General features: G+C 36.3%; 2 protein-coding genes and 1 long non-coding RNA gene across 10 annotated transcripts in view; 2 read left to right on the forward strand and 1 right to left on the reverse strand.

The window, feature by feature from the left end:
- The window catches only part of LOC136829313 (sialate:O-sulfotransferase 2-like), a 55,462-nt gene extending 35,478 nt beyond the window's left edge, over positions 1-19,984 (forward strand). For all 7 annotated transcript variants that reach the window (XM_067087678.1, XM_067087681.1, XM_067087680.1 and 4 more), the window contains exons 4-10: positions 5,467-5,623; positions 12,233-12,303; positions 13,940-14,030; positions 15,043-15,188; positions 16,523-16,595; positions 16,747-16,920; positions 17,379-19,984. In XM_067087678.1, coding sequence (XP_066943779.1) covers positions 5,467-5,623; positions 12,233-12,303; positions 13,940-14,030; positions 15,043-15,188; positions 16,523-16,595; positions 16,747-16,920; positions 17,379-17,784 — 1,118 coding nt within the window. In that variant the 3' untranslated portion in view covers positions 17,785-19,984. The remainder of the gene's footprint in view (positions 1-5,466; positions 5,624-12,232; positions 12,304-13,939; positions 14,031-15,042; positions 15,189-16,522; positions 16,596-16,746; positions 16,921-17,378) is intronic.
- A 257-nt stretch (positions 19,985-20,241) lies between these two features.
- LOC136829315 (uncharacterized) lies at positions 20,242-28,496 on the forward strand. Its single transcript, XR_010850353.1, has 2 exons — positions 20,242-20,327; positions 28,380-28,496. It is a non-coding gene; the product is annotated as an uncharacterized lncRNA (long non-coding RNA).
- A 13,788-nt stretch (positions 28,497-42,284) lies between these two features.
- On the reverse strand, positions 42,285-90,231 carry Hsl (hormone-sensitive lipase). 2 transcript variants are annotated; one of them, XM_067087676.1, is made up of 12 exons: positions 89,747-90,231; positions 85,484-85,673; positions 84,666-84,786; positions 81,914-82,021; positions 77,990-78,183; positions 65,256-65,363; positions 64,614-64,788; positions 57,977-58,165; positions 55,048-55,496; positions 53,937-54,175; positions 49,838-50,003; positions 42,285-44,876 (listed from the first exon to the last, which is right to left on the reverse strand). In XM_067087676.1, the coding sequence occupies exons 1-12, from the start codon at positions 90,124-90,126 to the stop codon at positions 44,646-44,648; spliced, it is 2,550 nt and encodes an 849-aa protein (XP_066943777.1). In that variant the 5' UTR covers positions 90,127-90,231; the 3' UTR covers positions 42,285-44,645. The 2 variants fall into 2 exon arrangements, with proteins under 2 accessions (XP_066943777.1, XP_066943776.1); XM_067087675.1 differs by having other exon boundaries at positions 77,978-78,183; positions 89,747-90,162.
- Positions 90,232-107,500: the final 17,269 nt, after the last annotated feature.

Here is a 107,500-nt window from a genome sequence, read left to right on the forward strand (position 1 = left end):
CGTCAGTTCTAATTTAAACTCATTTATTAATATTGTATGGGAATAGACGTCTTTTTTTAAATAAGAAATATTTAGTCTACACTCTGTAAAGCCTTTTTACTTCTTTCCTATTAATAAGTGAATTGCTGCAACAGTTTCATATTAAGAAAAAAAAGTGGCGGCTAACTTCAAGTTGTGATACGTGTTCTTTATATTGGTTTTAGGGTCATTTTTAATATTTCATAATAAATTACAACTCATTATCTTTACAATGACATCAAATTCCTTAACGCAGAATGAAATATAAAGTTACACGGATCATTAGAAAAAAATTACCACTATATATGCATGTCCGTGCGGCATCTGTAAACTTGGTCAATTCGTACCTTTGGTAATAACGTAATCATGAATCAAACAAAATCTTTCCCTTCTTGGAGAAATGTTAAGCTACCAGTTATTTATTGTTTTGAATAAATACGCTTTGATAAAAGACAGAAATAATTATATATCACTCTAATATATAACCATAAACAATATTATTTTTCTAAACGATGGTAACACTATTCCTTACCGTGTATGATTACACCAGCAAAAGGTGCGAATTGTCGTGGTGTGTAAGCTGTGAACATTTCGACGTTCGTCAAACTGCAGTAGTTGCCATTTCTTAATTTAATCCCTATTTGCATCGTATACATTTACCCTCCATACGCGTAAATTCTGCAAGTGTCTTTTGGAAAAGATTTCCAAACGTAATGATCTACATTCCTGTAAACTTTTAAGCTAGAATTTTCAGTCATTATCTTCCAGGCAATCAGTACCAAACAATGTGAAAAGAAACTCATCTTCTGTATGCACTGAAGACCTTTGCCAATTCGCATGATAATTAATTCCAACTGCCAACCACTGGAGTGTCCAAGCGTGTTTTTTCGATTATTCCAGACCTCATTTCGACTGGCTTTATAACGAAATACGTTACCGTAACGTCACGAAGCAGTCGCTGTAGCGAGTTCCGAAGGTAAAAACGAAGAAGAAACTAACGAATTACTGAGGAAATTCGCATTTGTCGGGCTACCAGAAAACTTTGAGCTTTCCATCCCAGCTACTCGTGACTCCCTGAACGTTACTGAAGAAAAGGTGGACTAAAAACGAAAATTTTATTTGTTTTGTCTGTTTGTATGCCTGTCACAGGGTAGGGGTTTGATTTTGAGTTTTAACCTCCCTCGGGTGACATAGAGGCTGTGTGCAAAATTTTTCTGGGTCTGTCAAGCAGTTTGGATTTCTATAGTGGGCAAACAAATATACAAACATTCACTTTTATATACATATATATAGATATACATATAATATATATATATATATATATATATATATATATACATATATATATATATATACACACACATATATAGATATATATATATATATATATATATATATATATATATACATATATATATATATATATATATATATATATATATATATATATATATACACACACATATATATATATATATATATATATATATATATATATATTTATATTTATATATATATATATATATATATATATATATATATATATATTTATATATATATATATATTTATTATATATATATATATATATATATATATATATATATATATATATATATATATATATATATGAACGAGTTTGTCCGAACAAGCACGGCCACATGTCTGCTTTGAGCCCCCGTGATGAAAAAAGTTACAAGGGTTTAGTGCGTAATCTCTTCCTTTGAACTCTTAAGGCTATTGCCTTGAGAGAAAAGATTACAGGTATACGTCAGTGATTAAGCAGTTTCGCTTACCTCAACTTTTTTTTTTTTTTTTTACATAGCACAAAAGAAGACAAAAATATTTTTGTCCTAAGACTTCGAACATTGATAACAGGAAACATTTCACATACACATGATCAAAAGTTATGCCTGAATTTAATTAAGAAAATCATATTTGCAAGATATAAACAGTCTGCTTGTGGCGTAATTAGTGGTTTTCTTTGTAAACGCTGGTAAAAATTTCTTTTAGGCGAGTAAATTGGTCATGTGGCTGCAATAATTTGTTCTCTCACTGAATCATCTAATGAAAAAACTGATGTGTGAAAAACGCATATCACACAAACGCCTTCAAACCATTAACGTGTTTACAGTTGCAACTCTCAGAGGGGTTTCGTTAAACAATGCATTTACAACACGTACACACGAATTTCACATAACATAACCGACGCTGGCAAGGTTCTCTTATGAAAAGGTTACGAAAATAGGGACTGATTATTATAGCTACCCTCGTCCCAGTGGGATTCCAGGGGAACCCTGTGGTGTCTAACCTTTGTTTTCAAGACCAGCTCAAAGACCTACAGTACGTACCAGCATTATCGACAAGAGCGTCAGGATGATGGACTAAACTGTATACATCACCTCATTACTTACTTCTTTTCATGGCTTTTCTTATCTGCATACATACGCACACACACACAAATGGAGGACCTTGAGTATATGTATGTACTATTGACAATAGACACATTATTCGTGATAGAATGGCTTAGGTTAACCTAAGACGGGGAGGCCGATTTGCTAATCACATAAGTTTTCTTAATTTAATTTCTATCTTCAATGACTTAGCGTTTTTACGTCATTATCTGCTGAAGGATGTGTTAATAACGCAGTAATGAGACATTCAAACCCTAAAAACATCAGTAGCAAATTACAGGAAAGCAAGGATCATGATAGTAATACTTATATTAATCGTTTTAAGCAGCAGCTCTGTGGAAGCGAAAATTTGCTGCGCAGAGGATTCATCCTTAATTCGGCAATTAAGAAGACGAATATAAAAGCGAGTGCCATCTTTTCACTTCCGGATTCGCGACTTTTTATGTAAAAGCTGCATCGTGGTGAAAATGATAATGATAGTAGTAGTAGTAGCGGCAGTAGTGTTAACAATAGTAGTAGTAGTAGCAGTGGTAATAGCAGTAGTAGTAAAAAAGAATAAAAAGCTCATCTTATGAGAATGAGGCCACCACGCTCCAATACATGGCTGAATTACGTGACCCGAGAACATTGTGAGCTGTCTCGTGTGATTTAGTTTTCCTCGTCCATTCCCAAGTGATGGCACAATATCAGTGAGGCCCATGGCATAACAAATCACACTACAAAGCCACGAATAACACATCACACGATGCAGGGGGTGGGGGAGTGGGCGGGGGCGGCATTAAACAAGAAAGCTACGACGCCAAATCAATAAGCTGTTCCAGGCGAATGAAAGACGGCGGTGAGTTAAACACATTCCTGATAGAAGACGCCGGTAGCCGGAAAAACGATCGTCTTTTAGTATTCATTCAAGACTGAAGATAAGCGAGCACTTTATCTTGTCTGCGTTTGGACCTTATAAATCACAATAGATGTACGGGCTCTTAAAGTATTCCTTTTAGAAGATAGAACATAACTCACATCAAAGTAAATTACAGATGAATAAATGAATTGATTAATATTCATTGTTCATCAGCCTACTTCAAAACGTACTAGGATACTGAGTAATAAACACGATTGAAATTAGATAATGTCGAAATTTTTGACACGCTGATAGCCGTGGAGGGGGTCGAGTTCAAAAATGGTGCAGTCTATGCCTGCAATAATGAACAGTGCATTGCACTGGAATAAAGCCAAGTCACAAGCGAATCCAGATGCAGAACGGCACTCGGGATCTGGTGAGTATGCGTTTCATCCTTGTCATTATAAGATTAAAGTAAATAACGAACAAGCACTTTACAAAAAAAAAAAAAAAAATTCTCGTGTCTCTCGGCGGATACATCATAAAAACTGCATGGACGTACTGACTTCAACTGAGAGAGAGAGAGAGAGAGAGAGAGAGAGAGAGAGAGAGAGAGAGAGAGAGAGGACCCCGCCCTCTCGTAATCGAGTTTTGTTTCTACAAGAGGAACCTGGGACACGACATGTAAAGAGGAAAAGGAAGGAAAGGAAGACGTGAAGAAGGAAGAGGAAGGCATAAGAGTATATAAGCGTTTGAAAGTTCGCGAGGAGAATGAGACACCGCAATAAAGAGAGGAATAAACGAACGTCCAAAAACATTTCATAAGAAATGGAGGGAAGCAAGGTACAACTGCAACAAAGCGAAACCATTTTTGGATAAAGTAAGAGGCCCGACAGTAAAAGAGACTAAAGGAAGACGTTAAGAGCAGGAAGGGGGAAATACCCAAACAGGGGATGGAGGAGGTGGTCCATTTATTCCTTTTATGCGAAGACTGGAGGACTGGCATCGTGAAGGAAACGAGAAAAAAATTTGCTCTTAAAAACTGAAGATGATGTTAAATTTACCTGTTTCAGTAATGTTAAATGGAATATAAGAAACTGCAGTTGAAACAAAAACGACGCTAGATTTATTGTAAAATTGTTTGAACAAAAGATTATTCGAACTAAAGGTGGCAGAGGAATTGTTTAAAAGAGGCTCTGGAAAAGCGTTGCAAGGCTTTGCTTTCAACTGCAGCAACATGAATTTACTTCGTCATCCATCAAAATATTTTAAACACTGTGTATTTTGACGGGTTGATGTTCTGTTAAAAAGACATAAATTTTGCTATGCAACTGGAAAGCTTTTAAGTTTCAAAGTTGGTATGTGCACGGTAATGGTTCTCTCAGAACTGGAACCCTGCAGTTTTATAACAGATGAATGAAAGCATTGAAATGCAGGGGCTAATCGAACGGACATCCTAAAGTCTTTGTCTGTCTCTGAATCAAAGATAACAAGAGAATGGGGAAGGGACAAGAATAGGATTTAACCCCCGAATGACAAAAAAGATGCTTCTTCAAGTACGAAACAAGAGTTGGGGAAATAATAGTGCCATCACGAAACCATCATATCGCCATTTCTATTATTCAAGTAAACAAACAGATCATATACACCCGAGGCTCAACATTATTATAAAAGTAAAATAAATTTGTCCCGTTAACTGGTAAAATGAAATAACATTCCCAAGATGTTTGAGGTAAAAAGTAAACTTTCAGTAAATAGACGACAATCCTCCTCTGAAATGGCTCAAGTATCAGTTTCATCTATCAGTTTCAGCTTTTTATGTTTTTTATTTACTTTTAATTTCAAAAGGAACATAAATTCAGGTCTTCAGTAATCTAGTAGGCATTTTCAAGTTTACTTGTATTTTATATTATTTTTCTATAATATTCTTGAGTGTTAATTAGCCTGTAATTATTTTTCGAAGATTTTCAGTGTTGTAATAATTCCTAAAATTTGGTTTTCTTTCCTAATATTGGCTACTTTTCTAATATTCCTGAAAGGTTGTGAATGTTCTCCATACCAAGTTTTATTCTTCCCCAACATTTTGAACACAATTTCTAAAGTTCCTAATATCTAAATTTATTTTTTACTAACTAGCATTTTGTTTAGATTTCTGACATTCCTGAGATTTAATGCTTTCCTTTTCCGGTAATTTTCAGGTTATTTAAAAATCCTGATAGACTACTCAAGGCCGCAGCATGACCCGTGGCCCAGCTCGGTGGAATGCATGGGCCTGCGCGTGTCCTTCGCCAGGAGAAGGACCTTGCCAAGGACGGCCCTGGCCTCCTTCCCCGGATCTGGCAACACTTGGTTCAGGTAGTGGATCTCTCTTTCTTCGGGACGGAACGCTCTCTCTCTCTCTCTCTCTCTCTCTCTCTCTCTCTCTCTCTCTCTCTATTCTCCGTTATGTTATTATTGTCCGTCTGTCTCTTTGTAAACTGATAGAAACTCGCATACTCTACCTCTCTTGCCCACACGCAAACACAGACAGTCACACGCACATGCTCGCTGATGTTTTGCATGCGTCTCGGAATAGAGATCCGACTCGCATATAACACTCGCGAGCGCCCGTCCCTATCAGTAGGTATTCGTCTGTTATATATTTAAGAAGAGGTTTCTGTTAGGAAAGTGTGATTCTCTCTCTCTCTCTCTCTCTCTCTCTCTCTCTCTCTCTCTCTCTCTCTCTCTCTCTCTCTCTCTCTCTCTCATAGACTTTCTTTGTGAGTTTAAAATTAGACAATGACTAGTTAACTGCAAAATAATAAGCTATTGACAAGTTATATGGCAAATTAATTCTAGGTTTTAGTTGTTAACGAACAGGAGTGTTATTCTTTTGATATATTCTTTGTGACAATTTTTAAGGCAAAAAATGCCGATCAGTATTGTAAGTTTTATGCAAACATTTTTACCAGTAATTATTCCAAATTTTGTAAGATATTCAGCTTCTACCAATCGACTATTTGCTCTAGATATGAACTTCATTACTCAGGCTACTGACGGTATAAAAACGTAAACTTTGCAACCAATGGTTTCTGCTTCAAGCCGCATGGCCAGGAACAAATAACAGCTTGAACCAACATCCAGCAATTAACGAACGGTCAGTGCCTACGTACGTAAGGGCGAAAAGAGCGTTGAGGTTAATTAATATCTGCTCTGACAGGAGAGCTTGCGTCATACATCATTTTGATAGTAGATGTTCATCAAGCCAAAAACATCCCTCCCCAGCTTACAAAAAAAAAAATTATGAATAACATCAGAACGGAAGCTAATAAGATGCTGTAACTCATTACGACCTTTATGAATTCAAGTTAAAAAAATTTCAGTTACAAGTATTTTTAAAAGTTACAAATTATTATTTAAAGTTCAAAATCTTTTTCCAGTTTATTATTTACTTTAGGTTGAAAAAAAAAAACAGCTTCCACGCTACCCGCAAATCCAGAAATGTGGCTAAGCAAATTACATGAGAATCTGCTATAGTTTCTTTTTTGGCAATTTGGCGATGCGAACCAGTCGAGTGGAACGTCGCATGTCTGCGGCAGAGGCCCGCCAATCTTCAGCTTTCATGGACCTGTATAAAGACCTCGCACCAGTGCCTTTACATAAAAGTCTGAACGTACTGCAGTATATATATATAAAATCGCTTTACGTGACAATGAATTAATACACTAAACTTATTCCATTAGCACTGCTACATAATTATGAATTAGTATACCAACAGATCAGCAACAAAGTAGATGAACCCTTAAAATATGAGATTACTCTTCATCAAATATTCAGCGCAAAAAAATACTGTCATACATTTCTCATCCAAGAAAGTGGTCGATGTAAATTCATTCTGGTACTGCAGCTTCCCTCTGTACTCTGCACTTTGAAAAAAAAAAAACTATATATTACACACACGTGTATGCCTGGGTGCTATGTATATATTTATATTCGTAAGGATATATAAAATACTCGCACAACTTACCAAAGCGAAAAAATGGAGTAATATATACGCACAGTTTTTCCTTAGAGTCATGTCAGTACCCTGTTATTACCAGTGGGCGTATTAATACCTGGGGGAAAGACTTAGTGAGACGTGCAGCAGGTTATAACAATGATTTAATCATCGGATATGCTCAAGAGTTTTTGTGCAATTTAAGGCCACCATTCTGCAGCATTCTAAAACAATCGAAGGAATCATTTTGATGAAATGCTCAAGATTAATAACGTTCAGCGTGGGGATTTCGCCTGTATTGTTTTCTTGATTACGAATGATGGCTATCGCTCAGTATACAAAAGGCTACGTTCTCGAGCGAGGAGAGTTAATGAAAATTCGTTAATTGGTGTCATAATCTGACGTCACAACTGTGGTCATCGACTGCGAAGTAAGAAATAGTTTCGCTCTTTGGTTATTTTTTTTTATATTCAGCGCTTAGAATTCTTTCCTTAATAGTTGTGATCTCTCTCTCTCTCTCTCTCTCTCTCTCTCTCTCTCTCTCTCTCTCTCTCTCTCTCTCTCTCTCTCTCAGGCGGGGAAATACCTCTTTCCTTCGATTCCTAAGCCCACCTTCTTTAAGTATAATAGCATAGGAAGCTCTAAGAACACATTTCTCCACCATTGTTAAGAATAAAAAAAAAAAAAAAAAAAAAAAGTACACCCAATCAGCATCCAGGTTCGAATTAATCCCAGAATGTAACCTCTTCCTTGGCGCGCTCTCCTCCACAAAATCTCATTAGAATCCGTCCGTAATTATTTTGAGATCTCTTGTGAATAGACTGAGAAACCAGAAAAAAAAAAAAACCCGACTGCCTCTTGTGAATGCACAATCTCCCTCCTCCCTCCAGTTGTCAATAACGAGAACACCGTAGATCATGAACATCGGAGATCGGTGTGACAAACTCGCGCCAAAGCTACAACACTGCATGGGGTTGTCGGTGACATAGATATTTTGCATTTAATAACCGGGTAAAATGTATGTGTGGCAAAACAGAGATGGAAATGGAGTGAGTGCTTATGTGTGTGCGTGTGTATGCGTGTATGTGTGTGTGTACGTCTTTACTTACTACACAACCGCAAAACACGCTTCCATCTATATTCATTGAGGTATTCATCTTCGGTAATGTAAACTTTGCTTGGAAATGAACGGCGATCTGAATATGGTATTAATGTTTGTTCGAATAATTTCAGATTTTAAATTCCTTCCCTTTTCCATGATGAAAAACACAGAAGAAGAAACTACTACAGCCATACGAATTGCTTGTGATCATATAGGAGATTTCATTTCGTTAATAGCGTTTTCTACGGAAGGGGTGATCAAATAATTCAGTAGTTAAATACGATTATTATTATTATTATTATTATTATTATTATTATTATTATTATTATTATTATTATTATTATTATTATTATTAACCTGCTCACATTCTTATGGTGCAAACAATATGCTTAATCGATGAAAGGTTATTATTATTATTATTATTATTATTATTATTATTATTATTATTATTATTATTATTGTTGTTGTTGTTGTTTTTTGTTGTTGATGTTGTTGTTCATAATGTGCAACAATAACAACTTGAGAAAAGAGAAGAATAACGCAAAGAGGAAAACACTGTAGTTAAATATTGAGGACAATAATTAATGAATACTTCTAAACAATTAAAAAAAACAGCCAACAATCCTTTATAAAACGACAATTCAAAAGATATATTACTAAAAAAAGAGCTAAAAGCCACATCACTAGGCGTCATACTTCATGATGATGCAACGTGTAATTATCTAAGAGTAATACATGGCCCCGCCAAGAACAGAAATACCAGGTAGTAATACCATTTGTTGAAAATCGTATTTAGTCATTTTCTCCAACGAAGCCCTCTCTGTTACGGCGGCTTTCATTAATCAGCGCCCTAATCGAGTTAATCATTAGCGGGTTCCTGGCTCACCTACCTTTTCCATAAAATGTGCATCAGAGGGTGAATCATAAGACCTAGCAATTATCTCTTGTTTTTATGTTGCCAGTCGTTGGATTTTCACAACAACAACAACAACAACAATAATAATAATAATAATAATAATAATAATAATAATAATAATAATAATAATAATAATAATAATAACGACGATAACAAAATAACATCGATACAAAATCCTAACACCAAAATAACTCGCTATTCGGGTTGTCTTTTTTTCCTCTTTCTGTCTATTACTATTTCCCTTCTGTTATGCATGACCGTTAAGCTTTGTGACCCTGTCCGCCTCAAATTAAACCAGACCAAGCACAATACTGCACATGCAAACCATTTGAACTGACTCCTTCTCTATTCCGCTATAATCGATGAGCAACTTGTATAGAGTCACGCAACTTCACGTGGAAGAACATCGTCGAAGCGTCTAGACTTCAAAGTTTGCGCATGAAATCGTTAAGAGCTTGGTGAAATCGCCGGTATCTGGGTTAATTTCCAAGGTGCTGAGTGAAACTCTTAAGGAAGAGAGTGAATTCACTTTGTTGAGTTTGTTTTGCTGGTAGGTGAATTTACAAGGAGTTGGTTGGAATCACTGTGGGTTGGATTAATTTCGCAGGATTAGACTGAAATTGTCAGGAGTTGAGTGAATTTGTTAGGCTTTGGGTGAAATCGATTAGAGCCTTGAGTGAATCTGTGGGCTCAAATCGTTTAGAGCCTAGTGGAGCTGAGTGAATTTGTTAGGCTTTGGGTGAAATCGATTAGAGCTTAGTGGAATCACCAGGAGTTGAGTGAATCTGTTAGGCTTTGGGTGAAATCGTTTAGAGCCTAGTGGAATCACCAGGAGTTGAGTGAATTTGTTAGGCTTTGGGTGAAATCGTTTAGAGCTTAGTGGAATCACCAGGAGTTGAGTGAATTTCTTAGGAGTTCAATTACATTACCAAGAGGTCGGTGAATTAGGCTGGAGATGAGAGAATTTTCGTGGATCTTGTTGCAAGTTGCGAGACGAGTGAATTTGCTTAAATTTTGTGAGTCTGCATGAAGCTGACGAAATCTGGTAGGGGGTTGAATAAGTTAACCAGGAGTTGAGTAAAATTCCCCAGATTGTATTGTGTTTTCTGTTGCATGAGGTAGCTTTATTAGCACTGGAGTAAAACTGTAGTAAGTCTAAATGAAACAGAGCGAGTCGCTGAGTACAACCACATAGATTGTAGGCGATTGAATTTGCCAGGCGACGAGTGAACTTACTTAGAGTAGAATCATATGATGAGTAACGATTTAGCGAACATTTTTGGTGACATAGTTCAACGTTGAATGTTGATTTTAAAAAAAATCGAATGCATTATCGTAGACGTATGAAGGAAGGTCGTTACGGATGACGTGAAAGATTTTTTTTTTTTTTTCATGCTTAAACGAGGTGCAAACGTGTACAAAGAAAGTGTGGTAGAAAATGTAAAGATATTCCTCAAATATTAATTTACGTCCAGACAGGAAAACATACCTTTCTTAATTAACTTTCTGATTTGAAAAATGCCATGACTCAAACCTGTCATGAAATATTCAAAACTAGAAAGTACACCAATGAAAAACAAAACAAGAATCAACATCAGTTTGCGCAAAAGTCATTTTTATTGTAACTACTGCGACCATTTGATCAATACATAGTACCTGGATGTACAGTTCAACATGAGACACGCGTGGGTCATATGAAGCATTGAAATGCACGACACAAAACTGAGCGTAACGCATGTGACTGAGTAGCATGTTAGAATTAGTTTCACCTAATATTAGTTTCAGAACTTTGCTATAATCCAGCATCAACAAGAACAATAAGATCAGAATTAATGCTTAATAATCATGGTTCAAAGTGATTGTTTTTTTGTCGTGACCAACAAGTCTCAAGCTACGATAGTATTCACATGTCGTAACGATGTTGACTAAACTTCGAATGACAAACTTTTGACTCACTGCAATCATTGATATTTTTTCAAAAGGTAACATTCATTCTTATAAATCAGCTGAGAAATCCCATAATTTACGAATCATTGCTTTACTCATTCCTAGACTGTTATTTATTGACGTTAATATGTATAGAGGTCTTCACTCTGTAATTTTTTGTTGATTCATAGAGGGCCATCCATCCTTCAAAAGTAACCAAGGATTAGTGGATTATAACATCACATCAACTACTACTTTAAGTTTATTTATAAACAATAACCATGGTAACTGCACTGTATGAAATCAAATCGTGATAAAGTCGAAGTATTTTATGAACTGTAACGAAATGTTTGATGCATAGTGGAAGAGGACAACATAGACTCCCACTATACATGAACTAGAAGCTCACGTAAATGCAAATTACTGAATACTTATTCTGTCAACACTGTTCACCGACGGTGTAGTTGACCTCTGGAAAAAAAATAAACAAATAACAAAGAAAAATAGAGAAGGATGTGTTCATGATATCAAATGTGTACGGTTATCCTAAAAGTGAACATTTTCCATCATCAAAAAATCCCCGTAAGGGGTTAGTTCTGTCAGTGCGCCTCAAGCGGTACGCTGTAGGCATTACTTAAGGTTCTTTGCAGTCTCCCTTCGGCCCCTAGCTGCAACCCTTTTCATTCCTTTTACTGTACCTCCATTCATATTCGCTTTCTTCCGTCTTACTTTCCACCTTTTCCTAACAATTGTTTCATAGTGCAACTGCGAGGTTTTCCTCTGGTTACGCCTTTCAAACCTTTCTACTCTTAATTTTCCATTCAGCGCTGAATGACTTCATAGGCCCTAGAACTTGGCCTTTAGCCAAAAAATATCATATTCCAATCATCAAATTATAAAACTAAAATGAAATATTGTAGTAAGGAGAGCAAAGGCGTGTCAGTGTTTTAACATGAGTGTTTCCATATCAAATAAAGTATATGGAAAAACGGTTCAAGAGTTTTCATGGTATTAACATACATTTTTTTATTTTTCTCTCCTCAGATATCTGATCCAGAGCACATCCGGTCTCTTCACTGGGTCCATTTATAACGATCGTCAGCTGGCTAAGAAAGGTAACGTTAAGTGGACGCTAACTCTGCTTCTGTAATGGAATGTTACGTGATGGTCGAACGTCACGCCATCATTAAACGCTTAATTACATCTTAATAGGACGCGGGGTCGAAAGGTGATGATGGCTTCCGAAGGCTAACAGGCAGCCAACTTCTTACATCTGTGTAGGATGACCGATACTGTAGGATGACCGATACTATTAATTTCGAAATATTCTCGTTGTGGAAGGCTCTTTCCAAACAGAATGTACGTCAGTATTTTAGACTGTTTTGATAGAATTACCAATTCAGTCTTGGACCCTACTGGTATGCACAATATCCATTTCTTCTCTTCTCTAGAGTAAGAACTACGCTTCGTTTATTCGTGACCAAAAAAGGGTGGGACAGGTCATTTACTCGCACACATGTTTGCTGTTCTCATAAATCAATGTGTAATATGCACGCGCACAACTTATGTCCGTCCGTTTCTTGATTACTTTGTTACCTAGACGGATGCCACTGCCATGCTTGCAACCAATCGTACACTTCGATGGGAATCCAAGATAAAAGTGCTCTAAGCTCCTCCCAAAGCTTCAGCTCGACTTGAAACTCTATAGCAGGGCAATACGTTAAAGATTAAGAAAGAAAATTTGAGCCTTGGGTAGTTATTTCTTGTAATGCAATGGATAAATAACCCTATGCCTGAGCTTCAATTCACAAAGTATATTCTGTGCCAGACAATTGTACTAAAAATGGTTAAAGAACGCCAAAAAGCTCGTGAAATTATTATTATGTATTAAATATCGAGATGAAATGAAGCCATTCACTTTATTCCTAAACAATATACGATTAACAGGACGGATATAAGTGGTTAACAAGAAAGGCTTGAAGGTGATTGGCCGAGTTATCGTGCAGATTCGGAATGCCTTGGGAGACATGTTCATTAAAATGTAATTTGGAAGGCATCAGAACTTTATTCGTGGACAATTTTTTCAATCCAATCTGTGTTTCCGAAGGAGAAACGGGAACTTAGGCATTTCATAAAAGTACAGTTGTCATTGCGATTTCATTAAATGTAGGCGAGTTTCTTATAAATTAAAAATACACTAGTGTCCATTCTGTTTTTCGTTTTGCCGTACAGTTGTCTTGTTTTAACGGATCACTTTAAATTCGGTTCGGTTACCCTGCTAAGATTTTTGTTTACGTAAGACTTGTTAGATTCCGTAATTTAAAAAGTCAAATAGATGTGAAATGGCAAAAGAAAAAAAAGCAATGTTGAGCAAACTGGAATGAAGCTTATGAATGAATAATGGTTTCTTACCTAACATCATGAAATGGGCTATGTTTATTCTGTTGGAAAAATATGGAGTAATTATTGTCATGCATACAAACAGTCATTCTTTCCGGATAGATATTCATCTTGCAAAGCAGTTTTAGAACGTCTCTAGATCTTCTAAACCCCATTTACACTTCTGTCTTTCAAAGTACCCATTTGTTCAAAAGTGTCGCTAATTTCCTCGCAACAAAAAATAGCAGTTTATCGAAACTCGCAATAGGACTAGATCTAACTGTATTAATTTAAAGTTATTTACATTTTATGGAAGAGTGGCGCCTTACGTCATATATGTGTTTACGAGAAGAGTTTCTATTCTTATTTTAGGATTTTACGGCGAGAGCGATCCACTGGAATGTGGCTGTACGATAGTCGTCAAAACTCATGGATACACCCTGGGTGTTGTACCAAAGTCAAGGTAAGCTGAAGACGTATTTTTTTTTATTTATATACATTTTCCATACAGTCCTAATTAGAACATGTTTTCAAACCATGATCTTTCCCTTCTCAGTTGCTTGTTATGCTTTACTATTTTCTTGGTACTAACTTTGATCTTTCATATTTCCATTTCTGCCTTGTCCAGGAATAAAATGAACTTTTTGGCCTTTCATCATGTGTTTGGGATCTTTTGGTTGTAGGCCCCAACCTTGCCATAGTGAGGTTCAAAAAACTCCAGACTGCCTTGAACCCCCTTCATATGTAAGACCGAGCTATTCAATCAATACTGGTTTTCAAAATTAACTATAAGACCTTTCCTCAGATTTCTCATCTTTTCGAAATCCTCCAACTTTCTGAAACCTTGTGTTTGCATCTGTTTCTAGAGTTTTCATTAATTTGCCCCTTTTGGTAAATCTACTTCGTGCATTTATTTCTTGAAGTCTATTCATCTGCAGACATCATATTGGAAATAATGTCTTTCTAAATACTGAGTTTCTTTCTTAACTTTTGGTCTCCAAGTTAGATAACTTCCTCTGAGGATTCGTCGTTGTAATACAGTAAATGAAGAGTCGTACACGTAGACTTGTAACGCTTCTCTCTCTCTCTCTCTCTCTCTCTCTCTCTCTCTCTCTCTCTCTCTCTCTCTCTCTCTCTCTCTCTCTCTCTCTCTCTCACACACACACACACACACACACATTGTATTATGATCAAACTATAATTGGGTAGCATCACCCCTTTAGGTCGTGTGACGCATTAAAAATATCAAGGAAAGTCAGTATAAATATTCGACTACCTAAAGTAATATATCTAAAGAAAAGAGGGTGGACGCTCAGGCTAGCTTTCCACCAAATTTCATATATTCCTGTAGTATCTATATATTGTTATGCAACTTTGCTAAAAGGACATGAAGTCTGTGTGTGAAATAATGATCCATCCCAAGATCCTGCAGTGTGCCACGAGGAGGTTTCTATTCTTGCCGTTTTCCTTTGCAGAGACAAAAGGTCGAAGATCGTTGAAAAATTCTATGGTCGTGGGATTCTTTTGCTTCGGAATCCTTACGACACCCTGATAGCTTTCAGGAATTACCAGTACGGAGGGCACTTGGGAATCGCAAGCCCTCTAGCTTTCCATGGCCAAGGTAAGACATGGCGTTTTGGGTAAGCCAGTTTCTCAGGAAACTGTCCCATCTTGAGCGGAATTTGACCAACAATATAAAGTTTAGGCTGACGTAGGTTTTATTATTATATCATCAATTCTTTACACGTCTGGTGAATGTCCCTACAAGTGTCGTTTCTTTCAGTTAATTTTCAAATGAGTGGGCAGATGTAGAGTATTATATGATGAGGGGTGGAGGGGGTCTTTGTTTGAGTGGAAAAGGAAACCTGCTAAAGCAAAATGCGGCAGCACTCGAGTTATTTTGCATCAGAATGAGCCCAGCATGAGTGAAGATTAAGAACTATGAACACGTGTAAAGATTATCGAACAGTTTTTTCCTTCCCTACTGTTGTGATTCCATCAAATGCTGCCACCTTTTGTTTTAGTAATAACTTAAATAGTTTCAAAGAGCAGATAAATATCCTTAAACAAAATAATTATATACAACGGGAAAGGAGACAGGGATTAGGAATATGACACATGTTGTTGTGACTTAGAACATTCTAATCTAAGCCTTTAGATCGTAAGAAATAGGTTATACGTAATCAAAAATATTGATGGAAAAAAAGTATATTGAATCGAAAGGTTATAATGTGGCTAAAATCACAGTTTAGAAAATCCACTAGATTTGTAAACCATACAGAAGTGTTCATCACCATGGTAGAATGCCTAACCTAATCGTAGCGAATACAGCGTCGTTTTTGAGAAGACACGTACACCGGTCTGAGGGTGGCTTAGCTGGCAAAATTTGAGTACAGCTGCTGTTAATTATCTGTTGCCATTTCCATGTTGAAATCTTTCTGATCTATTCCCCGTCGATATCAGACCATTTTTCCTCGAACTCAGAAGATGAAATTAAATTCGATCTTCGTGGTCCGGTAAGCTGTATCTTTGTTTGAAAGATAAACGCCTTGCGTAGGCAAATGCCTTCCTTGCTGCATTTCATTGCAGCATCATCTTTCATCTTCTATAATTTTCTTTTGTATGCTTGTGTTATACTACAAAAGTGCAACAGACCGCATTCTTAATTACTCTAGTTGTAGACTAAATTATCTCATACCCCATAAAGCTCTGAATACTATTACTTTATTGGCATAAAAATAAGCGGAAATGGCAAAAGATATTGCAAGACCAATGTAACTTTTTACTTGGTAAACTGTATAGCAATTCGGCATCATGTAAAACGAAAAAATGCTAATGTTTTAAATAACTCTGTACTAGTAAACACACATATAAGAAACACATTGTGTATGTATGATAACTGATAAAATTGTGGATATTCGTTCTCGTGATTAATGAATTTAATTTTTTCCCCAGACTGGGCACGGTTCGTTCAAAGCAAGGTGGAAAAGTGGGGAGCATTTGCGAACGACTGGATCACTGGGGCCAGGTAGGAAACCTCGTCAATAAAGGCAATATCTTATATCATAAACAAGTTTTTTTCGGATTTACTGGTCAGATTACAGCGTGCGATAAAAAGTCACTAATGTAAACATAATAAACACTAACAAAGACATAAAGAGCGCAAATTTCCTCTGCAGAAATCTCCATGTTGTTCACTTCGAGAATATGCAGGTAAATCCAAAACACGAATTACTGAAGATCATGCAGTTCCTCCACTTGAGAGTCGATCCTCTTCGTCTCAAATGCGTCTTGGCTAATTTAAACGGCGCCTTCAGGAGAGTCACCCCGGAAAACACCTTCTACAGAAAAAAGTATTAGTTTTTGGGTTTTTAATTAGTTGTCAATGTCTGTCATAACTGTCGAAGTTAAGCACCAACAAGTTAACGACCATCTTCAACAAAGGAAAATTATTCTGATCTTTTGTTATTAATATCTAATTAGTCCACTCAGTAGTTTTCATTCAGTAGTTTTCAGTCTTAACCTTCAAGTCACTCACTGCATCTAATTTCAACTCTGTCCCCAAAGAATGTAGTTTTGAAATTTAAAAAATTGTAAGTAGACACTCATAATTAGTTTTTGTGTACGCTTCGAATAGTTTACCTTTAGATTTAGCATATATTTATGTGGTTACTGTAACGAAATAAATTAGTTAGTAAAAGTGGTGTAGTCATCATTTATGATGTAGAACGTATTCTAAGAACCCAATGACGAAGTGTTTTATTAGTATGTGTGATTCTTTGAATTTCCCTCGTTCATCCCCCAAACACAGGGACCCATTCACGCCGGAACTCCACGCGGCTGTCGAAAAGCACATAAGGGAAGTGAACGACGCCCTCATACAGCGTGGATGGCCTCCTCTGCCGACGCATCTCTACAACTATCACGTCGAAGTGGAAGAACCCTTGAACTCCGCCCAAAACTACCAAGAGGAAGAAGGCAGCCACGCCACGCTCAAGTCTCCCCTACCGCATTCGCCAAAGGTCTCCAACATCTCCAGAAATCCCAAAATTTCAAAAGACATTAAAGACGGGTCCGGGAAGCGAAAAGTTTTCTCGGCGATCACGAATAGCATCAGAGCTGAAAATTCGATAAGATCGGCAACTGACAAGCGCGAGAGTAACTCCAAAACGACCGGTGAAAAGGTGTTCAAATTGTATCCGTGGATGAAGAGCTGATGAAACTGGTATGACGCTTTCACTGTGGAAACAAAAAGAATCGCTATCGTTAGAGTTGTTGCTAACGCGTCTGCCAGGTCTGATACATCATCATCATCTGGTCTGATTTTCAACTGTTCTTAAAAGGACGCTTATTCATGCTATGCTCTTTCTGATAAAGCTTGATCAATATCATTTGCGGCACGAGACCATGAAAAATGATGGCTTTTTACACTGAAGGACGCACTTGAAGAGAAATGCAACTTACATTGAATACTTTCCTTAATATGAGTTCATTTTTCTCTTACTCCTCAAATTATTATCTTTAGCAGTACTGGTAGTGTTGGTAATAATAGCAGAATAGAGAAGGCAGTGATAGAAGCAGCACCTTAAAGTAATATTGCAGTTTCGTCTTCTTTGCTGTTTAGCTGCAGCCAGTAAATGAGAAGAAACATCGTGCAAGAACTGAGAGTTTTCCGTACAGTTTTTTAGTTAAGTGCCACAAGATGGGCATGCATCTTACAAATTGTCCCCAGATCGTTGGCGAAGAGCCAAGGATATCTATGCAGGGATCATGAGTTACAAATTTATAATTAAAGTCTCTATGAAACCTAGCTTCCATAGACAGTATTGCAAAAAGTTACCCATAAGCTAAGTGCAACTGAATGGGTAAGTTTTTGGCCTTAGCTCTGACGAGTCCTATAATAGATGAAGTTTCAGTCGCAGTAGTTTCATCTGGTTGCTTAGACGTGAGCGAGCGAAATTCAAAGGCTTTTAAACACTCCATGCAAATGTCTTCCTGAGCCGAGCCAAAAAGCTCTCAATTCAGAGCTGAAGTTCCAGATATGAAACAGTAGTACTGACGTGACAACGAAAAAACATGAAACATGTGAGTTGTTTACATAGTCCTTAGCATTAGCTCTTCACAAGGGAAACGTTTTAAAGCCCTTACATTTCAACTCTGGTTGTAAGTTACGATCGCTTAGAACGAAAATTGAAAAATAAATCAAGAAATATGCACATGTACAAAATTATCTAACAGACTCTGGACTATCTGGATAATCAAAAACCAAATGTGACTAATCCAACTTTGTTAGCAAACCTTCAGACCTAACTAGCACAGAAACTATTTATTCATGAAGTAAATAATAAACCGATGAATTATATAGTATAAATAGCACAAACAAACACAGATTAGATAAGAAAAATGCATGAGGTTACAGTAGTCCATTTTCCATTAGCTTCTTGATAAAGACAAGACTTGTAAGTTGGTGATAGAGGCAGATGGCGCTACCTTGCTCTCTTTGCTTCCTTTATTTCATCTTCTCCAAGTGAATTTTTCCAACTTTCCGACCTCAACCTTCCTTTCTATTTTTTCTGTTGGGTTTGGTTGGGTTGCATACTTCTGTCCGTTAGTAAGCAACGCAACATATAGTGATGTAATTGGTAACCAAAGCAATAACAAAGGACATGACAGCACATGGAATTAGCTAAACAATGGACCTTGAATTCGAAACTTCCATAAAGCTCCCTGTGTACCTCATGTCTACCTGTCTGTTTCGTCATATGATAACCTCGTGCTTATAAGGTGGGCTTGCCATTAACTAATGAGTAAAATCCATTGACTATAATGGTTATGTTTCATTTAATCAACGTCAAATCCTATTCATCACTAGTGTCATGAGAGCTACTGCATATCTCTAATGCTAATATACAAATAAACTTGAAACCCTGTCAAAACAATATGCTTTAAAATTATCACCAGTGGTGGTTATCAGTGCTTTATGAATAAGTCCAGATATTATGCTACAGTGAACGCACCTGTCAGGCTTGCCAACGTCACCGCCAAAATCATTTCTCTTTCGTCCTTGGCAGTTGCCAAGGCTTAGGCCCTTGAATCTTTATGAGCCTCCTTCCCGTTGTTAGAAGCTGAGAAGTTGTAAGAACATTAAGAAGTGTAAGTAAATCAAGTACAAGAGATTACGTTTGAGCATTTTTGATATATTAATTTGTACAGATATTATAAATACACTGGCTTCGAATTTCTCTGTAGAAAATATAGTTTTGTATATCATTCATCCACTCGCACAGTTGATTTATTTGTAAATTTGCCGTATGTTACAAATACATGTTAATTAAAATACTATATTATCTAGCATCAAATAAAATTATTTTCATTATGGCAAAATTGTTGTTTCGATAAATAAATTGCCAAAAGTAACAGTTTTATGATTACCCTGGGAAACAGAACACAGTGGATGTGGCACTGACAACGTCAGCAATTATAACACTTATCCAGCAGCGTTGGGCTAGAAGTTAAGTAAGATTCCTTCAGGGACAATGAGTTTAAGTGTAACTAGGGAAGTTAGTGAAGTTGCAGATGTCACCAGCATTGTAATAAGAAAAAGGATCAAGGATATGATAGTCAGAGTTACAGTGAGACTTCGCTTCTGCTCACTGCGCTATCCTTGACGTGAAGGTAAGAGAAATTTCTAAAACAATGTTTGTTATTGTCTCACTGTTCTGTGTTTGGACTACCGTTTTTGCTTGGTTTGATTTGTTTGGTAAGTTGAAACATTTAAATTGTGCAATTTATTATGCAGACGTTGCGGCAATGTTAAGAATTGAAATCAACTAGAAAATTTACTCACCCCTTAGATGGGATTCGGGAGAAACTGCCAAGACTAGGTTAGCCTAAGCTTATCCTCTAGAAGATGTATCGTATTTAAATAACCACATTGGTCCCAGCACCCGGCCTTTGGTATAAATTCTGTATTCCAGTATGTTTCAGTCTGTCTGTTGTTCAGTTTTGAGGTATGTGTAATATTGATAAAAGAGTATCTGATTAATGGCTTGAACATGACTTTAATTTATACTTGAAAGTTTTACATGACTGCGATGTTGCAAAAAGGCGAACCAACTTTGTATCCCATGATAATATTCGAGGTTGAGTAAGCACACTTGATAGATTGGCTTCCTGTGTTTGTGAGTATACACAGATTGTAAATATATAAGATTTTTATATGCCAGGCCTATGGCCCATTTGTCATGGAATATCGTAACCTTAAATGTTTACCATTTTCCCAATCTCATATGTAAAGGGTATTATTTTACTTTGGAATTGAAAATATAAATTTCTCACGTTTGAATGTGTGTTTTGATTATTTGACACTCGTTTCGTTAACAAAGGAGTACTTTTAATGGATCCCACCCGTATATCCTACAATCAGGGGGACCACAGTGTCGTCGGCCTCTTAGATTAAGCCACCCTTCTGGTGGCACAGCCTCTTGCTCTAGGGTAGCTCATAAAATCCCTTGAGGAAAGTGGGGTTTTTGGATAGGGGAAAACACACCAAGTAAAATGAAAGGACCTTTGCCCCATTGATAATTCTCTTTCAGATTAGGATAACTTTATGGATTGCTTTCGAACTAATATTGGTCACAAGTGTAACGACCTGGTAACCTAGGCTAGGTTAGGGTATGTGTGGTCGGTTTGTCATTTGAATGTTGGAAATGTTCATAGCACACACTGAAGCACATGGAAAAGATATTTTCCAGTCCAAATTGCATCCATGGTTTAAAGTAAAATTTTACAGTGTGGAGTAAAATCTCCCATGGTTTTGTTCACCTAGCCTAGGCTAGCTGACCAAGGTATGGGTGCCAGTAAAATTTACATCAGCAGATATGTAGTTACAGTAGGCTACGTGGTTTTGTTAGGCATTGGTTGCCTAAAAAAAGCCTAGGCTGAGGTATGCCCATCATAGTGTTTTATGGAAGTAGCACCTTAGTATATCATTATTCATACATCTTTAACTAGGGTTAAATCATGAAGTACTTAGGTATTAGGTTGTGCTATTAATTTATCATTTAGCCAGAGTATTTTGTCCTGTGGGCTATCCTGTAAAATACCATTTGAAGGAAAATATATGGAAAACTCTCAAGGCCAAAGGTGACTTATAAGCCATAAGGTTATTGAATTTGAAACCATCTGATGATTTTACATCTCTGAAGCCACACAGTTCTTTCAATCTAAGCAGAAGAGTTAATTTGAGAGAAGTTAAATAATTTCTCTAAGAATATTTTAATTTGTCTCAAATATATATGACCAAAAGCAGTTAAACAGACAAAATACCGTGATGCTATTCTTCTAATGTAAATACTTGTCATAATTTCGCAAAATTAGATATTTGAATTTTAAAGTAAGAAAGTCTAAGTAAGACCAAATCAATGCTTCAGTTGCTTTGAGGATGGCCATTTTAAAGAAAAATTTGAGAACAAGAAATGCCTCAAATGCTTATTGGAAGTGGATGACAGTCACATTTGTTCAAATAGTTGTTTCCACTGTGTAGGGGACCATTTGCCTCACTCTTGGCTCTGTCCTTGATTCAGATTTCATAGAGAGAGAGAGAGAGAGAGAGATAGAGCTGAAATGGTACACAATGAAAAAATTAGCCATGGAGAGCAAGGGGTTAGCCTATGGGTGCTAACAAGTTGCCAGAATCCTCCTATAATGATAATTTAAAACATTCATATCATGGTCATCATAATTCTAGTAATTTAAATACCACTGCACAACCTTCTGCATTGAAAACAACTGAAGCTTCAGTATCCTTGCTGCTTCTCTTAGAAACCCAGCCATGTCTGCTCTTGTTGCCACATTGGAACCTTCAGCACCTGACTTGCATGTAAATTCATTTACTCTGGCTCCCTCTACAAAATACACACATGCCTCTGTAGACACAAGCAGCAAAATCAGTACCAGTGTTACATAAAAGATGTGTATCTTTCAGAGAAATTAACCTAAAGCTCTGAAACCACATTACGTAATATTCATCAGTTCACAAAGATGGTTTATGCTTACCAGAGGTGATGTAAGAAACCACGGTCAGTATCTCCCAAAGGCAATAATAGTATAGTAGCAAGAATGCTTGACCTATCGTCAGTGAGGACTGAGGAATCCTTCCCAGCAAAAAAGAAAGTTATAAATGAGTTAACCTCTATAAAGAGCATCTAGAAATCAAAATGGCCCAAGCCAGGAACATTCACACAATTCAGCCAAACAGATGGATGCAGATAGAAATAGTATTCCAGTGTCTGCAGAGATACACCATATCCTCACAATGGACCAAATGGGCTGATGAAAATATTCTCAAATTTTCCTCATCTAAAGCTGAGCTGTTCGATTCACAGAGTACTTGTAAGAAAACCATCCCAAACCTTATATTGAAAGGTACTCATTCTTTATGAGGTGGTGGTCAAGTTTTTGGGTATGATTTTTTATAGCAAGCTAACCTGCCAAATTGACAGTTTGAAATTAAAGCTGTAGGAGTCACTCAGCATTTTAAAAGTAGTTTCTGGTTTTAATTGGGGTGCTGATAAAAGATAATTTTCAGTCATACAATTCATTATTTTTAATGAATCTTACTCACTGTTAAGGATAACTTATATCGTTGTGTTGTTAGGTGCGATCAGCATTCAGAATAAACAAAATAATAACGCTTGGCTGACGTGCAACAACTGTCCCTGTAATCACCTGTATCCCATCAGGTGGCATTGGAATGTTCATATTCTTGTCAGGATTCTTCATGCCATGTCCTTGAGCATACGTGTGAATCAGCAGTAATGATTTTTACTATTTCTGGCAGATTTTCTTCTGTACAGCAGTGGTGTACCTGGCATTCCATCAGTTGGGGGTGTAGGTGGGGCCAAGATATTTTTGGGGGCAAAGAAAATTACACAAAACTAATGTACCAATTCTGTAATTAGTAAAATATACCATTCTCGAATAGCCATGTGAGTGAAGGAAAATGATAGTAATTAGTAAACCTTTATTTAAAATTATAGAGCTCAGTTTGCAAATAATTTCAACTCTTACTGTATGCAAACATATCAAATACTGAAATGTAGATTTCCTCACAACCTTATATTCAACACTAGCCTAATCTCTGTTATCAAGTTTTAATTTTCAACTATAGTATAATTTCCTTGTCATGTAAATATATCAAAGTAGTACATATCTATAACACAAAAGACTTATGACCCTCCAAAATCTCTTCAAAATGTCAACCTATCCCATTCCCTCTTTATCTCCTCTCCCTGGAAATTAACTCAAGCAGCAGTAGCAGACTGCATTGCACTTATTCAAAACTATAACTATAGTTTCAGTCACTTCGTACACCTACCTAAGTTGATATTAAGTTGGATCATAATATTGTGAACAAACGTCATTTGTTAAAGACCTATAAATATATCCATTCATTTCTCAGCTCTACGCAAGTTGTAAAAGGTAACAAGAACCAAAATAATGTCATTAGACATATGTAGCACAATTGTAAATAAACTAAAAATATTTTTTCATTAAGATAATAGTAGACATCGTCATGATCAGCGTCTGGTAATGGTGGTAATTATTCTACGACACCAGTGTAGTGTGGCGTTTTTCAAACGTTTTGGTTAAAAGTCGCTTTCGACCATCGTAGGGCATGATAGCTAGGGCAAGAATATCTGCTTTTGACCACCAAAGGGTTGAAGTCCAGCTACAAAGGGAATTTAAACTGGGGGGCCTAGTATCTTCCTGCAACACCACTGCTGTACAGTATTGTGCTTGTTTTCTGTCTTTGCATTACATCATCTACAGCTAGTAGAGGTAGAAACATCAGGCTGTATGTAAACAAGTTTAGTGCAAACCAAACTTGTATATAAAGCAGACCCCTCCCAAGCCTCCCCAAAATTTACTGGGCTGTCAAGGAGAATTCTGAAGATGTAAAGCCTTCAAAGCACACCTGGTGGAGAACTGGTGAACTAGACAGTCATTTGGGTCAGCCAAGCTTTCATTTTGAATGCTGATGTACCTAACGGCACTGAGTTATAGCTGTCTTTAGCAGTATCCCAATGGGAAATTTTATTATGAAAATTTATATTTAAAGCTGAATTGACAGCCAAATTAAAATCTTTCGAACTTGTGAACTAAATAGATGGCAGAGTTTTCACTATTTATTGTTTCCTTTAGAGTGCTCTCAGCCAATAGACCATTTAACCCATCTCAGCCAGCTATTCAGAAAATCCAGGTGTGGTACAGTGGGCTTGCATCCCTTTACAAATCAGTCCAGTTGTTGGGTGCTAGACTAGGTGTATCAGAGGTCATGAACAAGCAGGTGAAGAAGCCAAATATGCAACAAAACTGAATGGTATTGATTATTCTTCAGTTCCTTATACTGACACGAGATTAACAATCTTGTCTTGAACAATAATGGCATAACAAATGGAATTCTTTCTGTGAGAAGACCCCTGTGATGTTTCCCTTACTATGGAGCACAGAATGGTGGACTGTCCCAGATATTTAGATGAGAGACAGTAATGTCAAAATCAGGCTCCATATGATGTTAATAATAATAGTAATAAATACATTTTAGAAAGTTAATTTTTGATGTTCAACCATTTTCATCATTCCCAAGTTTATTTTTTTTATGTTATGACCATTTTTTATCATGCTACTGAACAACCAGATGGTTCTAGTGCCAGGTCATCTGACCAAATTTTCATAAATCAGTTGAAAATATGTATTAAGCACCTTGGCCAATTCTCATTTTAGAACATAAAAGCAAAATGAGTTAATATTGGATCCTTCCTAAAATTTGCTTTTCTTTTTTGTCTCAAAAAGTTTTAATCCTACTGTTGTTCAGTGTATCTATTTTTTACATGATCAGAAGAATCCAAAGGGAAAATTAAGGGCATGTAATTGGACGAATGTTGAGCATTTGTACTCAGTAGATGGAAAACACAGAATTTGTTGAAGATGTGTTCAGTCCATCCAAGAGGCCCCTTACAAGGGGAGGAGTCATGAAGCTACCTGGGAGATTGACCTGAATATACCCCTTACCCCCAGTGCCGTAAGGGTCATTAGTCTGTTAATATTGGTTCCTGCACAGAAGACAAGGTTTGGAACAGTTTTCCCATGTTTGGCCATATTAGGTACTCAAGTTTTACAGTTGAGAGGCATGGTATACAACTCACCCTTCAAGGTTTCAAGAGAAGAATATCCCATAATCTAAATGATTTATAGTCTGTTTTAATATTAGAAATTAAGAAAATTTGAGATTAAGAATGTCTAATACATCAAGACACTAGGACATTGCCTCTCATCTGCCTTTCCTCTAAGCCTACTGTGATGGCAATGGATCAGGGATCAGGAGAGTTTCTTGTATGGCTCTTGCAGTTGATTTTCCAGTTCAGTGAATATGTAAATTATATGTAATTTTTCATACACAATCATATTTTTTTCCAAACCATTTTCATATAAGTAACTTGCCAAGTAATTACATGGCTAATGTGTATACCTCACGTGGCAACTTTTTGAATTTAGCGGTGGCAGTTCTTTTGTTTTTACCTAGGTGACAGCCCTGCCCACTATTGGGGAACACAGGAACAACCTGGCAGCTGTTGCTCAATTTGTTTCTGCTTGTTGTGTTGTTAACATTGTGCCATTTGCAGCAACTTTGTTGGATTTTTCCAGTTGTTATTTCATATTTCGTGAAGTACAATTTTTTTGTTATGTTTGTGCTCAGGCTATAGGCAATTTGTTGTGATAATCTGGATTAGTTTTCAACAAATTATTTAGAATTATGTCGGATTCTAATAGTCCTAGTATTCGCTTATTGCAGCTAGGTAGGCTGCAAGGCTAGGTTAAGTAAAGCTTTCTATGACTCTCATACAATCAGTGCGTCCTCATCTTAGGGCAGAGGATCCATTCCATTGCTGCGCCATAAGTTGATTTCCGTTGTAAGTCAATTTTTCTCTGTTTAACGGTGCTTACTGCGCCATAACTTGAGTTAAGGCGCCATAACTTGAGTTAAGGCACCACAACTTGATGCAACATCAAGTTACGGCTGGATCTTAAAAAGATAAAGGATATAAATACATTTTAATTGTTACATTTTTTATTGAATATAATTTAAACATATTTTACAATATTGCAGAAAGACACACATAAATGCACAAAGAAACTTAAAAAAAAAAAAAGGCAAGAAAATCAAGTTAAGCAACTTTTAAAAATTAAAACTGTTATTGATTCTCAAAATGCACCACTGAAAATTTTGGGGGAAAATTTAGTACAGTACTGAATAACCTTTCAAATGTAAAAATTTCATGGTACAGTATACAAAACTATAGTTTTACATGTACTATCCTTATCCCCACAGCTCATTGGAATGAAGTTGGCCACTGGATATACAGTATAACAAAAGTTGTAAGCTGCCCAGAATATGCAATAACAAAAAATGGTATGATTGAATATATTTGTTAATGTCTCAGCTGAAGTTTGTAAGAGTGATCTTGGGGCTAGGAGCCAGTGTTTAACTGTTAGTGTATGTAGTATAAAATATAACCAAAAATACTTTACAGCCTCTGTATATTTTTATCACTGCTTTATTACACAGAAGTGAGGCAACATAAATTGAAAAAGCTCCGTATATTTTTATCACTGCTTTATTACACAGAAGTGCTCAGGCAACATAAATTGAAACAAAGTTGAAGACTTTTTGGACCAAGGCATTCAGACACTCCTAATACAGTTTGCCCATACATTACTGGTAGCTTACTCCATTTGGTAACACTGTAACCTTATTCCAATCAGATGTAAACATAAATGCACATGTAAAATTATTGCTTGTACAATACTGTACTGTCCTTACATAAAATAATCTAACCCTATTCTTTTGCATATACTGTGTTCAATCAATCTTAAATGTGTTTATTATTAGTAATATTTAATTTTCTAAATTTAGTATTGGAATACACCATAAACTAAAATATTCTTTTGTATTATCAGAACACTTAACAAATTTTAATGATAAATCTAGATACAGATGCTTCTCTACCTATGATGGGGATTAATTCTAAGAAACCCACTGTAAGTGGGAAAACCTTTTTGTTGATAAAGCAACTGCATATACCAAACAACATAGGCAAGCCAGAACACCTGCTGTAGCCTGCAGATGGACAAAATAATCCACTACTGTACAAACATAGTAACTTAGTATCATGTGCAGTAGTTTGGCTACTGCAATAATTTTTGTTGTTCTTTGGATAGCCTACCTAAAATGTGCTCAGACCACTTGTCATCAACTAAAGCTGGATAAATTTACCTAAAACAAAGCACATTTTATAATTAGATGGTAAGCGCATTTTAATTGGAAAATATTTTACCCGCCCAAGTGGTTTTTTTTTTTTGTTACATACTAAGTAGCACCAGTTCCAAAATATAGCCAACTGTGAAACTATAATACCACGTCACTAAAGTAAAATTAATACCATCTGAACAAGATTTTCTTTTAATCTTGTTTTTAATGAAAAGAAAAAAATGCTAAGTTTGAGACAAGGATGTTAATTAGACATGACGGGATGCGAAAATACAGAAAATATGCTTTCAATATATAAAAGTTTAACATATGTGGTTGTGAAAATTAAAATATGCATTCAATGAAATATTGTTGGTTTCCATTCAGAAAGTACAGTATCAGGCACATGAGTGTGTAGTAGGCATAATATGCACAAACATACAATAAAAAATTCAACACATACCGTTGTTTGCACATGGTTAACATTTATGATTTTTACAGTGCCTGAGAGCATGGCTGAGTGGATGCTGCAGTTGGCTTGGGGAGAAATTGGTACTGCACTGCATACTGGAGTGTGGGTACAAGATGGAATTCAAAATCCTTTCAAATGTATCATGCTACCCATTCTCACTTCAGGCAATTGCAAGTCAAACTATGGTAAGTAGAGGAGCATCTGTATAATTCAGAGAGCATAAAGCAGCTTTGTAAGCCTTAAAGCTTAGCATACTAACTAGATTCATTTCGACATTATAGACTAAATTTCTTTGGTTTTGAACAATAAGCAACCATACTGTCAATTTAATAAGATGTTAATTTAGAATATGCTGTAATTTATACATAATCATAATGCTATTTCCATATCAGGAAGAGAAAAATACAACAAACTAAATCCTGAGTACAACAAATATGTGCAACAAGCCTTTAAAAATTATTGTACTAATGTAACAAACCGAAGGAATGTGAGTAAAGTATCAGTTAAATATTTGGTATCCGTATCAAAGAAATGTGAATCCTGTCATAAGTAAGCAAAATTTGCATCTCTGTTTAAGTTGAATTGTCATTTTATAGGCAGGAATCACTATTCAATCCCTTATGCCTCCCAACTTAAAACATTTAGTTTCTATGACAGTACTTTGGCAAGTTTAAATATCATGGAACTTCACTGTATATTTAGGTGACAACAAAAAGGGCATAAGTAAAAGACTTCAAATTCCTGTTTAAAAAAAATATGGACATTACTGTTACAAAAAGATTTTGGAAAAATGAAGGCTCAGACTACTGTTAACTTATAATACAGTACTAAAATTTCTCTGAATAGGAACCACTGATATATATGTGGCTATTTCAAAGTCTTATTGCACAAAGAAATCATGGTCAGTCATGGGGACAACAGTAAAAGTTATGAATATATATTTCCAATAAGCGTATTTTGTATAGCGTATGAAAAAAAAATAATTGCATACTGATATGAGAGATTTGTTACACTGCAAAGTCATTAAATGTCCAATATGGTATTTACAGAAATGCATACATTAAAATTATTTTTACCTCTATTTTTTGGGTATCACATACATATATGATGTAGTATATAGTATATTCAGCTAACATCAAGACTCACTATCCTCAATACAGGTATATATTATAGGAATTTTCAAATACAGAGTAATGATATGTGATATTGAATATATGGTACACACTGCAATTCTTACAACAGCAAATATAAAAACTTAAATTTATATATGTACTTGAATATCCTGCTGGGAGTCGTATTGCAGGGAGTCTTATTGCAGAGACTTGAGAAATTAATATAATGAATGTATACAGTAAAGTACTGTACATAAAAACAGAAGGTTGAGTCTTGTTAGTGAGAAGAGTCATATCTCACCAATGAAAGTGTAATACAGTATATCTATAAGATAGATGAGCGATAATCTACAACTGCACATAAGTAATAATTATCGCCATAAATTTTGAAGCATGCATATGGCAAATAATCTTCAATAATATAGGAATTAAAGTATCTGTACAACAGTTTAATTTCACACTAATGTACTTAGATAATTGATGTAACAAAAGAATGAAGATCAGATCATACGAAAAAAATGAAGATCAGATCAGATCATACGAAAAACTGGAACATAAAAAGTATTAGTATTTCTAGTTCATGATACCAGCGTTTCCTGTATTTTAAAATATATGGTACATATAAAGTAGATATAAAATAAAATTGAACTTGAAAAACATCTGTGTTACTCAATACGGAAACTCAGCTTTGTTACTTAATACAGAAACCCTAACTTTACATACACCTTCAATTGTCCTTTTGACTCCTATCCAAAATGTAAGTAATTACTTAGGGTAACTGCACAGTAGCTGTCAGTGGTTGAGGTGGCTAACCCTTTATGGGTATTCCAGATCTTAAATTTAGTTTCAAATGAGAACAAGGGATGTCAGTTTTGCTTTATTACAGAGGGTTGAAACCTCTAATTACAACAAATGTGGATTAATTTTTTTAAACCTAAGCTATCCAGTGAATAAATTTGTTGATTACATGAGGGAGGCAGAGAAGCCTAGTGGTCCATCAGCCTGCCTGAACATGGATTGAGCATTTGCTTAAGCCTTGAAACCCAACAAAAGCAATAGACATGACCGATTGAGGCAAAACATTGGGTCCTACACCAGTGCCCACAATTCTGAGAAAGTGCAGTATGATGGTCATCATGACAGTCACCAAGCAAGGGTACACTTATGAAGGTAATTCCTCTCTGTCAAGGATGAAGTAAGGCTGGGCTGAGTATGAAAAAATTAAGGATACAAGATGGTGCCAGTGCAATGTATGTGGACCAGACTCGAGTCGGGTAGAAGTCCTTAGCAGGTCTAGTCAGTAACTTAACTAATGCTAAAGTATTGTATGAAATGCCATGCTATGCCTTGTTTGTTTTGTGGTTTACTTACAGTGCTTGTGAAATTTAAATTGGAAATCAGCTCCAGTGACCCTATGACTAGAAATAAGAATTGCTTTCATTCCCCGCTAGTACAGTAGTATAAATCCTTGGGTTATCAGTACAGTAATAATGGTACTCCAGTATGAAGTTTATAAGTTTGGTTTCTATCCATATCTAGCATATGTTCTTTGAATGATTTTTCAATTGCTGATACAAGCTGTAACTGAAAATCTGTGAAAAAAAAAACTTGTGTGTGCTGGGAAGCCCTAAGCAGATACTGTAGTGTGAAAGACCCAAAACCGTTAACATAGAACATGAAAGATATTCACACCGAATTCAAACCTAAAAATAAAAGTTACTGAAAATCACATAAATTTAAATGAATAATGATGAAATGATAAAAAAAAATCCATACATGATTAAAAGCCTGTTCAATATGAAATGCTGATGAAAATTACTACAAGAATGGAAACAGTAAAAAATAATACACTCCACTGGTAGCTTCTAAACAAAGCTTCCCTAGTGTTAACATAAAAATAAAAGGTTCTTTCACAGCCAAACACGCAGCTTAAGCCATGTGTAAAGTAAAAACAGCAATCATTTAGAGCTCATTAAACATTTATCGGACAGTACCCATTAATTCCATGGAATGAATTGATGCATATAAGAAATATAAAGTAGTTGGGTGGAATTTGGATATTAAAGTTTAACTGAAGAAGAGCAAAAATTAATGATAAACCTTGAAAGGTGAAAATTATTGAAAAAAAGATTGCATATGACATGTAAAGTGCACATTGTGAGTCCAATGCACAGCAATGCCAAGATCATAGAACTGCACTATATTAATGTTAGTCTTATCGGAAGGCTTTATTTAAACTTAGCAGTTACAGTTGGGGAAGAAATTTCCTTAGTTTATTACAGCTTTGCAAATAAGAGTGGATTAATGGAGTTCAGTACATGGCAAGATAGTGGGTCTTGAAATGAGTACTTTTGAAAACCCTAGAATTACAGAGGAAAATTATACGGTTTCACTAGACAAAAATTTATCCCTGCAGACAATGCCAAATTGTTTATAAAATATGAAAAGTACAATTTCTCCATAAACAAATAATCCCTGCAGACAGTATCAAAAGTTTATATTGTACAATATGAAAACATGAACACAAAATACAGTATTGTAAATGAAAAAGGGTGTCAAAGTTCTCTTAAAATTCCATTATACTATGGCTTCACTTCATTAAATTTTTCAACAGCTTATGTTGAAATGATACCTGAGGATAGCTTACATTTGTTTATTAACATATTGAAAACAAAAAAATTTGGAATCACAATAATAGAAAATTAATGACGTTCCAGACAAAAGTGATGTTCTTTAGTTCAGATAATAAAATGTGAAAAATTGTGATGCACTGAAATCCATAGTAAAATTACTTCAAGAAACTTTTTGCCATTTGATACAACACACCTCACTTCTCTTCTGAATCATTTCAAAAGAGAAGCAGTCATGAAATTTCTTGTACTGAAAAGGAATGCCTCAGTATTTTAAAGAATGATAATTAAGACAGAATTAAAAAATTGCTGTTAAAAATTCTGTATTCAGAGGGTTAGGCCAAGATTATAGTCCTTATAAAAATGCCAATAGAACACAAGATGCTACGCTATGCTGGAATGTTACTTAAACCAAAGTAAAATGTGACACATTTTTTCTGCAACTTAAAGCAAGTTCTGTAATAGAGAAGCTATCCCAGCTTCCCCCAATTAATGTACCAAATATATCTAGCTCATTAATTGATCAGCAATATAATTATTAATAACATACAAAATTAAATCACTGGCCAAATAGAATACACTGCAAATGCATAACTTTCAAATAGTTTTCCTTCTGAATATTTTGATTCCAAATAGACTTAACATTTATTTATAAATACTGGGTAATTTATCACATGGGAAGAAGTGACAACCAGTACACACCAGTTGCATCAAAGAAAGCAATGGAAAAAAAAAGTATATTGAATACACAGTAGATAATGCAAGCTAAAACTGACTACTTTACTCCTTGACTGTCCTTGGGTATTTTGTTGCTATATACAGATATTACCTTAACCTCCAAGTTTTACAACAAAAGAATCTGGATAATTACAGTCAGTTTCTTAAAAAAAAAAAAGATCTCTTCCAGGATCATTTTGCATTTGTTGCCTTCCTGGTCAGAGATATTTTTTTGCAATGTCATTTCTGCTTTATAATCTTGGCTAGGCTGCTCTGAAGATTCAAATTAAGAGTATTTTCAACAGCATCGGTTTGGATCATATGTTGTTATTAAAGTTAGCCGTTCATATACTCAAGGAATTAGCTGTATTACTGTGAAGCATTGAAAGTTCTTTTATTAAAATAACATTCCATTGGAATGAATTACTTAATTACCTTCTGATGTTCTGGTGAGTACCCTGACTATTGACACATTCCAAAGATTGACAAAATTTATAATAAAATTGTATAATAAATAAGATATATACTACCCATGGTATAGTTTCAATAGAAACTCAAGGCTATTAAAAGGAAAAACCACATTAAATCAAGGCTATTAAAAGGAAAAATCATGTATGACAGCACTTTGAATAAAAGGTTTTTCTTTTCCACAGGTAGGAGCTTAGTAATTGTAATGTAAATTATGCCTTAGATAATTTGTTTAAATTGTAGATTCTTGTGAAAATAAAGCTGTCAGAAATGCAAATTTTTCAGTTCTTTCAATAACTGTTGAAAAAGGAATAATATTAATGCACTGGCTTAAGAACAGAGGCCCAGCCCAAAGATTTAGCAACCTCAGTACGTATTTATGATGAACTCAATGCTGTAATGAGTATTTAACATTAATAGTGGGCTTCACCACTGTTTCAACATCAACAGACTTTACACATTATTATTACACAAATATATCTCTCCTGTTCTGGGCTATAACTACCAGAAATGACTTTTGCACTTGAATTGTTGTATTAAAAGCCTAAAATTTACCAGCAACCACTAAAATTGTTTGGAGATTGTTTTGCCTCAAGAATTGAAAGGTTTAGCATACACAGAAATAAAATTTTTCTTGATTATTAAATCAAATAATTCATGCATATGTTTAATTCACTTGTTACACTTCATTTTCAGTGTACACTTTTAATACAGTACATATCCTTACTGGACAAAACTTGTACAGTACTGAGACAGGCCACAAGAGCACTAACTGTTCAAGACTAAATTTTCAAACTTCTACTTTTTGTTGGATACAGTACTTTTAATACTTTAGCATTACAGCTTCAGCTTTTATAGATTTCTGGGAATTGCACAAAGGGATAAGTGAGTGGGACATTGCATTTCAGGTAGATGGGAGTGGGTACAGTTTTTGTTTTTATTAGAAAAAGCTACTCTCTAGCTTTGAAATTACAGACCTAAAGGTAACTTTTGCATATTTTTAAAGGGGTATTTTTTAACACGTGGAAGATTAACGTTTCATCCCAGGTTTTCCAAGTTACCATTTTTTTGAGAGCTGGCTCAGCTTTCATTTGAAAACCAAGTTTACATTGCTTGACCTTTTGAAAACAAAACTACATTTAAAAATGAATATTTAAATCATTCATTTTTATTTGTTAAGAGGGAGGTTATTTTTGGGCCAGGTGCCACCCCATGAAGTTGATAGTTAACATCTTAAATAAAATTGGCATGGCTTGCGCGTAAACTTAATGCTGAGCTTTATGTAATTTTAAAAATTGAGTTAAAGTCAAATTTTTGCATGTTTTTTTTTATCAAAGGAGTTTTAGGTTGAGAGGTTGGGCTTAAATACAAGGCCCTCATGTTGCTAGTTCCCATTTTCAAGGAAATTGATTCAGCTTTCAGTTAAACATAGTCCAGTACATAATTGCTGTTAAAATAATTCTACAGCTTTTAAAAATGCCATTGCTTTGACACCTCAAATCTCGAGACTTCTTACAATAAATGGGAATGTATTTTTCAAGATGACAAAACAAGACCATGGCAAGGATAACAAAAACTCACTTGGGTGATACAACAGTGTTTTTAGTATCAACACTGGTTTCAAAAATCCATTCTCTCTGTGTTTCTAGGGATTTTGTTTACTGTGTACTTTAATTGGATAGATAAAAATTTTTAGACAAACAGAAGTTAGCAAATGCCATGTATCTGGAGACAGTAAGAAATTTTATGGTCAGGGTGGCACAGTTAGCAGTCATGGAACCTTTTTAGTGAGCTGTGATTTGAATTTCCCACTTACCTAGCTTCATATGATTGATTCCTGTTGTGATCAAAGGAGTCCATAGGACATATCAATGATCAACATGCTTATAGTAATGATAGTTTGGTGTATTTGATTTGCATGGTTATTACATATGAAATCGGGGACTGTAACAAGTTGTCAAGTGGACAGGATTAAGAATCACCTTAATGAATGAGTAAGCTTGCTGCATGGTGGTAGATTGTATCTCTCACCTATCACTACACTATCTATCAAAACCTTTGTAGAATATAAATTTCATACAAATCGATGCACTCGAGACAATGGCTTTTTCCAAGAAATGGCATGAAAATAACAGGAATTATTATAATTTTTAAGGAGTTAAACGAGACTCGTAAGCCACACTTATAAAGGAAGCATGTATAAAACCTAGCGACATAAATACAAGACATGGAGTTTTAATAAATTTACATTAGAGTGAGTTTAATAGAGTCCCTTTGCTAAGAACAAGGTCATGTTAAAGAAATTGGTAAGTTAAGTGGGAAAAGATGAATTGGAACATGACATGAAAAGTGTAAGTCGGAAAGCAATACAGCTGGGGTCAAAGAACACGACAGAGAGCCTTTAGTACCATCTACAGTGTTCCGTGCAAGGCACACTGTAAGTAGTATACATTACAGGATAATTAACAGGGAATAGTATTGTTATATACAAAATGAGTTAAGACCAGGAAGGGCCAAATGGCTCAGGGCAGTTGATTACCACATGTATTTCACTTACCATCTCACCATCTTGAAAAGCCTGGAGGTCATGGGTAGTTCCAGACACCCAGCTAATGGTCTGCATTTCACCACATCTATATCTGTGGTACTAGCTATTAGGGAAAACTGGCTCCATTCATAATTCTAGATTTAATAAATACTTAGTAGCAGGTAACTATTATTTGGTGCCAAAAGCTATTATTTGATGGGTTGTAAGGTTCTCTGGGAGAAAAAATACTAGAATACAATAGATTTTTCAAAGTTTTGTGTTCAAACCAGAATCTATTTCTTTTTATATAATTAGGACTTTTGTTAATCATACCCGTATACAATTACTGTAATGTACTTCGTTACAATTGTCACAAATATAAAGATAGTAAACATGATATAAAAATTCATGGAATTAAATGTTGACCATTTTATGGTATTCTCCTACTAATGACCATGGCATGATGTCAACCATTACAACTGTATGGAAATGCAATATTGTACTGGGAAGTTGCTATCTGAGAGTGTCCTACTGTCTTGTTCTCTTAAAAGAATACCAGAAGAAACTGATTTTGTCCAAGCTAGTAAGACACAAAAATCTAAACACAAGGTTATAACTGTAGTATGGTAGCATCTTAGGTTTGTCACAGACCACAACCATGTCAACAGTGTTTTGTAAAATTAATGGACTATTGTTTCCAGATTCCAGTATATACAAACAATAAAATGAATTATTGTGGGTAAATGCAATACTGTATTACACAAATGTTAGTAGCATTACATGTAATATTACTGAATATGTGAATCAAAGATTGAAAGTAAAAGGGAACTTGAATATATTTTTCTTCCATAATAGAATGTCTTAATGTAACTATTCTGGACCAAAGGGTATGTATACAAGGTGAAATAAGAAGAGAACTGCTGAAGACCTGTACTCTTATGAGGATAAAAAAAAATGTTATATTTTCATTTCATCACAAAAATCATGAGATCTTGTTTAACATGAGATTTTCATTTATTCAACAACTCATTCCTGTCTTCAAAATTATCTTTCAAAATCATAAACTAAAAATCCCTCCAAAGTACAAAACACTTCAGTTACAACTACTAAAGTTACCAGAGATAAAAAATAGACACCTTTTATAATCCATGTTTTTCATTTAAGAATGGCTCCCAACAATAAACGTACTAACATTCATAATCTGTGCAACAGCACATCATATACAGCTTTACACAGAAATGTTGGATATATCCAACCATTATAAGTTAAATGACAGAAGCTACTGTATATATTTTTTGTTAACCTGTATATTACAACAGCTCATAGAATACTGTATTCTATACTGGACAAAGCCTTTCACCAATCACTTTGGATAATTATTGTCTGTAGAAAACAAGGATGTCTTAAGTCATATATAAATACTCACTCTCACAAGTTACAAATTAAACATCAGGCATTGCTGTCTTAATAAGGCAAAGTTTTTGTAACTAAATCTTCATCTAAGAGAGAGTATATTTTTGGCAGATATACTGAGGAAGCTAATTTTATAAAATGTTCGACAAACCATTGATCATGACATTCTGCATATAGTAAAACCTTAGCAACTTGTAAATTTTTTTGATTTAAATAAGAGAATAAGAATTAATATTTGAAAATTTGTAGAATCTATATATTAAATCAATATGATTACTTCCTTTATTTTGGATATACAAGAACTGCTCACAGCCAAATTTAAAGATAACCTGTATTGTACTAGCATAAGTACAAAGTACGGTTTGCAAAATATACTGACAAAAGCACAATATCACAGAAGTAGCAATTTAAATTTTCATACAAAATCCCCAAGATATTTAAAACTTTTAGAAATACTTAATACAACTCCGTACAAATTAGTTTAACATTAGCCTAAGCAATATCGAAGTTGGAATGAGACCATAATTAATCTAGAATTTAATATTCAGTGATATGTCCATATTACACTGGCACAATTCTTGAATGCTTTGATTTTGAGATGTAAATACACAACATGAATGTTATGAAGTGGGGTCTTTGAGGTGGTAAACCACACTTACCAATGTCCAAGAATGATGGTCTTTAATCTCACTAAAAAAGCCACTATCCCTTGGCAGAAAAGAATTATTGGGTAGACATAAAAGATGGCCAACTTTGTCAGATAAAAGTCAGTGGCTGTTCCTCTTCTAAGAGAGAAGTATCATTGATGGTACTAAAATATTCTTGATGTATATGGCTTCTCTGAATAACTACAATCAGCAGTGCATAAAAGTTCCTGAATGCTTGCAGAACCAACTGCATTGTTTGATGTAATACAGGTGATCTAGCCTATTTTCTGCTGAAGTAATAAATATCATTTGAGAGCTGTAACCAAGCAGACTTTGTATATCAAAACAAAATAAGTGTTATGCCTTCATGGAAGAAGGAAATAAGCCCAGAAAATAGGCAGCACCAATATGACAGGAAATAAGCCCAGAAGATAGGTAGCACCAATGAATTACTTATAGGTCATACTCACCAACTCCTTAACACTTAATGGAAGGTGATCACCAAACATTTTATGTAAACTTCTTGCTCCCCTTGAATGTGACATTTGTTGGTTGAATGCCCCAGTATTGTGATCCTAGAAATCTATACCTCATTGGTGCTTGTGATGTGGATGATGGGAGCATCCATGACTGGGTTGAGGGCATAGTATATGATGCCAGAAGCATTTTTTTATTTATTAAATAAGTGATCTTATAAAAATGACACATTTCTCTTTTTTTTTAGTTAAAATTTTTTAGATTTTAAAGTTATTAAAATTCATATATAACAAATTATATCTGTCAATGACCTCTGATATCTTAAATCAATCAATCTGTTCAAAAATGACATTTTTCATAGTAAAATTAAGTTTCATATATACTTACCAAGTAATTACATAGCTAACATTTCTACCTTGCGTGGCAACTTTTTAAAAATTTGCGGTAGCACTTCTGTTTTTGTATAGGTGACAGACCCCGCCACTATCGGGGAACATGGGAAACAACCTGGCAGGTAAGTTCAATTTGTTTGTGCCCTTATGCCCATAAGAGGGGAGGAGAATGGGCTCTGATTCCGTAATTACTAGGTAAGCATATATGAAACAATTTTATTATGAAAATGTCATTTTCATAAAAGTAACTAACCAAGTAATTCCATAGCTGAATCCCACACTGAATAGAGGTGGGATATATGGACATATTCTACTCCAAAACATTAAGGCATGGTAATGACTTTGAAATAGAAAAATCTGCCAGCACTGAATGCACTGCTTGGTGTTTCCTTACCTGGTAAGAGATACTGCAGGTGAATACTGCCTCTGGTTGTTAATAATCTTAATCCGTGGTGTCATGGCTATTGAGCCGTGGGTTACCTCTACTAAGTGGGAGCTTTGCACCAGAAAAGCGAAGGACGCTTTGCCCTGCTCCCTTTTGGTCGAAAGTCAGTCTCCCATCTCCTTGAAGGACTTCTTAGAAGAGGAAGGAAGTAACAACTTGGGGAAGTCTTGTCCTGTCATCTGGTTGATTCCTCATTAAAAAGGTTGAAGCAGCCAAGGACAGGGCAGCTGGGGTGAAAAATGTGGGAAAATTCACCAAAAAATACAGCAGTAAAGCAGCATAAGCCGAAGGAGAGACAGGTTCTTGGTTGACCTCTTCTTTGGAAGAGGAGACCGGGGACAGGATATCATCCTGAGAAGGCTTGGGAGTGGAGGGAGCTTTCTTTAACAACTCCATAATTTGGAATATCTGCTGCTCAAAAGGAGCCAGAGTAGGCTCGTCATAGTCCAAAGCCGAAGGCGACAACGCTGTAGGTCTAACTGGAGGAGGCAAAGTAGACTGCGGTCTCTGAGCAGACAAAAGAGGGGATGGGTGCCTGGGAGCAGGCATTGGGCGCTTGGAAGCGGGCGCTGGGTTCTCAGGAGGTGGTGCCAGGTGCTCGGGAAGCGGTGTCAAATTTTTGGAAGCAGATGTCGAGCACTTATGAGCTGTTGCTGAGTGCTTGGGAGCCAGGTGAGGGCGCTTAGCTGTGAAGCGCTCAGATGAGAAGGCCTCCAGACTGTCCCATGTAGACAGAAGTGGATTCTGATGGACAGGGACAGGCAGAAGGGTCTTCAGCATAACTACAAGAAGGCTGGGAACTGCTAATAGACTTCTTATACCACTTGATAAGAAGCAAAACTGGATGACAACCAAAATTCTTGGAAGGGCGCATAAGCGGTCGGGAAGAGTCTGTGTACTGCTTGTGGCATTTGTTGTCCACGCTGTAGTCGTCGGAAGAGCTTGAGGATAAGTGACGAACATCCAAAGACATGCCTTTCCAATAACTGTCTGCCAACACCTGGGACTGTGCAACAGGAGTGGCTGCGGGGGTTCTCACTTTATCCATTATCACTTTCAGGGAAGCTCCTAACTGTGCCACTGTACTTAAGACTAGGTTAATTTTCTTATCAAATCTGGATTTGAGACTGGCAATGGCATTAGGATAGGAAGCAAGGGAGCCAGGCACAAGAGTAGGAGGTTGAACAGTAAAAGAATAGAAGAAACAGTAGGAATAGGAGTAGTAGGGGGAGCAGTAGGACTAACCTCTAAACTAGGTTTAGGCGTAGGTTCTACACTATGAGATCATCTCTCAACTCTAGAAGCCGCTTTCCTCTTCCTATCCCTCCAATTTGTCTATGTGCGACTTAATCTTCCATTGTTTACTATCCCATGATGAACATTCATTACAGGTCTTCTCAGTGCTACACTCTTGCCCCCTACATTTACTACTGATCGAATAAGGATCATAGCAAGCTTTAGTGAGCCTAGTTTTACAGCCTTCACTGCAACAGCTAATACTCAAACTTCTAGCATCTGACAAATTTTAGAAAATGCTAGAAAACTTTGAAAGTGATATGAATGTACAGTAATTGGTGAATATTTCTCAGTGAAAAATACCGCGAATGGGCGATTTTCTGCGAATAATGGCTAGATACGTCCCACAGAGAAATCCACGAATACAGGGGTGTACTGTACTGTATACCAGACCCAGCAGAAACAAATTGAGCTAACCTGCCAGGTTGTTTCCCGTGTTCCCTGATAGTGGACAGGGTCTGTCACCTACACAAAAACAGCACCACTACCGCAAATTTTTAAAAAGTTGCTGTGCGAGTTAGAAATGTTAGCTGTGTAATTACTTAAGTTACTTATGAAACACAGCATTTAAAGACATCGCCATTAATTTTCAGAAATTCCTAAAAGTAAGATGGGACCCCATCAAAATTGGCTGACCTTAAAGACTTCTTGGACATGCTTTGTAAACAAAAGAACCAAGACGTTACTTTCTTTTAAAACTAAACTCGTCCAAATTATGGCTTCATACCTCATCTGTGGATTCACTGTCATATACAGGCAGTCCCTGGTTAACGGCAGGGTTTCCGTTCCCGGCGGAGTGCCACTAACTGAAAATCGCCAATAATTGTGGTAATAAATGGGCGTTTACAACGTCGTAAGTGCTAATAAACTGCTTACTGGCACCGTTAACCGCTTATCAGCGCCGATAAAGTGCTTACCGACACCAAAAAATCTCTTACTGACGCCAGTAAACTGCTTACCGCCACCGAAAATTGGGTTAACAAAGTTGTTGGCTAAGTGTCAAAAACCGGATCGCAGATAACTGAGGACTGCCTGTACCTCAAACTACTCTCAAAGCTACCTCTGGCCTATAATCACATGATAAAGGATAAAAACATAACTGTCAAGGTCATTTATAATTAGATCTCCCATAGGGGGGTAGTATCATCAGTGCACCACAGATGGCACACTGTAGGCATTATTTAAGATTCTTTGCAGCGTCCCCTCAGCCCCTAGCTGCAACCCCTTTCATTCCTTTTACTGTACCTCCAATCATATTATCTTTCTTCCATCTTGCCACGTACCCTTTCTTAACAATTATTTCACTGCAACTGTAAGGTTTTCCTGTTGTGCCTCTCAAACCTACCTACCTCTCAACTTCCTTTCCAGCGCTGAATGACCTCATAGGTCCCAGTGCTTGGCCTTTGGCCTAAATTCTATACAGTAGACCCCCTGTACTTGCGGGGTATGCATACCATACCCCCCGCAAATAGCTAAAATCCCTGAATACCTAAAACCCCTCTAAAAACACTTAGAACTGCCTATTTTGATAGTTCAAACACAAAAAAAAAAAAAAAAAAACTAAAAATGCTTATACCTGAATATTTTAATAGTTTTATCACAAAAAGTGCATTTAGTCACGAAAATTATATGAAAATACATTAATCAGTGAATCTTTCTTGGTGAAAAATACCACAAATGGTTATATATGTTCCACAGTGAAATCCACGAATAGGTGAGTCCGCGAATCGTGAAAACACGAATACAGGGGATTTACTGTATTCCATTCCATTCCATATTCTCTTTCTTCCATCTTACTTTCCACCCTCTTCCAACAATTGTTTCATAGTGCAACTGCTAGGTTTTCCTCCTGTTACATCTTTAAAACCTCCTTTACTCTGTTTTCCTTTCAGCATTGAATCACCTCACAGGTCCCAGCGCTTGGCCTTTGGCCTAAATCTTTTATTCCAATTCCAACTCCAAAGGAGCAAGAGGCAATACTATTTCAGTATGACCTGAACATTCACTGACCAATCTGATTCTAATTAGAGCCTCATTACAACGTATGATCAGTGGCTTAGGCTGATGGCAAACAAATGTATGCTCACTTTTATGAACATCCAATGATATAAAACCAAATGAACAACCTACCTTGCTGCTATTATTGCTAATGTAAGTTTTAGGAAAAAATGACTACTACTAGAACTAATACCAATTTACAGAAAAGCTTTTACTAGACTAATGTTGTTGTTGCACTAATAAGGTATCATAATGTAAATACAGTATATAAATATAGTGCTGCTTCTAAAGACACATTCCAACTTCACTGCTATGGAGAACAACAGAATTCTGGATTACACTGCACAATTAGAATGAAATGAAAAGGAATTGCATTTTCCAACTGACATTTCCTTACAAGTACATCTATGTTACTCACAGGATAGCAATTAACAATCTTTGTTACTCACATGATAGCAACTAACACTGTTTTCCTCTACAAGCTCTTGATTTATGACCATGGACCAATTATCAGTATCAGTTTTATCATTTGCACAATTTGTAGGCAGATTATTGATGCAAATGACTGATTAAATGGCCAATCCAAGGCCCTTATCTTACCCAGCTTGAGACTATAAAAAAAGTGGGGGCCAGTGGAGGAAGTGATTAACCCATCTCTTGAAGTTGTTAAATGAAACAAGAATGTAAGCAGGGAAATAATTCCAATTTGACAACAGTGGGAGAGAAACACTTGGTGAATCAATTTAAAATTCCACATATGGAAGAAACTGCAATAAAAAATGCTGTCTGCAAAAACAAGAATGCAGGAACAAGAGAGAAGTAGGATCCAGAGTAAGTTCAAAATGAGTGCATGTTGTAGGGATCACTAAGAATTTAAACAATACCTCCTAATATGACAATGGATTTCATTATCACAGAACCCCAGTGCTTAGCTGAAAGTTTGCCCCTTAAACCCTGTCACTCATTACAGTATGAGGGTACTCGACCTGTAATTTCAGGGTCTTTGCTTAAATGAACTGCCTAGGAATGAATCCTGTAAAGATAAGATCCAAAAGTGCAATTATAAACAGGGATAGATAACGGCACTGTGAAGCTTTAGTTAATGAAATACAAAAAGACATTATCAAAACAAAAGGCCACTTTTTACAAAAATATTTCGCAATATAACAGACTGAACTATGTGCTCTCTCCAAGGTAGTCTGGAGTATCCTGTACAGTCTAAGGAGACAAATGATAGGCACACCCTATGACTGTAAAACGATGGAATATTTAAGGTTGAGCTTTAGTTCTAATGTAACAAAATCCAATCCAGTGTCCACAATAGAAAGTACATTGGTACTGATATCAAATACAGTACCTCACAGAATTAAAAACTGTGACTTGACCATGAAATATTACTTGCATAAAACACAACTTAGAAAGTGAGTATTAAGCTAAAAGGTGTAAACATGGCACAAAAGACATAAGAATACATTATAGTAAAGGTAGCTAAGAGTAATAATAAAACCCATACAAAACAAAAGTAATGAAGAGCAAAACAGTTGATAGCAAACTTGATTAAATTATTTTGATACTAAGAATGGGCAAGGAGACCATAAATTGAGAGTGAAGTGAACAAGAATGCCTGTAAGTAAAGACAACTTAACCCATTTTTAGCTACTCTGCACCTATTTTAACAAACCTGTCTGCATCCATGAAGTTTTTTCATATCTAAAAGTTGTTGTTTGGATATCCTGTGATTTCAGTAAATTCAGGCAATCTCCAGCACCATAAATCTAGATAAACTTGAGATCTCTCTGCACTGCATGAAAAACTAACATTATCTGTAACATGAAGTTTATACTATATTATGCTAATAAATGTCAACCAATATACAACTAATCCATCAATTTATGTCAAATTGTACTTTCAGATGAACATTTTTATACAATCCACTGTATACAACCTAATTGTGATAAACATCTTTAAAAATCAGTTCATATGAAACTAGTTTAGGCATACACTGTTACCTGCTTATAATGATTTTTCCAGCACTTGCTTTGTGATAAATATTAAAAAAAAAAAATGTAACATCCCTAATTATGCTGTATATTGCAAACCACTGAAAAACTTACAAACCTGAGGTTAAATAGATTACAACAATGAAAAATTGAAAAACAAATGAAGAAAGCAATTATTCCGAAGCAATTTCTGTTTCATTTTGTTCTTCCTCTATGCCTAATAATTGCTTGATTCGATAGATTGCTTTCTTACAACCAACGTGTGCCTCTTGAGACACCATCGACAAACTCAAGAAACCATGAGGAAGACGGTTCAGTATGTCAACTGTGACGGGAACATTCAAATCTCTTAAAATCTTTGCCATTGTTATATCATCATCAAGACAAAAGTCATACTCAACAGTCTGAAAAAATAAGTGTTTGATAAAAAATAAATAAATTATGCATCTTTCATATATTAATAATACACAAAATAAATGACAGCAAAGAATTTAGTCAATACAAATTTTACATCAACATTACCTGAAACATTCACTTAGAAATGAGTACAGTTTAATGTAAAGTTTTAAAAAACAAACTAATTTTTCAGCACAAACCCACTGCTTCTACGTAGCCTACTTGTACATCGTGTGATTTTCAGACACATCCTCAACTCATAAAAGCACCAGCTTAAGTAGGTAAGAACAAACATGCAATTCCCAAGCAATCTGTGGTAGTTAACTGATTAACTCTGTATGTAGTCTATGTAGTCTTTGTACAGTTGTGAAGAGCAGTAGGATCAGGAGGCAGCTACAAATTATAAGTCATGGATTTGTATTGAAAAAACTTAATTTCTTAAATTATATTTGTTTCACCACAAAACTATTACTTTTACATAACCTGAATAGCAACTTAAACAAGAGGTATATTAAGCTGCTGACGACACGTTAAACTACACATCCCCCTACAATAAGTGGTGTTCAAACACTTCGATGTTGATGTTAGGGAATCATTTCTGTCCTATCATGGATGATTTCAAACTGACTTCGATGTTGATGTTAGGGAATCATTTCTGTCCTATCATGGATGATTTCAAAGAGGTTTTAGTATACTCAGCATTAAATTACCTCAGCTTTTTGGTGCACCAAAGGTACACAAAAAAGGGGTCCCTTTATTTGGCTCTCCATAGTCAGAATTGACAAAAGGCTAACAGGTGTATTAAGTCCTCTCTTAGGGAAAATTTCTAGTGCACATACTTGTTGAAAGACTACAGGATTTTGTGAAATTCCTGTGTAAAATTTTGAGTCTTGATCTCACGGCACTATTCACCAATATCCCACTTGTAATGTAATACGTGACTTGATTAAGCATTGTGCCATTGCAAATATTTTTACTTTTAAAAAGGAATATTTTTTAGCAAAAGTTCAGTGTCACTACAAGATCATCCTTCTCACCTACTGCAAATTTATTTATGTAGTTAACTGGAAAATTTTATTAATTACCAAAGAAGATAAAAACATTATGGGTATACTATATTTATGATATTTTTTATCTAGAAGTGCATGGAAGATTCAACAGATTTTTCACATGTATAAATAGTTTTACCTACCATTAAATTCACAGTTAAATGTGTAATAGAGGACAAATTACCTTTCTTCAATGCATTAAATCCATGATATGGATACAAATCAATTTTCAATTTACAATGTAGGAAACCTGCACACAAAATTACATTCACTTTTACTCAGATCATTCAAAAACAGCCAAGTGTAACACACCAATAAATCTTTATTTGTGCCACAAAGATTTGTGACCCCACTTTCTTGACAAGTACATAACCATATGTCTATGAAAGATATGGATTCTGATGCTCAAATTCAATCCCAAGGAGAGTTCAGGAGGGTCCTATAATCTCATTTAGCATATTTGGGATGTTTAGAAGCCTAATCTTTTTGCTCAAGTCCTTCTGAGCAGTCTGTGGTGTTGCCTCTGTCATGCTTCCCAGAGCCCAAGCTGTGTTCAATGGCCTTCAGGTCTAGAGAGGTCCAAACTTTGCTTCTGTGCCTTGACAGTTACACTGACCCTAACGGGATCTTTGTCATCTTTAAGACTGCTCAGTTCATTGCTCCTAAGACTGCCAGTATACTCAAATTAGTTGGCCTTGCTAGTTGCTCTTGTTTGGAGGAAGAAAAATGCTGCTGCATTACCTATAGAACCAAGTCCATCTTCATGTCCCTCTGAAAATAAGGTAATTTCAATTACCTGTTTTATCTAAGGAATTTGAGGAGCTGCTCTCTAAACATCTTTGTAGGTTTGTTGAGACACTAACCTACTTCCAGCATTACAGTTTGGGTTTCATAAAGGCCTTGGTATTTGTGATGCACCCTTGTCAATATCTACTGTCTTGCAGAGTGCTCTTGATGAGGGTGCAGGTGTAAGCAAGGTCAGTCTTTATTTTAATGCAGCCTTTGACCATATGAATCATGAAGCACTTACCTACAGGCTAAGATTACAGTATGTATTGAGAATTGGTGGATCTTTTACACAGCGCCGTAACTTGATGTTGCATCAAGTTAAGGCGCTGTAAGTGCCGTTAACACCGCTAACGGCAAGAATAGGTATTATGTTAACAGTGCTGACGATGCTGTAACTTGATGCAACATCAAGTTACGGTGCCAAACATCAAGTTACAGTGCTGTAAGCGCCATTAAAGCACCGATAACGGCGAAACACCGACTTTAGACGGAAATCAGCTTACAGCACAGCACTGGAATGGATCCCCGCCGTAAGTCGAGGACCTACTCTATTAATATTTTTTTTAAATTTTCAATAGGAAGAACTTGAGGGTCTGTGTTGATAGCCAGTATATAGTAGCTTCAGTTATGTCATTTCAGATGTTCCTCTAGGTAGTGTTCTTGGAACTTTCCTGTTTATTGTTTACACTAATGGCATGTGGCAAGTCTGGAGAACCAACTAATTGTATACGCCAATGATGCTACTCTTCCAACTGTTGTTCCTTCTCCGTACCTTAGGTCTGTGGTTGCAGAATCCTTGAACAGAGAGCTGGCATGTATTCATGAGTGGAGTAGGGTTTTGGGCATGAAGCTTAACTCTTCTAAAACTTAAAGTATAATAGTTAGTCAATCCAAAACATTTTTGTCTTTGCATCCTGATTTACATTCAAATGGTAAGGTTTTAAATATCAGTAACTATTTCAAGATTTTAGGTGTAACTATTGATCAGAAACTGACTCTTGACAGGTATATATGTAATATTGTTTCCTAATGTTTCTGAAAAAGTTGGAATCTTGCAGAAATGTTTTAGGATGTTTCAGGATGAAGCTGTTATATCTAAGTGTTTTAACTCCTCTTCTTCCTTGTTTGAAATACTGTTCTCCAGTGTGGTCTTCCAGTGCTGAGTCTCACTTCACACTCTTGGATAGAGTTGAGTCATCAGTCAAGTTTATTTTGCCAACTCTTAATGTTGACTTGTGGCAAAGATATAAAGTGAGTTCATTGTTTCTTACACAAAGTGCACTACAACTACAAACATTCCCTGCAGTCTTCTGTACCTGACCTAGTTGTTTTTGCCCAGAACACTAAGCAGACTGCTGCTGCAAACAGTGTACCGTTTTCTAGTATCAGGTTTAATACTACTATTCAGCTTGCTAGAAGTTTTATCTTTGCTACAACTAAAATGTGGAATAGGATTTCAGATGTGCCAGTTTTATTTTCTATTCCCCTCATATTTATTTATTTATTTATAACTTTTTCCTATGACTTGTGTCTCTCTCTGCAGGTTGATTTCCCTTTGGAATTCTCCCGAGTTTATGTCCATTGGTTCTGTCCAATAGGGTTTTCAATTGCAGATTTAAGGAAAGAAAGAAAGAATCCTTCTCAGCCAAACTGCAAACTGTAAAGAAATTTTTCATACAAATCCCATATTTAATGCAATTTTCTGCCTGTAATGTCCACTGCTTCTTACAATTCATGTATGATTTGCAGCTCCCTGAAGCCTGTGGATCCACACATGCATGCAGAGTACCTTCAACTGACTGCCATTTTCTTTCTTCACTTGGAGGGACTAAAGTGTCATCATCATGACAATAATAATGGCAAACTGTTAGTAAGGGGTTTGTATTAAAAATGTCCAAAAATTATATTTTTTTGCACTATGCATCACCCAGTCTCTGAAGAACAGCAAGTACTTATCCTCACTTAAAAATATTTTTACTCAAGTCACTACACATTTAATAACTTAAATATAAGGAAACAAGATTAGGTCTTTACCAATTAGGGTCTTTGATTGGTACATGGTAGTCCCCTGGTACTAATGGTATCAACCAGGAGGTAGTCTCCTGCTCTACAAGGGACTAGGTTGGGTTAGGTTTGGTTGGGTACTTAGCCTATCCTGACTAGTTGTTGCCTAACCTTACCAAACCTGTGCTTCAATATCCTGGGTCTTCTTGTTTCATGGCATCATCCAGAGGTTAGTTACCTGTTCTTCAAGGGTTTAAGTTGGATTAGGTTAGGTTGGGTACTTAACCCAACTTAGCCTAGCCTAAATTAAACCTAGCCTAACTTGACCTAATCTGCACCTCAATAATCTGGAACTTCTTAACTCTCCAAGCCTCAGGATCTGAGAATAGGCTTTCCATACTGTTGTTAAGGAACAGTAGCATGATAGTTCCTTAGTCAACAAGGGGAGGGGTTAGTGGCCTATCATCTTTACTGACAGTGCGCATTCCACTGATGTTGTGGGTGCACAGGTTTGCAGTGATACACTCATCACAACAGTCAACCAGACACAATCCAAAATGATGGATGTGTGACAGACAAGTTCGGTCACTAGGGTCAGTGTTAGCGACAACTGGTCTTGACATTTTAGCATTTTGAAGAATTGGTAGACCATGGAGGGTAACTCCTTGAGGACGAAACAAGCGACTACGCTATAAAAAAAATTATTTTGAGCCTCAAAACCTGAAACTATTTTGCAAATTATCATTTATAAAAATTGCATGCATATGTTTGATTATGAGTCTTACTATAGTCAAATTTAGATTATGATGGTCTTACTATAGTAAAGTTTACTATTATAGGAATGAATCTTTGACTAGATATATTTTTTATGATATTTTTTGTTTTTTCATTAAGGTAACTCTGTACAATTGATACTTTTCATTCAGAGGTCATATATAGGAATTCTGATTACTGTACTGTCCTGCAAAGATAACCTTCCCCTAGGGTTAGGAGAGACCTATGAAAAACATAACTTTCTGAAATTTAATTCCGAAAAAAAAAAAAAAACTGCGTCTTTGATATTTAGAAGCATGATATAATTTAATTTATTACCCAAGTTTCTACTGCATAAAGTGAAATGTACCAACCAAAAGAGCACATGGAGGGAACTTTGCAAGGACTTCCTTGGGAGCATTAAGCGGGCTAAGATAATGATCATTAATCAGCTTCACACCAGTAAATTCTTCACTGAGGCTGCAACGACTTCCTCTTCGCATATTTGATGGGGACAAGAAAATCTCAGCCATAGATGGCCTGTAAAAAAAAAAGTAAATAAAATTTTATGTTACTTACATGAATGATGAATAAAGGTGAAGAAAATATTAATACAGTAGTTTTACCTCATTAGCTTTACAATATTCCAATAAAACTTACTGGCAAATATATTTAAGAAACAAGCCATCTCGGTATTGTTAGTTAGTTATAAATGATTTGTTTAACCAGACCTCTGAACTCTTTTAAGGTTCTTCTCAGGCTGGGAAAAGAAAGGGGGGAAAGAGTACATTTTCATGGTTTTGCTCAAATTAACAAATGTCAAAAATAATTATGAATGCTGGTATGATGGATTTTTTGTAGGTCAGTTTATGCTATTGATTATCGCATAATATCACATATGCAATGTGTCCATTATTCAAGAATATATATGAAGAATGTGGAGACCTATACACAATGAAATTATAACGTATACAATTCTTAAAAGTTTTTTCAAACAAACCCAATTACTTTGTAAAAAGCCTATTTCTTGCAGCTTGATGAAATCCTAGGAAAGCTTTTGACTCGGTAAAGTCTTTTCCTTCTCATCAGCCAAGGCGGTAGTGGGCAAGGAGCGATAGAATAGACCAGTTTTGTAAGCATTGTAGCTCTGACTCAAAACAAGGCTTTCATTTTACATCAAGTCTTTCAACGTCTGCCAAAATGCCTCTACTTCCTTCTGGAAAATATCAAAGGCTTTGCCATGAGTCTTCTTGTTGGAGAGCCCATGTCAAACTCTGAACCAAAATAACAAACCCCTGGATGCCTCAAAGTCTGTAACCCCAAGAAGACCTATCAACTTTACAGCGGCAGCGTTAAACTCATCCCCATACACATTCACCCTGGCTGACCTCTGCTGATGAAACCAGATCCAGGTCTACTGGTCAGTTTCCTCATGGTAGGACTTGTCCATGACCTTGTAGGCCCCACTCCTGGGAGTTTTCTTCCCAAAGTCAAGTGCATATTTCTTCAGCTCATCCTCTGCATTCTTGATGTCCTGCAGGAGTGACATCAAGAAAGTCAACAAATGTGGAACAGCGATGCAGACCTCTGCAATGTTTCAATAAAGATCAAAATGTCTGGTGACTGCTAGCATCTTTGCTATAGTTGAAGTGAGTCATATCTAGGATGTCTCTACAAATACTACCAGCAAGAAACCAGTTTTATTGGGAACTTGGCAGGTAAACAGGGACAAACAGCAGAAATAAACTTGCTCCAACTACAGAGCAACTGAGATGGAAATCTCTGAAAACATGAAACACAAATTACATGGCCTACAAGCCATCACATACTATTGCAACTTCTCTATGAAAAATATAGCAAAGAGTACAATACCAATTTTTGGAAAATCTTCAAGTGCCCAAAACATGGAATTAATCTAACAGGGATCAAACTTGCAAAAATCTGTCAAAATACAACTTGTATAGGTAACCGCACACTAACCTTCCCAAAATAAAAACTGGTATAAATATAATTATTAATAAGGATAGCCTAATTTACAAATAGGACTGCCAAATCATTATTTGAAATGGTAAAATGCACAAGTAACTCAAAGTACTGTATATACAACACACAAGAAAAGTAATTTATGATATGGCTACCAATTCATAAATCAAGTTAAAAAATGCCCCCTTCAGTATGAGGACAGGATATTAAATTTGTGAACACAGGAGGAGGGGAAAGAATAAACTTGCTCTTTCAAAACACAAAAGAGAAAAAATGAGATGAAAAGATGAGGCAAGAAAAAAATTACAGGCAGTCCCTGGTTTACGATGGGGGTTCCGTTCTTACACCAATGGAGAAATCTTCAGATTGGATGAAGGCCTGTGGAAGCGTAATAGCTCACCCCTGGTATATATCGACATCTGTATGAGATGATCGAACTGGAGGTAGTAACTCCAGCATTCTACATAGCTTTTTTCTCTGGTATATATAGCAGTCTTAAACCTAGAAATGTGCTAATTGGAACCAATTTCACTGGCTGACACAGGTCTTCCCCCAGAAATATTTTTTTCCTTTGTCAAAATCCCTTTTTTAAGGACTTGACCAGAGCTGAGATACTAGATGATAATAAGAGAGACCTAGTCTCCACCGAACCTTTGTCCTCTACCAAATAAGGATAAAGAGCTGCACAATGCTCCATCAAACACCAAAAGACCGGGAGATTCTTCCAAATCCAGATCATTTTCTGCTAACTGAGGAGACGTGGTGACAGGAGCAGACTCCTCGCCATGCAAATCTGACCTAAAGGAAAAGGAAACTGTGGGAACATTAGCCTGCTACTGTTCCCCAGAGGCGACACAAGGAGGCAAAGCTGAAGATGAGGCACAAGCAGCCCTACCAGTCGTCAAAGGAAATGGGGAAGGTAGGGGAGGGGAGGGAGAAAGGGCTACACCTACCCCACCCACCTCCTCCAAATGCGACTCAATGGGTTGCAGAACATTCCCAACTGACGAGTCATTAACACACAAGGCAGCTAGAATAGTATCTAGCTTGGAAACCACCAAAGAATCTGAAACCATAGTCTGATGAGAAGAAACATTAACACATTCCGATGATTCACCAAAAGCTGAAGAAACAGAGATGAAATATGATTAACAACAGATTGAGTCAACATAACCAAGTTTTGACAACTCACTACATACAGGCATATTATCACTAACAAAGTCTAGATCTACCGTCTTACTCTTATCTGTGTAAATCAATTCAATACTATCCACTGATGACGGCAAGGTCCAAATATCATGTGATGATTTACATTTACTGAAGCGGTCCCTAGGCGAACGTGTAAAACGAAATTCAGACCGAAAAAAGGGAGAAATATGCATTGGAGAGCACAGAATCACATCGCCCTGAGAACCAACCAAGTTCCCTGGTAGCTGACTCTTTTGCCAAATCCCACTATCGCAAGGCAGTCCAAAGCTCGAGCTACGTACAAGCGAGAGCACCAACCCTTACTTCTAACAGGGGAATGTGAAAAAGAACGCACACTATGGGGGGATTCAGAACAATTCCCTGTCACAAACTCAGGTAAACTTGTAATACAACTTAAAATAAGGTTAACATCTTGTTCTAACTTCTAGATACGCTTTTCCTGAACCAAAAGGGGAGCAGAAGGCGGAGCCACAAAGGAAGTCTCAATACTAGCACTATCAAAATGCCTGGCGTAAGTAGGGATAACTTCAGATGAAGGGACACTAGGTAGGGAAAACTGACAGGTTGAAGTCCTGACCTAACTAACTGCTTTCGCAATCTATCAGCTCCCCTTCTTTTCCTATATCTCACATATTTAACCATAAAATCCTCAAACCAATTCCTACATTACTCACACCTAGTTTTGAGATCATGCTCTGTACCACTGCAGCTGGTACAAACCGAATATAACAATCGCCTATGCACAATGGCAGCAAGAAGAATTCTGACTAGACCTTAAAATGTTTGAACACACCTGGTGGAGAAACAGGTGAACTACACAGTCTTCTCGGTCAGCCAAGCAATCATCTTCTTTTGTTTGAATGCCGACTTGCCTATCGGCGCAGGAGATTAAGCTAATTTAACAGTAAGTAAGGTTCATTCCAAATAAATTAAATTCATATGATTTAACAACAGTCTAAAGTTACCAATACAAAACATTGAAATGAAAAAATATTTTCAAAAAATTGTATAGAGGCAAGAAGACAATGTAGATGACTGAACTAAGTTATAGGTTTACCAGAGCTTCTAGAAAGAAGCACTCCTTACTTCCGCTAACAAGCTACAAAGTAAGACTACCTGCAGATAGTTACTACTGTACTGTTGTACCTAATTCATATTTGTTTACAGCTTGTCTCTATATACTCTACAAACAGTTATAAAACTGTCATATTTCAAGGAGGCTGACTGACCACAAGCCAAAATAAACCCTTGTAAAACACATCACATAAATACAGTACATACCTTTTTCTAACCAGCTGTTCAGGTTCTGGTTGAGTTGGGGATGTTGGTGATGCATCCATTTCCTTTCTTTTAAATCCAATTGATGTGAGACCAGCAGATATGCCGCTAACAACTGCATCTTTGGCTTTTCCTAACTTTGCTGTTATTCCTGCACTCACACTTGGAGCTTCAAACAGCACTGTTTCATCCTCCTGCTCACTCTCCTCACTTCCAGTACGAAGAATGGGTACTTTGCGGCCCTGACATAATAAAATAGCTATACTATGATAACTGGTGTGTCAGCATTTTGGGATTAATGAAACGTCAAAAGCTTGTTCTGTAAAACTATGTTGTGAGAATTAGCCCATATAAAAGAAGTTTACTAAGATGTTAATCAGCTTACCATAACATGACTGTTGCTGTCCTCCACTATTTCTTTTTTCAGTAATAAAGCCCATGTCAAATATTTTTAGCTTTTTAGCTTGCAATTTTACTGGTTAAACTGTATTGTTATATAATTCCAAATACTAATTTATAAATCTATCATCTCTTGATTAGTGTTTGCCATGTTAAACAAGCAATTACAGATGTCAAGGTGGGATGACTTTCTTTTTGAGTAAATGTCAATGAGATAAACAACCTAATGGTCTTTTCTAAGTACAGCCCAAAGAAACAATAAAAAGGAAAAGGAAGGACGAAATAGGAGGCTGAACCATGAAGTAATCAACCTGCCTCATAAAGAAAGAGTGTTATAAACCCAGAAAAACAAAGAGGAAAAGAATTCCAAAGCATAATCATTGAAACAGGCTATGTTTGGAAAATGGTGTAGGAATGTTTTGTTCATCAGCCTTTGGTATAAAGTATTTCTGTTCTAAATGATAACTGTAACTGCATGGTTTGAACAATCATTCCCCTTTACTCCAAGTCTAGAAATTTCTCCTTTCTAGTCTGATGACCTTTAATTAAAGTAATATCAGTTACTGTATTACTATTTTGGTCTGATTCTATCCTTTCTCAATTCCATTTATACATGGAAAATGAAGATACTTTATTACTGAAAGACAGTGATTGATGAACAGCACAAGTTAAGATATTATTAAGGGTAATATTCACTGAATTCATAACAGCTTACCTGTTTATCTGTTCGGGAATCTAAAACATATTTTTCAAGAAATTCAGTTACGTATCTACGAGAACGCTCTTCTTTTTCCTCTGACTTTTGACTGTTACTTCCACTTCCCTTCTTAGCGGACGAATCTTCTAATTTGGATGCTTCTGAAGTAAGTGAAACTGTAGTTAAGGTATCTGACCCAGGCTCAGAAATGAAGGAAGGACTCTTAACTAATGCCTCTGCTTCTTTGACATCACTCTCCGAGACCTCAACAAATGATTCAGTGTCACTCTGGCTATCATGGACATTCTTTCTGTTGATATCTAATGTTGCTGGAACATCACTTGTTGACACATCCATGGGTTCTGACACTGCAGGGGCCTTGGAAGTTTCCCCACTTGATACAGGAAAAGTAGCATCCCCTGGTGTAGTTGCAAGAGAGCTTTCTTCACTTGGGAGACCAGCATAAGCTGGAAAGAAGTACAAATGAGCAAAACTACAAACACTAAAATGATTTTCTTTTTACAATTAGTTTTATTAAAGCTACAATAAGCTGAAATTTAATCCCTGATAAATGAGCCAACAATAAAGTAAACTAAAAATTATGAGAAAAATTAAACACTCAATCTGGTTCAAACCACAAGTAAAAACTGTTTTTCCCCAGAGCAATCAATTAATACCCAGAATTGGAATTGGAATACAAAATTTAGGCCAAAGGCAAAGCACTGGGACCTATGAGGTCATTCAGTGCTGAAAGGAAACAGAGTAAAGAAGGTTTTAATGGTGTAACAGGAGGAAAACCTCACAGTTGCACTATGGAACAATTGTTAACATAGGGTGGAAAGTAAGATGGAAGAGAATATGAACAGATGTATAGCAAATGGAATGAAAGGGATTGCAGCTAGGGGATGAAGATATGCTGCAAAGAATCTTAAGTGATGCCTACAGTGCACGAGGTGCACTGACGTCACTACCCCACTACGGAAACCATTACCCAAAATTCATTTGAATTACATTAGCATTTTTTTATGTCAATTTTATTTTCCTGATTGATATTAAATGAGCCCATTCTTAAGATGACAGTTATTATCACTTTATGTGAGAATAAATTTTATTTCTCAGCATTGGATGCTTGTTTATTTCTCTTTCCCTACATCTAGGGGTGGTGTAATCTTGTTTGTTTTTTAAACAACTGTAGTTACACTGATAGGTCTGGCTTTTCAATATTAGTTTTTTTGTGGTGAGACTATGAAGTCTCATGAAGATTTGGACCCGCAGTGTACATTACATGTTCTATTGCAGGTTGTTTACAACGTTCTGGAGTACAGGCAGTCCCCACTTACTGTCGGCATTGGTTGATGGTGTTCTGGTGTTATGGCACTTGGCTAACGACATCGTTAACCAGATTTTTGGCACCAGTCTCCATTTAAAGTCGCCATTAAGTGGGGAATTCGGCACCAATCTCCGGTTAACAGCACCGTTAAGTGGGGGTTTTGGCACTGATCTCCAGTTAACGGCAGCGATCTCCGGTTAACGGTGCCATTAAGTGGGGTTTTCGGAGCTATTACTGCCGATTTTCAGTCAGTGGCACTCAGCCGCAGATGGGACCCTCACCGGGGACTGCCTGGTATAGTTTTAGATAAATATTTCAAGCATGTACAAGTTTTTATTTCATTCATAATCCTAGTCAGCAAATATAAATTACAAAGATCTTCCAATAACAGAACTACCTCCTATTCTTGAAAGAAATTTTAATTGATATTTGTTGACTCAAATAGTCTATTGGCTCTAATTGGGAAAGGTGGCGAGTAATTATCTCTAAACATGTCTCTCTGATATAGAAGTTTCTTGTTAGTGAATCACTTTCTTGTATATTTAATGCACTATGCATTATTAATGAGTCACAATGAAGTTAAGATGTGGTCACAATGAGCTAAGATGTGCTTCACCACCATCAACTTGGAGAGGAGAGTTGAGGAAGATCTAAGAGCTCCAGTGCTTACTATGAGTCCATCATTATGAACTGGATCAAGACTTTTCAAAGTTGTATCTACGGCTAAATTATATAACTCATGTCCATAATGTAATAATGACATTACAGTTGCTTCTAAAGTAATGTGAAGGTTGGTCTGTCAGTCAGTCCCCCAGTTTGTGTGGGATCATTTCATGCATTATTGCATTTGGCTTTTATATAGGCTCTCCAGTTTAGATGTGTGTCAATGATTCAATGATTAAGCCTAAGTTTTTGCTGTTTGACTTATGGGTATGTCATGATCTCTAATGTTTGTGTCACTCTCTTCATTATTTTCCTCTTGACACTTTTGTAAAACACAACTGCTGTGGTCTGTTCTATGAAGAATTGGAAACCTACTGATGAGGTCCATGTGTCTGTTTTTATTATGGCATTACTGGTGATAAATTCAGTATGTCTTGTGTTTGATGCTGTGTAGTACAGCAAAATCATCCATGTAAATATTATCTTTCATTCCAAATGGTAACTGACTGCCATTTACCATTTTCTCCAACAATATGCATAAGTAGCCTCTATGGGCAACTGGTCTATAACTGTTGACATTACTGTACTTAGGTCTTCTCTTTGTTTGGAGATGGGAATAATTATGTCTTTACACTATTCTTCAAGGAACAAATTTCTGAGCTGTAAATAATTAGAAAAATTAAAAATATATGATTTAGCTAATGGTGGTACATGTTTGATAATTTTAAAACAAATGCTATCTCTATCAGGAGCAGATTTGTTACATTATGAAATGGGATAATCTAATTTTTCCATACAAAACTTCCTGTTGTAATATGAAATTGGTGGTAGGTCTTAAACGCCATTAATACAGTGATGGGTTTCCACTGTAACAAAAAAATAAACTTTTCACATCCACTAAACAACCAGTTACCTGATGGTACTGTATAGAAATATAATATGCATACTACATACCTTTTAAACATCTGAGGGCAAAACCCAAAGGAAGCATTGGATCCATAACAGCTAAAAGCCTTGCTGGAGATGGAATGAGATCAAACAAAAATGGTGTATATGCAAGGAAAAGCCCATCTGCAGGACGAATTCCAAGCTCAATGCACTTTACAGTGAGCCCAGTTATAAGATTTCCTCCAGCACTGTCACCTGAGAAAAAAAAAAACAAAAATGAGAGAAAATATTGAATATGATTAGACTCATTCATGATACATCTCAGGTCCACAAGCTTTTTACTCACAGTAGAGAACCACTTATGAACCTTACCTTTGCTTTGAACTTGAGTATAATCAATTATGGTCTTCAGCCAATTTGAATTCTTTAATTTCAACATGTTCAACCTACTGTACTCAGTATTAGCCTACACCTTCATATTTCTAGGCTTACCTATTATACATAACTGTCAAAGTGACCCACTTTCAAAAAATATGCAAATCTGTTTCAACCCAAAAATGTACCAATTAAATTATTACCATTAGTATTCTATATACAGTATTTGACACTTCTACGATTTATCCTGAGCCTTCTTATTTCCTCTGGTCCTGTCCCTTACTGCATCAAGTTTCCATACATTCTGGTAATCTTACTAAGAACCACCTCTCCAGCTACCTTTGGCAAATTACCTAGCATTTTTGATCATCCTGGAACTGGAATGGTACTATTTGGCTCTGCCATTTTGGCGCTGACTTTCTAGCGACATCGTTTTGGCGCTCATGCTTTTGGCATTCAATGATCTGGCACTGGCAATAGTACCTAGTTAATGCTGATCATCGAAACTATTCTTCTTAAACCTTTAAAGCACCTTTAAAACCAGTAGTACCAAAACTTTTCTTACATCTGTTTCTCTTTATCTTGAAAAGAGTTATGTAGTGTAGCTTACTAGTTGAATTTTACTTTACTGATTCTCTTAAAAAATTTAAAAGTAGCTGAGTCGAACCCATCTGCAGAAATGGCTGAAAGTATTTTAAGTAAGAAAGTCAAACCAAAATTTTCTCATGATGGATATCTTTATGTGTTCGACAAGCACAGCAAGAAGGACCCTTTGATGAAGTTTTGGAGATGTGAAAGCAAGAGTAAGTGCAAACCCCATATACACACTAAAAACAATGAAGTGATAAAGGAAATAAACGAGCATTCTCATGGTGCTTCAGCAGCAAAGGTTGAAGTAGCTGTAATTAAAACCAGTGTAAAGCGTCCAGCTGGAAAGAGTCAAGATCAACCATCGGCAATTACAAGTTTTTGTACAGAAAATATTTCTGAAGCCACTCCAGCAGCACTTCCAAATTCAGACACTATGAAGCAAACTGTAAGGAGAAGAAGAAATCAAATGAACCTCGTTCTTCAAATCCTGTTAATGTTCGTCATTTAGTGATTCTCGATGACTACAGACATTATATGAAGAACAATGGTAAACATGAAAACTTTTTAATAGCTGACAGTGGTCATGAAGATGATAGAACTTTAATTTTGGGAGAAAGAGCTGGACTGTGTTTTTACAAAATTATGAAGTGTGGTATGCTGATGCGACCTTTAAATTATCTCATCCGAAACTTGCACAGGTGTATGTAATTATGGCAAGGAGGCTTGGTGGAGTTCACTCAATTTTATATGTCTTATTACCAAATAAAAGGCGTGTGACATATGTAAGCATGTTTCAAAATGGTTCATGACACAATCCCAGGATTAAATCAAGAAAAATTCTTGTGACTTTGAACAAACAGTTATTTCTGCAATGGAAGAATGTTTTTCAGGAGTAATAATACAAGGGTGCTTCTTTCATTTAGCACATAATATACATAAGCATCTTAAACAGATTGGGGTCCAGGTTTTATATTACAATGATTCCGAATTTGCCGTATGCTTCGTGCCTGTTCCTTACTTGGATAACTACATCAATGCCCTTTCAGAAGACCTGCCTCTAGAACTTCAACCACCGCTTAACTGGTTTGAAGATAATTACACAGGACGACCAAAGAGAAAAGGCAATGGTAGGCGGACTGCTCTTTTTCCTTCAGAGATGTGGAACCACACAATCAAACAATCACTAAAGAGGACCGAACTATCAATCACACAGAAGCAGCACATACAGTAGAAAAATATATGCAGAATTAGGAGTTCACCACCCCTTTATATGGAAATTTATTCATGGACTGAGAAAAATTCAAAAGAGCCGAGATACATATGAACAATTGGTTGCTGGCCATGTCCTTAAACAAAAACTTCTTAAGTACGGGAGAGATGATGAACATATTTTGAATATTGTGCGGCATTTTGATGAAAGGGAACTGTTAGAATATTTGTGTGGTTTAGCCCACAATTATGAAATACATTAAATTACTGATTTTAATTATAATTTTCTTTTTCTGTTACACAAATATTTTAGTCCAGAATAAAGATTTCGCATTTGTATCCTAGTTTAATTTAATCCATTTCTTCCATCCTTTAATTTTAATTTTGGAGCCAAACCATGGTGGGCCAAAAGCATGAGTGCCGTAATAACTGAGCGACAAAAATATGGCGGCAAAAGATTGGGGCCATAAAGCACCCGAACCCTTGGGACTTTTCTACTCTCTAGGTAACCAAGAAAAACCATAACTTACATTAAACAATGATATCGGGTCCTGAAAAGGAATGTTTAAAACTACATAACTTACATTAAACAATGATATCTGGTCCTGAAAAGGAATATTTCAAACTAATATTTATTGCCTCTATTAACATGAGAAACTCATTCTTATAGAATGAAAGGCAATGCTGAGTGCCATGGGTTTTAGTTGTTCAACCAAAACAGCCATCAAAACTAAAAATATCTCTGAGAAGTTGCACATAAATACACTCAGTACCTTCAGACTAACCATAACTCAAAAATAAACCAGAATTTTAGGAAAGGAGGAAGGGAGTCAGCCAATGACCTAAAGTACAAGAATTTTCATAAACTGATTTTACATCTTTCAGATAAAGTGATGCAAATCCTAAATTGCATCTCCACTGAGTAGCATTCAGTACATAAATTAAGGACAAATTTGTAATAAAATTAAAAGATGTAGCTACAGTTCTTAAATCATGAGCATTTACCCTACATAAAGGCAGATGTTCATCCCCTAAATAAGCATGAAACTTCTCTAATTAATTCTCTATTTACATAAAACACTGCAGGCTTAGACTTAAGAAATCTTGGTCTCTCTAACAACTGTACTTTCATCTCTGAGATTTAAGACTGAAACAGGTATAGGTAATGCTTTACAATTAAAATTATTCTTAGCTCCAAACAAGGGTAAAAAAAAACAGTTAGGATAGTTTTAACAGTATTATATTCCACCTTAGCTAGTTTTCCCTCACTGATTTGGCAGTAGCAAGAGTAAGAAGGAACAATGTTTTAACTTTAGGATGTTTAACCCTTACTGGACAGGCATGATCATAACAGGTTTTGAGCAAATGCCAGGCAAACTCTTATGAGTGCTGATGCTGCGCGCCATACGGTTTGGATGGATTTAGAGGGAAAAATGTTCATATCACTTCAATGGGCCATAAATGACTTATGGCAACTGCAGTAGCTCAGTACAGGGAGAGAGGGAGACCAGTGTGCCTTAAGATTTCATGGGGGAATGTACTGCCTCTTTGTAGCTCCAGGACGTCTTTTTATTTATTTGCTCAAAATATACCCAAGGACTGCTGTTGATTTAAGTTCTTATCTTTGTAATTTTGGAAAGTAGAGTGCAAAGAAATATTACAAAAAACATGTATACCTCACAAAAAGGTACTCCATCTCCCCATTTCAGTAAATCTCGTATATATTTTACAATAAATATACTCAGAATTTATTACTGAATTTAGTTCTTATTTGTTATGATACTGTGTGAGCTATAATTGAAATTTTACAAAATAAAATAAAATAAATTATTACAAAAAACTTGTACAATTTTGTAAAATTAGCAAATTTTTATGAGTGTCTTGGAGGAGGACCCACACAGGGTTGTAAATATTCACTTTCAACTTCCCATGGAAGGTACAAAAAATTTTTTAGGATTTTTTTTCTTACACCATGGGCATTTGCATATCTTCCTCTTTTCACTGATTTCTTTTTTTCTTAAATTGGCCAACCTTAAAGCCTGCCCGGTCTGGGGGTGTGCTTAACATATATTTAGCCCGTCCTGTATGGGTTAAGGGATATTTCTTCCAAAGGTTCAAAAGGTAGGAGCATCAAATATTTTAATGCTATATCTAGGTTACAAGCTAGGGGTTTGTTACTACTCTTAGGAACCTCAATTTCAAAGGATATGATCACCTCACTAATATTTATCAAAAGACAAGTCCATATTTACATGTCTGAGAACAAAGATAACAATGATTTGTAACCTTTACAGACAGGAATGGATAACTTCTTACTATATCTGGGATACCAAAGAACATCAAAAAGCTTTCTGCCTGACAAGATAGTTGAGAGTTCCCATGCAGTCAGCTGAAGCATTTGGAGGTTTTCAAGAAAATTTTCAAACAAGAGGTTGCTTGAGCAGATCTTTCCAGTTTGGCAGGAACTTGGGGAAAATCCAACAGAAGCATTAGTAAATCTGGAAACCATTCCCTTTGTGGCCAACAGGAAGCTACTACAATCATCTTGCAATTCTGAGTTGATCTTTCTTTGTTTTTTACTTGCCTCAACATGGCAAATGGGGGATAGGCATATGCTTCCATGTCCTTCCAATAGATCTGTATCGAGTCTATTGATGTCCATGCCCAAAGGTCCAAGTTTTGAGGAACAACAGACTGGAAAATAATGGTTCTTGGAGGTGGCAAAGAAATCCACCACTGATCTTCCCCGATCTTCCTAATTAAACAGGTGAATCAACCTGTTCAAACTTCAAAGTGAGTGCAAATGCTTTTTTTATTGGCTAGGTTCACAAATTTCATAGTTTGTTTTATCATAATGTTTTTATTTGTTATTACTCTTATACAGCTTATTCTTTACTTCTCTATTTTGTTTTCCTTACTGGGATGCATTTCCTGTTGGATCCCTTGGACCTACAGCATTGTGTTTCTCAAACTAAGGTTGCAGCTTAGGTAATTAATAATAATAATAATAATAATAATAATAATAATAAAAATTAGGGGGGGAAGACCTTCTGTGAGGCCAGTGGTATTAAATATATTAGCTGTTTCTATAGAATTTAATTTGTATAGTCTTATAATTTTCTTTCCATCAGCATGTAGCAGCCATCTAATAACAGTTTAAAAGTGAATAAACCAAGACACATATTACTCAGGTACATAGAGCAGACAGGTGGTTTACAGATGGTGGGTTGACTGGGGTGCTAATTTTCATTGGTCACAGGTGTTGTGATGTCTTGGCCTACTTGTAAGTATTGGCTAAGGCACCCCCTACTGGTGTGACTGGTATGGTAGTCCACTCAGGTAAGATGATTTTCTTATATTTTTCATTACAATAGTGGAAGAAATGCAGCTTCTTTTACCCTGTTGATACTTGCTTTTTTCCAAGTATATGTAGTGCCTCAGGAAGCTACAGGCATCAGCAGTCTGGTGCCTGATCTGTAATTTCTGTGCTTTGTATCAGGTCTTTTATTATGATTTTATTGGCAATAATTAAAATGGCCCCTCCTTGAAGGTGGCAAGAGGGATGCTTTGAGAGTTTGGTAGCAGTGGTGGCATCCTTCTAATGATCATGTAAACTCATAAATGAAACTACTTCTCTTCAAAGGCCCCCTTGAAATATGCAAGAAGGCACCCTTTATCACCCACAGAGGGCAACTTTGCTGCCATATTGATTGTGTGGCAATGGGTTCCCCTTTTTGGGTTCTGCTCACCAATATCTGGGTGTTGTACTACGATCCCCTACCATCCCCAACTCGTGAAAAGTTTACTTTCAAAAAGTCACTCCTAATGAGCCCACAACACTGGTGACTCTGAAGTACCAGCTAATTGCAGAAATGCCTTTTTATCACTTACTAAATACACTAAAGAGAGACAAGCTAAAGGAATAATTATTAGTATGAGAAATGGATCATTTACAAGCTCTGAAGCAGTCATCTCCTGGGAATGAAAGTAAAAGCCATTTAAACCACTGCAGGCTCATGAAAGTCCCTATTTTGTAGGGTGATTTGATGTATTGTGTGCTTCTGTTAATATTTGGTGTTGTTGTTATTGGAGTGAGGTTAATGGCTAAGGTACATGAGGATCTGTAGAGTATATGCTTAGTGAGACTTTCTTCTGTCTGTCAAACAAGAGACTGCAAATACAAGATTAATACAAGATTAATGGGATTGTATTGAAACAAATGTTTTATAATTTGACAGGCTTCTTTAGTAAAGATAAATAAGAAGTAACAGTATCTTTGTTAATATATCATGTACATTGCTCATATCACAACCAGATCCCCATATCTGTTGTTTCTAATCTGAACTATGTTACAATGTATTTCCTGAGTTCTTAGTACTGTTAGCATAAAAATATCATGCCATAAGAATGAGACTGTTCCAGTTATTCAGTATGCTTTGATCCACATCAACCTACACCAAATAAGAAATGGCTTCCATTCCTTTGTACAGTATGATAAACTTGGAATACATAGTATCTTAATTCTTACCTGTCAGGACTATCTTTTTTCCAGTAGTTCCCAAAACTTTAAAATTATTCAGAACCCAACAGTATGCAGTTAAGACTTCTTCTAAAGGTCTAGGATATCTGGCCTCTGGTGCAAGAGAATAATCTATGGATAGCATTGGCACACCTGTGCTTACTGCCCATTCCCTCAAGAAAACCTGGAAAAAAGGTTTTATTTACTATATAAGAAAATATTTTTTTTAAGTAGATACACTATCAAAATGAATTCAAACAATTTAAAAAATATAAACTCAAAATCTTCTGGCAAATTACAATCCATCACAGCAGGAAAACATCCAACTTACTAGTCTAAGTCATGTCTTCAAAAAACTGAGGTAACATCTCATTAATTGCCTTATCCAGGTGTTAACACATAAGGCATAAGAAAGATGAATACTGGTAAGATGAACTCATAAGATTGCAATTAGCAAAAAGGGTCTGAGGATTTCACAGTAATAGTTAACACTTATAACAGAGCTGCTGGACCCTGGAATCTGCCTAAGCATGTGTGATAACTCATATGGCACATGAAGGGACTAATTATGAGTAAACAGTTTGTGATGAAAAAACTTAAATACACTATGCATATAAACATAGTCTACTGGAAAACACAAAGGAAATTTACCTCTTGGGATTTCGTTGACTGTGTAACAAAGCCTCCTCCATGACAATGAATGAGAAGATAATCAGAAGGGGGATGTATAGTCACACCTTTACTCTCTTTCTCGCCAGGCTGCAGGATGAAAAATAAAAATTGAAGGGAGGAAAGTTCTCTGTATTAAAATATCAAAGCTGAAACATAAATTTTTAAAGATATGATTATACAATATTCACCTAACTGATAACACAATATAAAAGGGATACAGTAACGGCAATTTCTTCAGCTGGGTAAACAAATTAAAAGGTATACAGAAGCAAAGAAAAACTAAACTAAAAAGTATATACAATAGAAGCAACGAAAAACTCTGACTATCAATGTGATTTAGTAAACAAATGTACTAACACAGAACTGAATCCTTCAAGACAGCAGATCTATCAAATAAAATATCAGTTAACTTCCATAAGAAAATATATCTAGGTTCTACATCTGCAAGCTAATAACCTTGACAGATGGTGTCAAAGAACTTTAACTAATCACCTATAGATGAATACTTTAGGCTCTGAGCTCTCCAAGTATCTGAGAATAGTAACTGAAATACAGGCATAAATGTCTTGTACACTGAAACTTTAACAACAAAACCTTATGTGACTGTCAGCCCTTGATTCCCTAAAACACAGGAAAATTACAAAGCTAACTAAAACAAGGGACCAAAGCTTATACAAGAAATTATATGAATAAAATAATGATCTAAGCACAGATGATGAGGATGGGAAGGGTTTCAACAAGGAAACAGATGAACATTTTGAAAAAATAGGTAATCAGATTCCAAAACTCAAAATACCATGTATAGCACAAAATACTCAGATTTTGAAAATGTAAGGTGGCAACTGAAAGGTTTCAGTATAAATGATGGTTCTACAAATAGTAGTACTATAGGTAAAATAGCTGAGCCAAGATATAGGAATAGAAAAGTTGATACATTACAGTACTCACAGCCTTTTTACAAGAGATATTTTTATTTTTATCATTAATAAAATAAATTTGTAATTCACATCAGGATCGAACCCAGAATTCTCAAATGAAAGACACAGGGTACTACCAACTGATCCACACACTTAAATAAAAAGTCAAAACCAGAGTACTTCTATACTTAGGTTCTAAGGTGCTTCTGATTGACTGGCAAGATTTCCTAGTACAGTAAGCCACATTTTAGCTTCGATGGCTAAGCTGCTGCAACCTTACCCACCAATCAGAGTGTAAGACTTTTTTCTTAGCCAAGTAGCAGCCAGCAAGCACCCTACTTCCCCAACCAACCACCTGGTATGAAAGAAGCAATTCTCACCATTAATATCAGTCTATTTTCATTTTTTGGTGTAATCATGTTCAGTAAAGCCTGAGCAGAACATGCCTAGAAATGCAAGCAGCAAACCAAGAAGTAACAACCTATGGATAACCCACTCCTTATTTCAACATAAGCTCAAGACTTCTCAGTACAGTACAAAATGTACACATCAATGTTGCTTTGTAACTTAACATGTAATACTGTATATTCTTTTTCTATCATAAGACTTTCGACCAACAAATGTTTCCCTCTCCATTCATTAAAAAATGATGAATATAGGACAGTTACTGGAAGAATGCAGTAAAAGAGTACAGTAAAAGCAATCATAAATATTGAAGAAACTTTATACATATTGAATGTAACTGATGCAGCAATTGCATTTCATTATTATAATAATTATACTCCAGCAGGTGTCGATGGGCAGTGTCGACTTCTGGGCATGGTGTATCCTGAGAAGCATGCAGTGCACAGAGAGTACACAAAGTCTTCCAGCAAAGTGGACTTTATCACAACGAAATCAAGACTCGAATGTCTAGCCTGTCAAAATGGAAAATTCACACTTCCCACGACACACCCATGAGTGCAAACCCGCAAACGAACACTCTACCAGAAAATGACAACTTCCAGTGAAATGGCCAGAACATCACCCAAGAGATGATGCCCTTTGTCTCCATGGGAAGCGAGACTAATGATGGGCCTTCATCAGCACTGACCCGTGAATACGTAGGCACTGTTTCGCATTTACCTTTTCCCCGAATATCTCAAAGAATGCTTAGCTAAAAAAATGAAATATATAACATTATTATTCCTAATGTTTTTCATACACACACACATATATATATATATAGAGGCAGTCCCCAGTTATTGGAGGGGGTTCCATTCTGACAGGGTGATGATAACCTTAAATCACCGATGACCGAAAATTGGCGATTTTTGGTGCTTTTTTGGCAAGTTATGGTGGCAAAAATTGCCAATTTTCGGTTATTGGCACCTCTGTTAGCTATGAATTGGCGCCAATAAGCAGAAATTGCAGATTTTCAGCATTGAAAATTGCCTTTTTTTGTTGCTAGACAAGTGCCGTAAAACAAATCACCGATCACTGAGCCTGCTGATAACCAGGGACTGCCTGTATGTATATACTGGCAGTCCCCAGTTATCGGCGGGGGTTCTGTTCTCAACGGCATGATGATAACCGGAAATCGAAGAATATCGGCACTTATCGGCGCCTCTGTTAGGTGGGTGTCAGCATAGTTATCATAAATTTCTTCCACAATACATCAGTAATCAAGAAGATGTCTTTGGAATACTAAAGGCAAAACTGGTCAGCATTCATATTTAGTAGTCAGAATATAAGTTACTCAATTTTTCCAGTTTTATTTCTCTTTAGGATAACTTTGTATGGTTTCCCTAGTACTGTTTTCCATGCTGCTAAGTTAACAGAAGAGATATATGATGTTCAAGAGGAGTTTCAAAATTATTTGCTGTAATATTTTACAATAAAAATTGATACAAGCTAATTTGTAGTTGTGTATTAGTGAGAACATGATTGTTTAATTGGATGTTAATTTAACTCTGATATACTTACATGTAGCTGTGTATAAAAATATGTCAGTAATGAGTTACGAAATATGTTTCATTAAAGGACTACCCGAGATTTCTTGGCTGTGCTGTGTGTATGAGATTACATAAAGTTTTAGTTCTTTGCAGCATGCCAGAATGTAAGAGAGCTGCTGACACTGATAAGTATACCAGCCTCCCGTGATGTGATAATACATCTCAAGCCACCAGTCATCTCATTTAGGCATATATCTCAATCTCTTCTATGTACTTTGGAAAGATGATATAGTGCTGTTAATCTGATGTAAATACTGTAGTTTAATATTTTTGCTTTCTGGATGATTATGATCAGTGAGAAAAAAAGCAAAGATGACCTATAAAGGTTTCCCTTGCTAAGCTCCTCTTGTATGGTGATGAAAATACTTTGTCAGCTACAATGACACAAGCCTCAGCTGAGGATTTAGCTGTTATTTTACTGTACAAGCAAAGTATAGAATAATACAGTAAAAATGAAGACTGAAGCTGAATGATTATGTGAAAATGAAGAATTCAAAATGATGGCAATCCTTTAATAGTCAAAAAGTCTGGGGATCTCTGTGAGCAGTGAACCAGTCAGCAAGCACAATAAGGGAGGCAGCTAGGCACCGAGGACCTAGGGATCCATATGTGCATGTGCTATGCTACCAGTTGCCGCAGATCATCTCCTTTCTTTTGCCGATGGCTGATGCATCTGGAATTTCACCTGACACAAAATGAGCTATATTTTAAGTAATGGGTTTGTTGTGAAACAAACAAACATTATATGAATGAGGTAGATACTTTTACTCAAATGCAGTTGCAGAAGAAAATGTCTATTACCAACAATCATGACTGACCTTCCCAGTGAAAGAAGGTCCGAAAGAAGGTCCACTTACCACTGTGTCAACAAAGATTTCTTTTTGTTGGAGAATTTTTATCAAGTATGAACATGGCAATACCAGCATGTAAAATATTTACCACAAATACACACAGATCAGAGCTTTGGGGTCAGGCTGTGGATCAAGTACCATTAAAAGCAAACAGCTTTGAAAATTAAATGCAATTAAGCTCACTCACACTGAAAAATACTGGAAAAGAAAATAAGCAAAATACAGGAACAATGAACATAAGTTGATGCAATATGCAAAACAAAGCCATAAGCTCATCATCACTGCTTTAAAAAATCCAAAAACAAACTAAAAATGAAATGTAGCAATAAGGAAAATTTCTTTATAGCCTCCTTTGACTCCAGGATGTATTAATCATATCTTCCATATTCCATCCAATTCCTTTGTCTCATGAAACACTGATACACAAAATAAGCAATGAAGTAACCTAAGAACATCACCTATAGTTATGACATCTATAAACCCGGAATGCTGTACAGTATCATATGAGTAGCCAACAAATGAAAAGATTACGGCAGAATAATAATGCACTATAAACTGCCACACTTTTAAAGTTGTTATTATCATTAACTGTAAGGTTTCCCCTTGACAGGTTTAGACATGTAATGAGGTTTCTCTATTTCTCCCTGTCTCACGCCTGGTCTAGGTTTCCACCTATGCCCTTTCTCCTGAACTTTCTATATCTTAGCACTGGCTTTCAAGTCTATTTTTCAGCCTCTGGACACCACTTATTTTAGCAACTTATCTTTCATTTGTTTTTTGCAAAACTTACATCAAACAAAAACATACAACAGCATGTAAGTATTTAGAAGTAAAATGAATCTTCTTCACAAAAATTCACTATTTATAATGTGGCACATTTTATGGTCATGAAATTGTCCCAGGCACTTTATTCCATGTTTAAAAGGAATCGCCAGTCAGCTGGGAGTACTTGCCCATGAATGGCTAGGATTGGAATAAAAGATTTACGCAAAAGGCCAAGTGCTAGGACCTACGAGTCATTCAGCAGTAAAACGGACTCTGAAAGTAAAGGAGGTGTAACAGGAGGGAACCTCACAGCTGCACTTTGAAACAGTTGTCAGTAGAGGGTAGAAAGTAAAATGAAAGAAAGAGAATATGAATGGAGGTACAGTAAAAGGAATGAAAGGGGGTTGCAGTCATGAGCTGAAGGGATGCTGCAAAAAACCTTAAGTAATGCCTACAGTGCACCATGTGAGATGCACTGATGGCACTAACCCCCTGTGGGGATGAATGATTAGATCCAGCAGTCACCAGCAATTAAACAGTTTATTCATCTTGACATCTGCTCCAAGAGATATAAGAAACTAGTGGGGTAGTCAAATTATAAGTACTTGGCTTATATGAAAAATGTGACTTTTAAAATTACTTCTCCTACAAAATTAATGCATTACTTATAATTTAGACCAAACCTACATTTAGCTGGGAAGTCACAAGCTTCTAAACATCCAAGAACTGGCTAGCTGGCAAAAATAAGGTCCACCTTAAAGTCTTTGGGACTGATCTCAGCATCAGAACCTATGACTCTTGAGGTAAACAAGGTTTGTACAGTATTTTGTATGCTCTGAGTGCTATGTCAACCTTACCCTTTAGACCTATCAAGGAATGCAGCATGCTGGGAGTTCCTTACTGCCCTGGTGTATATGTCTTGGAGTGCTTAACATAGCAAAGGAAAGCACTTTGCCCATTATGTACAATTTAGAAAGATGAATGATTTAAGTCTACACAGTTTTAAGATGCCATACTGTAATGGGAAAATAAAATGTTATGGAAATGAAGATGACAAAGCTGGAGAACTGGGAATTTTTCTCACAAAGCAGTGACAACCTCTCCTGCTGCTACCATCGGACCTAAAATATCTATGTCTAACCACCTGTGCCACATCCCTCAGATTAAAATTTCATGAATGTTGTTTGGTACCCATGTGAATGCCATGAAAACTGCACTGCTATTAAGATTATGCTTAAAGAGAGTAGCTGAAAGACCCCTGGTCTCAAAGACAATGACCTTAACTTGACATTAATATATATCCTAGAATTAACCTGTCTAAGTCTGAGCAGTACAACTGTGTTATTTGTTGGCTATGTAGTCAAGATAGGTTTGGATGTACCTCTTTTGGAGTCCCTGGTTATGCAGAAGTGATAACTTGGCTCTGGCTTCCTTGGACTTACATCTCTGCGACAAAGTCAGCCATAAAGGACGTTCATTCTTTGGCAGCCTATATGTAACCTTCCTATAAAGGATGTATAACACACTGACTCATACTGCAAATGCAAAGGCCAGAAGAAAGACTGTCTCCCATATTTGGTAACCCAGAGGCCTGATTCAAATGCTTATTTAGGGGTTTTGAAAGACCGGTGGATTCCATCTTTCAGGTTTTATGATATTCCAAAGAGGCTCCTAAAGGGCTGACATAACTCGCAAATTTTCACAGAACCTGAATCTAGTCCACATAGGTGAAAGATTTAAGAAGAGTATGTAAAATCTTTATAGGATGAGACTATCAGTCTTCCCTGTCACCACAAGAACAAAAGAAAATTAGCTATTTGTGGAATACTGTAGTATCACTGAATGGATCAATACATCTCCCACTGCCCAAATCACAAAAACTTCCTCCTTCCCTGGCAGAGGTTGAAGATAAAATTCCTTTATGATTTGGAGATGGCCTCAGCTGAATCTGTTAAAAAGGTTCTACCTCTACAGCATTGCTGAGTAACCTACAGATGTGAAGGTTTACTATCTTAATTCCTGCAGAATTAATGGAAGTGAGGCTGGCATAAGAGCTTCTCCCATTATGGGAGTCTGGCTGGGATTTCCTGCTCTAGCTCCCTTTAAGGTAAAACTGAAGTGGCCTCATGTGAAGCCTGCCATACTTCAAAAATGGTTCCAAGGAGGCCAAAGCGCCCAGCAGACTCATCGACTGAACCGCTGAGAAAATTCTGAGAGATAGGAACTCCCTGACAGTCTGGAGACAGGAGTCGATCCTTTTGGGGGAGATAAAAACCCGAAAAGTCAGTGAATCCAGAATCATCTTTAAATAGGGAGTCTGTCGACTCGGAATTATTTGAGATTTCTGGAAGTTGATTAAAATGCCCAACTCCTGTGTCACACATAGTCTTCTTTAAGTCCTCTGCGCACTTCTCCTCCAAAGGGGAGTGGAGAAGCCAGTTGTCAAGATATAGGCATAAGTTTATGTCGAAAAGATGAAGCCATTTCCCAAGAGGTGCAACAATCCGAGTGAACATTTGCAGGGCTGTGGACAGGACGAAGCACAAGGCTCGAAACTGGAGAACCTTGCCCTGAAAGACAAATTGCAGGAACTTTCTGGAGTCTGGATGTATAGGGACATGGAAATAAGCATCCTGCATATCCAGAGTGCCCTTATGGAGACGACATGACTTAGTGGTTGGTCTCCATGTGAAAGTTTGTTTTCAGAATGAACAAATTCAGGGCGCTAACATCCAGAATCGGTCTCCAGTCCCCCAATGACTTTGGGTCCACGAAGAGATGGTTGTAGAACCCTTCTGAGTTGTGATTCAATACCTCCTCTACTGCCCCTTTGTGAATAAGGGACTCGACCTCCTGAGAAAAGGCAGAAAACTTCCCGGAGTCTGTTGAGTTCGCTGTCAAGATGATTGATAGCTTGGATAAGGAAGGCTTCTCTTTGAAAGGGATGGAATAGCCTTCCCTCAACACTTCTTACTCATTTCAAAAGAATCCGAGGCAAATAACAAAGGGTATAGCAGAACAACATGAACTGTGAATCGCTTAAAAAACTGAAGGAGAATACAATACATAATCCATATCTGGCAGAAAACAGTAAATCCATGGACTGCAAAGGTGAGGCAATATATGTCTGAGATGGTAATGTACATCGGAGTGCCAGCATGGATGCCAAGGGATGTGAAGTGCCACCCAACTGGGAGTGAGTAGTAGACTCACATGGTTGGGAGGGAGACAATTGGGTGGGAGAAGGTAGAAGGTTCTCACATGATGTCAATGAGGTAAAAAATCCACTGCATAATGCTTCCACAACAAATCAAAAAAAGACGAAAACTTTGAATTGAAAAGGCTGATCACTAAGTGCCTAACTGACAAAAGAAGTATACCCATAACCTCAAGTTTACCTATCCATTCCCCTGAACCACATGGGAGCATTAGAACACAGAGCAGGAGTGAGAGAGGTATAACACAAAGAATACATAGAGTACACTTATGACCATATCTAACTGATTGTTTATGGAAACTAATGGCCTCTCACATCTTCTGATACCTCAAAAAATTATTCATTCTTATCAGACCACTCTTTACATTCTCATACCAAGAAAAAAATAAATAAAATCACATTCATTACCCTTATCAGTAATACCCATATGACCATCATATCCAACCAAAGTCATTCATATAGTACCTAACACTTCTATCTCTGCTTGGATGCCCATTGTCCAACTGAAGATGAGGAATCTCTTGTGCCAGGAGAACACAGGTCAGCAGAAGAGCGGAGATACCCACAAGGGTTAGGCGTCCTCCTAAATGGATGGATGATTATGAGTGATTAAATTGGTTGATGGAGTTTGTGTCTGTTTTTTTTTTTTTTTTTTTTTTGTAGTAATTGGTTCATTCTGTTTAATTTCTTATTTGGTTTCCTTGACTTGTTTCTATTTGTTTTGAGCTGAAGATCATGGGGGCGTGTGGTAGATTTTAGAATTATTGGCAGCTATTTCTTTCTGACAACCCTAGATGGGGAGGTTAGCAGGTGAGTGCGTCTGTCAGAATTTGGGATTAGTCCAGTTAGGTGGATTGTAAGCGCGCTCTCAGGGTAGTGTTAAGTTAGTTGTGTGGCCCTGTCGGAATTTGGGATTCGTGCAGTTAGGTAGGTTGTGAGTGCGCTCTCAGGGTGTTGTGTCTGCTTCCCTAATTAGGCTAGTTGTTAAGTTAGCTGTGTGGCCGTTCTTCCAAGTTGTGAAGTTAGCTGTGTGGCAGTTCTTTTATCGTAAAAAGGTAAGAGATCACAGTTAGGGCTGTAGTACATGCCAGTTCTATGCTTAATTCAACCCCTCTCTCTTCCAGAGGGATGCTTTATCGTGTGTGACATAGGACCATCTCAGCTTGTATCTCGTTACTCATCTGTGCTCCGCATGTGATGAGACAAGGGATTTTTTCTCTCTACGGCACCACCAAATATTTATAATTTCTATTCATTTTTTCTCTCTCTGGCACCACCGAATATTTACCATTTCCATTCATTTATTGCATCAATATGTGCCAATTTATAACTGCTTTGTGAGCTTCAGTTATTGTTTGTTAGTAAATTGTTAACTGTTCACTGAGTGTAATTATGCCTTGAAGAAGAGTATATTCACCTTAGATTTTATGTTGCTATTTCATTCTTTATGTTCATGATGTTTTCTTTTTTGTTTTACTGGCAGCCATTTTATAGCACCCACTGAGCTCAGGCAGGCTGCAACACAACAATAAATATTTACAGTATTTTCACCCTTCTCAAAAAAAGTTCACAAATTATTAGCTGACAAAAGTAAAATTTTTTGTACGTTAAAAGGCTTTATATACTAGTAAACCTTATTACAGCAAGATAACCATAATTATTTCTTCAAAAATTCACACATGATTTTTTATACTTGGTAACAGTGTGCAAATTTCTTCAAGTTTTAAAGATTAAAATGTTTTATTGTGATATCTGTATTATGTGGATTTTAATTGCTACTATATTCTATATTCAATTTGTTCTGTTTGGGACATTATTTCATATATTTTTAATGTTTCCTACTGTAGTTTTGAGATTTTCCTTTGTCTGACATTAATAAAAAATTACTGCATAAGCCTACACTGGATATTATTAAAATCTTAAAATACTGCACCAGCTCTAGCCCCATCCACTTACATGCACTGAGACATCATTGGCCAGGCAAATTTCTGATGCACCACTGCTGGGCAGTTTATGAAATATTTGTTACTGTGCTTCATGATGCTTAAATTTTTCCCTTTGCTGGTAACTCAACTTCAGAAAAGTTTACTTATAATACTAAAATCAACAAAATCGAAAAAATACAGATAACACATTAAAATAAATTAACTGAAAAGCTACAATAATTAATATGCTGTAGCAGCCGAAGCCACAGTACTTAACCCTTAAACGCCTACTGGACGTATCATACATCGACTAAAATTGTCTGTTGGGTGCCAAGTGGACGTACATCGTGCACGTCGACTACAAAAATTTCAACCTTAGGTCAACTTTGACTCGACCGAAATGGTTGAAAAAACGCAATTGTAAGCTAAAACTCTTACATTCTAGTAATATTCAATCATGTACCTTCATTTTGCAACAAATTGGAAGTCTCTAGCACAATATTTCGATTTATGGTGAATTTTTTAAAAAAACTTTTTTCTTACAGTAACTCGGCCGAAAATTTCAGAAATTCTTTCGTCATTTTGTCTTAATTTTTCCACTGTTCTATATTAGCCGTTACATAAAGTTTTATATTTGAAAATGTGCGCAATTTCATGTAAAATACAGCAAAAATACAACCCATGGTTGTAGCTTTTATCAGTTTAGAAATATTTTCATATAAACCACGATAACTGCCAAAATTTCAACCTTCGGTCAACTTTGACTCGACTGAAATGGTAAAAAACGTAATTGTAATCTAAAACTCTTACATCTAGTAATATTCAATCATTTACCTTCATTTTGCAAGCAATTGGAAGTCTCTAGCACAATATTTCGATTTATGGTGAATTTTTGAAAAAAACTTTTTCCTTGTGTCCACGCCAGAAATTCTTTAAATCACGTTATCGTAATGTTTGCACCGTTTTATATTAGTCGTTACATAAAGTTTTATATATGAAAATGTGCACAATTTCATGTAGAATACAACAGAAAATAACTCATGGTTGTAGCTTTATCAGTTTTGAAATATTTTCATATAAATCATGATAACTGCCAAAATTTCAACCTTCGGTCAACTTTAACTCGACCGAAATGGTAAAAAAAACGCAATTATAAGCTAAAACTCTTACATTCTAGTAATATTCAATCATGTACCTTCATTTTGCAACAAACTGGAAGTCTCTAGCACAATATTTCGATTTATGGTGAATTTCTGAAAAAAAAATTTTCCTTACGCTGCGTAAACTCGGCCGAACATCTCAAATTCTTTCGTCACGTTGTCATAATGTTTGCATCGTTTTACATTAGTCGTTACATAAACTTTTATATATGAAAATGTGCGCAATTTCATGTAGAATACAACAGAAAATAGCTCATGGTTGTAGCTTTATCAGTTTTGAAATATTTTCACATAAATCACGATAACTGCCAAAATTCCAACCTTTGGTCAACTTTAACTCGACCGAAATGGTAAAAACGCAATTGTAAGCTAAAACTCTTACATTCTAGTAATATTCAATCGTTTACCTTCATTTTGCAATAAATTGGAAGTCTCAGCACAATATTTCGATTTATGGTGAATTTTTGAAAAAACATTTTCCTTACGTCTCTTGCGCTGTAACTCGGCCGAACATCTCAGAAATTCTTTCGTCCGTTTTCGTAATATTTGCTCCATTTTATATTAGTCGTTACAAAAAGTTTTATATATGAAAATGTGTGCAATTTCATGTACAATACAACAGAAAATAACTCATGATTTTAGCTTTTATCAGTTTCGAAATATTTTCATATAAATCACAATAAATAGAAAAAATTCGACTTTCGGTCAACTTTAACTCAACCGAAATGGTCGAAAACTGCAATTGTAAGCTAAAACACTTACAGTCTAGTAATACTCAATCAATTAGCTTTATTTTTCAACAAACGGGAAGTCTCTAGCACAATATTTCGATTTATGGTGAATTTAAAAAAAAATTTTTTACATCCGCTACGTTAAAATTCATGCATCATTTTGTGATAATATTTTCTCTGTGTTGCTTTGATCGTTTTACAATTTGTTATATACCAAAATCATCGCAATTTAGTGTACAATACAAAGAAAAACAAAATAACCCGTTAGCTTTAACCATTTTGCTCACAGCGCGATTTGTATAAAATTATATATGAAATATTTTTTTGCGCTGTCATATATTTCAATATTTATATATGATAATGATATTTTTTTTCATTTCTGATGGTTGCATACTAAACTTCAGGCAATGACAAAAAAAAGGAGCCAAAAATTAACTCTTAATCTTAAAAACTAAGCGTGCTGTGATTTTTTGAAAAAACTTTTTCCGCTTTCGCACTAACTCACCGAACGCCGGCATATGGGAGACGTTTTTGTAAATAGAGGCTCGGCGTTTAAGGGTTAATGCACTGTGACATATACTTACTAAAAGAAAACCATAAACTCTTGAGTTATCATTATTTTTATTTTCAAAATTTTGCTACTCATATCTGGGGTGAATCTTCAAGGTCTTAGTGTCTTTGTTTCTGGGAAATATGGTATTTATTTTCTCATTTTCCCAGTAGATCATATGTGATGAGTCAACCTATTTGTGAAACTGAAGATTATAATTATGTATACTGTACTTCTGAGAACTGACTGGCTCTACCTTTAGGATACCCTCCCCTCTACTGTACATAAGTGTATGATCACAAAAGCTTAATTTCTAGATGAACTGATGAATGATTTGATATGAATATTGCAAGCAGTAAACTGATCTGGATTCACGTAACTGGAGTTATATATTTGCCTTTGAAAGTTACCCTAAACAGAATGAAATACAATACTAATCCTGATTTTTACGGTGAAGAGACATTCCACTCTGGATAAGAATAAAATTCATTACCATTCTGCAGCAGATGCAAACATCAAACAGGATACGATCTCCACAATGCCATGCATCAGAACTGACCTTCTAGTCTACCTGAAATATTCTTGCCCTACCTTCAAGCCTACCATTCCTTCCCGTAACTGAGCTGACAGCAGATGGCAAGTTATGGGACGAGCTTCAAAATGTGAATGGGGTGCTGGTATAACAACAGTTGCAGTACCATCCATCTTGACAACCTGTTGTTCTTCACAGGGTACAATCACTACTTGAGTTACAGCTAAAGCAGGACCAACAATGCCTGGAAGCTGTGTCATGATATCTGTGGAAATTATCTAAAGTTAGTATTCTTCAGCATATGATCTATATTCTAATATACATTATAGGCAGTCCCCGGGTTAAGGCGGTTTCAGGTTATGGCATTTCGATTTTAAGGTGCTTGGCTCATGGTGCCATTAACCTGATTTTACGGTGCTGTAAGCGGTTTTACGGTGCTGTACCTGGTTTTAAGGCACTTACAGCGCCATTTCTTTCCATTATTATTATGATGTTCCAATTTATGGCGTGCCACTGGGAATGGAATTCCCGCCATAAACTGGGGACTCCCTTAGTGCTGTACAAAAATATAATACATTATACAATAGTGTGTACAAAAAGAGGCATCTGGTTGAATTTCAAAAGGAATTCTACATCCCAAAACAGTGTATTACCATTATCATTATTAATCAATTTAACCAGACAAATATATTTTATACTGTCATATCAGTATTAATTGCTTACCCCATTGCAAAATCGAATTATTGTAAGGCGAATTATCATAACTCAAGCACTACCAGAGTATTTTAATAATTGTATCACAAAAAGTGCATTTAATCATGAAAATGAGTTAAAATACAGTAATTAGTGAATATTTCTCAGTGAAAAATACCATGAATGGGCAAATTTTCAGCAAATAATTTGTATATCTGTTCTATAGAGAAATCCTCAAATGGGTGTGTCCGTGAATCGTGAGACCGCGAATACAGGGGGTTTACTATAATTACAAGAAGAGTGAGTTATGGGAGTCACCTCTTGTGGCAGCTAACAATTCTAGCATTGCTCAGACTAGATACTGCAAAGGAAACTTAATAGGGGCTTGACCCAGCAAGCCACATTTTTAAGTTGGGAGAAGTGAACATTGGGAGAGTGTTTAAGAATCTGGGCTCAATAGTAGAGCAGAGGATGATATGGATAGAGGGTAACCATCAAATTCATGCCAGATGGAATAAGTATGGTTTATGCTGCAACAGAGGTGGGTGTCAGGTGTATTCTGCAACAACAGATACAGAAAAAGGTGGCGAGACATATTGTATGGGCTAGAAGCAGCACAAGTCAAGAAAATTGAACAAAATAAGTTAGACATGGTAGAGATGAGGATACTCAAATGAATGTGTGGACTGACACAAGATTCAAGAAAAAAAAATGAATACAGTACATAGGAAGATCAGCAAAAGTCACTGAAATGTCAAAGAAAGCCCAAGAGTCAAAACTGTGATGGTTTGGACACCAGATGAGGGAGGAGGGGGATGATAAAGTAACATGTTGCATGAGAGATCATAAAATGGACATGCTAGTGATACAAAGGAGAGGAAGGTCTACTAGATGGAAAGAATGCATTGGAGAAGAAATGAGAGACAATTGAATAGGTGAAGGGAGGGAACACCAGAGAATCACCTGAAAAAGGCTTATTAAAAACAGAGACCATGAATAGGAATGAAGCTGAAAGAGGAAGACTTTTTAATATTTTCAACAGAATTTTAATCTGTTTTCCTCTACTTGCTAAGGGCCATTATTGTCACCTATTTTAAATTTACATTTCTTCATCACACAACCTTTAATGATCATAACCAAAATTGGAGATATGAGAATGAAGCACCCATCAACTGTCATCATCATTATCATCATCATCACAGGTGATTTTACAAAGAGTTTCCCCATCATGGGGTAAACTTTGTTATTCACCATGTAGTCTTCTGCATTTGCTACCTGACTTTCCATCTGGTCAAGGTTCTCATCTATATCAACTATTATTATCAATCAACAAGATGACTCCTTTTCAAGAAGGTGGAAATGAATGAAAAATGTGCATCCAAACCATCCACAGTTATCTCCACTTGTTTTTGCAAGTCTTAAAAAGTGTTAATAATTTCATGTTTATTCTATTTTTCACTTAATCTGTTCCAATTTGGATAAAAATGAATATATTGGAAATATATAACTTACACATGATGAGTATGTATCCCAAATTCATCTCAGGTTATTGGCTCTGGCAACCATTGTTATTTATTTCAGACTCAAAAACACATTACAGTAAAGTTTTAACAGGTACCTGAAGTGCATTTCTGCCTAAAGAAAAAACTTAATATAGTTCTACCTTTTAAATATAAACCAGTAATAGAACTGGTTTTTTTCATGCTTATTCTATGCTATAAATTTACTGGAATTAGCTGCTTTTTTATGATGATTTCCAAATGCAACTAGGCATGTTTGTTACAGGCTACCATAGCATTTTAAATGTCAAATGCTGATATTAACAATTACTTTGATGTAGGGTCACAGATTTATCTTTTGATGCAAAATATACTGTAACCATTTACACTGCACTGAAGAGCACAATAATTTTATACATACTTTATAATACAATCCCTCAAAATCATGATGAAAAGGTTGCATGATACATGAGTATGTACCACATTTAAGCTATATTGTAATACTTTAAAAAAGATGACATTATGCAGAACTATATAATATTTAGGCTTATGTACCAAAAGATGTGTTGAAACTTGTAACAGCAGACAAACATAAACAGAGACCAAGCTGTGCCAGTATAAGCTACAATAAGTTTATCCAAAAAATATCTTCTGTTATTAGTGTACAGTATATTGTTACTGATATTCATAATACAGGGTATTATGAATATGTTTTTGTAGCATAACAGAGCCTAGTTTTTGTGCTGCAATTTAGAACTGTTCCATTTTAAAAGGGTATGACAAAAGAAAAAGTTCAGTTTAAACAAGGTACAGTACTAACTCAGTACTTGAAGTTTTGGGAACTGTCCAAATCCCAAGGAACCACTTTATTTACACTTCACTTACTTCTGTAATTGTAAAGGTAATGGTCATTGATGAAATACATTCCAGGGTTATGGTTTATGTCAGTGAGTAATAGCTGTGGGAACATGACTCCATGATGTCTGATTGAGACAATGGATTGTGTTGGAGTCTGACATATTGTTGCAAGACTTTCTGCTTGTGCTGTGCTCACTGGCAGTTCTGCTAAGCATACAGCCTCCATAAAATAACTTTTCATTTATCCTCTAAAATTTTCATCATAACGACAGTGTACACAAAATCACATTATACAAGTGCACATACAGAGCATACACATATTGCTGAAATATTACAGACACCAACATATTCATTACAAAGAAAGCAAAGTGAAAATACCAACACCAGTACTTCACGCACACGGACAAACACACACACACACAGGTTAAACAGCAATTCACCTTGTAGTTATGTTGACAACCCACTGAGACAAAACAGTATGGAGGATAGTTACTATCTGCTTCAAGATCAAAGGCATGAACCTTCACCTTTAATTATTCTGCTTCTTCTGTCCATACAACATAAGTATACGTATGACTGGGGACATTCAAAACGTGAATAAAGCTCCATATGACTGATAGATTTGTGATAAAACATTGACTAACCCTCTAAGAGCAAGTAAGTCTGGGGGACTAGCATTTGCAGTAAACTGCTAGGCAGACTCACTATGAATAAACTGTTCACGCGCTTGAAGCTACAGGATATAGCCTCACAAGTGCAATACTACCAGATGGTTACTGTTTTAAACTTTTTAAAACCAGGATTTGATGTTTGTGGTGATTTCATGATATAAAATGGACTAACTTTTAAATAATGAGTTCGTTGTGATTTAAATGTTAATTACCAAAGAGGAATGCATAAATGTCAGTAGTTAATAATTACCATTCTAATGTGGTATGTACTCACCAGTTTCAGCAACAGACCAAAATGTCTTTATGAAGTCCACAGATGAATACTGAACCACATCCACAATCCTTCGAGATCGTAATTCTGCATCCACCACATATTTACTGCCTGGAATCATCACAAAGATTACACAAGAAATGGAATGCTAAAAATCTGAAGCATCTATCCTGTACTAAAATCATAAACACTACTACCACTCGCCAATAAAAACCTTTCAAAACTAATGTAAATATTCCAGCTTATACTGTGAAGGAGTTTCACTCACAAGCAGCACTTAAATAACATTGTGTAAAGCATTAAAATCATTTACACTACTACTGTGAAAAAACTAAATGACATTTTTATAATAAAATTAAGTTTTATAAATACTTACTGTACTAAGCAATTACTTAGCTAACGATTATGCTCACACGGCATCCTAAATTCAAAATTCGCAGTTACGTGCCAGTTGCAAAGGGGGGGTGACAGGTCCCACCCACTACAACAGGGGTGTAGGAGCGACTAACTGCCAGCGGTGTCATTCTATTTTATTGCTGCATAGTCCATGAAAAAAAAGGGGGAGGAGGGAGGGCTCTGTCATTAATTACTTGGTAAGTATATATAATTACTTTTATTATAAAAATGTCATTTTTATATACATAACTTACCAAGTAATTACTTAGCTGTATCCCACATTGCACGGGGGGTGGGATGAATGGACCGATCTATTCAAAAAAACATTAAAGGAGTAATGACTTGAAGAGAAAAGAATGGCTAGCATTGAAAGAATGCTATGAAAGAATGCTTGTCGCTTCCTTACCTGGTAAGAGAGCTGCAGCAGGAGAATACTCCTTAATCTGTAGTGGCGCGGCAAGGGGCTGAGAGTCGCCTCTACATCAGTGGAAGTCTTGCAAAGGAGGATGTGCCTGATCACTGACAAGACGTATGGAAGAAAAGAGATTGCCCTTGCCCTAGGCGCAGTACCACAAATCAACACCAAGAATTCACCATCACCCGCCCTGACACAACAAACCACTACCCATTCAAAGAACTGGTGGGTACTCCAGGTACAAAGCAGTCCCAGGCACCCCAAAAAAACTCGACACCCTACATCAATGCGAAGAGACAGAAGAGAGACAGGATCTCTTCTATGCTTCTTCCCCCAACACCATGCCAGCCACTGCTAAAGGTCCAAGGGTACTGCAATTTTCAAAAACTGTCTCCACTTCTTTCAAATAATGAGATGCCAAGATCGACTTGCACCTCCAAAAGGTCGACTGAAGAATAGATGAGAGGGATAAATTGTGCTTGAAGGCAAGAGAGGTAGCCATTGCTCTAACTTAATGAGTTTTAGCTTTAAACAAGGGAAAAGTCTTCCTGAATCCGGGAATGCTCTTCGGAGATCAGGTCTCTAATAAAGAACGAAAGGGCATTCGTTGAAAGGGGGAGAGAAGAATTCTTGACAGAACACCAGAGGTTGCTAGCAAGTCTTATGCAGATAGTACCTCAGGGCTCTGACTGGGCTAATAACCCTCTCTTCTTCATCCAGGCCCAGGATATCCATTAAATTCTGGACTCCAGACTGGCTAAGGCATCGGGGTCAGAAGCATGGGAGCTAGGCAAGGGAGTCTGTGGAAGAATAGAAGGAGGACTGATAACAGGAGAGAGAGTATGTCCAGGAGTAGAAGGAAGAAACAGGCTAGAAACAGCCTTAGGTCTATTCACATGGGATTCGAGCACCTTCCATTTACAGTCATCCCAGTCCTTGCACTCTGAACATGTATTCTCCCTCAAACATTCCTGCCCCCTACACTTGGTGCACATGGAATGTGCATCATAACAAATATTAGTAAGTCTAGTCTTATAGCCCTGGCTACAGTAACAATGACTGGAAGACATAGAATCTGACATAATTACAGAAGAAAGAATCTAATGCAAAAGATAAATAAAAAATGCAACAATCTGACAAACAAAAGAGGATACTTCCCGAATTCGGCAAGCAAGCATGAACCGACAAATTAGGCAGGATTGCAGACTGTGTGGTGCTGTTGGCAGCACAGCATAAAAGAGAATGACGCTGCTGGCAGTTAGTCGCTCCTACACCCCCGTTGCAGTGGGTGGCACCTGTCGCCCCCCCCTGCTTTGCAACTGGCGCATTACTGCGAATTTTGAATTTAGGATGCCATGCAAGCTAAGTAATTACTGTACTTGGTAAGTTGCTTATATAAAATTACAAAATATCTATACCAGTTCCAGTTTTCACTTACAAGAATCACTATAACAGCACTGTACAAGGTATTCAAATAATTTGCACTACTAATATCACAATGTAATCATAAAATATCTACAACATTCACACTGTAGCAAATCAAAATGGGGAACTAAGTACACAACTAAACCATTTCTGGGTGGTTTTTCAGATATAAAAGTAGAGTATACTGTGTTAGAGGAAATGAAGCAGTACTAAACCAGCAACAAATAATTCTTTAGTAAACCAGAAAATTACAGAAAGGCTATTTCACCTCATTCATTCATTTCATGCATACAAATACACAAACTGTATGTAGCTACACCCCAAGCTAATTATGGGGTTAGCTTTTAACTGTAATTTTAGCATGCTGGCCTGATCCCCATTACAGCATTAATAATATGGCTTTCTATACACCTTGTTTTTACTTTTGAAGGGACATTATTGTATAGATCTCTGTAAAATATTCAAATTATTACAGTATTATTTATCTGTTACATGCATAAGAATAATTATCATCCTTACTTGACATGACAGTATTTTTGGTACGTTGAACGAAACTACCACCATCTGCATAGTAAATCTCACTGAATGCACTAAGGCAGATGTTGAGATACTTCAAGGTCTTTCGTAGGGATGGATAATACTGAAAAGGGTAAATAAAAGTATATGCACATTAAACATCAGTATCCACATACAGTATATAGCAATAATCTTGATAACAATTAACAATATATGGTATCATTTATTCATAATCTTATACTGTCTTGATATTGCATGGTGTTTACAAAAGCAATCTGACTCTGAGAATGCAAAGAGCATATGCAAAGTCCATTACTACCCAGAAATGTCAGCTTCCCAATCACAGGGGTAAGCAGGGGAGGGATGATTCATCTAACCTCCTAGCCAGCCTGGCATTTAATGATAAAGAGGATGATATGGTCCTCCCATAGAGTTTAACATGTTGTAAGAACATGAACCTCTAAAAGAGGTTTAGAGGAAACTGTACCTCCTGATGCACAGGGGGAGACAAACTCAGTAGACATTAATTATACCAAAAAACTAAATAACAATTAGGTATACACAGCCCTTTGTTATATGGAAGGATAGTGGGAGTCATCCTTCAACCACAGCCTTCAGATAGAAAATTCTGTTATGCAACTCACCCACAAAATGCCAGGCAAGTTAGTATCATGACTGTGGGATGCCTACCATATTTACAAACCATAACAATCGACATGAGCATAGTTTAGAGGAGGAGAAGTCTCACCACATTCTATGACTTCATCAACCTTTGTAAAAACATTAAAATTTCAAAATAAAATTCTAGCATTAGTACTTACATGAAATCCCAAGCAACGTCCATAAAAGGAATACTGGGGGATAGTGTTAAGCATTTCCATAAGTTCATTGGGAGAGCTGCTGAAATCTGCCAGGAGGCTGCCATCTTCACATCGAGGTAAGAGGACAGTATCAATATATTCTAGCAGAGTGACAAGGGACACCATAGTTTGACTCCATGCCTCAACTTCCCTGGAAAAGAAAGTGTGGTATGTATCCAATGAAAATACAATACTAAAACAATATCAAAAGAGTAATTCATGGCATGCAAATAACAAAAAAAAAAAAAATCTTATATTTTAGCAATTTAGACAAATTCCTGAATTCTAACTGCCTTAAAAATTATACTAACACAGCAAACACACTAGGAACTCCTTTCGCACTCTTTAGCACCAACTTCTTTTGTTTTCATGTGCAAAGCAAGATTTTCTGCAATCAAGTTAATAAAGGGGGAGACATAAATTTGTAAGGTAATGCCTTATCTATGAAACACAAAACAGTTCATGTTTCATATGGATCACCTAGCACTCATTGCTATTAAACTGTATTCACTTCATTACCAATCTGCACTGAAACCTATGAACCAAAAATATCAATACTGTAGTAATGCTGCAAACTATAGATGGCACAGAAAAATGCAAGATGAACAATAAACAATAAAATCACGAGAACACTACTTTTCTGGTCACAGCCAAAAGATCTGACATGCCCTTTAACAGCTGATGCCTAGAATTTATTCTATTCACTTTTCAAAATACAGTACAAATAAATCAACAAATGTTAGCACAATGACACAAAGCATGAACATGACATTTGGCAACAGTCACTGCAGCTGATCTTGAAAAGCCCTTCTTTCTAAGGAACTTCCTGACAGTCTGTAAACTGTCAAGGCCAGGGTGGACAATCCTTGATAGAACCACCTGAAGTGAGGTTGTCTGAGTAGATTTGACCTTTGAGGTAATAGCCTCGGAAAATCCACTAGAAGGTTGGGGAGGTCTGGGAACCACTCCTTCGAAGCCAGAATGGAGCTATTACAATCATGGACACGTTTTGATGGGACTGAAATTTGTTTATGACCTATCTCACCACCCTGAACGGTGGGAAGGCATACAGTTATTTGTTCAACCAGTCCTGCAGCATGACATCTGTCACCCATGCTGGAGGATCCGGGACTGGTGAACAGAACAATGGGAGCTGATGGTTTCTGGAGGATGCAAAAAGATCCATCATTGGTTTCCCCCAGTTTCCACAGATCTAAGCAGACCAGAGGATCTAGGGTCCACTCTGTGGGGAGAACCTGCTTCTGACGGCTCAACTCGTCCCCCAGAACATTTAACTTCCCCTGAATAAAACGTGTTAGAATTCTGGTAAAATTCTAGTCTGTCCTGAGGAGAAGGTCACAGGAAAAACGAATGTGTCTGGGAATTTCTTCCTGTACCAGCTGATCTTTAGAAAGAACTGCAGCATTCTCATACGGAGTCTGCCTAGAGAGATGAACTGCTTTATGGAGGACAATGTCCCTACAAGACTCATCTACTGGTTGGCTCAGCAGCTCTTGAGAGGTAAAAACTGGTTTACTGTCCTCAGGCAGGACTCTACTGTCTTGGGGGATGGAAAAACCAAAAAATTCTGCAAGTCTATCATCTTTCCCAAATACAGAATCTTCTGAGATGGAGTCAGCTGGGACTTCTGCATATTGATAAGTAAGCCCAGGCATTGGGCTAGGAGAAGGGTCCTCTGAAGGTCCTCCGCTCACTTCTCTCTTGATTGAGCCTGAAGGAGCCAATTGTCTAGGTAAAGGAAGATATTATTAATTCCTGGATTCCAGATTGATAGGAATGTGGAAGTATGCATCCTGCATATCAATGGAAGTCATTCAATCTCCCTGGCGAATGGAAGACAAGACAGTTTGGTTCGTCTCCATTCTGAATTTCATTTTCAGGACAAAGAAATTCAGGGCGCCGATGTCCAGGACAGGCCTCCAGCCTCTTGACAATTTTGAACTACAAACAGGCAGTTGTAGAACCCTACAGAATTCATGTCTTCAACTAATTCTATTGGCCCCTTCCTGAGGAGGGACAAAACTTCTTCCGAGAGGGCTAAAAACCTCTCTGATCCTACAGAGCAGGCTGTCAAGGCGATGGCCGTGCTGACTAAAGGAGGTTTCTCCCTGAAAGGAATACTGTAGCCCTCCTTCAGGACATTTACAATCCAAGGTTCTGCTCCTTTTTCTCTCCATCTCTCCCAAAAGAGGAGTCTGGCTCCTACTGGAGTATGGAGGACAGAGTCCTCACTTTCGAGAGGAAGATCTAGATGAGGATTTCTTGACGGTGCATGATGAGTAACGGACGCTAGAGCAGGATCTAGAGTAAGCCCTTTGCCTACTGCCATGAAAGGGCTGCATCTCTAGAGGAGAGACTGTCCTGGAACTAAAGGTGGTCACCTCTGTGGGATGTCTAGAAGACTGAACTAAAAAGTCTTGATACTCTTCTTTTGAAGATCCAATGTGATACCAAGCACACTGGCCTGTGGGAACAGGTGATGTTAGTCAAGGGGAGAAAACAAGAGTGCCAATTTCTGTGCGGGAGTAACCCCCTTAGAAGTAAAAGAGTGCCAGAGCTCTCTCTTCTTAAGTATTCCCATTGTACACAGAGTGGCCATTTCTTGGGAGCCATCCCTAATGCCCTTATCTATAAAAGAAAGGACTCCTAGCTAATCTGCAGCACAATCCTCAGGCAAAACGGCACAGTCCTTGGGCTCGCATGCAAGAGCCCCCACAGATCAGTCCAGGAAGTTCAAGACTTCAAAAACTTCAAGTAAGTTCTTGAGAAGATGAGCCAACTCAGTGGTGGAGAACATTAACTTGGCTGAAGAGAACACTGATCTACGGGACAAATCTATTAGCCCGGAGAAGTCCCCCTGGGTGGAGGCAGAAATGCCCAAAGAAGGAGCTTCTCCTGTGGCATACAAGTACCTCCTTCAAGACAACCTGGAAGGAGGAAAACTGAAGAAGGCTCTCCCTTTTCTGTGTGCCATCCCTCAACCTCATGCAAAGCCTTCTTTGCCAAAGACGAAAGCACGAACTTAGGCAACCTAGAGGAGCCAGTACCCTGATTATCCATCAAAAAAGCAGACGCAGCTGAAGACAGGGCTGCTGGTGAGAAGAAACTCAGAAAAGAAGCAAGGAGATACCTCAATATGGATGCATAAGCCGAAGTAGGAGCATCATGGTCAGCTACATCAGTGGTCAATGGATATGGTGCTAACTAAAAGTTCTCCAATACAGAAAAACAGCTTGTCACATAGTCTACTGTACTGCTTAGCCAACAAGTAGACCCATATCTTCACAGCTAAATAATGAATAGGCACTTAGCTTCCCAACAGATCACTTTGTCAGAAAAAGTCCAGAATGAATCTGTGGTTTAACCACAGAACAGCTCCGTATGAGCTATTACCTTGGAAATTGATTTTTCCTATGCTTTTAGTATTGCAGATGAAGGAGGTGGTTTTGTTTATTGTCGGTCAATTATTATTAACCTCATATCTCTATCCAACATGGTTGGGGATCATTTGGGAACACAGGGTTTTGGGTGGGGGAAATCAATGGGAGAAAGACTGGACTGTCATGTTGTTGTTATGGAATGGTTCCACACATGCTCAAGTCATTAGGGAGCCATATGTTCAAGAAGGGATTGGCTAAGGAAACCTATTAAAAAGAAACTATACTAACCTAAAGTACCCTAACCTAACAGGCCGTGTTACTTAGTCGGGGGAGGGGCCTCTGACCCCCGGGTGAAGTCAACTCCACATTTTAACAAAAGTTCCTCTATAACACTGTGCTTAAGCAATAGCATTCTAGGATGGCCAGCATACAATAACATATCAGTTCTGAGGTTAATTATAAATTAATTACAGTTGAATGCCAAAAAATAATGGTAAATTCTTGATAAGCAACCAAAATACTACAGAAAAAGTCAGTTTCCAAGGTAATACTCCATGTGGAGCTGTTCTATAGTTCTACTGAATATACTATGCGTGCATACTAGAACTCATGACATAGAAGGTTAACCAATGAAACGTAAAACTGGTCCATGTCAAAATCAGCAAACCTAAGCAAAAGCTCTGCACGAACTATTACCTTTGAAATTAATTTTTCCTATACTTTTAGTGTTGCTGATGAAGGAGGTAGTTCCTGTTTGAAGGTGCGTATGTATATGGTATAGCCCATGAGTATGTTGACATGTGGGTAACTGTGCCCAACTTACCTGACGAAGTGTCCTTTCCGGAAAAGTAATGAGCCTCTACTTGTCGAAACCTGTTTGCACAGCTCAAAGACACTCACGATTGCCTGATCAACAATATTGTTAAAACTTCTAAAGCCATTGCCTGGGTTGTCTTTGTCAAAGTCGAATTGGTGGACTTCCTTCCTCACCCTCTCGGACATCGACATAACGCGATCCATGTTTTCTTTAAGAACGAGAAATCCACTATACAACCTTTGACCGTATTCGGAGTCGTCATTTTTAAAATGTTGGGTATTGTCTTCAACTAAATGCAACACTGTTTGGAAAATCGATTGACTAGGTTCTGTAGACGCTAACAAAGTCGTCCGAGAAGGCTCGAACGGTCCTACGTCGTCTGCCATGATTGTTTACAAACTGCTGGCGCTGTCAAAGTTGCAGTCGACATGCACATCAGAAGTGGTTCTCGACTATCGTACTAACTGCAGAGTTCTCATAATTCATTTAACCTTGTTGGTAAACAGCGTGAAATAAATTATGATTAATATTTAAATGTAAAAATACTTATTTTAAAAAGCTATGAAATAAACAAGAAATGTATCACAGCCATTAAACTTAAAAAAATTAAAATGCTTTGTAAGGTGTTAAGGGATGTTATCGTACTATTTTGTTGTCGGCATAAACAAAAGGTAAATATTGGCAAACTATCTATATGTTATACTTAAAATCTTAGAAAAGGGTCAAAATGAAAGTTATGCTAAGTTTTGTCATAGATTTTTTTAAAAATTAAAGATTCCTTTGTTACAACTTATGTTAGCTGTTTTGTGAATCCAGAATGAAATGACATTAAAAACTTTCTTCTTCCTTAACAAGCCCCTTTCCACTATTTAAGTGTCCGCAGTATGAATAACTTACATCGATAAATAATAAAAAATTAAATGTTTGTGCATAAACTCACATTATTGGAAAATTTTTTTGATTAGTGTCAGAATTAACACGAAAATAAATATAGGCGAGAACTTTTCCTTAATAAAAGAAAGTGTTCACGTTATGCAATCCTGAAAGATACACAGAGTGGAATTTAGTTTACTCCTATACAATGTTGATGGATTGCTTCCAAGTACTAGAGAAAGTGCCTCATATATTGAGTCATATAAAAAACCTTGAAAATGAATTTTAACACTTTTAAACTGAAACAAAGAACAATGATGAATATAATTAAATTTCTCTGATAGTATCATCAGTTACTAAGAAAAACACATGATTGTGTTCTAATTTTGATGGAAAAAGTCAGTACAACATCAGGTATAGATGATTTCAGGTTATTAAAGCCAAGATACTCTTCGAATGCTGGTTTTACAGTAAACCTTTGAATTTGCAGCACCAAGATTATAATAAAACGCCCACTCGAAACCTGGAAGACTAAAAAATCAAAACTTTCAAAAACAAAATTAAGGACTTTATTACTCACAGAGTTTTATGACACTGCAGATTTGACAATTAATATGGAGTACGCCGTATAAACATCAGAACGACTCTGCACTATTGATTATACAACAAATAAATTTACGGTTTCGCAGCGCGCCTTCGTTGCCGTGGGGCCGCAGAAAAACAGAAGAAAAGTGTAAACTGTTCAACTCTGAAGTTTAAAGACTTGATTATCAAACTGAGATCGTTATATCAAGTGTTTAGTGAAAGTAGGAAAAGGTTGGAAGTCAGACTACCGAAAACGAAAATGGAACCAAGCATCATCGGAGTCTTGTGACTTAATATCATATATATAGTGTATTTATTGGTTGTTCCATAAAATCCTCATAGAACGAGGAATCAGTTGAATATTCTGAATGAAATATGCAGATGCAGTGTAAATTAATTAAGGTGTGAACAGGAGAAAATACTCAACCAAAACAGCTCTACATCAGTTACACTGAAAAGTGACCTACTTGAAATATTTGTCAGTCTTGCCTCTGTTCAGCATTTGACGACTCAGTTCATAAATGTGTCCAGAAGATAAGGAAATAAAGAATAAACCAATATGAATGGCAGGTCGTTAACATGAAAATAAAAAAAAAACTTCAAAATATTAAACATAATCGTCGAGCAGGATTTTTTCTATATTTAATCCATAAAATGTGATAAATGCAAATAATATAAAATTAATAGTAAATGGACGTATCAAGTATCTGGACTTCACAAGTGACAGACATGTAAACTGTGACATTATTCATAATATAGCAAAGCTGTTCAGTCCTATTCCCTGTCTGAATAAAAAAAATCAGTTTAAAAAGAAATGTTCAATTTATCTACAGGATCTTTTTGGGGGGGGAGAATGAAATTAATCTTACCTTCTTCTCCTCATATTTTATCATTTTAACCATTGTTCCTCGTTACCTCTCTGAATCAAAAATAACTAAATAAATTGTAAATTAATACTAATTCTCTCTAAACTTTCCACCCACCCTCCCATTCTCGTTATCATATTTAATTCAGTCTCCGGTCCATTAACATTCCAGCCAATTAAATTTCTTAAGGATCGTGACTATAAAAAAGTTAGTTTGATTTGCTTCTGAAAGGTTGAGCTCTTTATTTAGATTCATTAGTTCGTCTGACTACGTCACTGAAACATGCATTGATGCAATGTCTTCAAGTACGCAATATAACACAAACACGCACACACATATATAATGTAATTATATATATATATATATATATATATATATATATATATATATATATATATATATATATATATATATATATATATATGTATATATATATATATATATATATATATATATATATATATATATATATACGTGTATAATAGAGAAAGAGCTTATTCCAAAACTGACTAGCTACGTACCTCTCATGAGGATAAATAACGTATTTTCCGCAATGGTTTGAGACGAATAACAAACTGGTATTAAGGGCGTTAATATCATTGTCTAGAATAATGAGTTTTATAGGAACAGCCATTTTGTTCCTTTTCTCTTTTACTTGGACCATTGGTCGCTGCTCTTTTATTTCATATTTGGTTTGTAACTTTTGAAAACTTGATAATGCAGTGTCTTTGCTGCTTTTCTTAAATGAGTTCTAATTCCTGGAATATATCCAGGTTTTCATAATTTTCGTTTTTTTTCCATTTGTTTCCTCTGATATTTGTGTCAAATCATGCTCTTTGCTCTTGTGTGTCATTACACCTCAGTTGGTTTATGGCTCATGAATGTCACCTAGATCATTCAATTTAATGTTGTCTAAGTTTTCACCATGAGTCTTAGCTTTTAGCATCCTTTCACAAGTACTGCCTTGACTTTAACAATACCCGGATAATCATTTTTAAATACCGAGTGAAGTTGGAAGTAGCCAATAATTTCCATTCTCGTCTGTTGTGATAACATTTTTCTTTAAATGGTTCGTTGCTCTCCTTAGGGTTAGACGACTTTTTAACTCTTTAGTGTAATATAATTAATCTTTATCTTTCATCGCTGAACTAATACCTTCTCCCTTTTACTTTTCTGTAATAGAAAACTATTGTGCCGGCTTTGTCTGTCTGTCCACACTTTATTCTGTCCGCCAACAGATCTTAAAAACTACTGAGGCTAGAGGGCTGCAAATTGGTATGTCGATCATCCACACTCCAATCATCAAGCATACCAAATTGCAGCCCTCTAGCCTCAGTAGTTTTCATTTTATTTAAAGTTACAGTCAGCGATACTCGTGCTTCTGGCAACGACATAGGAGAGGCCATCACTGGGCCGCGGTTCATACAGCATTATACCAAGACCACCGAAAGGTAGATCTATTTTCGTTGGCCTTAATTATTCGCTGTACAGAAAATTCTATTGCACCGAAGAAACTTCGGCGCATTGTTTACTTGTTTCTCTATGGACTACCCCAATGGTTTTCAACCTTTTTGTGCCCATGGTCCATTTTTGGCATCCCTAAATACTCATGGCCCATTGCCCTTCAGAACTGTGTAATGATAATTAATAATAGAATTATTATAAAGCATTTTCAGAGCACTTTATCAGTTTTACATTTTAATTTATGGAATTATTTTTCAGAACACTTTATTAGTTATACATTTTCATTTGCGAAAGAAAGCACTGGCTTGCATTTACTGTAAATGATTTTTCATTTTTTAAATACTAATTTGAAGATGTCCGTGGCACGGCCCCCCTCAGAAATGCCCATGGCCCACAGGTTGAAAACAACTGGACTAGCCCAATGAATACCGCAAGGTTAGCAGACTAGGTGTCATACGCATTAAATAAGGCAATCATTGGGATGAGCATTTAACAAAGCGCCCCTTTCACAAAATTTTAAGCTGTTGGGAATGTTTAATAAAAGTCAGACGAGTCACCTTAGCGTTTATTTTCAGTAACTTGATTCCAATTCAGCAAGTATTAAACACTTTGGCAAGTCATTTTGGACGTCAGCGTTCCTGGAGACAGCTTTCCTTATCATTATTTGGCGTCCACGACCAATACCAGTGCGAAGCTAGCTTACGTAAACAAATCATTAATTTCACCGTCGTAAGCTAGAAAAGGTGGTACAGTTTCGGGGATGTTTTAAAAAATCCCATTACGATACAGCAACTGTAATGCAGACACCTGAGTCTCAGTTAAGTATATATGGAAAATAATGTTCAAAGATTTCTGCTGATTAATGAATCAAGGCATATCCTCTTTCCTCATGTGCCTCGTACCTTCAAATGGTGAAAATGAGTTTCTCGTTTATTCATCGTGAAAATAATTCCGTCTCAAATCATTAGTATCATAGAATTAATATTTCCTTGCTGAAGAGACTCTTGTATTCATGCACGGGAATTTGTAAAAATTTATATTTACAAATATCAAGAAATCTATTTATGTTTTCGAGTTCGAGAATTTATAATGTGTGTGTGTATATATATATATATACACACACATATATATATATGTGTATATACACACACACACATATATATATAATATGTTTGTGTGTATGTAGGTATGTATGCATGTATGTATGTACGTATGTGTCTGTCTGTTTGTAATGCAGAGCAAGAGAATAAATAAAGAGTTCTCCTTAATGATCTGAAACGAATAACAAACTTGGAAAAACAATCACGTAGGCCTAAATTTTGAAATGAATCGTTACTGTGACGTTCTTGCAGTGAAAGCAAAGGAACTGAGCTCGCTGTTTCCAAATACTCAAGTATAACATCTTGGCCACGATATACGAATCTCCCATTCCCATGCACGATCACGTAACGATTCTGTGGTACCGTTTTTTAGTTACTGAATGTATTTCTCAGTTCTATATCGGCTCCCGTAGGGGTTAGTAAGCCAGTGGACCTCCCGCTGTGGGCTGCAGGCATTACGTATAAGGTTCTTTGCAGCGTCCGTTCGGCACCTACCTGCATCCAATTTCATTCCTTTTGCTGTACCTCGTTCGTATTCTCTTTCTTCCATCGTATTTTCCACACTCTCCTAACAGTTGTTTCATAGTGCAATTGCGAGGTTTTCCTCCTGCTACACCTTTCAGACCTTTACACTCTGTTTCCCTTTCAGCGCCGAATGATCTCATAGGTCGCAGCGATCGGCCTTTGGTCTAAATTTTATATTCCATCCCAATTCTATATCGGCTTTTCTGAATTGTTTTATTTTTCTAATGCTTCTTTGGTACTAGATTTTGCTAATTTTTTAAAAACAAGTATTACACTTTTTTGAAAAAGGCACAGAGAGAGAGAGAGAGAGAGAGAGAGAGAGAGAGAGAGAGAGAGAGAGAGAGAGAGAGAGAGAGAGAGAGAGAGAACACTTCATCCAGTTAATAGCTGCAAAGTTAAGTATACCTTAGTTTAACCAGACCACTGAGCTGATTAACAGCTCTCCTAGGGCTGGCCCGAAGGATTAGATTCATTTTACGTGGCTAAGAACCAACTGGTTACCTAGCAACGGGACCTACAGCTTATTGTGGAATCCGAACCACATTATAGCGAGAAATTAATTTCTATCACCAGAAATAAATTCCTCTTATTCTTCATTGGCCGGTCGGAGATTCGAAGTTAGTAGCTGAAATAACATTAATAGCTCCATCAGGGGATTTTGTCACGTACCATATGGATGCGATCTATTTTGCGTTTGGATAACCTAACAGGTGTCATAATTTCATGTTCGTATTTTCCCAAGAATCACATTTTTTTTTTTATCTTAAATTCTCATTTTATGCAACATCACAGGTCACTGACACTGACCAACAATATTAAATTAAATAACTTTGATAGACAAGGAAAATGTGGGAATATTCACAGCCTTTTCGTCTATCGTTGTCAGCGTCTACGTCACTAAGTCGGAAAATTCTTTGTTTACCTTTGTTGGAAACAGGGGCATCTGGGCAACAGCGCGAGAAAGCTGTTAACAGACAACAAGTCTAACGTCTTCCTGGTTTTGCAGGAAAATCACCGTAAAAAGGTTCGTCAGTGCCCTACTAATGGGGAGGTGATTCCTCCCACCTATTCTGTTTGTCTGCTTCTAATTCCAGTGCCAAAAGGGTCGCACCCCCATGTCACCACCAAACTAGTCAAGCCATTGGTCGCCAGTGGTTGCTGACAACGATGTTGGCTCACTATTGATATCAAGTTGGAAGCCAATGGTGTTGTTACTCTCGTCACTGCTCAACTAGTTGTTGAAAACACCACCGTTGTCAATAATGACATCCCTGTTGGCTACCAGAAGCGATGATGTCACCTTTGACAGACAACTGTGAAGTCATTATTGAAGAAGTCACGTTTTTCAATAGTGACATTAATGACAATCGGTGGTAGCCAATGGTAATTTCAATACTCACTGACAGCTAATCATGACATCGCTGGTTGGCAGTCTGATATCATTATAGAAAACATACCATTTTCTATAATGGCATCAACACTGGCAGCTAACGTTATTGTCATCGAAAACGCCCATCATTTTCAATACTGAAATAACTGTCAGCAGTCAGCAGCGCTTTCATTAGCAAAAACGCTACCATGAATTCAATGGGGTCATCACCATTGGCAGCCAACGATAATGTCAATAATGAAATCACCACCAGCATCCAACAGTGATGTCACCATCACCATTGTCAAATAAGGACGATTTGAATAATGACATCACTGTAGCCTGCCAAAAGTAATATCATTAACGCTATTAACGTTGGCAGCCATCGGTGATTTCAGTAATAAAATTTCTGTTGGCTGCAAACCGTGACTTCGTTTCGATACCATTGTTGAAAAGCCCTTCGTAGGAAATTCTAAAGACATGTAAGTTATTGCTCTCCTGAATCTCTCAATTAAACTCTACTGACTCTGCGCAATTTTAATCAAGCAGGTTTTCTACGTTGAATAACACGGAATTATGCATATCACCTCGACGAAAATTTTTTAGCTTAAGTATTAGGGGACCTCTGGCATCCTCTTTAATGAGGTTAGGAATTGCGAAATATCTTAAGTAGCTGAGCTGTCGGCTCCTCCCCTTTGAATGACTTTATGTAGTGTGTTTATTAAAGGTGTTGATAGCGTACTTAACGTATTAATTTTCATTTCCCTTCTCTTTGTTTTGTGTTCATAAGGGAATGACTAAAAAATTAGGATCATATTCTCTGACCACTACTACCGCCTGTTAGTTCAGGTTGGTTAACCACTGTTGTTGTTAGTTCCTCGTTGGGAGAGTGGGTTCCGTTCTCAGCTAGCACTCTGCTGGCCGTGAGTTCGAATCTCCGACCGGCCAATGAAGAATAAGAGGAATAATTTATTTCTGGTGATAGAAATTCATTTCTCGCTATAATGTGGTTCGGATTCCACAATAAGCTGTAGGTCCTGTTGCTAGGTAACCAATTGGTTCTTAGCCACGTAAAATCAATCTGATCCTTCGGGCCAGCCCTAGGAGAGCTGTTAATCAGCTCAGTGGTCTGGTTAAACTAAGGTATACTTAACTTTTTTTTTTATGTAATAGCGGTAAGATGTCGCATCTGCAAATCGCCATTATTTATCTATTTATTTTTTTTACAAACCTGGCTGTGACGTGTTCCTGTGCCAATTCTTAAGTTAGGGATGAAATTGAGTATTGGGCAACCAATACTCATCATGGCACAGATATTAATGAGCACCTCGTTTTTAATATACTGTGGTCCCGGTACTTATCATCCAGTTCATAGATGGGCTTCTTCTACAAGTCATTTAACCCAGAGGGAAACTCCATACGTTCCATCTTTTAAGTGGCTTATACTCTCGATTTAGCGGGTGGTATACTGCCTGCTCACTGAGGATACTGCCACATAGCTTCAAGGCTGTGACGATACAATTTTGAAATAAAATGAAAGTTAAATCCTCGGGTTACGAAAACCAACATATACTCCTATCACTGAATCAGAGGCAAACCTATAGGAGGCCACGAAGATACGAGGAAACTAAGAGATTTGAGTAAGAATTATTCGACGGCAGAAATATGATTTACGTCGAGAAATTGCAGGACTTCGCGTTTTCAGTTAATGAACACCGAATTCTCGATTTTTGTCCCGCATTTCGAAACTACGAAAAAATAAGCAGTTATCGGAACAGAGCACCAAGGAACTAAAAAGCATAGGAAGTCAAGTCTTCACTTAGGAGCATGACATATCTATCAGGTTGCAACTTCTTTAATGACGGACCAGGAATACTGAGAGTCGATCTGTCTCAAGTTTTATATATATATATATATATATATATATATATATATATATATATATATATATATATATATATATATATATATATATATATATATATATATATATATATATATATATATATATAGATATATGTACAACTTCTTGAAAGGAAGATAATTTCACAACTTTTAATCTCATTTTTTTAGCACCGCTACTTAAACTTATGTTAATTTGTAATTTCTCTTCGTGTAATCAGACTGCATAAATTACGGTAAGGCCGTCTTCAAACCCAAGCTTCATAGCTGCTACTATTTCTGTTATTCACTGAAGCAACAGGAACGTAGGATGGTCTGGGTTCCGTTTGAATGCAACTGCTCGGTGCAGAAAACTTCAGACAGGAAAGAGGAAAGATAAAATAACGCTCGCGGTGATGGAAGTAAACCAAATCAGACCAGTTACGTATTACATTTGTAGGATACATTATGCCCCGAACATGACAGCTTTCACTTTGGCATCACAGCCGATATCCGAAGTTATCCTGAATGCTCATCTCTTGGTAAAAGATGCGGCGAAACAAGATGACAGGGCAGTTCACGGATAAGTGAACGAAAATCAAATACCTCTTGGCGGCAATCTGGCACGTTCGCTTCATCTCATCGGGGGCGGTTTGGCTGTAAGCGGCGAACCCAAGTTAACAGCCTTCACGCTGCGGTTTTCGAAAGTTTTCGCAACGGAACAAAATCCTCAGAGTGAATGGAAGTTCAAATGAATATCAGCTTGTTTGGCATTAATGGTGAGAGATAGCAGTGATGCTGGAAGACTGTAAGACAAGTTTACACGAAGCGCATAATCTTAAGACATCTTATCTTACGTAACCTTTGGAATATGAGGATTCCACGACATTGATGCGGCTGATATAGGTTTGAGCAATGCGTGACATCGAACAATATTTCATAATTATTCAGAAAACAAGGCATGAATAAAATTCACAAAGAAAGGGATAAAAATGAAAACATAAAAACCAGTTTCCCACAGCTGTGAACTCTCACAAGTCTGGGAAATGACGTTATTCTACAGAACTGTCTTGGTTCTATTTTTACCTCGTCTAAAATCCTCATAATATTCGAACCCAAACATATCAGTTGATATACGAATCATCTCGAGTACAAAGAAATTCAAGAATTTATTTATAGATAGAGTTATTTAACCTGACTCGGCTTAAAAGTTATTATTCAGTGGCATATAAGTTGAGAATGAGAATCTCAACAAATAACAAAAATATGAAAGTCCACAAGATTTCCCATATTCCTCTTTCATTACAACTATGCTTTGAAAGGCCAATGAGCATACGACATGTAAACAGTTAAGTCTTTCCCCAATAAGTTCTTTTCTTTGAAGAATACTTGGTAAAAAAAAAAGCAATCGATGGTGTGTATATATATATATATATATATATATATATATATATATATATATATATATATATTTATGTTTATAACTTAGACTTTTGCATGAGAAATGGGTAATTTCATTAAAGTCAACATGTCCTAAAATGAAGAATCATCATTAATGTACTGAGTTACCTTATCATTTAATATACGTAAATAATGCAGATTTTTTCTTTTTGTTTCATCAAAAAAGCAAAGTACCCATGATCTAAACAGGAGGTTGTTATTTGGCCATTAGTGTCATCAGAAAGTTTTCTCTTAATGGGCCTAAGAAACTGCCAATATACATTTATACATGCATATCCTGTTCTGTGACAATTTTTTACATAAGGAGAAAAATTATTTTCATTATCTATTAAAGGCAAAAGTAAAAAAAAAATACTGACTTTGATTAATAAAATGTAAAGTGGTGCTTTTTCAGTATAATACATGTTTATTCGACTTACTGTGTTAAATGTATGTTTTTGTCAAAAAGAACACTCCCAATCTTGTGTTTAAAATGTACGTTTAGCGTCTAAAAGAACGCTCCCTGTTTGTTTACATTGTATTAATATGTGGAAATTTAAGTAGATTTACTGAGTATTGCTAAACTTTACTTATATGACAATTGTGGAGTGTGTTTAATCAGGTATATATGTGTTTGTGTTGTAAAACAATTATTGTTTTGCCCCCTTTACATTTTTGAAGTTCCCCATTCCCTGTGCTGTGTCGTATTTATGCCCGTTCTTTTCAGAGTTTCTTGCTATTTTTATATTGAAGTTGTAAAATGTACCAATTGTGTTTTGTATCTTGTTTGTACTTATTGTGAATTTTTGAAACTGGGAATTATAAAAAAACTACCTGTTACGTTCTCCCCAAGCTGTTTGAATTTTGAATTTTTGTGAGAAATAAAGATTGAAGGAAGCCCGTGTTTCTATTTCTCCCGTGGGAAAGTTTGATAGTCAAGGAGATTATGTTTATTGAGGCCAGAGGCCCCAAATAACTTACTGCAAAGGCATTCAGTTTGTTGTCCCCATTCTGGTTTGTCTCTAATTTCCTGGAAGTAATTCAGAGACACACAAGATTACTGTTTCTTTCTCTTCCTCTGCTGGCATGTAATTTTTAAGCTTACAACAAGAAGAAATTTCCTTCAAATAATGTTGAACTGACTGGCCAGGTGACATTGATACACGCTAACTTGTGGTAGTCAATGAAAGCAGCTTTGAGTGGTTCGGGCACCGGCTGGCAGTGGGTAGATTTGTTTCTCCCTCTTACTAGTTACTGTACTACTGATAATATAATATCAACAAGTTTAGGAGGGTCCTTGCGGACAGCCTGAAGGGCATCTGGATGCCTTAATGCCTTCCTCCTAAACCCCCATGGCGCCGAGACCCTGCTGTTTATTACCTTTTTAAAACGGATATTATATGATCTTTCAATTAGCAATTATTGTACCATGTTATTTGTGCTCAACACAAGATTGGTTTATTTTATTATTAAGACAACACGAAAGAGTAAAATATCAAAATGTTACACTATTTTGCTAAAGTATTCCCATATTTTCAAGAATAATGAAAATGGTTATACAAATTAGGCATACTTTAAAAAATCCACATTTTCTATGAGAATACCATTCAATAGAAAACGTGTTTTTTTGCCATCGCTTTCAAGGGATTACTCAATTATATATCAAACTTTGTCCTGATGTATGAAACTGAACACCAGGCCTTACCTACAGACCAAAATTAGGCGTAAAAAGTTTTCAATGCTAATGATAAAGAAGGAATTAAATCCAAATTTATAATCCAGAATAATAAATATTACGAATTAATCACACAAGGTATAGCAACTTTGCGTTTTATTCCACCATGAAAATCGTCCAAGCAGCGAAAATTTATACGCAGTGTTTTTCCGATAAAATTATATTTTATGAGAAAGTAGACGAAAATGAAAAACATGATTAGATACAGCCAAGAGTCAAGGGTCCAAAGAAATAGTGAGCCTAAGATTAGAGTCATATTTGCCTAGTTACCTGCTGACCTGTCGCATTCTTGGTTGTTACTGCCATAAAGAGCTTCACAAGTTAAATTTAACCTTTTTACATTCTCTGAAGATATTATCAGACATTTTTATCGAGAATTTTTTAATCTAAAGGTTCTTATTTTGGAAGTATTTTGGAGAACTTTCTAAAAAAGCAAGCAAGGCACAAGTGTTCATTTACCCGACTTGGAATAATCTCATTAGAAATTCAGCTATCAATTGCATGCAGTTACATGTTAAATTATGAAATTGATTATGATTAACTGCAACATAAAACACACTTCCACCATCAAAATATAGGAATCCTTATCCACAATAATCATGCCACTTTATTAGCAGAACAACAAAACAGGAAACCTAACATGTTTGTATGATGTTCAGAAAAAAAATGTCCCGGTAGAACATACTATAGTGAAAATGACGTATAGACTGCACACTACGGTGTAAATGCCCTGGTAACCACAAGCTACCGTATAAATGCTCTAGTAAATTACAGGATGTGGTGTTAATGCTTTGATAAACCACATTCTAAAGTGACGTGTTATTTGAAATAAAGTCATGATGAAATCCAATCAATTTCGCTCCGTAAGCTGATGCCTCTTATGAGGGCTGAGGCTAGTTAGTGGCTAGGTATCAGAAGCGTAGTTATCAGGAATTTTCATAATTGAAAATTTAGGTCTCATTGCAACTAACAATGGGCAAAGTGCATCACCATTACAGGTAAGGTTTATAAAGAGAGCCACCATTGTAGAAAACAACAATAAAACTTTTTATAGGACTAACAAATAGACGTAAAATAGTAAGTAATGACTCAAAAATGGCTGCTGGGATCATTATGCTATCTGCCATAACAGAAAGTTACCCAGCTTCGGGAAAGAAATGTAGTGATTGTATCATATATGACACTGGTTTTAAATGTGAAGTTAGAAAACGACAGAACAAGGCAAAATCATAAACAATTCAGACAAAGATTTAACGAATAACGGTGGAGAAGGGAGAATAGACGAAAGGTGATAGCCAGCAGCATAATACTAATATATAAATATATTTTTTTTGCACCAGGTGAATTCTATGAATGGGAGTGATACGAGAATCATGATTACTCTGACAGTTAGAGAGATACCCATTAAACAGCAACATGGGATAATGCTTTAAGGCTATAGTAATTGTAGGATTCAGGCTGTAGTATAAAAAAGGTCAAGGTGATATCCAAACAACAGAAACCCTAAAATTTGCTACTTACTATTGTGCGAGGTCGTAAACAAACACTGCTTGGACTAAACTGGTTAAAACGTATTTCGTTAGATTAGGAAAAAAATTAAAACTTTGTACAAAATGAGAATATGGGAAACTAAAAATAAGGGTTTGTTAGCTTATAAGGAAGTAAAGAAAAAAAAAAAAAAAAAAAAACATGTACTGCCAAGGGGCATGTTATTATAAAAACCTGATACATCTTCAAAGTTCCTGGAACCCAAGTCTAAATTCTGAGTCCTCAAACTACTAACTGGCAAAGAAATAACAAAACTACTTGACAATGGCTGGAATCAGGTCACATAGTCAAACTCCATTAGCACCAGTAATCAAAGGTAATGGAAATGTTCGATTACGTGGCAAAAACAACTTTAAATCATAAGTTGCGAGGTGCCTAACGTCCACTACCTATCCCAGCAAACATGTTTGCGGCTCTTTCAAATTATCAAGGTTTTTCTAAGACTGATTTAAGACAAGTATTTCAACAATTCAAAGTAGATAAAAAGTCTGAAGAACGTTTTACTATAAAACACTATGGGTCTTTATCGTCAAAAAAGACAACCTAAGTAGTTCAGCCTGTTGGTGAAAAACTACATAATTTTTTTAACAGGAATCCCAGGTTTTTCATCTCGTGGGGAACATTCAGTAGCAGGTAACGTTAAAGACGACCCGAGTAGGGGATTATCAATAATACTAAAAATAATTTCAGAAAATTCAATGAAGATATGAAGATAAACAGACAAATTATACTTCTGAAGTACCATCTTTAGAGTATTAAGGTTTCATGATTGATAGACAGATTATCCACAAAACTAATGGTTAGGTTAGAGCCATTTCAAAAGTAAAAGAACCAGAAAAAATATACAAAATAACGGAATTATAACATTTTCCACTTTTTATGGTAGATTATAAAGGATCTAACAACAATTGCCAACCCACTGCTTAAAAAAAATGGCGAGTGGAACCAGTCAGAAGCATGTCGGATGTTTTAAAAGGGTCAAAATAAGTGAAACTGCTTTTCTTTTACTTCCCCATTAAAAGGATAATTGCTAAAAGTACTTTATGAAAGATATACAAATCATTTAACCTCATACAAATCTATGATGCATTGCCCTTCTGACGATGCATGGCTTATTGCTGTCGATGCTTGTTCTGGTGCATGAAAGCATGAGGAAATATAAAAAATAATGATTTTCCATCGAGAACTGATTAATAAACCTTTCCCTAAAATTTACCCGCACTTATGAACATTTAGATAGTAGTAAAATGCAGTTCCAACACTATTCGAATTTTGCCATCATGTTTGACTAAATGGGTACATTGATGATAATGACAATAGCCGGGACATTCACCTTTCATCTCTTAATGAATATGTTTCCATATTATGATCGCTTTATACCAGTGTGGTGCTAAAAGATGAATATTACTTTTTTTTTTCGAAATTATTTTTTTTAATTGATGTGTTGTTCTGACAGACTCACAACTGATTAAAAGCTGCAACTGTCATCCGATATGCTTAAAAGGATTAACAAACCCTGAATTTTAAGAGCTTCGTGAGCGATCACTATCTGTTCTTAGTATCCTTCTAGATGGCATATAACATTTGTCCAGATTTGTTTTTGTCCCATGATTTTGACCATCAAAAATAACGGCATGAGACCAAGGCTTTTAAGCCCACGTGAAGTTGATACTGCTGCTAGGAGACTTTTCCTCTGTTACATCAACGAAGGGTAGACAAAAACGAAAAACTAACTTGCCTTGCGAGTTGGTATCAACTAATAACACCTTCTCGCATTCTGTGGAGTCATTCCGATGATAACAATATAATGTAAGAAAGAAAGAAAGAAAAGAAAAGAAACAATAACAAGAGCAATGACAAAGACAGTCAGCGTTATCATAGTTATAATGGTAGGAATTATAACAGCAAAAAGAAAAAAAAAAGATGAAAGCAACTCATTCCCTGCAACGATACTCGTTCGTCCAGTTCATCACGTTACATGAGTTGCAAGTAGGCCGGGACTTTTACCAGCATATGAATGCGAGCATGTACAAAATAAACACTGGTATTATACCACTCGGAAATCTCGATATCTTCTAAGCCCCCAAACTTTCACAAATGAATGAAGAAAGCTCGTGTCAATATATACATGCAGTATATAGTATATATATATATATATATATATATATATATATATATATATATATATATATATATATATATATATATATATATATATATATATATATATATATATATATATATATATATATATATCAGTTACAAACGTCCTTTGATCGTTTGCATTTTGCTTTTCCCGTCTTGATATTTCAATATAACGTACCATAAAACTGAATGAAGAACTGAAATGTTTTTGTAAAGTCCCCTTGACATTCTCCCCTGCCTTACCCTCCAATAATGATCACCTATGTGTCAAATGAGGAGATAATTTCATGACCGTACCCTAAGTCATTACCAACCCCTGGCCTGACCAATTAATCCCGCTTGAGGGGAAAATCAGTAGCCCGTTGCTCATTTACACGAACCCTTTGAGGTCTCACACAGCTCCACTACTGTTAACAGTCCCCTGCCAATCTCGTCACAGGAGCCCTCTGAGGACCTTCCCCTCCTCTCCTTTACCTGTCATGCCATTAAGGGTCACTGTCTTAACCTCACCCACACCCGCGACTTCCCCACTCATTTTCGCTCCTCCACTCTAAGTATCTCAGCATTGTCCTCTAGCTTCCTAAACCTAGGTTTTGAGCTACTGTGATAGATTCACAAACAACAAGGCAGAGTCTTTACATAATCCCTCCTATATCATTCACGAATAATAAACCTTTACGAAAGGTTACTTTTGCAGTGGAAATCCCTTTCCCTTTCTGAATTCGTACATTGTAGACGTTCACACGGCAAGGGCTCTTCAGTAACGTCTGGCATCCAAACTTAGCCTAAAGCAAATTAAACTTAATTCTATAAGGCGCCTTTATGAAATGCGTACCAGTTTAAGCTTCATGTGGTCAGAGCATCGTCGTTTCAAGACCAACTTGCTACAGTAATTAGGTTTTACAATGAGTTATGAGGCAGAAAAAATACGGCAGTTAAGCAAAGAGCGTTGCATTGTTGACGTCATCTACTCTTCGTCAGATTAATGTCCGACGAGATCACGAAGGATACAGATTATACAGCAAAGGCAACACTGTATCTCCCTTTTGTGTAGTTTATATTGTCATATTTTTTTCTAAAAGCACACACATATGTATACAGCGTATATATATATATATATATATATATATATATATATATATATATATATATATATATATATATATATATATATATATATATATATGTGTACATATATAAATATATATGTGTGTATGTATATATATATATATATATATATATATATATATATATATATATATATATATATATATATATATATATATATATATATATATATATATATATATATATATATATATATATATATATATATATATATATATATATATATATATATATATATATTCACTTATCACTCTTCTAAAGACATTTGTACCTTATGTACGTGCATAAGTAAAGAATCATAATATTATACATCCAATTGCATATAACGATTATCTATTTTATCTGCTTTCAACAGCCTTTATTACCAAGGTCTAGTAAATACGTACGTGATTGATTACTTAATTTTTATTCACAGTTTTTCTTCGGTGTCTTGTCGAAACTAAAGTGAGGCTGCGTATTATAAACAACAGATTTATGTAAATGATACTTAGAAATGGAAATTAAGAATACAGGAAGACTCAGTAACTACAGGGAACACTAAAAATAATATCGGCAATAATCTGTCTGAACTGGCGTTTAACCTTCTTTATTATTAAAGAAAAAATAATCACACTTTCCCGGTATAATAATAATAATAATAATAATAATAATAATAATAATAATAATAATAATAATAATAATAATAATAATAATAATATTTTGTTAAATATGATGGCAACCTTGGTTGCATTAATTTTGTATATCATTCGTTCAACTCTTCCAATTATCCCTTTTTCTTCTTCAGCAACAGAATTAAGTAAAATGCCAGAGTTCATTGCAGGGGTTTTATTTCTAAAAATATCAAAAGTCAGTGCTTCTACGATCCCAGAAGCACTGGCGACCCCTGCACTCGTTTTTGGACCCCGCCCTAGGAATTTCCGTTACCTTCGACTTTTGATGTTTTTTAGAAATAAAACCCCTGCAATGAACTGTTGCTGAAGAAGAAAAAAAGGATACTTAGAAGAGTTGAACGAATAATCTACAAGATTAATGCAACCAAGGCTGCTATCATATTTAACAAAACATGTTTGAAAGAGGGCCTATACCCAAAATAATAATAAT

The sequence above is a fragment of the Macrobrachium rosenbergii genome, chromosome 44 (genome assembly GCF_040412425.1).
Source record: "Macrobrachium rosenbergii isolate ZJJX-2024 chromosome 44, ASM4041242v1, whole genome shotgun sequence".
Lineage (NCBI taxonomy): Eukaryota > Metazoa > Arthropoda > Malacostraca > Decapoda > Palaemonidae > Macrobrachium > Macrobrachium rosenbergii.

Coding starts and splice junctions, on each gene's coding strand:
- Hsl (XM_067087675.1), bottom strand. CDS start 90,126: ATGGCAGACGACGTAGGACCGTTCGAGCCTTCTCGGACGACTTTGTTA. Junction 85,674..89,746: donor CGGAAAGGACACTTCGTCAG/GTAAGTTGGGCA, acceptor TTTCTTTTCCAG/GGAAGTTGAGGCATGGAGTC. Junction 82,022..84,665: donor CAAAAATACTGTCATGTCAA/GTAAGGATGATA, acceptor TGATGATTCCAG/GCAGTAAATATGTGGTGGAT.